This window comes from Sorex fumeus, unplaced genomic scaffold (genome assembly GCF_029834395.1).
Source record: "Sorex fumeus unplaced genomic scaffold, SorFum_2.1 ptg000024l, whole genome shotgun sequence".
NCBI lineage: Eukaryota > Metazoa > Chordata > Mammalia > Eulipotyphla > Soricidae > Sorex > Sorex fumeus.
Window position 1 is genome coordinate 27,354,965 of NW_026606081.1, and position 144,179 is coordinate 27,499,143.

Sequence of the window (144,179 nt, forward strand, 5' to 3'; positions counted from 1 at the left end):
CTGTATTCCTCAAAGGTCTGGGCCTTACTGGTCTTGTTCCATGATGTCCATGAGTCCCGTGTCCCTCAGTGTCAAGTGAGGGACGAGGGGTCAAAGAGAAGCTGCTTCCTGCTAGTCAGTTTGGGCTGGAGTATAGGGTCAAGGAGGAAATGACCTAACCTTTGTTCTTTTCTATGTTTGTAGCACTCTCCTAGCTGTTTCCGTGTTCTACCTTGGCTGGCTAGGTTTCATGCAGTTGAGATTTATGAAGATCAATCATAGGGTACCTATGATAGGGTTTGGAGAGATAGGCCAGTGGATGACGGCCTCATTTGCATGCTTCACCTAGTTTGGCCTGGCACAAAATATGTTTCCCTGAGCACAGAGTCCAAGTAAGATATGAGCGTCACTAAGTGCGGTCCATCTCCTCTCCCTAAGGGAAAAAAAAAACCCCAAATCTATGAACTTTATTACCTGCTGACCTTCCCCTTCCCCTTCACTTCCTTCATAGTAAACTAACCATCACTTGATCACTTGACATCCCATTACTCATCAATTTGCTCAAGCACGTGCCAGTAACATCTCCATTCATCCCTGTCATGTGCTAGTGTATCCCAATGGCGTCTGCTCATTCTAGGAACACGAAGAGCCTCAAACCAATCATTGAGGGTCTTGACAAAGAAGCCTGACCATCTCGTAGGTGTGTGGCCACGCAATCTTTTGATGTCCTCTAGGATCTAGTCGGTAATGGCTGTAGTCCAGCGGTTGTATCCAAATCTCATTTTGTGTCCAGCACATCTGATTTTTGATGCTTTGGCAAATGATACAGCATCCCTGATTCTTGACCGTTGACAGAGGTTGGAACTCCGGATTCTTTCTCTCATTTGAGTGAAGCATGATATTCCAAGCATAGCTCTTTCGATTCCTCTTTGGGAAACCTGAATAGCGTTTTCATCCTGTTTTCATAAGGCCCAAGTCTCTGAGGCGTATGTTAATGAAGGAAGAACAGTGTCATCAAAGCAATGTGCCTGGAGTCGGAGTTCTTCGTCCTCTTAGCTATTTCTTCGACTCTCTTGAAGGCATTCCAAGCTGCTCTCTTCCTCTTGCACAACTCAGGTGCCACGTCATTCATCATGTTGACTTCTCAACCCAGGTACACATAACTGTTTCATTCAGAGATATTCATTCCGTTGAGAGTGAATGGAATATCAGGAATGAGACTCTTTCTTATAAACATTGTCTTTGCGAGATTAAGCTATAGTCTGACCTTTGCACACTGACAGTTGAAGTCGTTCAGCATTTGTGCTGCTTGGCTAATGTTTGGTGTGATTAGAATGATGTCATCAGCAAAGTGGAGGTGATGTAGTTGCTGACCATCTATCTTCACTCCCATTCCTTCCCATTCCAGTAGTTGCATGGCGTTCTCGAGGGTGGCACTTAAGAGTTTTGGTGAAATTTATCACCCTGCCAAACCTCTCCCTTGACATGGATGATCACTTCCTTGTAGAATGGTGAGATCCTGGTAGTGAATGCATAATATGGCCCACGAAGGATCCTGATGTAGTGAGTTTGAATGCCCTGTCTGGCTAGGGCTTCGATGACCACTTCAGTCTCAACAGAATCAAAGGCCTTCTTTAAATCAATGAATGTTAGACAGAGCGGCATCTTGAACTCCCAAGAAACCTTAATGAGCTTGGTTATCGTGTGGATATGGTTGAGGGTGCTGAATCTTTTTCAGAACCCTGCTTGCTCACATGGTTGTTCTTCATCTAGTGTTCTGCCAATCCTATTCAGGATGACTCGAGTGAACAGCTTTTAGACAACAGACAACAGGCAGATAGAGCAATAGTTGTCAATGTCGTGGATGTCTCCTTTCTTGTGCAGTGGTACAGTTCTGCTGGTTTTCCACTGGGATGGAACCTTGCATTCAGACAGGTAGCATGTGAAGAGCTGAGCCAGTGTATTGATGAGTACTGACAGCAAGTTCTTCAGGAGTTCGGGTCTGTCCTTGTCAGGGCTGGGTGCTGTTCACTTCTTTACCGACGAAATGGCGTGTCAGATTTCGGAAGGGAGAAAGTTGGGAAAGACATATCTGTTAGGGATGGGCCTAGGCACCCACTGCCTCAGTCTCTGTAAACAGGGACTGGATGCGGAGGGGTCTAGGCACTCCCTTCCTCTGTCTTTGTTAACAGGGACATGTGTGGAGAAACTTGACATGAGGGCGAGCCATCTCCTGACAGCAGACCTTGACAGGCAGCTGAAGGGCCACCATGCTCTGGTGGCCAGCCTCAAAAGGCGGTCGAAGGGCCACCATGCTCTGGCAACCTGCTTCGAGAGAAAAGCTGAAGGGCCACCATGCTCTGACACCTGAATTTGAGAGGAGGCTGAAGGGAGGATTGGCTCATATCCGCCTTGGCAAGACCCAAGACCGCATCTCCATTCCTTGTTTCTCAGGGCTGAGATAAGGAACCAAAAAACAAGTAGGAACCGAAAAACAAGTAATATTGGTAAAAAATAAAGTAGCTTGCACAGCATGATTAATATTGTTAATGAAGCTTATGTATCCTGATGATCATTGCTAAAATAAATAAGACTATATAAACCAGTTTGGATTAAAATAAACTTGCTGCGTGCTGCATATTGCATACAGTCCTCCCTAGCCCTGGTTAGCTCTCATTCCCTCACTCTGGCAAGGTTCAATTTGGCTTTACAGGACGCGGCAAGTGGTGCCCCAACACAGGGACCAGAGCACGAGGCAATGAATGAAGAGCCCCCAGCAAGAAGAGATGCATCATAAGTAATTTAAAAGAAATTCAAAGGAATTTCGAGAGTTCTGGGGAATAGTGTAAATTTATAGGGAATAAAATGGGGTAAGCTTATAGCCATTCGCAGCTGTTTGTATAAACTTTGCAGATGATGTTTAGAGCAAAAGGCTTGGAAATGCAGGAGAAGCAGAGAGAAGCATTTTTTTTTTGAGTATATAAGAAAAGTTTGGCACAGCGGTAGAGCATTTGCCTTGCACGCAGCCAACATGGCCGACCCGAGTTCGATTCCTCCGCCCCTCTCGTAGAGCCCGGCAAGCTACTGAGAGTATCTCGCCCGCATGGCAGAGCCTGGCAAGCTACCCGTGATGTATTCGATATGCCATGCACAGTAATAACAAAGTCTCCAATGGAGACGTTACTGGGTCCGCTCGAGCAAATCGATGAACAATGGGAGGACCGTAATGTTTAGCCTGTAATGTTTAGCCGTAATGGTTTCCTAAGGAAGGTATTTTGAATAGAACTACATGGAAACAAGTAGGACAGGAGTGTGAGCAATATTATAATAATTGTGGTCCAGCTGAGATGCCTGTAGATACTTTTTCGCTTTGGAGATTTATAATTAATATTAGCCTTTCTTCTATCCCGGAGCCAAGGCCATGGGAAATCGTATTCCCTGGTCCCATATCTTCTTCTTCTTCCCTTTCCACAGAAAAGTCTACCCCTGCAATTTCCTATAGTCATTCCAAGCAGAACCGATGTGGGATGACTATCGGGAAGAGGTTCAAAAGCGGGAGGAGGAAGGAGAGCAGTCATGCGAAACAGAGTCTGCCAGAGTGTCTCTTAGTGCCGACTCTAGGGATATTAATCCCCAGTTATGGGAACAGTTGAAAAAACCTGGTCTGACAGGAATGGGTTGAGAAAGCCCCTACCTAGTTAAAAATTAGAAGCTTTGTAAAATAGTGCAAGAATAAAATTAGTTTTTGTTTTTGCTTATGCTGCTATTTAAAAGTTTGATACATACCAATGGCTTTTGTGTGTGTGTAGGAAAGCATGCTAGTGCTGTAAAGTGAAGAGTGTCTCCGGGGGTATGGTGTTACCAGCAGGTCAATCTGTACCTGTGAGGCGAGGGCATCAGCAGTCTGATGGCACCTTCAGACTTCCAGATACCCCAAAATTGTTGCTGGGCCTTTGGTCAGACCCCAAAAACTTGGAGCAAAGTTTACCAAGAAAATAAATGGCCAAAAGTTGGGTATTTGGAGACACCCACAAATCACCTCCGGCTCAGCTATATAACTGGAGGCATGGCCTCTCTGGTTCCTGATCAAACTGCTTAATGGTCATGATCCCAGAGACTCAGAAACAAATCTCAAAACCCAGCAGCCTTTGGCAGAAATGCGTCCAGTCCCTGCAGTAGGTTACTGGCACTGGGAAAACCCAGGTGGGAATAGGTTTTGTGCCTTGGCCTGTTCCCCCTGGCGGCCCAGTGGCTGCCATCCTACAGAGGCCACTGGACAGTCAGGTTTCGGCCCGCAGTGACGAGACACGCAGGGCCTCACAGGATGGGGTGGAGCCGGCCCTTACCAACAGCCTCTCTGGCTCCTGATCAAGCTGCTTAATGGCCATGATCCCAGACACTCAGAAACAAATCTCAAAACCCAGCGGCTTTTGGCAGAAATGCGTCTGGACCGCGCAGTAGGTTACTGTCGCCGGGCCTCCCTAGGGGGAAAGGGTGCTGTCCCTCTGCCTGCTCCCCCTTGGAGGCTCGATGGCCGCCATCTGCCAGAGGCCATGGACAGTCAGGTATGGGCCCGCAGTGACAAGACACACAGGGCCTCACGAGATGGGGGTGAAGCCGGCCCTTTCCTGTCTGTCCCAACGAGTCCCTGAGTCGCTGCCCATGAACGGTCTTTCTGGTTCCTGATAAGGCTGCTTAACAGCCATGATCCTAGAGATTCAGAAACAAATCTCAAAACCCAGTGGCTTTTGACAGAAATGCGTCTGGTCTCTGCAGTGGGTTACCAGCGCTGGGCCAACCCAGGTGGGAATAGGTTTCATTACTTGGCCTGTTTCCCTGGTGGCCCAGTGGCCACCATCCTCCAGAGGCCACTGGACAGTCTGGTCCCACAGTAATGAGACACGCAGGGCCTCACAGGATGGGGGTGGAGCCGGCCCTTTCCTCCCCACCCCAATGAGACCAACCCACCTGAGTCGCCACCCACGAACAGCTTCTATGGCTCCTGATCAAGCTGCATAATGGCTATGATCCCAAAGACTCAGAAACAAATCTCGAAACCCAGAGGCTTTTGGCAGAAATGCGTCTGGACCATGCAGTAGGTTACTGTCGCCGGGCCACCCCAGGAGAGAAAGGGTGTTGTCCCTCTGCCTGCTCCCCCTAGGTGGCCAGTGGCGTCCATCCTCCAGAGGCCATTGGACAGTCAGGTTTGGGCCCTCAGTGACGAGACACACAGTGCCCCAAGGGATGGGAGTGGAGCTGGCCTTTTCCTCCCCATCCAACAAGACCCCGAGTCACCACCGATGAATGGCCTTTCTGGTTCCTGATCAAGCTGCTTAATGGCCATGATCCCAAAGACTCAGGAGCAAATCTTGGAACCCAGCAGGTTTTGGCAGAAATCCCATTGCGCAGCCACCATTGCAGCCACGCGACATCATATGTTATTCATAACCAACAATAGAAAACAAATTGTCTACTGTTGCCTTTTCATCAGATCTGAGTGTTGGGGTAAAATCCCAAACAATAATGGTGGGTCTAGTGTCAAAATATTGAATGTAATCAAAGTAGAGACAGAGTAATGTGGAAGTCATCTGCCCCACAGATAAGGGAAGGGTGTGGGATGGGAGTATACTGCGGTTTTTGGGTGTGGAGAATGGGCACTGGTGAAGATACAGGTGTTTCATGTATGACCTAGACTTAAACCCCAAAGCTTTGTAACTGCTCTCATGGTGATTCAATACATAAAATTATAAAAAATGGGGAAAAAATTAAGGTGGAGTTCAGCCCAATTCAATCAGCTAATCAGTGGCTGAATAAATTGCAGTACTCCTACATTTAAAAAAAAAGAGTGTCTGGTGTGACAATCTTATGATTTGGGATCATTTAAGTTAAAGTCAATAACAGTAACTTCTAACAACCTTAAGTTTACAACAATTTTGTCATCATTTATTTTGCCAGCTTTATATTATTAAGAGCTCTTCCTTAGCCCAATTAAGCAGGAGACAGTCTTATTTGACTGAGAAACTGAGGAAACCCCAATCGGCCAACAGGGTTAATTTTTTCCCTGGGGAATGCCCCTTCCTTTCTCAGTCCATCAGTTTTCTCCCTGCCATTCTTGAAGGGTCAGATTGATCAATCAAGTATATCTGTGTGCACATGTTTGTGTGATGTTTGTTGTCTTTCTGTCTGTCTGTTTGTGTTGAGTACTCAATTATTAGAGTTAAGTTTAAATCAGAAGTAGAAATCCTTAAACCTGGACAAGCAGCATTTTCACAAGAGGTCTGAGTAACATGCAATTACTCAATTTTAAAAGTCTAGGTGTTTAGAGAACTTGGTGACTAAGTTTAAACAAAGATTTCTCAGCAGAATGCTGAGTCTACAGAGAAATTGAAATTCTCAATCTAAAGTTTCTTATTGATGGATATTAACAGTTGAAATTCTTTTGAGCTTCAGAATCTGTATTATCTAGAAAAAGCTGCTGAATTAGAGTCTGAAACTGAAGTGAAAATAGAGTCCAGAGAACGCAAGACTTTATTATAAGCCTCAGCCAATTTTTATGAAAGATTAAGATTAGGCCACTTTACAAAACAACAGAGACACAGAAGCCACTAAAGTCAAGTTTTCTTATGTTTCCATAAATATTGGTAGTTCAAGTATTTTCTTACACTAATATGCCAATATATGTATATTTGATTATTTCAATTATTTCAATTCACATTTTAACAAATTGAATTAATTGTGGTGCCTAAAACAGTTAAAATTATAAAATTGGTTGCAAAACTTATCCTATCAGTGTTTTATTTGATCTCTGAAACTTTTGGTAACATTAGCAAAAAGTTAAAGTTGAAAGACAACAGGTTTTCCTGCTGACATTTCAGACCAGCCTCAAGTCGTCTTGCTAAAGGAAAAAAGATGAGTCACTTTAAATCCAACTGAACGAAAACTGCCCTTTTGGCTTTAGTTTGCAGCTGAACAAAGGCAGTTGCCCCTCTTCACTTCTGCCTCCACCTTTTCTCAGCCAAAGTCCACTAGAGCAGAGAACGGTGATAGCTCACAACCTTAATGATTTCAGTTTTAAAGTTAAGAAGTTAATACCTAGGAGTTAAAAGTTTTGGAGTGCCTTTTGAATAGAATATATTCTAAAAACCAAATATGTATTTTATGGTAAAAAATTTAGAGTTTAAAGTATTTTGGCAAGACAGCTTTGTTTCAAGAATTATGAAAGAAAATAGGAAGTATAACAGAAAACTAGAAGTAATATTTGACCTTCGGACTAAAATAAATATAGACCATCCAAAACTTGTTCCCTTTCACTATATTAAGTTAATTTCAAGCATGGTCTAACAATGCAGGTTTAACCTGCATATATAGCTATTTGAGTTGTGTACTGAAGAAAAATAAAAATTGAGCTTAAAATCATTCAATAAATAAACTATAGAATGTAGTCCACTGGGAGTGATGAAATGGACAAAGATTGAAGGAATATGTAGATTAATGACATATGCATTTCGTGAGCATTTTAACCCTCTTTTATTCCTGTTTTCCTACAGTTTGGAATTATGAGCTCTAGCATTTTTGTTTTTTTCTGGAGAAATTGATAATTATTTCTCTGGAACTTGATTTACCCAGCCTCACTGCCATTAAAATATTTCTTTTATATTAGTCCTTTGACTGAAGCTGATAGGAAGCAATTTGCTTTTAGTGTTTTTAGTCCTAATTTGGGTTAATACTATAACCGATATCAGTGGGTAGTCCTGCCTCAAGGCATGAAAAATAGTCGAAAAGAATGTAGCTGCTGCTATTAGACCTGTGCGGGATGCTTGGCAGGAAATAAGTATCATACATTATATGGATTATATACTTTTAGCTGCTCCTCAAGAATATGCACTTGTTAAGACTTATCAGTTGGTAAAGTAACATGTAACGGAGCATGCACTGCACATAGCTCCTGAAAGATTCAGCGGCAGGCACCTTTTGAATATTTAGGATATCGATTATTGCAAGATGTTATCATTCCACAAAAACTACAAATTTAAACAGATTTCTTAGAGACACCTATTCAGAAGCTCCTTGGAGATTAGGCCATCTCTAAAATTGACCACCAGAAATCTTAAGCTTCTATTCTATATTTTGAAAGAGGAAGCTGCTCCCACTTCCCCACACCAATTAACTGCTGCTACAATACAAGCATTTTATAAAGTAGAAGTTGCCATTTTTATGGCGTAGTTATAATTTCTTGACAATTTTTGGCCATCTTTTTCTTCTTATATTTATTTATTGAGTCACTATGGGAAAAGGTACAAAGCTTTCAGGTTTAAGTCTTGGTTATACAATGATCAAACACTTTTCCCTTCACCAGTACTCATTTTTCACCACCAAGAACCCCAATATACCCCCCTCCCACCCTTCCCAATGCCTGTGAGGTAGGTGATTTCTACTCTAATTCTTCTCTACATTGATTACATTCATTATTTTGACAAAAGATGCACCATTATTGTTTAGAATCCCCTCCCACCCCCCATCAGTCAGAATTGCTGAAAAGGCATTGTGAAATGCTTAGTTTTCTATAGCTGGTTATGAGAACCATATAAAGTTGCGTGGCTGCAATAGTGGCCACGCGATTTTGGATTTCTGCAAAGAGCCAGATAATTACGAGATTGGTTTCTGTGCATCTGGTGTTATGGCTGTGCCAGAGAGCCGCTCATGGGGGGCAACTCGTGACCTCGGTATGGCATGAAGGATGAGCCGGTACTGCCTCCCTTCCCATGAGACTGCGGTTGCCCCATCACTGCCAGCTCATACCTGGTTTTCCTATAAGCTCTGAGGCAGCGGCCACCTTGCTGCTGGGGGGGGTGGGGGTAGAGGAAGGCGGAAGGGAGCAACACCCTTTCCCCCCCGGGGAGGCTTGGCACCATAGTTCAACACATGGTCCATTCACTTTTCTGCCGCAAGCTGCTGGGCTCTGGATTAAGTCCTTTTGCCTCTGGAGCCATGGCCATGCCCGAGAGCTGCTCGTGGGGGGCAACTAGTGACCTTAATAGGGTATGAAGGCCAAGCTGGTACCACCCTCCTTCCCATGAGACTGCAGTTGTATTTTTGGCCATTTTTGTTGTGCACACTTAATACTATATATCTACTGCCCTTCTTTGGCAAGATGGATCTCTTGAATGTCTCCATCTACCTGCCACTCCGAGTAGGTCTCTTCTCATACTCCGAGGCTCGTGTACTCTTAATTCAAAAGGGCAGGAGTAGAAGTTAATTACTTTTTGGCAGAGATCCTGATGCAATTATTGTTTCTTATACAAAACAGGAAGTTGATGGGCTGTTTCAGACATCAGAGACATAGGTGCTAGCATTTTTGTCTTTTGCTGGAGTTTCTGATCATCACTATCCTGCTTATAAGTTGCTTTAGTTTTTATTGCGAATTTCCTATATTTTCCCAAAAATATTTATTAATGATCCTTTGCCTTAGGTTCTAACTGTTTTTACTAATGGTTCCTCTAATGGCTGTACTACATACTCCATTGATGGTGCCACTCATGTCTTCCCAACAAAAGAAGGGGCTGCACAAGTTGCTGAACTGCATGCTGTTTTAGCAGTTATTAAGAAATATAATCAAAAGTTTAACATCTATACATCAGTATAAATGTCAGTATGCAGTCAGTAAGTAGCCAAAGTCTTAAGTCCTCTGGAGACTGCCATCCTAAATCATGCTTCTCCTTCTCCAATCAAGAGATTATTTATAGGGCTACAGTTATACATCCAAGCTAGACAGCACCGTATTTTTATTGGACACTTTTGATCACATTCAAACTTGCCTGGCCCTTTAACACTGGGTAATGAACAAACAGATCAAGCTATCCGGCTTCACCCGGTCCTCACTCCTGTTTCTTCTCATGCTATTTGTTATCAAAATTCTAGAGCTCTCCAACAACAGTTTGGTATCACCCGTGAGGCTACTAGACAAATTGTTAAAACATGCCCAGCTTGTGCACCTCACCTTCCTGTCCCTCATGTTGAAATAAATCCTAGGGGACTTTTGCCAAATGAACTATGGCAAATGTACATTACACATGAGAGCTCTTTTGGCAATCTTAAACATGTTCATGTTTTTTTACACCAATTTTGAACTTATTTTTGCTACCTTCTAAACGGGAGAAGCATTTAAAGATGTTGCATGCCATTGCTCATCTCATTTAGCCTTTTGTGGAGTACCATACCAATTTGAGATAGATAATTGCCCAAGTTATATTAATAAAGCATTTGCAAAATGTTGTGAGACTTTTGGTGTAAAATATATTACTGGTATTTCTTATAATCCTCGAGGACAAGCAATTGTCGAACAAGCTATTCACTCTCTCAAGATTATGTTACAAAATTTAAAAAAGGAAAAAGGGGAAATGGTGGTGTGAATTATAAGCCTATGCCACAAAACCTGCTAAATCATGCCTTTTTAATTCTGACATGCCTTTTAATCCCAGATATTTTTAATTTGGATCAAAACGGCCTATCACCATTAGATAACTTAGGGAAAAATTCTCCGGGTCAATGTCAAATGCCTGAGGTCCTCTGAAAGGACCCTATAACTAATCACTGGATTGGCCTTGACCCACTATTAACTTGGGGCAGAGGACACGTTTATATTTTCTACGCCTTCACATGAAGCAAGATGGATTCTGGAGAGACTTGAATGGCAAGTGGAGAAGAGAAAGAAGACCTTTGAGGAAGTTGATCAAGAAACCAGGGCACAGAGTGCTGTCACAGGATGCCTACCAGGTCTCGTTACCAAGCAAGAATGCAACCGTCTATAAGAACAAAGTCATCACACGAGTCTCTTGGCATTCCTATGGAGATGGACGATTTGGCAGCAGCTATTCTTGGATGACTGATTCCCCTTGAGTGGTGTTTGGTGAAGGACTGCAACAATATATTTGGACATTGGTCATGGGGATGGAGATGTCAATGGACAAGTGTCTGTTAATGGGACTGACCATCGTTTTGGCGGATCTCTAAAAGCATGCCTTCTTTTAGGGAATAAGGATTGGAAAGGTAAATATCAGTATCACGGGTGGAATATTGCTTGTCAAAATTGTACCTTAACCAATTGTTTTATGGGCATAAGGCCTGAGAATCAAGTTCTGCTTGTCCATCAACCAGCTTTTCTGTTCATCCACACTATCTGAGGATTGGGTGGATGAGAGTGGAGTGCATTTATTGGAAGGACATTACTAAGTGTCAAGTAGGGAAAGAAGGCTTATCAGTATGCTTATTGCTATAATAAGTGCCCTAGAGCTAGAGAGGTACAGATAGCTTATACTGTCAATCTTTTAAGTAGAACTATTGGGTAGGCATTGGGGATACAGGAAAACATAGTGTATAACTCATTGAAAATGAAGTGCTGGTGTTGAAAGCAAGCCTCAAAGTTTATAAAAATATTTATGGATTTGTGTTACTTATAAAAAATATAATGATACTTTATATCACAGGGAAAAATTAAATATCATATATTGGGAATTTGGCATCATGCCAATGCTAGTCTGGACTTGATACAATTACATCAGGAGATATTGGATCTCCAGAATTCCCCTCCTCCAACTGGAGGATATTTAACAGCTAATTTCTTATAGGCTCTTGATAAGTTATTGAATCCAACCTTGGTGATGCACTCATTGGTGGGTCCGGGTCTTGCTGTTGCAGGTCTATATGTAACTTTTACTATTTTACCTCGCTTGCTTAAAGATGTTGTTTTTAATGTTCAAAGATTATGGTTCCACGTACATACCTTGCAAATTAGGACTCGACAGCCTGTCCAGCTTTGAGAAAAGAAAAGGGGAGATGTTGGGGACAGGCCTAGGCACTCCCTGCCTCTGTCCCTGTAAACAGGGACACGTGTGGAGAAATTTGGCATGAGGGTGAGCCGTCTCCTGACAGCAGACTTTGACAGGCGACTGAAGGGCCATCATGCTCTGGCGTCTGGCCTCAAAAGGGGGTTGAAGGGCCACCATGCTCTGGCAACCTGCCTCGAGAGAAAAGCTTAAGGGCCACCATGCTCTGGCAGCTAGATTTGAGAGGAGGCTGAAGGGAGGATTGGCTCATATCCACCTTGGCAAGACCCAAGGCCACATCTCCATTCCTTGTTTCTCAGGGCTGAGATAAGGAACCAAAAAAAAAAAAAAACAGGTAGGAACCAAAAAACAAGTAATACTGGTAAAAATAAAGTAGCTTGCACAGCATGATTAATATTGTTAATGAAGCTTCTGTAACCTGATGATCATTGCTAAAATAAGACTATATAAACCTGCTTGGGTTAAAATAATGGCCAGATCCTCCAAATTCCAGTAGGCGGGGGTCACACCCACCAACTGGTCCCCTGGCACCGTGTAATCCCATCAACGGTCAAAACTCAGAGACTATAAAACCCAGCTCCTGGAAGCGCGCAGCTGCATTCGCAGCTGTGTGACAACTTATCATCTCATTCCTACTTTGGACAAACTGGCAAGCTACGGAGTGTAATCTGCTCACACGGCAGAGTCTGGCAAACTCCCCGTGGCGTACCCAATATGCCAAATACCAGTAACAATGAAGGGTCTCATTCTCCTAATTCTGAAAGAGCCTTGAATATGGCACTTTTTTAAAAATCTCAGGGCTAGGACGAAGGAGACGTTACTGGGGCCTGCTCAAGGCAATCGACGAATAACAGGATGGTCATGATGTCATGATGGATTAAAATAAACTTGCTGCATGCTGCATATTGCATGCAGTCCTCCCTAGCCTGGTTAGCTCTCATTCTCCCATTCCAGCAAGGATCAGTTTGGCCACGCAGGATGAGGCACATATCCATCCTGCGAAATTTGGTATGTGGGCAGATGGACGTGGCTATCAAAGAGATCTGAGTAGAAGTCATGAATAATCTTCTCCATTGACCTGGAAAATATGATACATCCATCAGGACATCAGAGGGCAGTCATCTTGGTCTTGTAGTTGGCGAAGGACAGGTGGGCATTACAAATGCTTTCCCCGGCTTCTGTCACATCTGCCAGCATTGCTGCTCTTCTCTCTTTGAGATATTCCTTGATCACTTCTCTGCACTGCTTTGCACCACGTTGGCAAATGAGCTCGAGAGTTTTCGAAGACAGGAATTTTTTTGTGGCTATCTCTCTCTCTCTCTCGACCTTCCTCACGTAATCATGGAGGTGCTAAAGGAGTCGATCATATTCCTCATCAATGTTGTCAAGGATGGCATCTTCCCATGTTGACTCAATAGTGCCAAAAGGCTCGCAATTGGTGGTCGTTCTGGGAGTTCTCTTCTTAAACTTTGCAGTCCTTTCTCCCCGCTCTGTGAAGTAGAATTTTGCATGAAGGAGACGGTGGACCGATCCCGTTTAGAATCTTAGGACAACAGCAATATCGGTTAGGCAAAACCGTGGATTGAATATGATGTGGTGAATTTTGTTGTGGAACCGTCCAGCAGACAATCCCATGTCCAATGTTTAGATTCAGCCTTCTGGAACTGTAATTACGATGAATGGTCTTGGTCGACATGATGAACTCAGACAGTCTCTCACCCTGTTCATTCCATTCTAGGCCGTGGGTCCCGATGTGGAGTTCTTCGGCTGATCTTCTCTGTCCTATCTTGGCATTAAAATCACTGACAATGGTCTTGTAGAAGGTGTGATCTTCTTTATAGAACTTCTCCAGCTCCATGTAGAACTTCTCAATTTCTCCTTCATCATAATTGGATGTTGGTGTGTAGACAACAAAGATAGAAACTGCCGGCAGTGAGCCACATCTACTCAAGTGTAATCATCCGATATGGGTTGTTAGGCATTCAAATGAATCAACGCTTATGGCCAAGTTCATGTTGGCAAGGACAGCGACACCACCAACACGTCTTTTGTGGTATGTTCCAAGAAACAGTTCTTCTCCAGTGTCGAAAATGGCGTGATGTGATTGATGCCTTGTGGTTTCAGTCAAACCAATGATGTCATACTTGATCTTTCGTGCTTGTACCATCAGGTCCTTGATGGATGCATCCAATGCCAGCATATGTGCATTAAAAGTACAGACAGTCATTTTTGTCCTTCTCCATTTTGGCAGCCAAGTTTGGCCTTGAGATTTTATCAGCCTCTCCTTCCTCATCCTTCTTAATGCTGCCACATTGGTGGCTCTTTCAGGGTCAGTGGAATAAGACCCATTGTATTTACTGGTTTTGGCATATTGAATATGCCACGGATAGCTTGCTAGGCTCTGCCGTGCAGGCAGGATATTCTCGGTGGCTTGCCAGGCTCTTCGAGAGGGATATAGGCTTTTTGGGAGGCCTCTAATCTCCCTTGCAGGTATTCCCATGGTTTAAACGATATTTGAACCCTATTAAATATGGTACGGCAATCCTGAAAGATGTGTATTAAGTGTCTTATGATGTGCAATGTGGCTGCTTTGCAGCCGCGCAGTCCACAAAGTGTCCTGGAGTGTGGTGGCGGCTGGGTAGTGGAGGTTGTGGAGGTAGTGGAGGTCTGCTGGTGAGGTATTTATCTGGTACGGGTAGGGTGGGTCTTCTGTGTGTAATCCCTGGGTAGCTGGAGGTTGGTGGAAGCAGACAGGGTAGGGTAGGGTGGGGCTTCTGGTTTTAATCCCTTGGTCATGGAAGATAGGTGGGAGTACTACCTCCACTACCCAGCTGCTGCCATGCTCCAGGACACTTTTCACTTTCCGGAAGCTAGGGCCGAGACTCATGCACGAGTGAAGCCCCACAGAACCAAATAAGCAGAACTCTGTGACCTTGGACTCCAGGCTCAATGGACCTGGAAACAGAGATCCTCTGCTTGCTCCCACCAATCTCCAGTGAAGAAGGGATTAAAACTAGAAGCCCCACCCTACCCTGCCCTGTCTCTTCCACCAACCTCCAAGAACTCAGGGATTACACACAGAAAATGACCATATAAGGATTTAATTATTGAACTGAGCATGTTAGAGTTCTATCTCCAGCACCCCCCAGAGTAAACAAAAGAAATAATAATTATTTGGCTTAAAAGGAAAGCCCCGAATAAAAACCAAAATATAAATATTAATGCATTTTTGAAAGTAGTTGCAAAATCTTTCCATTGAACATTTCTTGCCTTGAGTCTAATAAAAATATTTTATTTTAGTAAGTTGGGTGCCATAAACTTCAGAGTCATTTTCTAGTCAATGAATGATAGGTATCATCTTACCTAAATTACAAGATAACACATTTAAAAAATAAATATCTTCTGGATTTCAGTTAAATATTTAATATATTTAAATTAATATGGGGTATTAATTGGGGTATAATAATTTTAAAAGGCCATTAACCAATCACAGCAAGGCCAATTTCATTGGGTTAGAAGGGCTGAAAGTCATATTTTAGTGGTTTTCAGGATAAAAAGGGATTGTAATGCAATACAGACAGTGAATTTAGGACTTACAAAGTTTAGGACTTACTTACAAAGCAAAATTGCAGCAATGACAACAATAAAAACCAACACCAATTGTTGCTAATAACCAAGCTTACTTTAAATGTAATTACAGCAAATATCCAGGTTACTCACCAGGAGATATAATCAAAAACCCAAGAGAAATCATTTCTTTACAAGTTCATTGAACTAATGAAACTTTTGTTAATTGAATCTATTAAGAACAAAATCTAGTGAAGAAACATTTTTTTGGTCTTTTTTAAGTTTTATTTTATAATATGATTTACCAGTTGTTCATAATACAGTTGTTTCAGGCATTCAATGTTCCAACACCAATCCCACCACCAGTGTGATTTTCTCTTCACCAATGCCTACAGTTTCTCATCTATAAGAGATACTTTTGTAATATTCTGTGAACAACTTGAAACCCTGTTAATTGAATAACTTATTTTTTCGGATTATAATACCTCATATTTTTTCAGTACAAACACTTGATTTTGCATCAGAGGCTGAGCACGTGTCTTATTTCTTTATGAATATTCAATTTCTGTGGAACCAAGTAAAACATTATGAAAAAATTCATGGAAGTTCAATAATGCTTTTAACACTTCAAAAAGTGATAGTAATAAGTGTGTTACATGTCAATCTGAATAACTGACTATGTGACTTCCATATAGTCAATACCATCAATAAGCAAAATTTCAATTACCAAATTACACCCTATGTGGCCTGTTTTTTGTTTGTCTTTTTCTCTAATCTATTTCCACTCACTTGTACTACTTAGACTCAAGTGATTCAGAAATCAACACTGAGAAGAAAGAGTGACAAGAGGTCAGTGGATATCATAATTTTTGGAGATAAGAGCATTAGTTCCACTAACTCAGTACTCAAGGTTAGCTCAGCACTCAGCAGCTGAGCAAATACATACTTTGTATGCAGGAATGTGAGTTCATTTTTTGAAACTGTCTGGTCTTACAATCCAGGCATTGAGGTGGGAGTAACCCCTGAAAGCACTTCAAGATGAGAACCCCCAGGTCCCAATTAAATTAATCAATTTAAAGAATAAGCGTTTCTATTCTTGACCTTTTCAATACTTTGCAGAAGAAATTTTTGGTGTTGATATTCTTTGCAGGTTTGTTTTTTCAGATGGTAAATTTATTTCATTTGCAAATAATGTACTCAATTTCATAACAGAGCAGAAATTGCTTGTATTTATTTTGTCACATTTATGCACATTTCATATAATTGTGTAGAAAACTTTTCATAGTCTTGTGTGATAACTTAAATACAGTGATTTTTAAGGTGTATAAATCTTATTTATTGGCTTAGCTAACATATTCCAAACTATATTCACAGAATACTGATTTTCTAATTTGTTCTTTGGTTAATAGGATAAATTACTATTATTATTTTGGTTTGGGTGCCATCTGGCTTTGCTCAGGGCTTACTCCTGGCTCTGCTCTGAACTCAGGTGGTGAGTTACTCTTGGTGATGCTCAGTGGACCAAATGAGGTTCTGGAGATTGAACTCTGCTTGCAAGGTATGGCCTAAACTATCTCTCCAAACCTTATTAGGTGAATTTAAAATAAGAAGTATTATAATAGTATTATAATATGTGAGAAATATTATAATGTGTATTATAATATGTGAGATATAAGTGTTCTGGTGACAAAACATAGTATTATAATATGTGAGAAAAAAGTGTTCTGGTGACAAAACTCTCACATGTGTCTGAATAAATCACAGTAAAATGTGTTAGAGCAACACCACTATATGATTAAGTAGCTACACATATAGAAATATTTATGTTGTTCTCATGAACTATTTATCCAGCCTGGAATTTGTACTTTTAAGAAAATGAGACTCAGACCGTTGATAAATTGACTTTCCTGCTTTTACTTAAAATACAGCAATTATTTTCTTCAAAAATAGGCTCAAGATTTATATAATCTGATAATTACACCAAAATTTATATTTTATTATATATATATTGTGATGAGCCTCTGACATAAAAATGTTTTTTTCTTGGAGACAGGGAAGTGGCATGAACTTTTAACTTTTGAGGATCTAGGTCCTTGCCTTTAAATAGTTGTGCAAAATCAGACCAGTTGAGATGGAGTCACCGTTTAACATTCACAGACATGCTGGCAACTTCAGGAGAGCAGAGTCACAAGACTCACCTCTTCATGCATTTTCAACTAAATGGTTAAGCGAGGAAGGCTTGGGGAAGGAGCAGAAGCCAGGAGGAGCATGGTCTACACAGGGGATAGTAGGAAAAGTTGTAAATAAGATCCCACAGTGAGGGGTGGGGTTCCCGGAAACCCTAACCTCTATGACAGGAGGAAGGCAGCCAACTGGAGCAGGACCCGAGCAATGTGGGAGGATTTTTCTCAAGAGTGGAACAATGGGGAGCAGAACAATGAAATCACATACACAGATAGCCATCAAGGAACAGGAAGCCAGGATGCAAGGACTGACCCAGCACCCCTTCTACTAAGGATGCCGGTGGGTGTTCATCCAGCCCTGCACCAGTGCAGGGGACTGACAACAGTAGCCTGGGGATGCAGGCAGCTGGAGTTCCAGTCAGAATTCCCCATCTTATGCGTGCTGAAAGTAGACTATAGAACGAATGATGGCCACTCGATACCTCTCTTGCAAACCACGGCACCCAAAAGGAAAGAGAGAGCAAAAGGGAATTCCTTGCCACAGAGGAGGGATCGGGTAGGAAAGAAGGGGTTGGGGCGGTGGGAGGGATACTGGGAACATTGGTGGCAGAGAGTGGGCACTGGTGGAGGGATGGGTACTCGATCATTTTACAACTAAAACGTAAGCACGAAAGTTTGTGAGTCTGTAACTATCTCATGGTGATTCATTAAAAATAAAATAAAAAATAAATTTTAAAAATTTAAAAAAAGAATTCTCCATCTTAGAGAATATGGCAACTGAAGCACCTGGTCTCCCCAGGAGAACCTTCCCTCCACCTTTGGTCTTGGTTTCTGCCAAACTTCTGTCCTAGCCAAGTTGTGAGCACACGGGTCACTCCTGGGATTATGTTCACTCACTGACATGCATTATGTCTTTCATCATAGTCTAAAGATAAACTCTCAAACATATGCCAAACATTATGGACTTGAAAATACAATAACCAAGTCCCAGTGACAGTAGAGGGAGTGAGAATATTTCCCAGTGGAGTGAGTGACTTAGAAAGTATGGCAGGTGAACACAACCAAGAAGAAAGGTCAAGTTTTGAACATTTAGAATTTCAGTTTTTGATTTTTTAAAAGTGTTTTGGTATTGCTGCTTGCTTATGGCAGTATGTTTTGTTGATTGATTGTATTGCTATTTATTTTGGCTTTGTGGATCACACTGGTAGTGCTCTGGGACCCCGTGGTGCCGGGGTTTGAATACAAGACCATGGGCTTGAGTCCTTGGAGCCTTCTCCCTGTACCTTGAGTGATTTGCTTTTATTATTGTGGACCAGCCCGAGTTGTGGTCAGGCCTCATTCCTGGCTCAGGGATCACTCTTGGTGATGCTCAGGGAACCACACTTAGTGCTGGGGATCAAATGGAGGCGAATGCAAGGCAGCGCCTTACTTGCTAGACTATCTTTCCAGCATCTGCCTTTATTGTCTTAAAAGAGATCTTTGGTGGTAGGTGGAGTGAACTTATAGAGCATTAATTTTAGAAATCAGCTCTTAATAAAATAAACATTGAGGTCTTTTGCCATTGATCTTCCAAATTTGTTGAGCAGACGTTGTCTTGTCACAGAGATTTTTTTAAATTTTTTTATTAGTGAAACACCATGAGGTACAGTTATAGACTTATAAATTTTTGTGCTTGGGTTTCAGTTATACAATGATCAAGTACCCATCCCTCCACCAGTGCCCATCCTCCACCACCACGGGTCCCAGCATCCCCCCACCCCCATCCCCCTGTCCCACCCTGCCTCTGTGGCAGGGCATTCCCCCTTGTTCTCTCTCTCTTCTTTTGATTACTGTGTTGTGCAAGAGAGGCATTGAGTGGCAATCATGTTTGGTCTATAGACTACTTTTAGCATGCTTCTCCCACCCTGGGAGGGTCTCACAACACCCTTTATTTGGTGCTCTCTTCTCTATCTGAGCTTCCTTTTCACCTAGCACATGTGGCTGGCCTTCAAGTCATGGAGCAAAATTCCTGGTACTAATCTCAGCCATTCCTGGGTGTTAGTCTCCCTTTTTGTTTCTTTATGTTCCCCAGATGAATGCAATCTTTCTGTGTCTACCCCGCTGTTTCTGACTCATTTCGCTAACATGATACTTTCCATGTAGTACCACTTGTATGAAAATTTCATAACTTCATCTTTTCTAACAGCTACATAGTACTCCATTGTGTAAATGAACCAAAGTTTCTTTAACCAGTCATCTGTTCTCGGGCACTCAGGTTTTTTCCAGATTCTGGCTATTGTAAAGAGTGCTGCAATGAACAAACAAGTGCAGATGTCACTTCGACTATACCTTTTTGCCTCTCTGGGATATATTCCCAGGAGTGCTATAGCTGCGTCAAATGGGAGATCAAATTCTAATTTTCTGAAAATCGTCCATACTGTTTTCCAAAAGGGTTGGACCAGCCGGCAATCCCACCAGCAGTGAAGGAGGGTCCCTTTCTCGCCGCATCCGCACCAGCACCGGTTGCTTTTGTTCTTGTGGATGTGGGCCAGTCTCTGTGGTGTGAAATGATATCTCATTGTTGTTTTGATCTGCATCTCTCTGATGATTAGTGATGTAGAGCATTTTCTCATGTGCCTTTTTGCCGTTTGGATTTCTTCTTTGCGAAAGTTTCTGTTCATTTCCTCGCCCCATATTTTGATGGGGTTGGTTGATTTCTTCTTGTGGAGTTCAACCAGTACCTTGTATATCCTTGATATCAACCCCTTGTTGGATGTGTATTTGGTGAATATCCTTTCCCATTCTGTAGGCTGTCTTTGTATTTTGGTCACTGTTTCTTTTGAGGTGCAGAAGCTTCTTAGTTTAAGATAGTCCCATTTGTCTATCTCTGTTTTCACTTGCTTGGCCAGTGGCGTGACATATTTGAAGATACCATTAGCTTCAATATCATGTAGAGTTTTGCCAACTTTGTTTTCAATAAACATTATGGATTCCGGTCTGATGTTGAGGTCATAAATCCATTTCGATCTTACTTTTGTGCATGGTGTTAGGCAGAGATCTGAGCCCACTTTTTTGCATGTAGCAGTCCAGTTTTGCCAGCACAGTTTATTAAAGAGGCTTTCCCTGCTCCATTTCACTTTTCTTGCCCCCTTATCAAAGATTAGATGATTATATGTTTGGGAGGAAATATCATTATATTCAACTCTGTTCCATTGGTCTGCAGCTCTGCCTTTGTTCCAGTACCATGCTGTTTTAATTATTACTGCCTTGTAGTAAAGTTTGAAGTTAGGGAGGTTGATTCCTCCCATTTTCTTTTTCCCAAGAATTGCTTTAGTTATTCGTGGGGGCTTATTGTTCCATATAAATTTCAGGAGTGTTTGCCCCATTTCTTTGAAGAATGTCATGGGTATCCTTATAGGGATTGCATTGAATTTATACAGTGCTTTGGGAAGTATTGCCATTTTGATAATGTTGATTCTCCCCAACCATGAACAGGGGATATTTTTCCATTTTCTCGTGTCCTCTTTTATTTCCTGAAGTAGCGTTTTGTAGTTTTCTTTGTACAGGTCCTTTACTTCCTTAGTTAAGCTGATTCCTAGGTACTTGATTTTCTGGGGCACAATTGTGAATTGGATTGTTTTCTTCATGTCACTTTCTTCTCTTTCACTATTTGCGTATAGGAAAGTCATGGATTTTTGGGTATTGATTTTATAGCCTGCCACTTTACTATACAAGCCTATTGTTTCTAGGAGTTTCTTGGTAGAGGTTTTAGGGTTCTCTAAGTATAGTATCATATCATCTGTGAATAGTGAGGGCTTAATTTCTTCTTTCCCTATCTGGATGCCCTTAATATCTTTTTCTTGCCTAATCGCTATTGCAAGTACTTCCAGTACTATATTGAACAGTAGTGGAGAGAGTGGGCATCCTTGTCTCATCCCTGACCTTAGGGGGAAGGATCTCAGTTTTTCCCCATTGAGGATGATGTTTGCCATAGGTTTGTGGTAGATGGCTTTAACTATATTGAGGAAAGTCCCCTCTATCCCCATTTTGGCAAGGGTTTTCATCATGAATGGGTGCTGGATCTTGTCAAATGCTTTCTCTGCATCTGTTGATATGATCATATGATTTTTATCTTTTCTTTTGTTGATATGATGGATTATGTTGATTGATTTCCGAATGTTGAACCATCCTTTAATCCCTGGGATGAATCCCACTTTGTCATGATGTATGATCTTTTTGATGAGTTGTTGAATTCTATTGGCTAGTATTTTGTTGAGAATCTTTGCATCCATGTTCATCAGGGATATCGGCCTGTAGTTTTCTTTTCTTGTGGTGTCTTTGTTTCCTTTTGGTATTAGAGACATATGGGCTTCATGGAAACTGTTTGGGAGAGTTTCTGTTTTTTCAGTTTCCTGGAAAAGCTTGAGAAGAACTGGCAATAGGTCCTCTTTAAATGTTTGGAAAAATTCGCCTGGGCTTTTGTTTTTGGGAAGACTTTTGATTACAGTTTCAATTTCCTTGATATGAATAGGTCTATTCAGGTACTCTATATCTTCTTGATTCAGCTTTGGGAGATGATAGGAATCCAGGAATTTATCCATTTCTTCTAGGTTCTCGTGTTTCGTGGCATACAGACTTTCAAAGTAGTCTCTGATGATCTCTTGAATTTCTTTAGTTTCTGTTGTGATATGCCCATTCTTATTTCTGATTCAATTAATTAGGGCTCTCTCTCTGTGTTTCTTTGTGAGTGTTGCTAGTGGTTTATATATCTTATTTATTTTCTCGAAGAACCAGCTCTTGGTTTCATTGATCTTTCCGATTGTTTCTTTGTTTTCCATGTCGTTGATTTCTGCTCTAAGTTTTATGATCTCTTTCCTTCTGCCTGATTTAGGCTCTTTCTGTTGATCCTTTTCTAAGGTCTTGAGCTGTGAGGTCAAGTTGTTTATGTGCATCGTTTCTACCGACCTAAGATATGCTTGCAGAGCTATAAATTTTCCCCTTAATACAGCTTTCACTGCATCCCATAAGTTCTGGTAGTTTGTGTCTTCATTCTCATTTGTTTCCAGGTATCCTTTGATTTCGTCCTGGACTTCGTTCCTGACCCACTCGTTGTTCAGCATCGAGTTGTTTAATTTCCAGGTGTTTGATTTGGTTCTCCGTGTCTTTGTGTGATTCACTTCTATCCTCAGTGCATCATGGTCTGAAAAGATGGCTGATACTATTTCTATCTTCCTGATTCTGTTGAGGTATGTTTTGTGTCCTAGCATATGGTCTATTTTGGAAAATGTTCCATGCGCACTGGAGAAGAATGTGTATTCTTTCTTTTGGGGGTGTAAAGCCCTGTATAGGTCCATAAACCCTTTCTCTTCTATTTCTTCTTTCAAAGCCAATAATTCCTTGCTGGGTTTTGTTCTTGTTGATCTATCCAGAGGTGATAAAGGCGATGTTGAAGTCTCCACGTACTATTGTGTTGGTAGTGATGTCCTCCTTAAAATCTGTTAGTAGTTGTTTTAAATATTTAGCTGTTCTCTCATTAGGTGCGTATACATTTAAGAGTGTGATTTCTTCCTGTTGTACGTATCCCTTGATGAAGAGAAAATAGCCTTCACTGTTCCTTCTAATCTTTTTCAACGTGAAATTAATGTTGTCGGATACTAGTGTGGCCACCCCAGCTTTTTTGAAGGAGCTGTGTGTTTGCAGGATTGTTTTCCATCCTTTGACTTTGAGTCTGTGTTTGATCTGGCTGTTGAGATGAGTTTCTTGTAGGCAGCAGAATGTTGGGTTCTGTCTCTGTATCCACTTTGCCACTCTGTGTCTCTTAAATGGTGAATTTAGACCGTTGACATTGAGAGAGAGTATGGTTATGTGGTTTTGTGTCATCTTTCTGTAAGGGTCTGTTGTGGTTGTAGGGTTTGTCTTGTCTTATAGTAGCCCCTTTAGGCCTTGTTTTAGGTTTGGTTTTGAGTCTATGAAGTTCCTGAGCTGCTGTTTATCTAGAAAATAGTGTACCGTTCCTTCAAGTTTGAGTGAGAGTTTAGCCGGATAGAGTATTCTTGGTGAAACATTCATTTCCGTGAGTTTTTTTTACTATATCTCGCCACTGCCTTCGGGCTTGGAGGGTTTCCTCTGATAAGTCTGCTGTGAATCTGAGGGGTGCTCCTTTGTATGTGATTTCCTTCTTTGCTCTTGCTGCTTGCAGTATTGTGTCTCTATCGGCAGCATCGATCATTCTAACTATGATATGTCTTGGAGTGTTTTTGTTCGGGTCTCTTTTAGTTGGCACCCTTCGGGCTCCTTGGACCTGAATGGCTGCATTGTGCAGCTCTGGGAATTTTTCAGCAATAATTTGACGGTGTTTTTTTCATTGGGATTGTTTCCCTGAGGTTCAGGTAGTCCCATGATTCTAATGTTGTTCCTCTTGGAATCATCTGCTAGGACTCTGATTCTCTGTAGAGATATTTTGAGGTCCCTTGCCACTGTTTGTTGTTGCGTGTTGACTTGGTGCAGCTGATCTTCCAGCTCACTGATTCTCTCTTCAGCTGCGGTCATTCTATTGTTAAGAGAAGAGACTGAGTTTCTGATTTCATCTACGGAATCTTTTAATCCTGACATATCTGCTCTCATTTCTTCGCGTAATTTGTCGATTTTTTCTGTGGCGTTACTGGCTGTCTGTCTGACTGTTTCATTGTGTTGATTGAACATCTTCATGAATTTCCATTGAATTCTATGTCAGAGAGGTCCCTTAGGTGAGTGGTATCAACAGAATCTTCTCGATTGTTTTTGTTGTCCTCCCCTTGTGGTGGGGATTTTCTTTGTTTCTTCATATTGCTGAGTAGGTAGGGGACTAGATTCCTTGGGGACTAGGTTCCTTAGTATGGGTAAACAACCTGTGGCAACCAGAAAATAAGCCACGCCCACTTATGAAGAGGCCATGCCTCTACGGAAACCTGGGTTTGGGATGAGATGGGCTCCGCGTGATAAGTGAAGAGGGCAGGGCAGACGCTCAAAACTGCTTCTCTCCAGGCATCTCGGGAGACACCTGGGGTCTTGCAGGGAGAGATGGAAGTCCCAGGGTCATGAACCGGCAGCTGAGCTGACCTGGGTTTGGAATGAGATGGGCGCCGCGTGTCACAGAGATTTTTTGTTGTTGGGGAGAGGGAAATAGCAGGGACCAGACCCAGGGTCTCGAGAGGCATAAACTCTATTCATGGGCTACTCCCCAGCCTCTGGGGCAGATATTTCAGTTCAGCCAACCTAAAAGTGACCCTTGTTTTCTAGGAAGGATGTTTACCTTTGGTGAATGTACAATGGATGTGGATGCTAAGTGGTACTTAGGGTTTATTTAAATATATATTTAATATATATAAAAGTTAAAACATATCATATATAAATTATATAGTAGATATATTATAAATATATTATTGTATAATGTATGTATGATATATAATATATTATATCTATATCATGTATATTTATATAATTATATATAATACAATATAAATATATTTTATAGATATACAGTATATATTTTATAGAGATGTAATGTATTATATGTAGATTTAATATATGTATATATTTTAAAATCCAGAAGAGTACATCACATCAAATGTGGCGTTGATGAATGGATCTTTGTTTCTTTCATGCTCCACTTTGAAAGTTCCAAGGCTGCTTATATGATCTCAGTCGCCTTTCATTGGAGAAGTCAGAACAGAGGGTGAGAAGATATTAAAAACAAACATCATCTTTGGGAAGCAAACTAGGAATTTGGAGCAGGAATTCAGGGTGAGGGAGAGGGAAAGCTTGGTTCACTGGGGGCCTCTCACATTTGACTTGATTTTCTCTTTTCTCCTTTTGTATGGCCAACCCTCCCCACACTCTGCCCCCCTCCCCAGGAATTTCCATGAAGCACTGTTCTGAGTATGTTTTGGCTCAGGAAACGGTCTATGAGTTTCCTCCACGTTACATGTGGATAATAATCAGTCTCACACATGCTATACTTTCCTGCAGATGGATAAATGACTTCTGTCCTCCACACTGGAGTAAATCTCTCTAGATAGATTCTGGGGGAAGGGAGGGGTCATAGTGTCCCCTTTGCTGGGACCAAGCTCTGAAGGGGAGCTTGAAGATATGCAGAAAAGCAATGGAGGAGTTTGTACAGCAAGGAGCTGGAGAGGAGGCAGGTCAACTACACACGTGTCTTCTCTTGCCTTTCTCTCAGGCATTACTCCCATGAGCAGGGGGCCCAGACCCTGAAAAGACTGATAGCATGGCTAGGAAAAAAATGTTGTGATTAGGAGCAAACTTATTTTCTTTGTGGTGTTTAGGGACTAAATTGTACCGCTACACTGTGGAGTTCTTACTGTGAGGGTCACACTGTTGGGCACTGGATCGTGGGTCTGGGTCATACCTCATATATATGTAAGGCATGTACTTTGCCTTTTGGACCTCACTCACCACCCCACCCCGACCAGTAGCACCTTTAAGGTTGACTGGGGTCATGGAGAGTTTCTGCATGTAAATTCTGCACTGCATAAAGTGGAAAGAAAGGATGAAGAATGCTAAGAAGAGCACCCAAGGCTCATTCGTCCAGGTACCCGCCCAGCAGCAGGGCCCCTTTCCAGGACTGAAAGCCTAACTAGATCCCCTGAGAATGGCGGGGTTTCATCTTTGTTCTGTTGGGGACGGGAATTGAGGCACACCACACGAGCCCACAGCTGAGCCGTTCCACCACCCTCTGCTCATTCATCCAGGTACCCACCCGGCAGCAGGGCCCCTTCCTGAAGCCACAGCCACTAACACGGCCACGAGTTATTGTCCTCTTCACATCCCATAGGAACCATAAGTTACCGTCTTAGATGGAACTTTCACTAGGTTAGCTTAACCACCAGAAGCACATTAGCCAATAATTCATTAAGCCAATCTCAATTTATTCTGCATCTTAAGCAGAATAATAACAGTGAGCATGAAGGTCTAAACCACACTGGTCACTATGGTTAAGCAACACAGCCCACCAAGCTTACTTATTGAAGAGGCTAGCCCAGAAGACAACAACAGTAATGAAGTGCTAGACAACCTCTATGACAAAGAATTTAGAAGGGAGTTATCGAGGATGCTTAGGGAGCTAAAAGAAACAATGGAAAGCAATGCCAATAAAAGACAAGAGGATTTGAAGGTAAAAATGAGGAAAATGCAAAGAAAATAACAAACGGAAATGTCAGACCTGAAAAACCTGGTAGGCAAATTGAAAAACTCAGTGGGAAGGCCTCAACAGCAGAGTAACAGCTACTGAGGACAGAATCAGTGAGCTCGAAGATGAAGTCCAGATACTCTCCAGAAAAACGCAGAAAATGGAAAAGAGACTCACAAATCGAAAACAGATGGCAAGAAAAGATTGTGATGAAGCCAAGAAGGGTAACATTAGAATTATTGGAATCCCAGAGGGACAGGAAGAAAATCCTGATGAAGAAGAAACCGCCAAAGACATCATTGCTACGACGTTCCCAGTGCTGAAGAAAACATGCGACCACATTCAGGAGACTCGAAGGGTACCAGCTAGAAGAAATTCGAATAAAAATACCCCAAGACACATCCTCATCAAAATGACCAAAACCTTAGATAGTTACAAAATTCTGAAAGTAGCAAGATCAAAGAAAGAAATTTCCTGTAAAGGAGCATCCGTAAGAGTCACAGCTGATTTGTCTGATGAAAACCTCATGGCCCTAAAACAGTGGTGGGATATAGTGAAAAAACTCAATGAAATAAATGCCTCACCAAAAGTACTTCACCCAGCGAGACTCTCACTTATAACAGATGGAACAACACACAGTTTCACAGACAACAACAGCTCGGGAACTTCATAAACTCAAAACCATGGTTACAAGAGCAACTAAATGAGCTACTTTAAGACAAGACAGGCCCCTCAAATACACCAAATTTCAAGAGAAAAATGGGACAAAACCCCATAACAATAATCTCTCTCAACGTCAATGGGCTAAACGCACCAATTAAAAGACACAGAGAGGCAGGATGGATGAGAAAATTGAACCAAACATTCTGCTGCCTCCAAGAAACATATCTCAATAGTCAAAGCAAACACAGGCTCAGAATCAAAGGCTGGAAAACAATCTTACAGGAAAACAACTCCCATAAAGAAGCTGGGGTAGCCATCCCAGTATCAGACCATATTGATTTCAGACTAAAGAAGGTCACAAGAGACAGTGAAGTCCATTTCTTATTGATCAAGGGATCTGTACGACAGGAAGAATTTACAGTACTAAATGTATATGCACCTAAAGAGGGACCAGCAAAGTACTTAAAACAACTACTCATAGACTTGGAGAAAGACATCGATAGCAACACAATACTAGTGGGAGACTTCAACATTGCGTTATCTCCTCTTGATAGATCAACCAGACTCAAGCTTAGCAAGGTCATACTTTATCTGAGGGAAAAATGGAAGAAAAGGACTTAGTAGATATATACAGGACACTTCATCATCAAAAATCTGAATACACATTCTTCTTGGAATGTTCCAAGTGTGCATGGAACATTCTCCAAAATAGACCACATGCTGAGCCACAAAACATACCTCCATAAAATTAAGAAGATAGAGATTGTATCAACAATCTTCTCAGACCACAATGCACTGAAATTAGAAGGAAATCACACACACAAAAAGAAAACTAAATTCCAGGTTTTTACCTGGAAATTAAACAGTTCACTTTTGGACAACGAGTGGCTTTGAAAGGAAATAAAAGAGAAAATCAAAAGACTCTTGGGAACGAACAAAAATGAGGACACAAGTTACCAAAACTTATAGAACACAGCAAAGGCTGTGTTAAGAGGAAAGTTTGTAGTTCCTCAAGCATTTCTCAGGAAGGTGGAGCAAGCCCACAAAAGTAACCTAACCTCACAGTTTAAGAGCTTGGAGAACGACCAATGAAAGGAGCTCAATCCGAACAGGAGGAAGGAAATAATAAAACTCATAGCAGAGATTAATTAGATGGCAACCCAAAAAACAATCCGAAAGATCAATGAAACCAAGAACTGGTTCTTCAAGAAAATAAACAGGAACAATAAGCCTCTAGCAAAACTCACAAAGAAAGGAAGATAGAAAACCCTCATAAACCGAATCAGAAATGAAAATGGGGTCATTACAACAGAAACTACAGAAATTCAAAGGATCCTCAGGGAGAAATTTGAGAAGCTTTTTGTCACGGAACACGAAAAGCTCAAGGAAATGGAAAAATTCCTAGATTCCTAAAGCCTCCCAAGGCTGAACCAAGAAGACCTGGAATACTGAACAGATCTATCAACATCAAGGAAATTGAAACGGTAATAAAAAGTCTCCCCAAGCACAAAAGTCCTGGCCCAGATGGATTCACTAGTGAATTCTTCCAAATCTTTAAAGAGGAGTTACTACCAATCCTCTTTAAGCGTTTCCGCGAAATTGAAATATCAAAAACCTTCCGAACAGTTTCTATGAAGCAAATATCACCCTGATACTAAAAGCAGAAAGAGATACCAAAAAGAAAGAGAATTACAGGCCAATATCCCTGATGAACACAGACACAAAGATCCTTAACAAACTATTAGAAAACAGAATCCAACAACTCATCAAAAAGATCATGCAACATGAGCAAGTGGGATTCATCCCAGGGATGCAAGGATGGTTCAATATTCGGAAATCAATCAACATAATCCATCATATCAACAAAAAAAGATAAAAACCATATGATCATATCAATAGATGCAGAAAAAGCATTTGACAAGATCCAGCACCAGTTTATGATGAAAATCCTTGCCAAAATGGGTATAGAGGGAACTTTCCTCAATATAGTTAAAGCCATCTGCCACAAGCCTACAGAAAGCATCATCCTCAATGGAGAAAAACTGAGAGCCTTCCCTCTAAGATCAGGGATGAGAAAAGGATGCCCACTCTCTCCACTGCTGTTTAATATAGTATTGGAAGTACTTGCAATAGTGGTGAGGCAACAAATATTATGGGACTTCAGGTAGGAAATGAAGAAATCAAGCTCTCACTATTCGCAGATTATATGATACTATACTTAGAGAACCCTAAAATCTCTACAAGAAACTCCTAGAAACAATAGACTTGTATAGTAAAGTTGCAGCCTACAAAATCAATACCCAAAAGTCCATGGCTTTCCTATACTCAAATAGTGAGAGAGAAGAAAGTGATATGAAAAAAACAATCCCGTTCACAATTGTGCCCCAGAAAAATCAACTACCTGGGAATAAGCTTAACTAAGGAAGTAAAGGACCTGTAGAAAGAAAACTACAAAATGCTATTTCAGGGAAAAAAAGAGGACAAGAGAAAATGGAAAGATATCTCCTGCTCATGGGTCAGGAGAATTAACATTGTCAAAATGGCAATACTTCCCAAAGCATTGTACAAATTCAATGTGATCCCTATAATGATACCCATGACATTCTACAAAGAAATGGAGCAAACACTCCTGAAATTCATATGGAACAATAAGCCCCCACAAATAGCTAAAGCAATTCTTGGGAAAAAGAAAATGGGAGTAATCAACCTCCCTAACTTCAAACTTGACTACAAAGCAGTAATAATTAAAACGGCATGGTACTGGAATAAAGGCAGAGGTGCAGACCAATGGAACAGGGTTGAATATACTGAAATCTCCCCCCAAACATATGCTCATCTAATCTTTGACAAGGGAGCAAGAAATGATAAGTGGAGCAAGGAAAGCCTCTTCAAGATATTGTGCTGGCAAAACTGGATGGCTACATGCAAAAAATGGGCTCAGATCTCTGCCTAACACCATGTACAAAAGTAAGATCAAAATGGATCAAATACCTCAACATCAGACTGGAATCCATAAGGTACATTGAAGACAAAGCTGGCAAACCCTCCATGACATTGAAGCTAATGGTATCTTCAAAGATGTCACGCCACTGGCCGAGCAAGTGAAAACAGAGATAAATAAATGGGACTAATCTATTTTTTTAAATTTTTTTTATTAGTGGAACACCATGAGGTACAGTTGTAGATTTACAAAGTTTTGTGCTTGGGTTTCGATTATACAATGATCAAGTACCCATCCCTCCACCAGTGCCCATTTTCCACCACCATGGATCCCAGTATCCCTCCCACACCCATCCCCCCATCCCACCCTGCCTCTGTGGCAGGGCATTCCCTTTTGTTCTCTCTCTCCTTTTGGGTGTTGTGCTCTGCAAAAGAGGCTTTGAGTGACAAACATGTTCAGTCCATAGTCTACTTTCAACATGCATCTCCCCTCCTGGGAGGATCCTCCAAACACCCTTTATTTGGTGCTCCCTTCTCTATCTGAGCTGCCCTTTCCCCTAGATGGCCCGGCTGGCCTCTAAGCCATGGAGTAATCCTCCTGGTACTGATTGTGGCTATTCTTGGGTATTAATCTCCTATTTTGTTACTTTATGTCCCCCAGATGAATGAAATCTTTTTATGTCTCTCCCTTTCTTTCTGATTCATTTCGCTTAGCATGATACTTTCCATGTGGTACCACTTGTATGTAAAATTCATGACTTCATCTTTTCTAACAGCTACATAGTACTCCATTGTGTAGATGTATCACAGTTTCTTTAACCAGTCATCTGTTCTAGGGCACTCAGGTTTTTTCCAGATTCTGGCTATTATAAAGAGTGCTGCAATGAACAAAGAAGTGCAGATGTGACTTAGACCATACATCTTTGCCCCTCTGGGATATATTCCCAGGAGTGGTATTGCTGGGTCAAATGGGAGCTCAATTTCTAATTTCTTGAGAATGGTCCATACTGTTTTCCAAAAGGGCTGAACCAGTCGGCATTAATGGGACTATCTTAAACTAAGAAGCTTCTGCACCTCAAAAGAAACAGTGACCAAAATACAAAGACAGTTTACATAATGGGAAAGGATATTCGCCCAATACCCATCCGCCAAGGGGTTGATATCAAGGATATACAAAGCACTGGTTGTACTCCACAAGAAGAAAACATCCAACCCCATCAAAAAATTGGGCAACGAAATGAACAGAAACTTTCTCAAAGAAGAAATCCAAATGGGAAAAAGTCACATGAGAAAATGCTCTACATCATTAATCATCAGGGAGATGCAGATCAGAACAACAACGAGATACCAACTCACACCACAAAGACTGGCCCACATCCAAAAGAACAAAACCAACTGATGTTGGCGCGGATGTGGCAAGAAAGGGGCCTTCCTTCACTGCTGGTGGGAATGCCGACTGGTTTAGCCCTTTTGGAAAACAGTATTGTCGATTCTCAAAAACTTAGAAATTGAGCTCCCATTTGACCCAACAATACCACTCCTGGGAATATATCCCAGAGAGTCAGAAAAGTATAGTCGAAGTGACATCTGTACTTGTTTGTTCATTACAGCACTGTTTACAATAGCCAGAATCTCGAAAAAACCTGAGTGCCCAAGAACTGGTAAAAGAAACTTTGGTACATATATAAATGGAGTACAGCTGTTAGAAAGATGAAGTCATGAAATTTACATACATTGGTACTACATGGAAAGTATCATGCTAAGTGAAATGAGTCAGAAAGTGAGGGACAGACAGAAAGATTGCATTCATCTGGGGAACATAAAATAACAAGAGGAGGCTAACACCTAAGAATAGCTGAGATAAGTACCAGGAGGTTCACTCCATGGCTTGGAGACCAGCCGCACATGCTAGGGGAAAAGGCAGCTCAGATAGAGAAGGGAGCACCAAATGAAGGTGTTGGAAGGATCCTATCAGGATCAGAGATGCATGCTGAAAGTAGACAATAGACCTAACATGATTGCCACGCAATGCAAACCATAGCACCCAAAAGGAGAGAGAGAACAAAAGGGAATGTTCTGCCACAGAAGCAGGGTGGGATTGGCTGATGGTGGGAGGGATACTGGGATCTGTGGTGGTGGAAAATGGGCACTGGTGGAGGAATGGGTACTCAATCATTGTATAATTGAAACCCAAGCACAAAAGTCTGTAAGTCTACAACTGTACCTCATGGTGTTTCAGTAATAAAAATTAAAAAAAAAAAAAAGGAAGAGTGCCCAAAAGACATTACGGCGGGGGCGGATGGTTTCCTGCACCCAGTGTCATCTCTGGCACTCCATGGTCCCTCAAGGAGCACTGGAGTGACCCCTGAACACAGAGCCAGGAGTAGCCACTGAGCACTCTGGGTGTGGCCCCAACACCTTTCTGCCTTTCAAAACAATGCTAAGGAGCACTAGAGTTGTGATTCTTCCTTTTCATCTGATAAAGCCTAAAGTCCTTACGTCAGAGCCTAGAAAAACTAAAGTGACATTGTGGGGAATTTTGAGAAGTTACCTATCACATATCATGTCTTTAGATGCTGCAGGAATCCTCATCCCAAACACTTAACCCAGTAGCCAAAGCTGGGCATATATTTCCTTTGTTGAATGTGGGGATTGTCTGAAACGTCTGTGTAGGCCTATAAAATGGTAGATGGAGGTTTGGACACAGTTTGTACAATTCTAGAGTAGTAGCTCCTAAATGGGGTGTGCTTTGTTGAAAGGAAAGGAAGTTGTTTCCTCAATGGGAAAAAGGGAAGATAATGGTCACTCATGAAAAATGAACTTTGGCTCTGTGTATGAGAAATGTGGACACCTAGTTGTCTGTAAGTCACTGAAAGTGCTGATGTAGAAGGCATTAGTTCACTGATGACTGTTTTCTTCACTCCCTGTTGGTGTCATGGATTAAGGTTTGTTGTTGTTTGCTTGCTTGGTTTTTAATTCTGGGATAGTCTATTTTTCAGAACCCTAGATTCCATTTTGACTAACATTTTATTCATAAAGATAAATTTCTTGCTCAATACCACTGCTTATACTAATTAAAACACCTGTTTATGTGCTTTTAAAAATCTTTTTCCTGTGTATGAATTTAAAACATGTATTTAAAACATACTGGCTTCTTATAGAATGTAAGTGTGCCTTTGGACACAAATTGATTTTGTTTATTTTCCTACTCATCTTTAAGCATTTTATTTATCAACTTTCAGTTTTTGAAAATATAAGGCAAAAATTCCTCTCTATGATTGATTAATCAGATTAATCAACAAAATAAAAAAGGCTACTTAGTAAAAAAAAACTTTAGAATCCCACTCCTTGATAAGTAACCAGACTTAGTACCTGAGAAACTTCAAAGTGTTCTTTAAACATTGAATTTTCATCAGTGAGGCTGTAAACTTTAGTTCTCCTATTTCATGCCGACCCTTGCAATAACTTCAAAAGGATGAAAGGAAAGAATAATCATAGTTCAAAACTTTTGTGTGAAGGCCAGTAATCTTGTCTTTAACTTTAGTGCAGTTATAACCAGATAGTTTGCTTTATTACATTATGCTTTCATAAGTATAATAACAGACCATCTGTTACAAAAAATATAATAGAACAGTCAAACCATTCAGAAGTGAAGTCCAGAGTCTATGGGATTTCTAGAAGACAATGAAAATGAATTTGACAGCATCGAATATAGGCATCTTCAAAGGGAAAGAGATCCTTTAGGTTTGCCTTTTACTTACCAAACTATGTCCTGCATTTTTTATTGCATGTGTCATCTTGCTTATCATAATCCAGCCAGTGAGTGTTCAAAGAACATAAAATCCTATAAATAAAACACTGGATATGAATGAACTTACAGAAAAATACAACAATGAAGATGAATAGTATCTGACTTTATAAATCAGTTTTATATCCTAGTGGTGTTCCAACAATACATGATTTAACACTCAGAGAAAAGCTGGGTTGTTTTTCAGTTTTATTCAAAACCTTAAATGTTTCATTTTCAGAGTAGAAGCCATTTGAAAATCTATCTGAATAAGCCTGGTATTCTCAATCAATATTTGGTTTGATTGAGGCTGGATGAATTTATTCTAAGGTATTCTGTGTTTGCAAAGAAAGTTTCGGTAGACATCCCATTTAATCAAATCCAGATATATCCTAGTGGACAGTTGATCTCCAATTAATTTATGCTGAAATCTATACCTGAAAGAATCCAGGAAATTAGAACTTTATCAAGGTTATGAAATGGAGATGCCATAAAAATTAAAAATGTAATAATGGATTTGAATTTTACACCAAAGTATGTCTTTTACTTCGGTGCTAGATAGGAGAACTTATTTCAAAAGCAATGCAGGCAAAAATGGAAGTGTTTTGAGTTATGATTGGAAGGAACTTTGGAAATAGATGAGAGTTAGATATTTTCAGCGGGTCTGTCTCTCTCCTAAATGCTAAGGGAATTAGTTACTAAGGGAATTTGGTGTCTTAAGTTCTCTTCTGTGATTTGAGCAGTCTAAATCAGTCTGTCTCCCATTATGGTTCATAGGGAATTGTAACTGTATATTTTTACATCCTCAGCTCACTTACTAAGATTGGTAGTGGACAGTTCAAAGGTGATCTGCTCTTCACCATGAAGGACAATCGAGAAGTATACAGAGTATACAGAAGTATACAGAGCATGGTCAAGTGTTGGTTAGTGTTTTTTCCCTGTGTTTTAGGATTACCTGTAGCCGTGCTTAGCAGCTACTCCCAGAAACAGTGCTTAGGGGACCACATGGTGGTGGGGATTGAAACAGGGACTCCGTAGCACACAACGCATGGGTGCTATCAGACTTTATCTCTAGTCCACACCAAGGGTCCGTGAAGTGCATGTGTGTCTACATACACTCACAGGTGCGTGTGAGGGATTGATATTGAAGTGGAGAATGATCAAAACAAGAGACAAAGATGAAAGGAACATCATGAAAAGTCTTGTCAAGTTTATAGAGGAAAATAGGGAACTGAGCACACAGTAGGTGTCTCACAGGCTGTGCAGGATTGTTTGGTTTGTGGATGAAAACTTGACTGAAGTGTACGTGACCACAGTAAAATAATCTGCTGCTCTACATATACCAATTGTCCCTGCTACCAATGATCAGGAACCCAGAAGTTAAAACATTTGCTCTTAAGTTCCTGGAAAAAAATTCTAATAAAATACACATATGCATTAAATATATATTAATACATGAGCATATATGTTTTAATAAATGTATATACACACACATATATATATTAGTGATGTCACTATCACTGTCACTGTCCTGTTGTTTATTAATTTGCTCGAGCGGGCCCAGCAAATTGTGAGACTTGTGAGACTCGTCTCCATTGTGAGACTTGTTACTGAGTTTGGCATATCGAATACATCATGGGTACCTTGCCAGGCTCTGCCATGTGGGCAAAATACTCTCGGTAGCTTGCTGGGCTCTCCGAGAGGGATGAAGGAATCAACCGGGGTTGGCCAGTAGGGAATTATTTTTAGTGTATTTCCTTAGTGCATTTAGAAAAGACTGAGTATTTAGAACCATTTCCTCCCACTAAAGCAGTCTACATTGATATCACCATAAAATTTATGCTCCTAAAACCTTGAGAATAAAAATTGGTCTGTTTTCTGGCCATACCCAGCAGTGCTTAGGACTTATTCCTGGCTCTGCATTCAGGAGATCACTCCTGGCGTGACTTGGGGGACCAGAATGGGTGCCGGGGATGGAATCCGGGTTAGCAGTTTCCAGGCAAGCTCCCTGCCAGCTTCTTACCTCTCCCTGCCAGTTTACTATCTCTGCAGCCCAGGAAGAATCTAGGTTTATTGATAAAAACAGGAGTTTTGTGGATGCTTTGGGGATGGAAGGCAATGAGGGGGATTCTGGGTTGGGCATGCAGGGCAAATGAGGACGTTGTTTTCAGTCCAGCTCTTACCTGATTTATGTCTCCCTTATCACCCCAAGAAGAATATGCTCCTACTGGGTTTGTGAGCTGGAGAAAAAGGACTGAGCCGTGATACGCTTGTAACTGTCCCCTCCTCCTGCACCCCTGCCGTCTCTTTGCCTCACTCTGTCCACGCTGACATACAAGAGGACACAGTGAATCCTCCCAGTCATCTGGCTCACTGCACCCCTAATTGCTAATTGCTAATGGCCCTTTCCCGGAATAAATAATGTGACAAGGGACAATAAGCTAACACTAAATTGGAATGGGAAGAGCTGGGGGACCTGGTTTTGGAGGACAGGCTGGTAGCTTGGAGCAGGCCATGGTGTTGGAGAAAGAGCACTGTGACAGGATGGGCAGAACAGAGTGCTGCAGGGTCTTTGGGGATGGAAGGCAATGAGGGGGGTTCTGGGTTGGGCATTCAGGGCAAATGAGGACGTTGTTTTGTGCATGAGAAACCAAATGAGACCCTGAAGAGTCTTGGCCCCCCAAGCTCCTTCCGGGCGCAAAACTGGGGTCAATGTGGTCGTCGTTAACCAGACAAAAGGAGCAGCCCGCACACGGTCCACTCCCTACTTACAAAGAGGAAACAGGCGCCCATCATCGCGGCCTTGAGCGTCACATCCAGGTCTGCTGGGATGTGGATCCCAAAGTTGTCGGCGTTGGTGAAGACGTCGTTCACGAAGCCCGACCAGTACTTGGAAATCTTGCCGATGGTCAGTTTCTCGTTCATGGTCCTCACCTGCGGGCAGAGCAGGAGGAGAGGCAGGTTGGGAGGTGAGGGATGGGGGAACAGGTGGGTTTCCATGGCTCAGACATTTGACCCCAAGGGAAAGCTATTTTATTTAGCCTCTCTTCACGAACCAATCTTGTTTGGCTTATGCATTTCCAGGTTTATAGATCCAGCCCTTCAGTTCACTGCAGGAACTGTGATACTCTGACAGTTTCCTAATCCATTTTAACTCTACCCTAAACATAAACTCGTCTTTGCAGCTGATGCAGAACCTGCCCAGGCCACCACCGTCTGCTGCCATCCAGTGGTAGCCTGGGCAGGTCTTGAAAGGGACTAGCTAAAAGTTCAGATTTTAAACCTGAATGCATGCGTAGTATATAAGGAAGCAAATGGTCAAACTAAACAAATGCTTCAATAAAGAAGAGAGAAAAATCCTTAAGACATACTTGAGAAGAAGTGTAAGCAACTTTTGATATAATTTGTAAGCACAAAAATTTTTTCATGTGAAGATTTTATGATCATGGACCATTTGCATATTATTCTTTAGGATGAATCATTTGGGATGATGATAGGACACATTTTAAGAACTTAGTCTGTTTTTAAATGTGCAAATGTACCGTACGAACACTTTAGACTCATTCTCTGGTTCATTTTCTGTTTTTGATTCTGAAATTTAGATTGAGATTCAGATCCTCAAAAAACTCTCCTCTTGGAATGGAATTCTCTGAAGCTCTAAGACAGAATCATACCACGTCATTTGAAGCAATGTGGGTGGAACTAGAAGGTATCACGCCGAGTGAGATAAGAAGGAAAGGGATAGATACAGAACAATCTCTCTCATATGTGGGATTTAAAGATATATAGCACAGAAGCAACAAATGTCTAAAGGTAACTCAGTGGGAGAACTACCCACACAATTAAAGTGGTGGTGGTGGGCGAGGGGTTGAGAAGGAGGAGCATAGGGATCTTTGAGGGAAAGGTGGTGAATAAACTGGTGATGGGTGTGATGTTAGAATTTTGTGCATGAGAAACCATTAACAATATTGTAAACCACAGAATCTCGGTCAGTAAACATTTTTTAAAAGAAGAATCTATGGAGGTCAACATTAAATATGCAATTTTGCTTCACTAAAAATGTTAAAATAGCACGGTAGCACTGTCCTCCCGTTGTTCATTGATTTGCTTGAGCGGGCCCAATAATGTCTCCATTGTGAGACTTGTTACTGTGTTTGGCATATCGAATATGTCATGGGTAGCTTGCCAGGCCTTCCCATGTGGGCGAGATACTCTCAGAAACTTCCAGGGCTCTCAGAGAGGGGCGGAGGAATCAAACTTGGCTCGCCCGGGCTAGCCGCACGCAAGGTGAGTGGTGTTCCGGTAGCTCTCCATGATCATATTAAAATATACTTTAAAAATATCTCTAGTTTTTGGCTAGAGAGATAACATAGGGTTAAAGTGTTGGCTTTGCATACAGCTAATGCTAATTTGATCTCTAGGCCTATATAAGATCCCATAAGCACCACCAGGAGTGATCCCTGAGCACAGAGCAGGAGTAAGTCCTGATCATCACCAGGTATGTCCCCCAAATCACAAATATATCTAATCAAAGGAAAAACAACTCTAGTCTTTTTCAGGTAGAAGAAGTGTGCAATTTCTTTTGTCAACTAATCTTTTTCTCTCTCAAAGAGCGAAAATGATTCAATATAAATTGGAAATTTTATAGAAATTTCCTATACCCTGGGTACTAAAATTTTCATGTCTAACTTCTCAAAAATTTAGACTTTGTTTCATATTTTGTCCTTTAGGGAAGTTATGCCAAATCCATTTGAAATGAGGGGAGTTTAGAATAGTTCACTTTGTAAATGTTGCCATATTCTATGCATAATTGTTACAGATTTTGTGTAATCTTCTCCAATTTTTATTGAGCTACCATAACCTATAATACTGTTGTTAACACGTCTGTGCATCCATCATTCCAACAAAACCCTTTACAGCAAAGTGGAGTGCGACCATAATATCAAGATTTGAGCTCTTTAATTTTCAAAATTTAAACTCCAGTACCACATGCAAAATTTTTTAAATTTGAACCCGATACCACAGCTGAAAATTTAGGAATATAAAATGAAAAGGGACAAATGGAGACGTTACTGGCACCTGCTCGAGCAAATCGACAATTAACAGGAAGTCAAGTGATCAAGTGAATATGAAAAGGATGGCAAGAATGAGGGGAGTGGAGAGAGGAGCTCTCTGAAAGTAGCTACCAAAGAGAAGTTATCATTCAGTCTTTATTCTGTAATCCAGGCTGTGCTTTGAATTTTCTATAGATAGTAGTGGGTATCCTATCAGAGATCGCTTTCATGTGTCTCTGTGACTTTTAAATTTATTTCGCAGCAGGACCAATATTATGATTTTGTATTTGCAGTGCTGCAATAGCCTTCCCGCTGTAAGTGGGATGCAGGGTCCTCTTACCCTAAATCCCTTAATCCTCACTTTCAGCATTAACGAAACATGGTTTGATACACCATATCTCACTATTGTTTTCAATGGGGATTACCTTGTCCCTAGCTTTGTCTGTATTCTGCTCATGGATGATATCATCTTAAGTGAAGAATTCTATTGAAAAGAAGTAAGTAAGGGGTACTACTGGCTTGGTTCTCGGGGGCTACTCTTCTCAGTATTTGGGGACTATGTGGTGTTGGGGATTGATTCCAGGTCTCCAGAAAAGCATGCACCTCAGCCTATTGGGCTTTCTCTTTGACTCCTAAAGTTTTAATTAGGCCGTTTTCTCAGCTGGAGCGATAGCACAGCGGTAGGGCGTTCGCCTTACAAGCGGCCAACATGGTCGACCCGAGTTCGATTCCTCCACCCCTCTCGGAGAGCCCGGCAAGCTACCAACAGTAACAACAAAGTCTCCAATGGAGACGTTACTGGGCCCACTTGAGCAAATCGACGATCAACGGGAGGGCCTTTTACCTTTACCTTTTTTCTCTGCTAATACATATTTTCAGGAGAAACTATTAAGATTATTCATATTTCTCCTGGTTGAATTGACAATTACCTATGACTTTTGACATTCATAATGCCCTAATCTGTTTGTTAAATTAGATGGCTTTGAGAAAGCAAAATTGGCAAGGCTTGTGACTGTAGTATTTAAATTAGTGATTTAATGAAGTGAGCTTCTGAGATGTGATCCAAATTGGAATATGTTGCCACTAGAACTTCAAGGGGGAAAATGAGATTTAGGTGATTTAAAATAACATACATAGCATATAAAATCACATTAATATTTATATGAATACATAATAAATTTTGTTGATGTAAATAAATATATTTCTCTTATTCCATGAGTGCATTAAGTGCAAAATACCACAGCTCAACATTGTACATTATAATAAAAAGGACTTCTTAGGCTTTGTGTCCCTGGAATTGAGTTAATATTGGCATACAATTATAGGTCTCATAAATTATTTCACAAATGTATTATTATCTACATTAAATATTCAATATAATAATTTGAACATATAAAATTATAATATGTGCAAAAAATTAGAACTTATGCAAAAACATTCTTGACTTTGTCAATCATACCTCAAAATTCACATCACCAAAACAGCTACACGTTGCACAAGGACCAACAATTTTCAAAATATCTTCTCTGTTAGCATTTTGGATTGTGAATTTAGGTCGAAAGGGGTCCCACTTCTGTGCAACATAAGCAACTAGTGTACCAGGAGGGGCTTCTATTTCTAACTGTAAGAAGAAATAAGGACAGTATAAGAATCTCTAAGATCACTGTATTTTATTTTTACTATAATGGAACTTTAATGCTAAAGAATACATGATTGCCACTCAATGTCTCTTTTGCAAACCACAGCACTCAGAAGGAGTGCTAACACTAAACAGATAACAAAAGGGAATGCCCTGCCACAGAAGTAGGGTGGGATGGGGAGATGGGGGGTAGGAGGGATACTGGGATCAGTGGTGGTGGAGAATGGGCACTGGTGGAGAGATGGTTATTCGATCATTGTATAACTGAAACCCAAGCACAAATATTTTTAAGTTTACGACTGTACCTCGTGGTGTTTCACTAATAAAAATTTAAGAAAAAAAAGAATACACTTCATACAGTATATGAATTTCAAATCCTATAGATAATTCTAAGAATATGCTTCTGAGGAAGCAAAGCAATGGTTTTAAAAGAACATTCACAAAGATTCAACATGGAGTTATATACTGGTCACTGTGCACACAAAGCTAATATCTTCCATTTTCTTAAAGAAAACCAATCTCAGACACTCTCTCCGGGGCTGCTCAGGTACCACATGATATAGTTACCCAAGCATTGATGCTGGTCTCCACCTATCTGGTCCTCTGAACTGTGCTCAGAGCACAAGTCTGTTTTGAAGCCTCACTAACCAGGTAGTAAGTGTGCATTTTGTCCTCTTCAGACTTTGAGCATCTCTATGTAGAAGTCACAAAACGCTTCTCACAGACTCAGTTATACACACCCAATGGATTCTTATTTCACATCATCCAAAGTGTTGAAGACTAGAAATTATATCTTGAAGCTTTACTTGAGAGTTTTGCCTTATTACCTTTTATTCCCTTGAATTTTTATTTTTATCTTATTTTGACATTTTTATATAGTCATAGCAAATCTATTAAATAATTTCGAAGTGTGTACAAGTAACAAATTTTTTTTCTTTCAAATCAAACCAACTCATCATAATATCATTTGGTCTTTTATTGTTTTAAGCTTAAGTACATGTCTGCAATTTTCTTGTATATGCATAAGTTTTTCAACAGGAGTGCTTAGAATTCCATACATTTGTTCAGCTATAATTTTTAAAGTCATTGACTATATCTTGACCAAATTAAAAATATATTAATGGGTATTAGCACAAGATACCTCTTATTCTTAATTTATGTAAAAATTAACTACTATGAAGAAAAAAATTATCAGAAAATTTCAACAAGTCATGTAATCTCTAGATATATGATTGTACCATCTTGGGGGCATATTTTATCTTTAATAGCTTCAGTAGCACTGTAGCACTGTCCTCCTATTGTTCATCAATTTGCTCGAGCAGGCACCAGTAACATCTCCATGGTGAGACTTGTGAAATATAATAATTCTTGGGCTGTACATTTATAAGCATCTTATAAATCTCATTACTTACTAGTACAGTCCTATAAGTAGTTGCAGATTAGCTTCAACATATATTTAACTTTCTTCAATATTACTATTTATTCTCCATTGTGTTCAGTAGAATACTTACTCATAGATTCTCAATATAAAGACTTACATGAGTTTACCCAAATCAGGTTCCATTTATGATGGTTCCTCAGTGTGGAACCATAGGTAAGTTACCTGCACACTTTGTATACCAAGTCTCCCAGTAACAGTGCACAGAGTTAAATTTATTTTTTCAGTTAAAAAATGTCAGATCCTATTCACCAAATACACATCTGACAAGGGATTGATATCAAGGATATACAAGGTACTGGTTTAACTCCACAAGAAGAAATCACCCAACCCCATCAAAAAATGGGGCGAGGAAATGAACAGAAACTTTCGCAAAGAAGAAATCTGAATGGCAAAAAGGCACACGAGAAAATGCTCTACATCACTAATCATCAGAGAGATGCAGATCAAAACAACAATGAGATATCATTTCACACCACAGAGACTGGCCCACATTCACAAGAACAAAAGCAACCGGTGCTGGCGCGGATGCGGCGAGAAAGGGATCCTCCTTCACCGCTGGTGGGAATGCGGCTGGTCCAACCCTTTTGGAAAACAGTATGGATGATTCTCAAAAAATTAGAATTTGATCTCCCATTTGACCCAGCTATAGCACTCCTGGAAATATATTCCAGAGAAGCAAAAATGTGTAGTCGAAGTGACATCTGCACTTGTTTGTTCATTGCAGCACTCTTTACAATAGCCAGAATCTGGAAAAAACCTGAGTGCCCGAGAACAGATGACTGGTTAAAAAACTTTGGTACATTTACACAATGGAGTACTATGTAGCTGTTAGAAAAGATGAAGTTATGAAATTTACATACAAGTGGTACTACATGGAAAGTATCATGTTAGCGAAATGAGTCAGAAAGAGAGGGATAGACACAGAACGATTGCATTCATCTGGGGAACATAAAGCAACAAAACAGGAGACTAACACCCAGAAATGGCTGAGATTAGTACCAGGAATTTTGCTCCATGACTTGAAGGCCAGCCACATGTGCTAGGTGAAAAGGAAGCTCATATAGAGAAGAGAGCACCAAATAAAGGGTGTTGTGAGACCCTCCCAGGGTGGGAGAAGCATGCTAAAAGTAGTTTATAGACCAAACATGATTGCCACTCAAGGCCTCTCTTGCAAAACATAGTACCCAAAAGAAGAGAGAGAGAACAAGGGGGAATGCCCTGCCACAGAGGCAGGGTGGGACGGGGGGGATGGGGGGTGGGAGGGATGCTGGGACCCGTGATGGTGGAGGATGGGCACTGGTGGAGGGATGGGTACTTGATCATTGTATAACTGAAACCCAAGCACAAAAATTTATAAGTCTATAACTGTACCTCATGATGTTTCACTAATAAAAAAAAATTTTTTTAAAAAGTCAGATCCGTGGTGGTGGGAAATGGGCACTGGTGGAGGGATGGGTATTTGATCATTGTATAATTGAAACCCAAGCCCAAAATTTGTAAGTTTACAACTGTACCTCATGGTGTCTCACTAATAAAATTTTTTTAAAAATGTCAGGATATGAAACCTTTTTAGTACCAACTTAATTATATTATATGTGATATACTATATGATAGTTATAGTAATAGGACCATTAGGATAAAATCTATTAATAAAATAAAATAAAATAAAAATAAAATTTTTTTGCTATTTTTCAATAACAAACCCACTATCTTATAAAATCTTGATGTCTGAGATAAATGGGGAACTGTAGAGTGAGATTCAGCCCTAAGTAATAATACCTAGCTGAGCAACCACCAGAGCACCATAGAAGAATTTAGTATCACTCAGCACATCCTCAAAATTGCTTGTTAGAGATGACAAGTGTAAATTTGCTTGTTGGTGGAACTCATAGATTCTTCAGTTACAGAGCATCAAAGAGATATGTATATAAAGAGTAAGTATTTTCAATTAACACCACAGAAGCCATTCTACAAGCACACCGTATTTGATTAAGTGTCATTTTATGGCCCTAGGCAGATACTGTGATTTGTAACTAATTAAATGTTGTGGCAACCCTGAACCCACCAGATCTATTGGTACCTGGTGTTTTCTCGCAGTATATTCTCAGGTCCCTGTGTCACATTTTGATGATCATCATACTATTTTAAAAGCCTAAACTTTATTAAATTTGTTGTGGGGATCTGATATCCATAACCCCTGATGACACTATTGTGATTGTTGGGGGTGTCTAAATGTATCTCACTTAATCAATTGTTGTAGGCATTCTTATTACTCTGACTACCTGCCATTCCCATCTCTTGAGTCTCCTCAGATCCTGTTGCCCCACTTCTCTGAGATACAGCAATAGTAAAATAAGGCCAATGAATAACTTTAAAATGACTCCACACTTAATGCAGAACCCAGCAGCTTGGAGCAGAAAAGTGAATGGACTATGCGTTAATCCAGGCCATCAGGTCTGCCCAGAGGGAAAAGGGCGTTGTCCCATTCGCCCTCTCTTCTCTGGAAAGAAAGATGGCGGCCGCATGGGAGCCTTGTGGACAGCAGGTATGAGCTGGGGTGTGGGGGCGACTAAAACCTCATGGGAAGGGGGGCGTTCCGGTCCATCCTTCACGCCCTACCGAGGCCACCAGTTGCCTCCCACGAGCGGCTCTCCAGCATGGCCACAGCCCCAGAAGCACAAGGACTTAATGCAGAAACCAGCAGCTTGGAGCAGAAAAGTGAACGGACTATGCATTAATCCAGGCCATCAAGTCTGCCGGAGGGGAAAGGGTGTTGCTCCCTTCCGCCCTCCTCCCTCTGAAAAGAAAGATGGCGGCCACATGGGAGCCTTGTGGACAGCAGGTATGAGCCGGGGGTGTGGGGGCGACTAAAACCTCATGGGAAGCGGGGCGTTTCGGTCCGCCCTTCACACCCTACCGAGGCCACCAGTTGCCCCCCACGAGCAGCTCTCCAGCATGGCCACGACTCCAGAACACAGAAACCAATTTCTTAACTATCTGACTTTCAGTAGAAATACTTCCAGGGTCAATAGGTAAAATAGCAGAAATCCAAAACCAAGATTTAATTCTTGAACCCAGCTGTAGAAAGCAAATCACTTCACAATACTTTTTCAGCATTGGGGGGGGGGGGTAAACTCTAAATAATAGTGGTGAATCTTTTATTGAAACAGTGAATTTAATCAAAGCAGATAGAGTGTTAACTAGAATTCATCTGCCTCGCAGGGACTGGGAGGGGTGGGGGGTGGGGTTTTATTGGGGTTCTTCATGGTAAAAAATAAGTATTGGTAAAGGGAAATGTGTTTGATATTTGCATGACTGAGACCTAAACCTGAAAGCTTTGTAACCTTTCCCACAGTGATTCAAAAAAAAAAAAGTAGGTTAAAATTAAAAAAATAAATAAATAAAATGACTCCACAATATTCAAGTGAAATGGAGGACTATACTTCTCTCTTTTTTTTTCTTTTTGGGTCACAACACCTGGCAATGCACAGAGGTTACTCCTGGCTCTGCATTCAGGAATTACTCCTGGCAGTGCTCAGGGAACCATATGGGATGCTGGGGATCGAACCCAGGTTGGCCGAGTGCAAGGCAAATACCCTATCTGCTGTGCTATCGCTCCAGCCCCTGTACTTCTCTTTAATGAAAGATTGTTAATGATTGAACTGAGTAAGGAAGGCAGGTCAGAGGTTGAGAGAACATCTGGAAGCTTCATTTTGAATGTGAAGTAAAGTTCCTGTAGAAATTCAAAGTGTTCTACTGAATGCATGGGTACAAAAAAGTAGTAAAGCCTTTATTTCTGTTTCATATGGAAAAAGTTTGAGTACCTGAAGAGTTTAAGTAAGCCACAAGATTAACTTAAGAAAGCCTAATTCTAGTCGTCGCCCTCCCCAAACAGGTACCTGCCTCTCGCCCACTCCCAACCCCAACTCGGCACCCCCAAAAGTCAGCTACCACTGGGCCCCCGGACTGGGGCACCAGTCTCCACTTCAGCAGCGAGCGCCAACCCAACTAGTCGCCGCCCTCCCCAAACAGATCTGTGGACTAGCATCTGAACTGGCGGGAGGGGGGGGGGGGGCTTGGCCACCACTGTAGGTGTGTGGCCTCCTCAAAAGTCCACATGGCCGCCTCAAAAGTGAGTGTGGCCATCTCGGGGGCTGGCCTCCGCTCACTTGGCCACAGTTATATTTCCCACTCCCGCATTCTGGACTTTCATCCCAGCCTTTATCACCTAAATCTGTGGGGAAAATTCTTGCTTCCTCAACTACAAAACAACAGTAATCCATTGACCTACTCCAATTCTAACAAAAGACCAGTACGCAAAGAAGCTGTACAAGGCCAATATTAAAAGAGCAAGTCCTCCAAAGCTTCACTAGATGCCCGTCATAAGTCAAAGAAAAATGCCTGTGAGGATGGTCAGACTCTAGAAAGGGAGAAGGGTAACCACCATAGACCGACCTTATCCAGAATCCTTTCCTACGATAAAAGGGAACAGTACTAGTGAATTGCAGGATTTGACCACTAGACAACCAAAACAATGGGAAGAAACAGTGCAAATCTCCACCACAAGGAGAAGACGAAGAAAAGATTCCCAAACCCTCAACCGGGGTTATCCACAATATGCTCTCTCCGACAAAGAATTCCAATGGAAATTCAGAGGATGTTCAAGGATCTACTCAAAGAATCAATGGAGGAGATATCCAGAAAACTAAAAGAAGAAATGAAAGAAACAATAGAACGGATAGTCGAGAAAATACAGGAAGAAATGAGAGCAGAAATAAAAAAGCTATAAAAAGAAGTAGGTTTCGGTAGACAAAATTAAAAACTCAGTAAGTGCAGTAGGATGAATACAGCTGAAGACAGGATCGGTGAGCTTGAAGATGAGCAACAGAAATCCCATAGGGAACAACAAGCAATGGGAAAAGACCTCAAAATGGCTCCCTCCAAAATAGAAACCTTCCAAGCCCGAAGACAATGGTGAGATATAATGAAAATACTCAATGAAATAAACGCCTCACCAGGAATACTTTATCCAGCTAAATTCTCACTCAAACTCTATGGAACTATACACCATTTTGTAGATAAACAACAGCTCAGGAACTACATAGACTCAAAACCAAATCTAAAAGAAGGATTAAAGGGAATTTTGTAAGATAAGAAGAAAAACACTTATAAACACAATCAATCCCTACAGAAAGATGGCACAAAACCCCATGACAATAATCTCTCTCAATGTCAACGGTCTAAATGCACCAATCAAGAGACAAAGAGTGGCAAAATGGATCCAGAAACTGAAAACAACGTTCTGCTGTCTACAAGAAACTCATCTGAACAATCAGAGCAAACACAGACTCAAAGTTAAAGGTTGGAAAACAATCCTGCAAGCAAACGACTCCCTCAAAAAAACTGAGGTGGCTATACTAATATCCGACAACATTAATTTCAGGTTGAAAAAAGATTAGAAGGGACAGCCAAGGCCATTTTCTATTTATCAAGGGATACATACAATTGGAAAAAATCACACTCTTACATGTATATGCACGGGACCAGCTAAATACTCAAAACAACTGCTAACAGATTTTAAGGAGGACATTGCTAGCAACATAATAGTGGCTGGAGACTTCAATATCGCCTTATCACCTCTGGATAGATCAACAAGAAGAAAACTCAACAAGGAAACATTGGCTTTGAAGGAAGAAATAGAAGACAGAGGGCTAATAGACATATACAGGGCTTTACACCCCAAAAAGAAAGAAAACACATTTTTCTCCAGTGCACATGAATCATTCTCTAAAATAGACCACATACTAGGCTGCAAAACATACCTCTATAAAATCAGGAAAATATAAGTAGTATCAACAATCTTTTCAGACCATGATGGGTTGAAGATTGAAGCAAATCACACAAAGACATCGAGATACAAATCAAGCACCTCAAAATTAAACAACTCGATGTTTAACAACGAGTAGGTCAGGAAGGAAATCAAGACAAAATCAAAAGATACCTGGAAACAAACAAGAATGAAGACACAAGCTACCAGAACCTATGGGACACAGCTAAAGCTGTGCCAATAGGAAAAGTTATAGCATTGCAAACATTCCTACGGAAAGAAGAAAGGGCTTACATAGATAACCTAACCACACAGCTCAAGATTTTAGAAAAAGAATAACAAAAGGAACCCAAAATTGGCTGAAGGAAAGAAATAATAAAACTTAGAGCAGAAATTAATGACATGGAAACCGAAGAAACAATCCGAAAGGTCAATGAAACCAAGAGCTGGTTCTTTGAGAAAATAAATAAGATTGATAAACCACTAGAAAAGACTCACAAAGAAAGAGAGAGAACCCTAATAAACCAAATCAGAAATGAAAAAGGGGACATTACAACAGAAAACAATGGAATCCGAAAGATCATCAGAGACTACTTTGAGAATTTGTATGCCACAAAATAAGAGAACTTAGAAAAAATGGATAAATTCCTGGATTCCTATAATCTCCCGAGGCTGAAACAGGAAGACTTGGGATACCTGAATAGACCCATTTATATCAAGGAACATGCGATAAAAGAGGTGTCAGAGGCGTCGGTGTGCTTGTCAACACAAACTTGGCCAAGAGCATTGATTCATTCGAATGCCTAACAACCCGAATCGGACGTTTACATTTGAATAGATGTGACTCACTGCCTGCAGTTTCTATCTTCGTTGTCTACGCACCAACATCTCATTATGATGAAAGAGAAATCGAGAAGGTCTACATGGAGCTAGAGAAGTTCTATAAAGAAGATCACACCTTCTACAAGATCATTGTGGGTGATTTTAATGCCAAGATAGGACCGAGAAGATCAGCTGAAGAACTTCACATCAGGACCCATGGCCTAGAATGGAACGAACAGGGTGAGAGACTGTCTGAGTTCATCATGTCGACCAAGACTATTCATGGTAACTCACAGTTCCAGAAGGCAGAATCTAAACGATGGACATGGGAGTCTCCCGGTGGATGATTCCACAACGAAATAGACCACATCATATTCAATCGACGGTTTTGCCTGACTGAAGTCGCTGTTGTCCCAAAATTTCGAACGGGGTCGGACCACCATCTCCTTCGTACAAAATTCTACTTCACAGAGTGGGGAGAAAGGGCTGCAAAGTTCAAAAAGAGAACTCCCAGAATGACCACCAACTGGGAACTCTTTGGTACTATTGCGGCAACATGGGAAGATGCCATTGTTGACAACATTGACGAGGAATACGATCGACTGGTTCAGCACCTCCATGAATGTGCGAGGAATGCCAAGAGAGAGATAGCCACAAAAAATCGCCTATCTTCGAAAACTCTTGAGCTAATTCGCCAGCATGGTTTGGCGCATGCCTCAGGCAACCGCAAGCTAACGTCCGAGCTCGCAAAGCAGTGCAGAGATGCGATCAAGGAAGACCTCAAAGAGAGAAGAGCAGAAGTACTGGTAGATGGAGCAGAAGCCGGGAAAAGTATTCGTAACGCCCGCCTGTCCTTCGCCAACTATAAGACCAAGATGACTGCCCTCCGACGTCCTGATGGATCCATCACATCCTCCAGAACGGCAATGGAGAAGATTATCCATGACTTCTACTCAAATCTCTTCAATAGCCATGTCCACTTGCCGACATACCAAATTCCACAGGATGGATATGTTGTTCCCAACGTTCTCCCTTCCAAAATCCGACATGCCATTTTGTCAGTAAAGAAACAAACAGCACCCGGCCCAGACAAGGTCAGACCTGAACACCTGAAGAACCTGCCATCAGTACTCATCAATACACTGGCTCGGCTCTTCACTCGCTACCTGTCTGAATGCAAGGTTCCATCCCAATGGAAAACCAGCAGGACCGTACTACTGTTCAAGAAGGGAGACATCCATGACATTGGCAACTATCGCCCGATCTGCCTATTGTCTGTCATCTACAAGTTGTTCACTCGAGTCATCCTAAATAGGATTGGCAGAACACTAGATGAAGGACAACCATGTGAGCAAGCCGGGTTCCGCAAAGGATTCAGCACCATCGACCATATCCACACCATAACCAAGCTCATTGAGGTTTCTCGGGAGTTCAAGATGCCGCTCTGTTTAACGTTCATTGATTTAAAGAAGGCCTTTGATTCTGTTGAGATGGAAGCGGTCATTTGAAGCCCTAGCCAATCAGGGCATTCAAGCCCAATACATCAGGATCCTCTGTGAGCTGTATTGCGGATTCACTACCAGGATCTCACCATTCTACAAAGAAGTGATCGTTGATGTCAAGAGAGGGGTGCGGCAGGGTGATACCATTTCACCGAAACTCTTCAGTGCCACCCTCGAGAACATCATGCGACGACTGGAATGGGAAGGAATGGGAGTGAAGATAGATGGTCGGCAACTACACCACCTCCGCTTTGCTGATGACATTGTTTTAATAACACCAAACATCAGCCAAGCGGCACAAATGCTGGCCGACTTCGACCGTGAGTGTGGAAAAGTAGGACTACAGCTGAATCTTATGAAGACAATGTTTATGAGAAACAGCCTTGTTCCTGACGCCCCATTCGCTCTCAATGGAACGACCATCTCCGAATGCAACAGCTATGTGTACCTAGGTTGAGAGGTCAACATGATAAATGACCTGGCACCCAAGCTGCGCAGGAGGAAGAGAGCAGCTTGGAACGCCTTCAAGAACGTCGAAGAAATAGCTAAGAGGACGAAGAACCTCCGGCTCCGGGCACATCTCTTTGATTTCACTGTTCTTCCTACATTAACATATGCCTCAGAGACCTGAGCCCTACGCAAACAAGATGAGAACGCTATTCAGGTCTCCCAAAGAAGAATAGAAAGAGCTATGCTTGGAATATCACGTTTCACTCAAATGAGAGAGAGAATCCGGAGTTCTGACATCCGTCGACGATCAAGAATCAGGGACGCTGTCTCATATGCCAAGGTGTCGAAAATCAGATGGGCTGGTCATGTAATGAGATTTAAAGACGACAGTTGGACTAGAGCTGTTACTGACTGGATTCCACAGGATGTCAAAGGACCACGTGGCCGCCCACCTTCCAGATGGTCAGACTTCTTCATCAAGATCATGAATGAGGCGGACCCCAGGCCCCAGCACGCGTCCAGCTCCAAACCAGCACGCACAGCAGCCCACCGGGCCCCCCCATCCAGGAGGGTTGGAGGACCCCAGCGGAGCCCCGCCCCTGACCCCAGACGCGCCGCCCGCCAAGCGAGCCCCGCCGGAGGACAGCGCAGACCCCAGGCCCCAGCACGCGTCCAGGTCCGGACCGGCGCGCACAGTAGACCACCGCCCCCCCCCCATCCAGCTGGGTTGGAGGACCCCAGCGGAGCCCGCCAAGCGAGCCCCGCCGGAGGACAGCGCGGACCCTAGGCCCCAGCGTGTGTCCAGCTCCGGACCGGCGCGCACAGCAGCCCACTGGCCCCCCCATCCAGGTGGGTTGGAGGACCCCAGCGGAGCCCCGCCCCTGACCCCAGACGAGCCGCCCACCAAGCGAGCTCTGCCGGAGGACAGCACGGATCCCCAGGATCCTGGGACGGAGTGGCCTGGGACTGTCTAGGGGCGTGGCCTCCTGAAGGGGGCGTGACCTCCTAAAAGTGGGCGTGGCCTGCTTCCCAGCTGGCAGACGCTTACGCGGCCACAGGTATATCACTCGCTCGGAGCAAGTTGGACCTTCATCCTTTCATCCTTTTCATCAACTTGTTACCTAATACCAACCAAAATTTCTCACCTCTTCTACTACAATTCAACAACATCCCACTCGCCTACTCCATTTCCAACAAAAGTCCTGCTGGAAAATAGATGTACAAGCTCAGCATTAAATAGCACCTCCTCCAAAAGTTTCACTCAATGTCAGTTATAAAACAAAGAATAACGCCTGATTGAGAAGAAGGTCAGACTCAGAAAGGTAGAAGAGGCACATCTGGCAGCAACAAAGCTAAACGGCTCCTGGCAGTCTCTCCTCACTCAACCAGAACAGTAGCAGCGAGTGTGAAGGACCAAACCACACTGGTCACAATGGTAAAGCAACGCAAAAGCCCACCAAACTTTCTTATTCACGAGGCTAGCCCAGAAGACACCAACAGTACTATAGCGTTAGACAACCTCTCTGACAAGGAATTCAGAATGGAGCTACTCAGGATGCTTAGGGAACTAAAAGAAACAATGGAAACCAATGCCAATAAAAGACAAGAGGATTTGAAGGCAGAAATGAGGAAAATGCAATCAGAAATATCGGATCTGAAAAACCTGGTAGCCGAATTGAAAACCACAGTGGAAGGCCTCAGCAGCAGAGTAACAGCGGCTGAGAACAGAATCAGTGAGATCGAAGATCAAGTTCTGAGTCTTGTCAGAAAAGAGCAGAAAATGGAAAAGAGACTCACAGTTGGCAGATGGCAAGAGAAGATCGTGATGAAGCCAAGAGGGGTAACATAAGAATTATTGGAGTCCCAGAGGGACGGGAAGAAAACCTTGATGAAGAAGAAACTGTCAAAGAAATCATTGCTACAAAGTTTCCAGAGCTGAAGAAAACTTGTGACCACATCCAGGAGGCCCGAAGGGTACCGGCTAGAAGAAATCCAAATAAAAATACCCCAAGACACATTCTGATCAAAATGACCAAAACTTTAGACAGAGACAAAATTCTGAAAGCAGCAAGATCGAAGAAAGAAATCTATTGCAAAGGAGCATCCTTAAAATTCACAGCTGATTTTTCTGATGAAACCCTCAGGGCCCGAAAACAGTGGTGGGACATAGTGAAAAACCTCAATGAGATAAATGCCTCCCCAAAAGTACTTCACCCAGCGAGACTCTCATTCATAATAGAAGGAACAACACACAGTTTCACAGACAAACAACAACTCAGGAACTTCATAGACTCAAAACCATGGTTACAAGTACAACTAAATGGGCTACTTTAAGGCAAGACAGGCCCCTCAAATACACCAAATTTCAACGGAACAATGGGACAAAATCCCATAACAATAATCTCTCTCAATGTCAATGGGCTAAACGCACCAATTAAAAGACATAGAGTGGGAGGATGGATTAGAAAATTGAACCCAACATTCTGCTGCCTGCAAGAAACACATCTCAATAGTCAAAGCAAACACAGACTCAGAGTCAAAGGCTGGAAAACAATCCTACAGGCAAACAGCTCCCAGAAAAAAGCTGGGGTAGCTATCCTAATATCAGACCACATCGATTTCAGAGTGAAGAAGGTCATAAGAGACAGTTAAGGCCATTTCCTATTGACCAAAGTATCTGTAGAACAGGAAGAACTTACAATAATAAATATATATACAACTAATGAGAGACCAGCAAAGTACTTAAAACAATTACTTATAGATTTGGAAAAAGACATCGATAGCAACACAATACTAGTGGGAGACTTCAACACCGCTTTGTCACCTCTTGATAGATCAACCAGACTCAAGCTTAACAAGGACATACTTCATCTGAGGGAAACAATGGAAGGAAGGGACTTAGTAGATATATACAGGACATTTCATCCACAAAAAGCTGAATACACATTCTTCTCAAGCGTACATGGAACGTTCTCCAAGATAGACAACATGCTGAGCCACAAAACATGCCTCCATAAAATTAAGAAGATAGAGATTATATCAACAATCTTCTCAGACCATAATGCGCTGAAATTAGAAGTAAATCACACACAAAAACAGAAAACTAAATTAAACACATGGAAATTAAACAGTGCGCTATTAAACAACGAGTAGCTTAGACAGAAAATTAAAGAGGAAATCAAAAGATTCCTAGAAACGAATGAAAATGAGGACACGAGTTACGAAAACTTATCGGACACAGCAAAGGCTGTGTTAAGAGGAAAGTTTATAGCTCTACAAGCATTCCTCAGGAAGGAGGAGCGAGCCCACATAAATAACCCAACCTCACATCTTAAGAGCTTGGAGAAGGACCAACAAAAGGAACACAACCCGAGCAGGAGGAAGGAAATAATAAAACTCAGAGCAGAGATTAACGAGATGGAAACCCATAAAACAATCCAAAAGATCAATGAAACCAAGAGCTGGTTCTTTGAGAAAATTAACAAAATCGATAAGCCCCTAGCAAAATTCACAAAGAAAGGGAGAGAGAAAACCCTAATAAACCGAATGAGAAATGAAAAGGGGGTCATTACAACAGAAACTACAGAAATTCAAAGGATCCTCAGGGAGTACTTTGAGAAGCTTTATGCCACGGAACATCAAAACCTCGAGGAAATGGATAAATTCCTAGACTCCTACAGACTCCCAAGGCTGAACCAAGAAGACCTGGAATACCTGAACAGACCTATCACCACCAAGGAAATTGAAATGGTAATAAAAAGTCTCCCCAAGCACAAAAGACCTGGCCCGGATGGATTCACCAGTGAATTCTTCCAAATCTTTAAAGAGGACTTACTCCCAATCCTCTTTAAGCTTTTCCATGAAATTGAAATATCAAATACACTTCCGAACAGTTTCTATGAAGCAAATATCACACTGATACCAAAAGCAGACAGAGATAACACAAAGAAAGAGAACTACAGGCCGATATCCCTGATGAACACAGAAGCAAAGATCCTCAACAAACTACTAGCAAATAGAATCCAACTATTCATCAAAAAGATCATACACCATGACCAAGTAGGATTCATCCCAGGGATGCAAGGATGGTTTAACATTCGGAAATCAATCAACATAATCCATCATATCTACAAAAGAAAAGATAAAAAGCATATGATCATATCAATAGATGCAGAGAAAGCATTTGACAAGATCCAGCACCCCTTTATGATGAAAACCCTAGCCAAAATGGGTATAGAGGGGACTTTCCTCAGCATAGTTAAAGCCATCTACCATAAGCCTACAGCAAGCATCATCCTCAATAGGGAAAAACTGAGAGCCTTCCCTCTAAGATGAGGGACGAGACAAGGATGCCCACTCTCTCCACTGCTGTTCAATATAGTACTGGAAGTACTTGCAATAGCAATTAGGCAAGAAAAAGATATTAAGGGCATTCAGGTAGGAAAAGAAGAAATCAAGCTCTCACTATTCGCAGATGATATGATACTATACTTAGATAACCCAATAACCTCCACCAAAAAACTCCTAGAAACAATAGACTTGTATAGTAGAGTTGCAGGGTATAAAATCAATACCCAAAAGTCCATGGCTTTCCTATACGCAAACAGTGAGAGAGAGGAAAGCTATATGAAAAAATCAATCCCGTTCACAATTGTGCCCCAGAAAATCAAGTACCTAGGAATCAGCTTAACTAAGGAAGTAAAGGACCTGTACAAAGAAAACTACAAAATGCTACTTCAGGAAATAAAAGAGGACATGAGGAAATGGAAAGACATCCCCTGCTCATGGGTCAGGAGACTTAACATTGTCAAAATGGCAATACTACCGAAAGCACTGTACAAATTTAATGCAATTCCTATAAGGATACCCATGACATTCTTCAAAGAAATGGAGCAAACACTCCTGAAATTTATATGGAACAATAATCCCCCATGAATAGCTAAAGCAATTCTTGGGAAAAAGAAAATGGGAGGAATCACCCTCCCTAACTTCAAACTTTACTACAAAGCGGTAATAATCAAAACAGCATGGTACTGGAACAAAGGCAGAACTGCAGACCAATGGAACAGAGTTGAATACACTGACATCTCCCCTCAATCATATGATCATCTAATCTTTGATAAAGGTGCAAGAAATGTGAAGTGGAGTAAGGAAAGCCTCTTTAACAAATTGTGCTGGCATCACTGGACGGCTACATGCAAAAAAATGGGCTCAGAACTCTGCCTAACACCATGTACAAAGGTAAGATCAAAATGGATTAAAGACCTCAACATCAGACCAGAAACCATAAGATACATTGAAGACAAAGTTGGCAAAACCCTCCATGACATTGAGGCTAATGTTATTTTCAAAGATGACACACCACTGGCTGAGCAAGTGAAAACAGAGATAGATAAATGGGACTATCTTAAACTAAGAAGCTTCTGTACCTCCAAAGAAACAGTGACCAAAATACAAAGACAGTCTACAGAATGGGAAAGAATATTCGCCGAATACACATCTGACAAGGGGTTGATATCAAGGATATACAAAATACTGGTTGAACTCCACAAGAAGAAAACATCCAACCCCATCAAAAAATGGGGCAATGAAATGAACAGAAACTTTCTCAACGAAGAAATCCGAATGGCAAAAAAGCACATGAGAAAATGCTCTACATCATTAATCATCAGGGAGATGCAGATCAAAACCACAATGAGATACCATCTCACACCTCAGAGACTGGCCCACATTCAAAAGAACAAAAGCAACTGTTGCTGGCGCGGATGTGGCAAGAAAGGGACACTCCTTCACTGTTGGTGGGAATGCCGACTGGTTCAGCCCTTTTGGAAAACAGTATGGACGTTCCTCAAAAAATTAGAAATTGAGCTCCCATTTGACCCAGCGATACCACTCCTGGGAATATATCCCAGAGAGGCAAAAATGTGTAGCCGAAGTGACATCTGCACTTGTTTGTTCATTGCAGCACTCTTTACAGTAGCCAGAAACTGGAAGAGACCTGAGTGCCCAAGAACAGATGACTGGTTAAAGAAACTTTGGTACATCTACACAATGGAGTACTATGTAGCTCCTAGAAAAGATGAAGTCATGAACTTTACATACAAGTGGTACAATATGGAAAGTATCATGCTAAGCGAAATGAGTCAGAAAGTGAGGAATAGACATAGAAATATTGCATTCATCTGGGGGATATAAAGTAACAAAATATGAGATTAATACCCAAGAATAGCTGAGATCAACACCAAGAGAATTACTCCATAACTTAGAGCCAGCCGGGTATTCTAGGGGAAAGGACAATTCAGATAGAAAGGGGAACACCAAGTGGAGGGTGTTTGGAGGATCCTCCCAGGAGGGGAGATGCAGGTTGAAAGTAGACTGGACTGAACATGTTCACCACTCAACGCCTCTTTTGCTGATCACAACACCCAAAAGGAGAGAGAGAACAAAAGGGAATGCCCTGCCACAGTGGCAGGGGGGGATGGGGGGGATGGGGGAATAGGGGGGAGGGATATTATCCTGGTGGTGGAAAATGGGCACTGGTGGAGGGATGGGTATTTGATCGTGGTATGACCGAGATCCAAGCACAAAAATTTGTAAATCTACAACTGTACCTCATGGTGTTTCACTAATAATAAAAAAAAATTTAAAAAATTTTTAAAAAAAGAAATGAAAAAAAAAAGATCATGAATGATCGGTTTGAGGCCCTTCATGTTCCCGGAGCGAACAGATGCCATTGGGCTACACTAGCACGCGTCAGGGACAAATGGAGACGTTACTGGTGCCCGCTCGAGCAAATCAACGACTAACGGGAAGTTAAGTGATTAAGTGATTAAGTGATATCAAGGAAATTGAATCGGTAATCAACAGTCTTCCCAAAAACAAAAGCCCAGGCCCAGACGGGTTCACTAGTGAATTCTTCCAAACATTCAAAGAAGACATTTTGCCAGTTCTTCTCAAGATTTTCCAGGAAATTGAAAAAACAGGAACTCTCCCAAACAGTCTCTATGAGGCACATATCTCCCTAATTCCAAAAGCAAACAAAGATGCCACCAACAAAGAAAACTATAGGCCAGTATCCCTGATGAACACAAATGCAAAGATCCTCAACAAAATATTAGCAAATACAATCCAACAACTCATCAAAAAGATCATACAAGAGAAGCTCAGACAGAGAAGGGAACACCAAGTAAAGGGTGTTGGGAGGATCCTCCCAGGATGGGAGATGCATGCTGAAAGTAGACTATCAACCGAACATGATTGCCACTCAATGCCTCTTTTGCAAACCACAGGATCCAAAAGGATAAAGACAACCAAAGGGAATGCTCTGCCACAGGGGTGGGGTGGGGTGGGATGCAGGGAGCATTGGAGGTGGGGAATGGGCACTGGTGGAGGGATGGGTACTCAATCATTGTATAACTGAAACCCAAGCACAAAAATTTGTAAGTCTACAACTGTACCTCATGGTGTTTCACTAATAAAAAATTAATAAAATAAACAAACAAATAAATAAATAATAAAGCCCAATTTACTGACCAAGGGTCTTGGCCATATTGGTGGTGTCTCTTGGACATAAGGTGATATATCTATAGCGTGTTTGCTAACACTATTTTAGCTATACTGCCTGAACTGTAATAAGGTAAAGGTAAAGGCCCTCCCGTTGATCGTCGATTTGCTCGAGTGGGCCCAGTAACGTCTCCATTGGAGACTTTGTTGTTACTGTGTCTGGCATATCGAATACTCTCGGTAGCTTGCCGGGCTGAACTGTAATAACAAATACAAAATATATATTTTTTCAAAAATCCTAATGGAGATCAAGACCCCAGATCTCTCTAATCCTATCAGATGATGGAAGAAAGGAAGCAGCAGAAGGAAAGTCAGAAGTTAGCAGAGGCTGGTGATCCAGGGCGAAGGGAAGAAGCAGAGCCCATGGCAGCAAAGTGCAGGGAGAAGCAGCCAGTGCTAATGGAGAACCTGCAGCAAGTTCTCCAGAAGATGCAGCTGCAATCATTGAGGGGGGGGTACACTAAACAGCAGGTTTTCGAGGTGGATGAAGCAGCCTTCTGTTGAAGAAGATGACACCTTAGACTCAGGACTAGGAGGAGCAGTCAGCTTCTGTCTTTGCACATGAACTCTTGTTGGAAGGAATGCGTCCAGTGACCTTGGTTGAAAGCAGTGCTCATTGACTGTTCTAAGTATTGTAGGCCCCTTCATAATTATGCTAACTCTTCCTGCTCTTCAGAAATGGTACCACAAAGCCTGGATGACAGCATCTCTGCTTAGAAAGGATTAACTGAATATTTAGAGCCCACTGTTGAGATCTACTCCTCTTAGAAAATGATTCCTTTTTACATCCCTCAGGATGGTTGCTCATTGGCAGGGCAACTGGTCACCCAAAAATTTGACAGAAGTATATAAGGGCAGTAACATTGTTTTCTTGCCCACAACACAGCATATGGATCAAGAAGCCAGTTTTGGTTTTCAAGTCTTATTATTTAAAAAGTATATTTTATACAGCTATATCTGCAACAGATAGTGATTCCTCCGAGGGATCTAGAAAGTTGGCTGAAAACTTTTGGGAAAGGAATCACTATGATAGATGCCAATAAGAACTTTCATGATTCATAGGAGGAGGGGAAAGTAGCAACATGAACAGGAGTTTGGAAGTAGTGGATTGCAACTCTTCTGGATAATGTTCAGTGGAAGAAGTCACTGCAATGTCATACAGTCAGCCAAAGAACTTGACTTAGAAGCAGATCCCAAGAGGAGTCTGGATTGCTATTTCGTGAGGGCACTGGACTACGTTGAGTTCTGAATTTTGTGGATGAGCAAAGAAAGTGAACATCAATGCCCGCAGATGGCAGGAAAAGTAGCAGCTGTCGCCCACATCAGGTGTCCAGGAAGCAAAGGAAAGCCCGCGGGACAAAGAGCAGCAACAGGCAGAGAGAGGTAGCCACCAAGCATCAGCCACAGGTCAGCAGGCTATCGAGGGTCAGAACAAGTAAGAACCCAGTATGGACCAAGGCCAACATACACAGGAACCTGTGAGGACCCCGCATGAAGCTTAGACATAGGTTATCAGGGGACCCACAACTACCTTCGTAAAGCTGTGATGCAAATAAGGATGACTTTCATAAACATCTGGGTTGGGAGGCTAATGTTATTTATTTGTATTTTATTTTTGAGGGGACTTCCAAGAGGTAGTCACGAGGTCTGGGAACCCCTCGGATAAGTCTTAGGCAACCAGAGGCCATTGGTTCTATGCAATGGTTCAAAATATGTGGTGATGCTCAGGCCTTGAAGTGCTGCTGGAGATACCTAGCACCGTAGCACTGTAGCACTGTCCTCCCACTGTTTATCAATTTGCTTGAGAGGGCACACAGTAACGTCTCTATTGTGCGACTTGTTGTTACCATTTTTGGCATATCGAATATGCCACGGGGAGCTTGCCAGGCTCTGTCGTGTGGGTGGGATACTCTCGGTAGCTTGCTGGGCTCTCCTAGAGGGATGGAGGAATCGAACCTGGGTCTGCCACATGCAAGGCAAACACCCTACCTGCTGTGCTATCACTCCAGCCCAAATGTGCTGGAGGCTCCTAGGGCCACATCTGGTGAAGCTTAGGGCCTTGCAGGCCTGTACCTGGTGTAGGCCTGGACCTGTACCTGATGCTTGGAGGACCAGGGGGGCACTGAGAATTAAACTCAATTTGTAAGCATGAGCCCTCATGGCTCTCCTATCTCCCGGCCTCTGTTTGCTAACTTTACATAAATAAGTCAGAGACCCACATAGGGGCTAGACCAGTTTCATGATGAACTTTGTTGATAGCAAAGGGTTTTATGGAGTACATAAACTTATTTGACAAGGCAGTGACAGGTTTAAGAGGACTGACTTGAATTTTGAGATATGTTTACTGTGTGTAAAATGCTTTCAAACATCATCACATGCTACCAAGAACTTTTCTATGAAAGGAAGTGTCAAGGTATGTTGCAAACATCATTCTGGCCTCCTTCTGTGAAACCGACCAGGGCCCCTATCTTTTAGACACCATGACCTGGACTAGTCAGTACCCAGCAGTATCAAGAAAGACCCTTCTGCCAGCAAAAACATACAATTCCCAGGGAGCTCAGATAATGATTAGCATATCCCACCCCATAGAATGATTTTTATTTAGGGTAGATAGGGTATTTTTATTTAGAGCATTAGGGTATGCAATTATTAGGACATGATGTAATTATAGTTTTAATAGACTGCCATACAAAGGAAGCTTAATAGTTATACATCCTAGGTTTTAGGAAACTGCAAAATGAGTGAGTCTTGCTTGATTGCAAGAAATCATTCCACTGTGGTGGAACACCCTAAGCCCCCCTCCCCTGCTCTCTGCCACTTTCAGTTGGCAGAGAAAACTTGTTAGTGAACCACCAAATTCTCTAGTACCTTATTCATACAATAGAAGATGATGTACTTGTCCCAGAGCTCCAGAAGTGTGTCATTAGTAAAGACATAATAGCCCATCACTTTGCATAGGCAAGACAATTCACAGCATACCCCAGGCCATGACTAACCTCTTGGAGGTAACAAGGACACCAGCAGCTGTTACACCTCAGGGGCCTGTGGACAGTGATGACCTCTTGGCCCGAGTTGTCTGAGACCCGCAGGATGCAGGATCGCAGGGTGGAGCAGAAGGTGCGATTGAAACAGAGACTTTCTTCCACTGCAAAGTAAATCCTTTGACCCAAGCTGTTCTTAATCTCATATTTGTTGGTGGTCTCTGTACCAAGTATCACTAATGAAGCAAACAAATTTCATCAAAAAAAGTCATTACTTAGAAACCAGTGCTTTAAATAAGTAAAAGAAGTAGTACTGGTAAAAAAAAAACAGAGTAACTTTTTGTTAAATATTTCATAGCTTCCTCACACAAATCTCTTTCTTGTATTATGAAATTTGAGGGCACCATAAGTCAAATCAAGTTGAATTCTGAGAGCAAAGCTGTTTGGTTAATAAATGTTGATCCCCGCCATATTTACCCTGTTAACATGCAATATCACATTTCAATGAAGGAATCGATACAGTAAAGAAAAACCTAATGCTCTAATAATAATTCTATCAATGTTTTGAAATTTATTAGAACAATTAAGTGATAATAATGATTTTTTTCTGCAATCTGCATCTGACAATATATATCTACAGCTCCACACTATACTCCTATATCCATTTTGACAGTTTAGGAATAATATAAAATATTAAAAAAATTTCACAACTAACTTGAATTTAATTAGAAATAATTGTAATCAATACTGTTAAATTATTTGTTTTGTGAATCACCAATAAAATGATAAAAACTGTGTAAATTTAGATATTTTTGGTCTTCAGTGTTAATATTTATATAATTAAGAAAAATTATGTCAGGGATCTGAAGGATGAACTACCTTTTAGAGTTTTAAAATAAAAAAGTAGTAGATTCTGAACCACAAAAATATTAAATTGAAAGGATATATGAGCTGCTCTGTTCATTACTGCACTTAGTCCAAAAGATACGGAAACAACAAACAACAAACAGACAACAATGGCTACTGAAACAACCAGCAAGATGCAGAAGCAACTCAGAAGTGCAACTACAGCAAAAAATCAAGAAGCTGGTCTGAGCATGCAGTGGGATACCAGGCAGATGCAAGAATGGGGAAAATCATGCAGCTATGTGCATAGAACAAGAAGAACTCATGCTCGGTGAAGTCAGAAGGAAAAGGAGAGATGTAGAATGAACTCTTCCATGTGTGGGGCCTAGAGGTATGCATTAAGGGAACAACAGATGGTCCAAAGTAACAAAACTGGGGACTTGGTCCACAGACTGAGCTTGAGGTGGGGAGGGGTTGAACAGGAGGGGTCTTTGGGACATTGGTGGAGGGAATTGGACACTGGTGTCAGGTGGGGTGTTAGAATGATTTGTGTATGAAAACATTATTATCACTATTGCAAAGCATCGCATCTCAATAAGGATCTGCTTTAAATGCTTTATTCCCAACGGCAACAAGCCCAGAAGCTTGGGGTTGAATGCTTTTAGTTTTATCTAAGTCAGACCAATAACTCTACTCTTCCATATCTAGATAGATAATGGACATTTAATTTGGTTCTGTAAAAAAATCTAGGTTAAAATAATAAAATTGAAATATATGCTAGGTTAAAACATTAAAATTGAAACCTCAGCTATTTTCCGCCGTTTTAACCACAATAGAGTCCAACGTACTTACTTCCAAGGAGCTCCACCTGCTGGTGTATGATGATCAGGTCTAACTGTTCAGAAATGACAGAAGGGAAATAAGGACTATTACCGCACACCACCGTACTCTGAAGCCTCCGGAGAGCCCCACAGTAACATATTTCCTAGACTACTTTAAATCAAAATACATTTTGTTTTTTTTGGAGGGGGTACACACCCCGTGTTGCTCATGACTTACTCCCGCTACTGTACTCAGGGATCACTACTGCTGATGCTCGGGGGACCATGTGGGATGCTGAAGATTGAATCTGGGTTGGCTGCGCACAAGGCAAGCACCTCTCCTGCTGACTCTACTTCTTATTCAACAGATCATAGTTTATAATGAAAAAACATTTTTTATTCAAGCAAAAAATTAAGAACCATGGGCTGATGGAATCAGAGAGAGGTTCTGGGAAGAAGCACTCAGAGTAGCTATTTTGAGCACTCTAGCTAATAAGGCTGAAGAGGTCTTAAGCCCCCATTCTTGGCGCTGGGGGAGAACAGGAGGCGAGTCTCTGGCCTTGTGTGCAACTGATCCCATTTTGTATCCACAGCGCCACCCATCTCACTCATGGACACAGAACCAGCAACAGCCTGAGTACCACAGGCTGAGGCCCCTTCCACAAGCCAAACACACACACACACACACACACACACACACACACACACACAAATCAAAGCATAAAACTGAGCAGTTGTGGAGCAGAGAGGACCATGGGAAAAAAATGGAGGGGGTTTGCTCACACTGGTAGATGGATGGACTGGTGCTCTCTTCAACTATAAAACAATGATTTAAATGCTACTTAAACCATGACTCCTCAATTAAAAATTAAACAAAGCCTTAAATTAAAGGGAACTAAAATTTTATTTTGAAACAAATAGATGTAAGGGAGGGGGCGCTGTGCTCTGGTTTCTCTGGTTTCCCCCCACCTCACACACATGTGCACGCCTGCTCATTCCCAGCAGAGACAAAGAACCCCATGACCGGAGAGAGAGGGGGCGCTACATTTCTTCACTCACCCCTTCCTTTGCCTAGAGAACCAGAAACCCTGCCTGTGCCAACAAGATGCCACCAAGAGGTTGAGGAATGTCACCAAATGCAGGAGAGTCAAGAGCCCATGCACTGGGAGGGAAGTGATTTCTCCAGTGATGGAGTAACACACATATCTGAGAAGTGACCCAATTTCCTGAGTCTCCTAGACTAATAGTTTTTCATGGAAATGTTTTATTTGTCTGTATTTTAGTCCAGGACTCAAAGATTCACTCAGTTGAAAACCCCAAGCACTCACGACAATGCCAGTCATTGTCGTGTCCAAAGGTTTGTTTTCAATATCCCTTTAACACTTTCTCTGCTTTAGAAACTCCCAGGCCTCTGGTAAACCATTACTAAGATGTGGTCACTACTGGGCACCACAGAACCAGAAAATACAGTCCTGCTATTCCCTCAGGCTGCCTTGTTTATTCTGAGATGGAGGTCCTGCATCCAGGACCTTATGTTTGGCTATTCTGGTAGCTTCCCGTAAGGGATCACTTTCAAACTCTTGCTCCAAAGCACCCTCTTCAAATCTTTTGCTATTAATGATAAACTAGGAAACTTAAACAGGCCAAATGATACAATGTCAGGTGCCTGGGCTAGTAAAATGCTCTCTGTGCATGAAACTAACTCTACAGTGGAAATGCACTGGCAGCCATGACTATAAGAATGAGTTTGTTCTTTGTTGCTAAGGTGAGGTGGTGCTGTATGTGGTGTTCAAGAACTATTCTTCATGATCTTCGGGGTGGGGGAGTCCATTTGAGTCACATCCCTGGCTCCCTGTGCCAATTTCTCATTGACTTGATCATATTTAGAGGTATCAGACATGCACTTTTAAATGTGTCTTTTCATGTGTCTCTGTAAACATTAGCTTATAACAAATTATCCTTTGAACCTTTGAAAACCAATGCTGTTAACTATTATAAAGATGGTAATTCAATCTGGAAACATAGTGTATAGTTTTATTCTGATATTTATGCCAAAAGCACAGTGGTAGGGAGTTCGCCTTACACGCGGCCAACATGGCCGACCCGAGTTCGATTCCTCCGCCCCTCTCGGAGAGCCCGGCAAGCTACCGAGAGTATATTCGATATGCCAAACACAGTAACAACAAAGTCTCCAATGGAGACGTTACTGGGCCCGCTCGAGCAAATCAACGATCAACGGGAGGGCCTTTAAAGCAAATATATATACACATATATATGTTTGTGTGCACATACGTATTTTATATATACATGTAAACACATAGATATTTGTGGATATTTTCAAAGTGTTTACAGAAGCAGAATTTTCAATATTCATTGAATAAATGTGACTTAAAAACGTACACTTATTTTAATCACATTCCTCTATATGTTCCTGATATACTTGTGACATAAATCTCTAAAATGCTCATTTGTCTTGTCACATACGCACTGCTTTAATGTAAACAAATGTTCTAATTTAGAAATGAGGAAATCATGCACCAATTTGTCAGATATTTTTCTTTTCTGGAAAGGATTCTCAGAGATGTGTGCTTGGAAAATGCACTCGACATTAGAACTAAGCCAATAGATTCATATCTCTCTTGAACGTGAAACAAGAGATGCATTTATATCAAGCATCTGGCTTTGGGTGTGCCATCATTCATGGATGGAAGGACATAGGACGGCCATATGTGATCATCAAGCCCAGCCCTCTGGCATAGCTGTACCACTTTTATACTTGGCAAAACCTTGTCTGACAACATTCCCAAACAGCTTGCAGCAGTTAATCAACTCTCGTCGGCTATTACAACTGATCCTCTCTGCAGATGGAAGATGTGGGTTCGCCTTCCCAGCTCTTTTACGTTTCTCCCTGAGCTCCCTGGTCTCTGCAGTACATTTGTCTGCCAGTGGGTTCTGAAGAAGGCATCTGCAATTATAAACATTTTCCCAGGAACATATGCTGCATGCAGCTTAAACCCTATCAGGCATAACAGAGATCACGTGTACCTTAAGGGAATTAACCCAGAGATTTGATTTTGATAAAGGAGATAGACTTTATAGTTTGAAAGAATGCCAAACAAGCTGAGAACTGTAGCAGATGTGCTGACGTCTCAATATCAGGGCATCTTTAATCTCTAAGATTAAACACAAAGCAACAGTAATATGCCTACAGCCCGACTCCCATTTCCGGTGGTAAAATTTCATGAGTGACTTCTAGAATTGGTTGGGATCTCTGTTTACCCACTGAACATTCCAACAGTGACTGTATCGAATAATAATATAATTTTTCATACTTGGCCTGGACATAAGACAGTAACATGTACATAATATTGTTAACAAAATCACTTGTTTCTGATGGATTTCTGTTCCACATGTTGAGTATCAGGGAGGATACTGTGAACTTCCACTTCATTGTGGAAGTTTCTCCCAAGTCCCTTGATTTTAAGCACCCCTTTCTTCCTCTACATGTAGACTGGGTGAGTTTATCTGACTTCGACCGGCAACCTCAAACATTCTGTTGAATCTTTTATTTTGCCAATTCAGTTGCAACCTGTTTGGATCTGAGAAACTATGTTCTACGCTTTTATATGTGCCGTGATCATATCCAGGACTCAATAGATATTCCTGGACTAAGTAAATCTAGGTGATTAAACATTAGAGAAAATTCCTTGAGGGTAAATTTGCTGACACTTTGACCAGCAAGCAGAGAGCAAATAAATATGCTGGGTGGCTCAATCAAAAATGTTTGGTCTTGTTGTCACTTTGTCCGTACGTTCAGAAAGGAGAAATGTGGACAAAAGGCAACATACATTTCTTCACAAGTAATAGGACTAAGTCAGAGAAAGTTCTTATCATGTCATGATCTAGGATACTTTGTCCATTTCAGTTAGTTGTTGGTTGTATTTCCTAAACCTTGGTCGAACTGCAATAATCTACCTATTGTACAGGGGGAAGCATTTGTGGAAACAGAGAAGAAAGCAAAAGTCCACCTAGATCATTAGTTTTTGGTGGGGTGAGCATACGCTAGAGTGCTGAGGGCTTGGTATCAAATCCAGGTCGGCCCCACATAAGGCAAATTCCTTAACCTGTGAACATTTTCTCTACCCCCAAAGCTCAAATAGATTAAATAGAGTAAAATTGTCAACATAATTCCAAAAGTATCCTTTGACCATCTTCTCCAGGAAACAAAAACAAGCCACAAATTGTTGACTATTGTACTTGGCTGAACTGCAAGATGCTAGCCTTGTATCTCCTGTTAGGAGGATGCTTTTATAGACAGAGAAGGAGGGAAACACCTGGCTTAGGTATTCGAGACCAGGAGGAATACTGCCCGGCAGAGGACGAGGTGGCTGCCATACTTGGTGCCCTGTGTTGGAAGCGGAGGTGGTGAGGTTGCCATCGGGGCCTGACGCGCCAGGAAGAAAACCACGAAGCCCTCGACCTCTTTGGTTCTGTGAATCTGCAAGAGAACGAAAATGCCAGACTTAATAAAGCGTGGAAGTATGGGCCATTTTCTTTAGTATTTCTTATCTATATCAAGAAAAGCTATGTAGCACTGTCCTCCCATTGTCCATCATCCTACTGTCCTCCCATCAGGTTCATTTGCTCGGGCGGGCAACCAGTAATGTCTCCATTTTGAGACTTGTTACTGTTTTTGGCATATCGAATATGCCACGGGGAGCTTGCCAGGCTCTGCCGTGCGGGCGGGATACTCTCGGTAGCTTTCCAAGCTCTCTGAGATGGATGAGGGAACCAAACTCGGGTCAGTCGGTCGCATGCAAGGCAGATGCCGTACCTGCTGTGCTATCGCTCCAGCCAAGAAAAACTACATATAATTTTTTTTTAATTTTTTTTATATTTTTAAATTTTTACTAGTGAGACACCATGAGGTACAGTTGTAGACTTACAAATTTTTGTGCTTGGGTTTCAATTATACAATGATCAAATACCCATCCCTCTTTTATATATAAATTATGTATTCATTATATATTATAGACGTTTGTATAATGATTATATAGATAGCACAGCGAGTAGGGCGTTTGCCTTGCACGCAGCCAACATGGCCGACCAGAGTTCGATTCCTCCGCCCCTCTCGGAGAGCCCGGCAAGCTACCGAGAGTATTCGATATGCCAGACACAGTAACAACAAAGTCTCCAATGGAGACGTTACTGGGCCCGCTCGAGCAAATCGACGATCAACGGGAGGGCCTTTACTTTACTTTACTTTATTATTGTTTAATATATATAGTCACCTAGTTAAAGAATATGTTACTATTGGATATTTGTTATGATCGTGACATACATAAAAACATAAAATACATATTATATATATTTACATAAAATATATATGTAAATTTAGTTGCAGTCTTTCAACAGCACCCCATTTGGGATTACTATATCAAGAATGGGAGGTGGCAAGGATAGTGGAGATAAGGGCCAGGAGGATTGCTCCACGGCTTGGAAGCCAACATCATATATGGGGGAAAAGGCAGCTCAGATAGAGAAGGGACCACCAAGTAAAGAATGCTTGGAGAGCCTACTGGGGATGGGAGATGGATGCTGAAAGTATACTATAGACCGAACATGATGGCCACTGAATACTTGCATTGCAAACCACAACACCCAAAAGGATAGAGGGAATGTCCTGCCACGCGGGGGGTGGGGGGGATTAAGAGGTGGTGGGAGGGATACGGAACATTGGTAGTGGAGAATGCACACAGGTGGAAGGATGGGTATGCAATCATTATATGACCAGCCGAAGAAAAGGGAGAGGGGGAATTCATGGGAGTATTTGAAAGAGAATAGAGAATCATGTGACATCAATATTTTTGTAGGCAAATACACTTTTTTCTTTGGAGCACTGGAGAACTGTTTGAATCACAGTAGGAGTTTCAGGCCTATTCTCCATCCCCAGATGTGGAGGGTGCTCTCCCCAGATGTGAAGGGTGCTTGGTATTTCTAAGAACGTTTTCTCTCTACATCCATCACACTCTTCTGTGGAGGTTTGGGTTAGTGGTCTGTGGTTCTCCCTTGGAAATCCCTGAAGGGCTGGTGAAAACTGTCTTTGGACGCCACTCCAGGGTATTTCTGGTGCAATTGTTGGGGGAGTGGGTGGGGTTTGAAACTTGAGAATTTACATTTCTAATGTTGTGCCAGGTAAGCTAATGCTTTGGGTCTAGGATCAGACTCAGAGAACAAATTTTGTAGTCCACGAGAATATTCAAAGTAAAGTTACGTTCTCCTGGAAGGCAAGATAATATCTAATTGAGCACATGCCTTGATATTTTGTATAAAAGCATCTTTCCCATTTTCTGACAGTAAGAATCCCTCTGAAACTCACCCAGGGTTACATAAGATAGAATATTTACAGAATCCTATGATGTTGGGCTTTAATTTTCTAAAAGAAATCACCTGTTTTTGACATTGTTGTCTTGTACAATGTTATTACTTCAATGACTTATTAGATTGGAATGTACAGATTTGCTATTTACCCTGCATGTGGCAAGAGCCTATGCAATAGTATGCAAACACCCTAATAAATGATGCATGCAAAATTATTCATCTTTGTTAAATATATAAATTTATATTTTTATTGGCTGTGTAACATAGGATTTCTATTGTTATTTTTCCTGTTGTAGTATTTTTCTCACATGACTGCCATTTGGGTATCTCTGTTATTAGATGGCAGATTTTAAAAAACTGAGTGTTACTCTTTACAATAGCCAGAATCTGGAAAAAAACCTGAGTACCCGAGAACAGATGACTGGTTGAAGAAACTCTGGCACATTTACACAATGGAGTACTATGTAGCTGTTAGAAAAGACGAAGTCATGAAGTTTACATACAAGTGGTACTACATGGAAAGTATCATGTTAAGTGAAATGACTCAGAAAGAAAGGGATAGACATAGAAAGATTGCATTCATCTGGGGAACATAAAGTAACAAAATAGGAAACTAACAAGTATGGCAGAGATTAGTACCAGGAATTTTACTCAATGACCCGGAGGACAACCACACATGTTAGGGGAAGGGGGAGCTCAGAAAGAGAAGGGAACACCAGGTGAAGGGTGTTGGGAGGATCCGCCCATGATGGGAGAGCATGCTGAGGGTAGACTGTCGACCAAGCATGGTTGCCACTCAATGCCTCTTTTGCCGACCATGGCACCCAAAAGGAGAGAGAGGGAAATGCCCTGCCACAGAGGCAGGGTGGGATAGGGACTGGGGGGAGAGGGGATGCTGGGATCCGAGGTGGTGGGAAATGCGCACTGGTGGAGGGATGGGTGTTTGATCATTGTATAATCGAAACCCAAGCACAAAAATGTGTAAGTCTACAACTGTACCTCATGGTGCCTCACTATTAAAAAATAAATAAATATAAAAAAATAAAGTAAACAGAAGGAAAATAAAAAAAACTGAGTGTTTTTTCTGCTCATTTTTATTAATTTAGAAATAAAAGAGGTTTCAGATATGCATATATTAACTTTATCAAGATTATGTTGCTTTCACTTGATCACTTGACTTCCCATTAATTGTTGATTTGCTCGAGCAGGCGCCAGGGACAAATGGATTTGTTCCTGTCGCGTGTTAGTGTAGCCCAATGGCGTCTGTTCACTCTAGGAACATGAAGAGCCTCAAATCGATCGCTCATGATCTTGACGAAGAAGCTGACCATCTGGTAGGTGGGCGGCCATGCGGTCTTTTGACATCCCATGGAATCCAGTCGGTAACAGCTCTAGTCCAGCGGTTGTCTTTAAATCTCATTACGTGACCAGCCCATCTGATTTTTGACACCTTGGCAAACGAGACAGCATCCCTGATTCTTGATCGTCGACGGATGTCGAAACTCCGGATTCTTTCTCTCATTTGAGTGAAACGTGATATTCCAAGCATAGCTCTTTCAGTTCCTCTTTGGGAGACCTGAATAGCGTTCTCATCCGGTTTGCGTAGGGCCCAGGTCTCTGAGGCATATGTTAATGCAGGAAGAACAGTGGAATCAAAGAGATGTGCCCGGAGCCGGAGGTTCTTCGTCCTCTTAGCTATTTCTTCGACGTTCTTGAAGGCGTTCCAAGCCGCTCTCTTCCTCCTGCGCAGCTCGGGTGCCAGGTCATTTGTCATGTTGACCTCTCGACCTAGGTACACATAGCTGTTGTATTCGGAGATGGTCATTCCATTGAGAGCGAATGGGGCGTCAGGAACAAGGCTGTTTCTCATAAACATTGTCTTCGTAAGATTCAGCTGTAGTCCGACTTTCCACACTCACGGTCGAAGTCGGCCAGCATTTGTGCTGCTTGGCTGATGTCTGGTGTTATTAAAACAATGTCATCAGCAAAGCGGAGGTGGTGTAGTTGCCGACCATCTATCTTCACTCCCATTCCTTCCCATTCCAGTCGTCGCATGATGGAATTTGGTATGTCGGCAAGTGGACATGGTTATTGAAGAGATTTGAGTAGAAGTCATGGATAATCTTCTCCATTGCCGTTCTGGAGGATGTGATAGATCCATCAGGATGTCGGAGGGCAGTTATCTTGGTCTTGTAGTTGGCAAAGGACAGGCAGGCGTTACGAATACTTTTCCTGGCTTCTGCCACATCTACCAGCACTTCTGCTCTTCTCTCTTTGAGGTCTTCCTTGATCGCATATCTGCATTGCTTTTCGAGCTTGGACGTTCGCTTGCGGTTGCCTGAGGCATGCGCCAAAACACGTTGGTGAATAAACTCAAGAGTTTTCGAAGATAGGTGTTTTTTTGTGGCTATCTCTTTCTTGGCGTTCCTCACACAATCATGGAGATGCTAAATCAGTCGATCGTATTCCTCGTCAATGTTGTCAACAATGGCATCTTCCCATGTTGCTGCAATAGTGCCAAAGAGCTCCCAGTTGGTGGTCATTCTGAGAGTTCTCTTTTTAAACTTTGCAGCCCTTTCTCCCCACTCTGTGAAGTAGAATTTTGCACGAAGGAGACGGTGGTCCGATCCCATTTGGAATTTGGGGACAACAGCGACATCAGTCAGGCAAAACCATCGATTGAATATGATGTGGTCTATTTCGTTGTGGAATCGTCCACCGGGAGACTCCCATGTCCAATGTTTAGATTAGGCCTTCTGGAATTGTGAGTTACCATGGATGGTCTTGGTCGACATGATGAACTCAGACAGTCTCTCACCCTGTTCGTTCCATTCTAGGCCATGGGTCCTGATGTGAAGTTCTTCAGCTGATCTTCTCGGTCCTATCTTGGCATTAAAATCACCCACAATGATCTTGTAGAAGGTGTGGTCTTCTTTATAGAACTTCTCCAGTTCCATGTAGAACTTCTCGATTTCTCTTTCATCATAATGAGATGTTGGTGCGTAGACAACGAAGATAGAAACTGCCGGCAGTGAGCCACATCTATTCAAATGTAAACGTCCGATTCGGATTGTTAGGCATTCGAATGAATCAATGCTCATGGCCAAGTTTGTGTTGACAAGGACACTGACGCCTCCGACACCTCTTTTATTGCATGTTCGAGGAACAATTCTTCTCCAGTGTCGAAAACGGCATGATGAGATTGGTGCCTTCTTGTCTCGGTCAGACCAATGATGTCGTACTTGATCTTTCGTGCTTGTACCATCAGGTCCTCGATGGATGCATCTGATGCTAGCATACATGCATTGAAAGTACAGACGATCATTTTTGTCTTCCTTCGTTGTGGCAGCCTAGTTCGGCCTTGAGATTTTATTGGCCTCTCCTTTCTCATCCTTCTCAATTCTGCCATGTTGGTGAAGCCTTCAGGGTCAGGTGAATGAGACCCATTGTAATTTCTGTAATTGCGCACAGAAGACCCACCCTACCCCTACCGGGACCAGATAAATACCTCACTGGCAGACCTCCACTACTGATACTACCTCCACTACCCAGCCGCCGCCACACTCCAGGACGCTTTCTGGACCTGCGTGGCCACCTTGCGACATGATGAACTCAGTCTCTCACCCTGTTCGTTCTATTCTAGGCCATGGGTCCCGATGTATTATACAGGTGTTTTTTTGTGGCTATCTCTTTCTTGGCATTCCTTATAAGACACTAAATACCCATCTTCCGGAATTGCCGTACCATATTTGATAAGGTAACACCTATGAGGGTGATAAGAGGTTGCCCCAAAAGCCTCTATCCCTCTCGGAAAGCCTGGCAAGCTACCGAGAGTATTCCGCCCACACGGCAGAGCCTGGCAAGCTATCCGTTGTGTATTCGATATGCCAAAACCAGTAATTAATTACAATGTTGCTTTAAATTTAGCAAAAGGTGCAGATAGCATTTTCAAATATTAAACTGTCAACTATGGGTAAAAATAATTCAGACTATCATTGTCTATATATATACATATATATACACATATATGTACATATATATATCTGGAGACATATGAAAGAAAATTTCTGGCTCTGAATTAATGTATAAGAAACTTTAGAGAAGATGCAAAATAATTTGAATATGTACTTTTATCATACATTATTAAAAACTAGAGTGACATCTATATAATTCCATCAGATTACAGTAGTTTTTCTTTAGCATGAACACATAAATTATTCGTGTCTATTTGTGTGTGTGAATCTTTGTGGTATTTTTCTGAACGCTTTAAGCTCCTAAAATATATTTTAGGTCTGAAGACACGCTCAAAGTACTAGAATTAATACTTGGCAAGCAGAGTCCAAACTCCTCAATTCAATGCCTGGCACTCAACAGGACCTGAGAACTAGTGGGTGACCATGGTGCCTCCAATTCTGTTTGGGGGCAAGTAGAACTGGATTGAATAGAGCCAAAAGTGGCTCCTGAGCCCCATGAATATTTTTGGGAAGACCCCAAGAACATTGCTTTGGAGACCCCAAAACACATTTTTTAAAAATCTAAATTTAGCAGTGATATCTTTGGAGATACCAAAAGAGTTCAAGCAAAGTTTGGATGAGCACCAGGAGAGGGATGCAAAAATGGTGAAGGAATGTGGCAATTTAAGGAGTGGCCCTTTTGATACTCACATAAATGGTTTCTGGTAACAACAAACATAATAAGGTTGGGTGCTGGGTTATTGATGAGGTACTGATGAGGTACAAATGACCAGATGGCACATTTGCTTATTAACTTCAAGTTGGTAGGACTAGACCAAAGATGAACCTCAAGTTTGTATCACCTGTAACAGCTGGAATTTGGATAAGTTGTTAGAATAGAGCATAGGAAGACACTAGGGAAGCCATCTTGTCAGCTGGCCCCTGAGACAGAACTCTCTCCTGGTGACATGATAGCAGGTTGCTTTCTACTAGACCCTCTTCTTGACACTTTTCAGATCTAGGCAGACACAAAGGACATAGGTCTTAGAACTTCTCTGAATCTTATGATCACTCCTGGTGGAGCTCCAGGAACCCTATGGGGTACTGGGAATTGAACCCGCAGCAGCTGCATACAAGGCAAATGCCATACCTTCATCCTCTCTTTGGAATTATTGCCAGAGACACTGTTATCCTTGACTTTCAGAGAGCCAGAAGAAGGGACGCTGCAGGACGCTACTAAGCTTTCAGTAGTTTCAGGCAAGAACAATTACATCTTGTGCCTGAAACATTATCTTACTGAACTACTGTTGTTGTTAGGCCTTATCTGGTGGTGCTCAGGGCTTACTCCTGGCTCTGTGCTCAGGGATCACACCTGGAGGGGATCAGGGACCATATTGTGTGTCAGGGATGGAACTCTGGTTCACCGTGTGCAAGGCATACTGTATTATCTCCCCACCATGAAATGTTTTATTTATTTATTTATTGCTTTTTGGGTCACACCTGGTGATGCACAGGGATTACTCCTAGCTCTGCACTCAGGAGTTACTCCTGCTGGTGCTCAGGGGACCATATGGGATGCTGGGAATCGAACCAGGGTCAGCCACGTGCAAGGCAAACGTCCTACCCACTGTGCTATCTCTCCAGCCCCACCATGAAATTTTTTAAATAAAATTTTTCTTTTTTTTTCATTTCATTATCCTGTTATTCATCGATTGCCTCGAGCAGGCCCCAGTAACGTCTCTTTCATCCTAGCCCCGAGATTATATTCAAGGCTCTTTAGGAGAATGAGACCCATCATTGTTACTGGTATTTGGCATATTTGGTACGCCACAGGGAGTTTGCCAGACTCTGCCCTGTGGGCAGGCTACATTTGATAGCCTGCAAGTTTGTCCAAAGTAGGAATGAGATAATAAGATGTCATAAAAAAGATGTCCTGATAAGATGTCGCGCAGCCGCAAATGCAGCCGCGCGGTTCCGGGAGCTGAATTTTATAGTCTCTGAGTCTTGGCCATTGATGGGATTACACGGCGCCAGGGGGCCAGGTGGTGGGTGTGACCCCGCCTACTGGAATTTGGAGGATCTGGGTGGAGGATGCTCGACTCCAATCCGAGTAGGCTTGGAGATCTCGGCCCCGGAACCCGCGTGGCTTTGTCCCTCTGCCAGTACCTTCATGTGTGCAGAGAGTTGTCTCAGCATGGTGGTGGCTGGTCCTGGAGGTCTTAGTGACATAAAAGAACCAGTTTTGTATCTGCACAGCACTCTCAGTGATATAAGCTTTTTTTTTTCTTTTCTCTTTAGTAACCAAGCCGAACTTTACTTAGAGTGATTAAACTTTGAGGATTATAATATGAACTCAGTAAACAGGCTTTTATTTGGGGGCATTCTTCTCCTTATTATCCCTCCCTCCATAAATATATAACCTGAATATATATATATATATATATATATATATATATATATATATACTACCCCTCCCTCCCATGAAAATAACTCTTAAATAAAGACACTAACAGGGAAAAATTTGAGCCATTACCTACAGTCTTATGTCATTTGCAGATCAAACCCCATGGTAAATTTGATTTTAGACTTACATTGTTTTCCTGGTCACCAGAAACAGGTAAGTGATGCTCTTTGGTCTAGATTCTTAAACCGAGGGTTGTGGTACCCAAAAGGTGGTAGTGTCTAGGCACTTGTTTTGCATGTACCAAGCCTGGATAGATCCCTGGCACTGCATATGGTTCTCTGGGAACTGCCAGGAGTGATCACCCCCAGGCACAGAGCCAGAAACTCTGAGCACTGAAAGTTGTGGCCCCCAAATAAGTAAGTAAAGTAAAGTAAAGGCCCTCCCATTGATCATCGATTTGCTCGAGCGGACCCAGTAACGTCTCCATTGGAGACTTTGTTGTTACTGTGTTTGGCATATCGAATATGTCACGGGGAGCTTGCCAGACTCTGCCGTGCGGGCGAGATACTCTCGGTAGCTTGCCAGGCTCTCCGAGAGGGGCGGAGGAATCGAACTCGAATCGGCCATGCTGGCCGCATGCAAGGCAAACGCCCTACCGCTGTGCTACAACAAAACAAACAAAATTTGGGGGGGTCCAAACTGCTCCCTCCCACATAGAATGGTCTAACTGAATTGTGAGAAAACCCAATTGTCATAAAATAATGATTTTTAGCAGTAAATGTTTGCTATGTGTGTGTGTGTGTTTTATACACCTGAGGTCAGGTAAACAAAATCTTATGTAGAAAGAAGATTCAAATGTCCACATCTTGAGGGACATATGTCACAGAGATAAAATACAGAGGAATGCTTCATCCTTGGCATGGAGGTTCAAGAGAGATCTACTGCCCAGAGGACCTTAATGAGCTGCTCAATATGTTCTGTAACTTGGACTCGGTGGTGATTATGCAAGAGCACCCTTGTTTTAAAAATCACGAAGGTGAAGTCTGGTGCTAAATACCTTACTTTATACATCTTATCCCTCTGTATAGCAAAAAACAAAAAACAAACAAACAAAAACCCAAACAAACAAAAAAAACAGTTCATAAATAGGAATTATTTTCTAATGTTAATAGAAGATTATTTCATTATGCTACATAATTAATTTTACTGAAGAAAAATAAAAGCACATAACTCTGCTTTTTTTTTTTTTTTTGTAAACCATTGTGGCTGTAATACAATGCAATAAGTTGAGTGTCTGGAATTGGCTCTAGGTCATACCTCACCGAATCTTCATTCAGACCTCAGACCTTAGGAGGCCAGCATGGATGCCTTGGGAGCCAGTTCAAGGTCTTTCCCTAGCCTGGATTAGGGCTTAATCGCCTTCAGAAACCTTGGGTCACATTGTGAAGTCATGGTTTTTTTTCTTCTGGAATTCTGTTCCCTCTGGAGCAGACGTAGAATATTACTGCTTAGTTTACAGTCTCCTGGAAAAAACTGATTTGTTTGGATCAGTTTCTTCAAGTTTGATCCTGTGCCTAAGTTGTGTAGAGTTATACTAAAAAGGGCTATTAGTTCACACTCATAGTTCTTCTGTCTGAATGAGAGCCAGTACTCAGACTGTCGGTTGGTCTATGGTACCAATTAATCTATCTAGGGAACGTACTAGAAGTCCCAATGAATCCAGGCCTTCGATATGCTAATGAGCAATATTGTGTCATGGAAACTTGATGATATTGTCCATACTATCTTTAATTTACATTTCTAGAACAAAATCCACAAAGACATTTGAGGTTAAGTGAGATGGATATCCTATCTGCTGTCTTCAAACTGGCCAACTCATTCAGAAGCAATTTTGGTTTTCATTTTTTAAGAAATAGAACAAAGGGCTGAAATGATAATCCAGCAAGTAGGGCATTTGCCTTGCATGCAGCCAACCTGGGTTCAATTCCTGGCATCCCATATTTTTCCTCAAGCACCGCCAGGAGTAATTCCTGAGTGCAGAGCCAGAAGTAACCCCTGAGCATCGCTGGATGTGTCCCAGAAAGCAAAAAGAAAAAAGAAAAGAAAAGAAATAGAGAAGGAACATTCCCACGTTTGTCCCTCTTAGTACTTTCTGTAGGCTGCAGGAGGAAGGTTACTTTTCCACTGAAGTCTTACATTGAAGTTTAGTCTCCAGCCCTCATTATGACCACACATCACTGCTTTGGGGTAGATTAATAATATTTTGATCCTAATATTGCTTTCTAATCACAAGTTTCTTCAAAGACTCATAGGAGCAAATGAAGAAGGAACTCCTTTGAATTCCTATCTGGCTTTGAATTTCTATCTACTCTTTTAAAAATGTATAACTAGCTTATAAATATTTCACATACCCCTCAGCTCTGCTTTCCAGGGCACAGTTGTTGCTGTAACTCTTATAAAGTACTGTTGTGTTTTGGCCTAAGTGTTAGTTCCAGTCTTAAGTGAAAGGGAGAACTTGTCAAGATTATTTTCAGTGGGTCTTCAAATACAAAAGTGAAACACAATATTAAAATTCATGACTTTTCTGTTTTGTGACTATAGTTTACAATTTGTTTGAGCTTTGTCAATGTTACCCCACGACTGGCATACATTTAATGTCAGTGAAAAATGAGATTATCTTATTTGTTCTCAATATACTAAATTGAACCCAAAAGAATTATTTTGATAAAGGAAGCAAGTAATCATACACATTTCTTTCAATGGATCATGAATTTAGGATATTATAAATTGATGGACTCTATTATCCTATTTGTAATTAGGTTAAAAGGTTTCCACCAATTATCCTAATCACAATTCTTCACACTAAAACTTTTCATTATAACCTAGAGTTTAATGGTTTGCTCTGATAATGGAATAAAAATGCATTGTAATTTTGTTTTTTACATAATTTTACAAGTGATTTTACTAAGATTGCAACTCATTACCGTAAAATACCACCCCATTATTTTTTTGTCTTTTGAGAAGTTCTTTAAAGTTAGATAGTACTAATGATAAAAAGTTTTAGATATTACAGGAAACACTTGCTCTTTCCCCAAAGTCCTCAATTAATTTGCTTACTTAAATTATTTTAAGTTTACCTTTCTGCATTTAACTTAATGTTTAGTATATTCTGTAAGATTGGTGGTTTAGAAGTATTTATTTCTAGTGCAATACAATTATTGAAAGTTACCAATGGTATAATTTTACCAATTCTTCATGATACCAATTATCTTTAATACTAGTCTTTTGATACCATTATAATGGTATTTAATAATTTGAGATGATATCAATCATAGTGGTTTGATACCAATAATTTTTAATACCAATATTTGATTTGAAACCAATCATTATACCAGTTATTTATGATACCAATCATTTACCGATTATACAAATTTACCAATTATTTATGATAAATGTCTGTGTCAAATATTTCAAACAACAAACTAGAAATTTGAAAATTGAACTGCACTTTAAGGCTCATATGGGAATAGTTATTTACAAGTCTCCTTCAAATGAGAATACCAACCTGTCCTTTTGTTTGACATTAGCTCTGAAAATCTCTTAACTATTTCTATTCATCATACCTCACACAGTTTACCTCTCAACGTCTATATTCTACATTGAGATAGGTTTGTTTTATTTTTTTTAATTTAATGCAACGTTCTCCTGGAGTTAAATATTCAAAGTATCTCGATGTTCAAAGGTGATGTGACAGAATTCAAAGTGTAGGCCTCACCAAATGTAACTTGCCACCACCGTATATTTGCAGTCATGATACAAGGAAAAATTTCTTAGCTGGCTTTACTTACTCTTACCTTTAGAGGCCATGAAGATGTCAGAATCGCTACTCCAAAGGCAGCCAGGTTAAAAGAAAAGGCTTTTCTTCTTGCAGCAAGGAGAGAAGACACAGCAGGCACGAAACTTCAGAAGGGGTCTGTCTACTGCATGTCAGCTGGAAGTCCCAGAGGAAAGGGGAGCCTTACTCAGCTTCCCGGTTCTCTGTTTCAGTAGCTAGACAACAGGGGGAGACAAAGCTTTCACCAAAGGTAAACGCACCTGGGAATTGGTGACTCGGCAGAGTGATATTGGAAACAATGAAATCAGAAAGCAAAGAGGCAGCTTTGGGGGATTCTAACTTGCACTTGGGTAGTTTGCAAAAACTTCTTGAAATTGGTATATTCACACTCAGTATGATAGCAGTAACATTCTGTTTTGCTAATTCTATACCCTATGGCATTTTAATTAGAAAATGATCACCTAAAGATCACCGATACCTGAGTCTATGATGAAATGTTTCATCATGTGTAAGTTTCTGACAGTTGTGAGTACATTTAAAAATAATCTTTCAATGTTTGAACATCAGTATTCTTGATTCTCTCCCCAGAAGTTATACAAGGGGGGGGGGGGTTATCTCCTATTGACAACAACAACAAAACAGTAAGTCTTTGTTTTGTTTTTACTTAAATTTGATGAATCTAAGTCATTTGAAAATACCATCGATATATTAATTTCCCAAAACGATTAAAAAGGTACAGGAGCTATTTGATTGTCCTGCACACCGATGAAAGGATTCAGATCTGCTCTGTAAACTTGTCTAGACTGCTCATTTGTTAATTCAAGATAACCTAGGAACTGTGGGTCTTTTTTCACTAAGTCAGTTTCCCTGACTGATTTGCAAGTGTTGAATTCAGCATTTGACAAAAGATGGCTATCTGACCTGAGAAAGCATAGGTGGTGACAAAAAATTATGAAGTTTGCTTCACAGGTTGCAGATAGCCTAAACTTCCGATTCTCACCTGACAAAGAGATCTATCTTGGTTGTTTTTAAATGATTAGTTTGAAAAGGAGCTGCCTGACATCTAAAGAAATCCGTCTTGAAATTAAACTATGCACTTCCTAAGTTTCTTAATGCTGGCATTTTGACAAACCTTAATCCAAAGAAACCAAGTTGATTTTTTTAAAGCATTAAAAAAAATTGAAGTTGGGCTGGAGAGATAGCACAGCAGGTAAGGCGTTTGCCTTGCATGCGGCCGACCCGGGTTCAATTCCCAGCATCCCATATGGTTCCCTGAGCACCGCCAGGAGTAACTCCTGAGTGCAGAGCCAGGTGTGACCCCCCAAAAAAAGGAAAATAAATAAATAAAATTGAAGTAAGTGCATTGAAACATTACATACATTTTGGGTGAGTATCATTAAAAATAAGTGTTTGTCTAAAATTTTAATTGTACTGGCACATAACTGACTCAGCTGATTTACTCATTCCCCGCTTCCCCTTTCTCTTCTGATAATCACCAATTGGTCTTGCAGTTGAAATGTTTATTTTTGTTTTATTTAGTTCATCTGTTTTGCTATTTACCATTTAGGAGTGAAATCATGTGGTGTTCCACTTTTTCTATTTGACTTATTCAACTAAACAGAACACCTGCTAGGTCCGTCAATGTTGGTGCAAATTGCAGGGTGTGGATTTTTGATAGCTCAGTAGTATTTCACTGGCATTGCCACCCCGTAAGACACTTCCAGATCTTGGCTCTTATAAATAAAAGTAGGATAAACATGGGAGATATGACAGATAGATAGATTTGAATTAATTTTTTTGATTACCAAATCAGGCAGGATTGCATTCACTGGTGGGAACTCCAGTGCCACACCCACATATAGTCCCACTAACAGAGCACAACGCTTTATTTTTGTCTCTGATTCTCTCCAATATTTGTTGTTTCTTGTCTTTTAAATGAGTTTGAAGTTTATATCATCATTTTGTTTTACATTTCCCTAATAATCATGTTTTTGTGTACCAATTCCACACCCATTTGATGTCCTCTTCCTCCTCCTCCTCTTCTTCCTCTTCCTCCTCCTTCTGTTTCTCATTCTCCTCCTCCTCTTCCTCTTGTCAGGGGTCAGGGGAAGATTTGCGATGCTAGACAACAAACCTGAGTCAGTTGTGTACAAGGCAAGTGTACGACCTGCTCTGCTATCTCTCTAGTTCCTGTCTTTGGAGAAGTTTCTGCTCATTTTTCAGTTGGGTTGTTTGAAACCAAACTTGTTATTAACACTCTCAAGCAGGTTTTTTGTATTATTTATTTGTTTGTTTGTTATTTAGGGCACACCTGGTGATGCTCAGGGCTCACTCTTGGTTCCGTACATAGGGATCAATGCTGGCACTGCTCAGAGGACCATATGGAGTACCAGAAATTTAACTGTGGTGAGCTGCATGCAAGAAAATCTGGGCCAATTATTTGTTTTTCTTAATTTATATGAATAGTACTTGGGGCATAATTTTAAAACTTTATTTAAATTTCATTAAAAATGTAAAATGATGCATACAAATTATATTTGTTTTCAGCCAGTGCAGGTGATTAATTTTACTGATACATTCATTGATTTAATGAGTACAGTTTTGGTGTTTTGACCTGTTAGTCGGCATTATAATCGTTTTCATGATGTTTTCTTGATGGTCATCATGCAGAGAAGGGTTTTCTGCTTGTATGCAGCAATCTTTATTTTATTAAGTATCTATGAATTGTTCTCCATTTTTTTGTACATTTACATTTCTGGAAATAATGCAAAAGTGTTTCTCTTTTCACATATCCTGCCTAAGCTTGGTCAGATAATGGAAAACTAACAGGGTTCTCCCAGATGTTAACTAGTAGGATAGTATCTAGGGGTGTTGTTTACAAATAAGATGAGTAAACACCTTTGTTTGTATTTATTTTTCAGCTATTCCTATCATAGTGCATCATGTAAGAATAACTAATACCAAATGTCACGAACAGCTGCTTATAAAAGTTACAATACAGGTGGGAAATGATGAGTAAACAAACTATAATTTAGTGATAGAATGGTTTTTATTCATTGAGTCTCACTTTTAGTAATCATGCAATATTTTGCTTTGATGATTGCCTCAGGATACCTGTTTTAAAATAAGCTGTTGTAAGAGGATCAGAAGGGAAATTGGCTACCTAGTTCATACACAGTACAGACCTCTGCGAGAGCTTCCAGCGCTCCCTGGCATGGGGGGTGAGGGAGAGAAGTAAGGACTTTCTGGAACCTGATCTCTTTGGAGTCAGAGGGGCCAGCGGTCCTCAGGCCAGTAGGCTTTTACCTGCATTGCTACCTGCCTGTCCCACCCGGGAACTCAACCCCGCGTTTCCCTCCTTCAAACAAATGTGTTGCTGAACTGAATCTATTTTATTTTGACTTTTAAAATGAAAGTTAACTGTCTGAAATTCATAGCAGGTGCCTTATTCTTTGCTTTTCAGTCGAATCATTCCATATCAGTTTCCCTTGATTTACTAGAGATAATTAGCTTTTAAAAAAAAAGTATGATGTCTTTATTAACTTGAATGTTAAAGTTGCATTCCCTTTGTAATTCATGTGTAATTTACCAATTGAATGCATTTTATATAAGAATGGATTCTGGATTATGCATGTTTGGGTCAATGAAAGTTGTGTCTGATTTATCCTTTAAAAATAAAGTTCCCTGAATATTTGCTATTAAAAAAAATCATGCAATATTTAGGGCCTGTATTTCTATGCTTAATCCTTATTCTGTGATTTAGTGTGTTCCATGGTAAACTCAAAAGTAGAAGTAAACGAATAAACAAGTGTAAAGAAATTCTGGGATTAGTCCAGATACATTTGATTTAAAATGACACTGTGCTATGTGAAATATCTAATACCTGAATTTAAGCCTGAATATTTTATCCCTAGAAATGTACATGTCCTATTTCCACGGTCGTTTATCCAAATTTTACAATGCCTCTCCCCCTCCACTCCCCCCCATCAATGTGCTGCATTTCTCTCTTTTGTTTCAGTGTAGTTGAGGCAACATGGTTACAATCGCGTTCCTTTTGGTGCACATAATTACTGCACCTTCAACCCCAAAGACGCCCACCCACAGCCATAGTCCCTGTGACTCTCCTAGTTCGTCTTCCCTTCACCTTCCCACCCCTTGCTGGTTTGGTAACCTCCATTCTATAATTGAAATCCAAGGGTTTGTTGTCCTTTGATATGCTTTTGCTACAGTAAGCATTTACTTTTTTATTCTATGAATGAAATTAAGAAGTTTGGGAAACAGAACGATCTAACATCCATGCTGAGGAGAATGTACCAGAGTGACACCACAAATCAGGAGGGCAGTATTCTTTGAGGGCAGTATTCTTTGAATGAGGCAGTTCCCAACTCCTGAAAGTCAGATGATGAAACTTATTCTTTCTTTGGAAAGCAGAAAAAAAATAGAATTAATGATGCATCCTCTATCTGATCAAGGCTCTATTTCACCCTTACGTGCCTGCTTCTTTTCCTCTGTTACTCTCAACTAGGAATATTCACCAACGTATTCTTTCCCAAATAACGGAAGGAGAGAAAAATGGATCATACATTTCGCCTGCTTCATAGAGATGCGTATCTTCTACCCTTTCCTTTTGCTTACATAAGAAGCTACTGTGTCAAGACTAGAGGTAAAGGAGAGAAGCCCAGGCTACATTGAAAAGTCAATGTGAAACTAAGAAAACTGGTTCTGGAACAGGAATACTTAGAAGGGGTAGAGGTCTCCATTTGCTTTGAAGAAATGGAAATATTTCTAGTGGGATCTGTGCATAGAACTGCATGGGATAAATGCTTGTTCTGAGCTTAGTCTACTAGTGCCCCAGGCAGAAGCAAAAGTTTAGTTTGTGCATGGAAGTTCTTTCTGCCAGCCTTCCACAAAGTACTTCACCAGACTATACTTGGTGGAAAGGGGTTTTTGGAAGCCATCTGTCCTGAGTCTTCTGATACTTGCCCTGTCTTTTATGCATCACACAACTTTAATAGTTCATCATGGCATTTTCCTGTAACGACTCTAAAATTAGTTGTGATATTCTGAGGCATTGGAACCCAGACTGGGTTATATTACAACAGCAACTTTATAGACCTGGGTAACAGAGAAGCTAATCACTCTGTTTTGAGATGTTCTTCAGCATGGATGTTTATGAGTGTATCTGAGACAAGGGGGAGAGGGAGGGAGACAGGGAGGAAGAAAGTAGGAAATGAGGGGGAGAAAGGGAGAGAGGGTGGAAGAGGGGGATAGAGGGGGGGAGGAAAAGAAGGAGAGTTATCTAGTATACCTAGGGAAAAAATAGAAACACATTAAAAATCTTTAGAGATCCCAGTGTCAGATCAAGAACGGCTTGACCCTGTTCAAACTCTCTTTATTCCTACTATTATAATAAAATAGACTTACCCTGTGCCAGGATTCTGGTGCCTGCTCAAGGTGCCCTTTTTCCTGCCAACCTCTGCTCGCACCCTCAGCTCACTTCCCGATCCTGCGGGCATCCTGCAGAGAGCTGCATCCAAGCGCCCCGCTGACACCCACCTCAGCCCTCACTGTCTCCTGCAACTGTGGCTCTAGCAGTCGCGCGCTCTGCAAACGGGCTGCAGCCTCCAAAAAAAAACCAGCTTCCCCAAGCGTGGATGCCCCCGCCAGCAAAGTTCCCAGGACGTTGAGATCCTTGTGGCGCTAGATAGACATACTTAAAAGATGAAGATGAGGGATGGAGTGATAGCACAGTGGGTAGGGCATTTGCCTTGCACACGGGTTTGATTCCCAGCATCCCATATGGTCCCCTGCTCAGGAGTGATTCCTGAGTGCAGAGCCAGGAGTAACCTCTGTGCATTGCCCGGTGTGACCCAAAAAGCAAAATCCCACTACTAATAATAAAAATTTAAAAATGAAGACGATACCCAAAATGGTCAAGACTGCCTGCAAAGTGTTGATTTGAGAGGGTTCCCTTAAGAGTCCAGGCTGCTGAGAATACATCAGCCTCATAAGGCACGCGCTGTTGAAGGCCTCCTATGTGATTTCCTAAGGCCTGGGATGGATGGAAGGCCTGGTGTTGTGATTTGTCTTCAGTTACAGTCACTTTGTCATTCCTTCCTGCACGTTCTGACCCAGTGGAGATCAGGCATTCCTAATACAGTCACTAAGAATAAAGCAATTGCGGTCATGAAAAACGTGTGTTTCTGGCTTGGTTCTTCTTTTCTTGCTTATTTTTCCCCACACACAAATGCATGGACAATAGAAAATGGTGAGAATTTTGTTTTGTTTTGTTTTGTTTTGTTTTGGGGTCACATCTGGCAATGCACAGGGGTTACTTCTGGCTCTGCACTCAGGAATTACTACTGGCAGTGCTCAGGTGACCATATTGGATGCTGGGAATCGAATCCAAGTTGACCGCTTTTGCAAGGCAAATGCCCCACCCGCTATGCTATCTCTCCAGCCCCTGGGTGAGAATTTTGATTTTGCTTCTGACTTCCAATAAGAGTGGGTCTTGAGCAAATGAGGTGTATACAAACGCACGACTGGTTATTTATTTATTTTTGAATATGATGACATATCGACATATTGAATGCCAGACACAGTAACAACAAAGTCTCCAATGGAGACGTTACTGGGCCCGCTCGAGCAAATCGATGATCAACGGGAGGGCCTTTACTTTACTTTACTTTATGATGACATAATTCTGCGTTTGCTTCAAGTGAAGTAGATTTATGTCTTAAATATTTTCCTTTCCTTTTGAAATCTCTGTGGCCCTGTTTTTCTCAAATTTCTAAGTAGACTGGAGACTGATTGTTAGGAGAAGTTTAACTGAGCCACAGATGTAATTTGAACTTCCTGGGAGCCACATTAAAACATGATAAACAGGTGAAAATACTTTTGTTTTGTTTGGGGGGCCATACCCACCAGTGCTCGGAACTTAAGCCTGGCTCAGTGCTCAGGGACCACTCCTGGTAGGCCTCACTCTATCTGCTATTCTGTCCCTCTGGCCCAACAAACAAGCAAAAATAATTTACAATAAAATATTTTATTTAACAAACTATCTCAAATAAAAGTTTGAAGTGTGACACTAACTAGTTTTCAAAGATTCACTGTCCATCCTTAGTGTACAGTGAGACACTCGTGTATTTATATAGCAAACGATGAAGTTGTTTGTTAGTCTTAGGTGTTTGCTTAAATAAATGCTTGCCTTTTAATAATTTGTAGGAACATAAAATTTTAAGGAACTTTAAAAATAAAAATGACATTGATATTAAAACTAGTTGAAATTAAAATATAAAACAGGTAAATGAAAATTAAAAGAAAATTTCCACTGGGTCATGTCTTCTCTGGAACTTATGTTTTCTCTGAAACAGGGATCTGTCTGTCTCTTTTGCGCCCCTCACATTTGTCTAGTAAAGTTCTAAAAATAAAACTATTTCACATTACTAAAAATACTGGCCAATTTTAAAAAATAGGTAAAGGTAAAGGTAAAGGCCCTCCCGTTGATCGTCGATTTGCTTGAGCGGGCCCAGTAACGTCTCCATTGGAGACTTTGTTGTTACTGTGTTTGGCATATCAAATACTCTCAGTAGCTTGCCGGGCTCTCCGTTAAAAAAATAAAATTAAAGAATCTCTTCCCCCAAGTTCGTTCTTTTCCTGAAAAATAATTACTGTTAATATTCATGTATATATTTGGAAGTCAAAAATGCTTATGCATGAAACATGGGGATACGTTTTTAGATTTTTTTTAAAAAATGAGATCTTATATAAATAGACCTGTGCTGCATTCAGCTTCAGTTGTGGACAAAAATGTTAAATGAGATGCCATTACTTTGTCAAAAAGCAAAAGTCAAAGAAAATGACAGTACAATACATTGTCAGCATATGAATCAATGTTAGGCCTCATGAACTTTGGTGAGTGTGTTTGGCTAAAATAACAGTAACACTTTGGCATTATTTAGAATATTTGAAATGAGCATATTCAGTCCCCACCAGTGATTCTGCTTCTAGGTAAACAGCCTAAGGAAATATTTACATATCTCTGGGAACAACTTCATAATACTTGTAAAAGAACTGAGCTGCGAACTCCACATGGGAAACAATCAAGTATTCATTCCAAAATTATTTGATAAATTCTTAATGCTTCCATAAATAAATACTGCACATTACTTATACTGAATAAATGGCAGGTAGATACATGAAACATGCTTATTTCTTAATCATGACATTGAATGAGGGGGCTGGAGCGATAGTACAGTTGGTAGGGTTTTTGCCTTACACGTGGCAGACCCGGGTTCGATTCCCAGCATCCTATATGGTCCCCCGAGCACTGCCAGGAGTAATTCCTGAGTGCAAAGCCCGGAGTAACCCCTGTGCATCGCTGGGTGTGACCCAAACACTGTAAGCACTGTAAGCATTGTCCTCCTGTTCTTCATCGATTTGCTTGAGCGGGCCCAATAACGTCTCTATTGTAAGACTTGTTGTTACTGTTTTTGGTATATCGAATACATCATGAGTAGCTTGCCAGGCTTTGCCATGCGGGTGAAATACTCTTGGTAGCTTGCTGGGCTCTCCAAGAGGGGCAGAGGAATCAAACCAGGCTTGGCCAGGCTGACGACTTGCAAGGCAAATGCTCTACTGCTGTGCTATCACTCCAGCCCTTATATTCTCTCTCTCTTTTTTTCTTTTGGTTTTTGAAAAGCTCTTTTTTTTACCATTTTTTTATTATTATTAGTGAAACACCATTAGGTACAGTTGTAGATTTACAATTTTTTGTGCTTGGGTTTTGCTTATACAATGATCAAATACCCATCCCTCCAACAGTGCCCATTTTCCACCACCATGGATATCCCTCCCACCCCCATCCCTCTCATCCCACCCTGCCTCTTTGGCAGAGCAATCCCTTGTGTTCTCTCTCTCCTTTCGGGTGTTGTGGTCTGAAAAGTGGCTTTGAGTGGCATACATGTTCAGTCCAAAGTCTACTTTCAACATGCATCTCCCCTCCTGGGAGGATCCTCCAAACACCCTTCATTTGGTGCTCCCTTCTCTATCTGAGCTGCCCTTTCCCCTAGAATGCCTGGCTGGCCTCTAAGTTATGGAGTAATCCTTCTGGTGCTGATCTCAGCTATTCTTGGGTATTGATCTCTTATTTTGTTACTTTATATTCCCCAGATAAATGCAATCTTTCTATGTCTATCCCTCTCTTTCTGACTCATTTCACTTAGCATGATACTTTCCATGTTGTACCACTTGTATACAAATTTCATGACTTCATCTTTTCTAACAGCTACATATTACTCCATTGTGTAGATGTACCACAGTTTCTTTAACCAGTCATCTGTTCTTGGGCACCCAGGTTTTTTCCAGATTCTGGCTATTGTAAAGAGTGCTGCAATGAACAAACAAGTGCAGATGTCACTTCGACTATACATTTTTGCCTCTCTGGGATATATTCCCAGGAGCGGTATTGCTGGGTCAAATGGGAGCTCAATTTCTAATTTTTTGAGAATCGTCCATACCGTTTTCCACAAGGGCTGAACCAGTCGGCATTCCCACCAACAGTGAAGGAGTGTCCCTTTCTCGCCACATCTGCACTAGCATCGGTTGCTTTTGTTCTTTTGGATGTGGGCCAGTCTCTGAGGTGTGAGATGGTATCTCATTGTGGTTTTGATCTGCATCTCCCTGATGATTAATGATGTAGAGCATTTTCTCATGTGCTTTTTTGCCATTTGGATTTCTTCTTTGAGAAAGTCTCTGTTCATTTCGTTGCCCCATTTTTTGATGGGGTTGGATGTTTTCTTCTTGTGGAGTTCAACCAGTATTTTGTATATCCTTGATATCAACCCCTTGTCAGATGTGTATTCGGCGAATATCCTTTCCCATTCTGTAGACTGTCTTTGTATTTTGGTCACTGTTTCTTTTGAGGTGCAGAAGCTTCTTAGTTTAAGATAGTCCCATTTATCTATCTCTGTTTTCACTTGCTCAGCCAGGGGTGTGGCATCTTTGAAGATACCATTAGCTTCAATGTCATGGAGGGTTTTGCCAACTTTGTCTTCAATGTACCTTATGGTTTCTGGTCTGATGTTGAGGTCTTTAGTCCATTTTGATCTTACTTTTGTACATGATGTTAGGCAGAGTTCTGAGCCCATTTTTTTTTGCATGTAGCCATCCAGTGATGCCAGCACAATTTGTTAAAGAGGCTTTCCTTACTCCACTTCACATTACTTGCACCTTTATCAAAGATTAGATGATATGATTGAGGGGAGGTGTCAGTGTATTCAACCCTGTTCCATTGGTCTGCAGTTCTGCCATTGTTCCAGTACTCTGCTGTTTTAATTATTACTGCTTTGTAGTACAGTTTGAAGTTAGGGAGGTTGATTCCTCCCATTTTCTTTTTCCAATGAATTGCTTTAGCTATTCGTGGGGGCTTATTGTTCCATATAAATTTCAGGAGTGTTTCTTCGATTTCTTTGAAGAATGTCATGAGTATCCTTATAGGGATTCCATTGAATTTATACAATGCTTTCGGTAGTATTGCCATTTTGACAATGTTAAGTCTCTCGACCCATGAGCAGGGGATATTTTTCCATTTCCTCCTGTCCTCTTTTATTTCCTGAAGTAGCGTTTTGTAGTTTTCTTTGTACAGATCCTTTACTTCCTTAGTTAAGCTGATTCCTAGGTACTTGATTTTCTGGGTCACAATTGTGAACGGGATTGTTTTTTTCATGTAGCTTTCTTCTCTCTCACTGTTTGCGTATAGGAAAGCCATGGACTTTTGGGTATTTATTTTATAGCCTGCAACTTTACTATACAAGTCTATTGTTTCTAGGAGTTTTTTGGTGGAGATTATTGGGTTCTCTAAGTATAGTATCATATCATCTGCGAATAGTGAGCGCTTGATTTCTTCCTTTCCTACCTGAATGCCCTTAATATCTTTTTCTTGCCTAATCGCTATTGCTAGTACTTCCAATACTATATTGAACAGCAGTGGAGATAGTGGGCATCCTTGTCTCGTCCCTGATCTTAGAGGGAAGGCTCTCAGTTTTTCCCCATTGAGGATGATGCTTGCTGTAGTCTTGTGGTAGATGGCTTTAACTATGTTGAGGAAAGTCCCCTCTATACCCATTTTGGCTAGGGTTTTCATCATAAAGGGGTGCTGGATCTTGTCAAATGCTTTCTCTGCATCTATTGATATGATCATATGCCCTTATATTCTCTTAACTATTGAAATAGATTAAGAGCAAGCTGATTCTGGATAAATTTTTCTCTGATAATCCAGAGTTCAAAGAATCAAATTCAACATCTCTTTTAATAGCAACACAATTTGATCTAGCTTTAGATCAATTGACGCTATTGCCAATATTACAGCAGTCAGGTCCAAGGTCCAACAGGCTATTGACATGAAAACAATACAAAAATGTCCAAGTATGGCAGAAGAAACTTCAATTTCACACACTGAAATATAACAAAGCCAGGAGTAACCCCTGTGCATCGCTGGATGTGAACCAAAAGCAAAAAAAAATTTAAAAAGACATTGAAGGAAAGAGGAAAGTAATAATTAAAGGCATGTATAGTATGATTCATAGTCCATCACTTGATCACTTGATCACTTGATCACTTGACATAAAGTTACTTTGCTCAAGCGGGTGCCAGTAACTCTCCATTATTTCTGGCATGTGCTAGTGTAGCCCAATGGCGTCTGCTTGCTCCAGGAACACAGAGAGCCTCAAACCAATCATTCAGGGTCTTGACAAAGAAGTCTGATCATTTCATAGGTGGGCAGCCACGCGATCTTTTGACGTCCGTGGAATCCAGTTGGTAAAGGCTCTAGTCCCACGGTCATCTCCAAATCTCATTACGTGTCCAGCCCATCTGATTGTCAACACCTTGACAAATGAGACAGAGTCCCTGATTCTCAATTGTCGATGGAGGTCAGAACTCCAGATTCTTTCTCTCACTTGAGTGAAGCATGGTACTCCAAGCATAGCTCTTTTGATTCCTCTTTGGGAGACCTGAATAGCGTTCTTGTCCTGTTTTCATAGGGCCCAGGTCTCTAAGGCATATGTTAGTGCAGGGAGAACAGTGGAGTCAAGAGATATACCTGGAGCCAGAGTTCTTTGTCCTCTTAGCTATTTCTTTGGAGCTCTTGAAGGCGTTCCAAGCCGCTCTCTTCCTCCCATGCAAGTCAGGTGCCAGGTCGTTCATCATGTTGAGTTCTTGACGTAGGTACATATAACTGTTGCATTCAGAGATGTTCATTCTGTTCAGAGAGAATTGAACATCAGTTTATGAGACCGTTTCTCATAAACATTGTCTTCATGAGATTCAGTTGCAGTCCGACCTTTCCACACTCACGGTAGAAGTCGGCCAGATTTGTGCCACTTGGCTAATGTTTGGTATTATTAGAACGACGTCATCAACAAAGTGGAGATGGTGTAGTTGCTGACCATCTATCTTCACTCCCATTCCTTCCCATTCCAGTCATCGCATGACGTTCTTGAGGGTGACACTGAAGAGTTTCAGTGAAATTGTATCACCCTGTTGAACCCCTCTCTTTATGATGATGATTCATTGTGTATAAAGTTTGAAATGGGCTAAACCAAAGGCATACACAGAGGATAAAACTGTTGTTGAGTTTTTCCCTTTAAATAAACAGAGCAAATATCATGCTGGTAGTTATCTTTAGGTAAAGATATGGGTAACATTCTCAATTTTTTTTTGTTCTTTCAGGGGCCACACTCAGTTCTCCTCAGTTGTGCTCAGGGGTTGCTCCTGGAGGTGCTCAGGGGTCCATGTGGACTTTGTATGAAATCTAGGCCTCTATGGGCTAAGCCTGAGCTCCAACCCATTGAGATCTCCCTGTAGCCCACGTTCTAAATTTTAACTCCGATTGTAGAGTGTAATATGGGCTGGAGCGATAGCACAGCGGGTAGGGCGTTCGCCTTACAAGCGGCCAACATGGCCGACCCGAGTTCGATTCCTCCGCCCCTCTCGGAGAGCCCGGCAAGCTACCGAAGTATTCGATATGCCAGACACAGTAACAACAAAGTCTCCAATGGAGACGTTACTGGGCCCGCTCGAGCAAATCGACGATCAACGGGAGGGCCTTTACCTTTACCTTAATATGGGGTATATGAGGTACAGACATCAGTGAGGCTCTTCCACTGGCCCTGAAGGAACACAAAAATAGTGGTTGTTAGTGCTTAGATAACTTAGGTGCTTATAATTGGACTGATTATGGATCAATACAACAAGATGCAAGCCCACTGTGGAATTACATATAGTTTCTAGAAGTTATCAACTATTTGTCCATACACAAACTTGAATAGGGAGTAATCCTGTTTTTAAAGAAGATAAAGAACAGAACATGACCATAGAACCGTGATTGAGAAGGCCAGAATGGAACGCAGTGTGATGGTGGGCAGATCTTGAACCACTAGTGGAGAGATTGGTGTAGTAGCTCTCAAACCACAGAGCAAAAATTTCAATACTGTTGTAAACTACGCCTCATTAACAATAACTAAATTCACATGAAGAAAAAAAATAGAACACATTTTCTTTGTGAATTGGTTTCTGTTGACTTTGCTTTTCTTTTCTGATTAATTTAGACCCCTTTACTACTTCTTTCTTTACTCTTGGAAATATAATATCCATGCAAATGGTCTCCACAAGTGCCATGATTTTTTATTTCTCCCAATAATCTTGTTTCCTATCAGCCTCAGCTTCTCTTTATTATTCTTTTATTATTCTGTTTGACTTGGTTGCCCTAGATACTCTTTCAAGTTCTTAAGTCTTATATATTGATCACATGTGTATTATTAAATATAAAGTTATTTTTATAGCCATCTATAAACATTGGTCTAAGTTTTATATATAGACTCTTCAATACGTAATATCAGCCCTAACTGTATGGCTAGAATGGTTTGGATGCTACATTCATTCCCAAAAGGCTCATAGACTTGTGTTTCATGAATTATTCCATAACCAAAAGATAGAGAAGAGAGCACTAAATAAAGGGTGTTGTGAAGACCCTCCTAGGGTGGGAGAGACATGCCAAAAGTAGTCTATAGACCAAACATGATTGCCACTCAATGCCTCTCTTGCAAAACACAGTACCCAAAAGAAGAGAGAGAGAACAAGGGGAAATGCCCTGCCACAGCGGCAGGGTGGGTCGGGGGGGATGGGGGTGGGGGGGATGCTGGGACCCGTGGTGGTGGAGGATGGGCACTGGTGGAGGGATGGGTACTTGATCATTGTATAACTGAAACCCAAGCACAAAAATTTATAAGTCTATAACTGTACCTCATGGTGTTTCACTAATAAAAAAAATGATAAAAAATATAAAAAATTTCTTTTTGTTGTTTTACAGTTGCTTTGTAAATGAGCTTGGTATATATATATATATATATATATATATTGTTATATATAATATATAAAACATCCCATAACTCCATTTTTCCAATCTTTTTATACTCTACTAGAAATTATCATTGTTGTGGGGGACACACCAAGTAATGCTTAGTGCTGTGGATCAAACCCAGAGTCTTATGTTCTACTACTTATGCCATGTTTAATTATAAATATGCTACATTATCTATATTACTTATCTACTATAAATGTTATCTATCTAGTTAACTACATTATTTATCTACCTATCTACCTATTTATCTATCTACTATAAATATTATCTATCTACCTAGCTATCTCTATACACTTAAATGTGATTGTTTGAAGTCCTTAGATGATATCATACTTTGCATGAGTCTTGATTTCTTTGACTATTGCATTAAAGAACTCTTAACCATTGAAATTCAAGAAATGTAAGGTCATATGCTATTTGTTTGGTTTTTCTGACACTTCTTTTTAAAAGCTTATGAGTTCTTGATCCATACATCCATTTTTTATGTGAAGAAATTTTCTTCCAAAGTATTTTTTCTTTTTCATAAGTTATGCTTTCTGCTTTAGATATGAAAGTTATCCTAGATTTTATTTTTGTTATCTGCTCTACATCTATTGCTTTCTAATTGCTTTGTTTCATTTCTCTGCACTCATCTTATTCTCACTGTTTTCTTTCTTGTAATCCATTTAACTTTCTAATTGTCTTGAAAATAGCAGGTGATTGGATTAAGTGATGTGACTCAGTAATAGACACTGTGTGTTTATGTGTTCGTGTTTGAACTCCAGTACTACACAGAGACATCACACACACACAATACATTATCACACACACACACGCACACACACACGATACATGTTTAGGCAATTTTTTAATTTTAAATGCAATTTGTGCTTCATCAGTTTTATCCTTACCTCTTCATTTTTCTTCAGCCATTTGATCTTTATAAACATAAAATATCAATACTTTGAGTATTTGATTTCTAAAAAATTTTTATTTGACAAGAATTACCAAGAGGGGCCCAAGACGCTGATGCATGTCTTGTGTACGTGAGGCCTTGGGTTTTGTCCCTGGCACTACACAGTTCTCAAAGCACTGCCAGGTTTGACTCTGGCGACCCCCCCCCCAACCTTTCCTAAACTGAATACCTGAATGTTTATGTCAGTTTTGTAAATCAAAATTTCTGTACCATTTTCAGTCAACATTTTGTTCCTTTACTTTCTTTTATCATTCTCCTTCTCTTTTAGGAACAATTTTCAGAACTGACATGCTTCTCTTCCTCCTCCATCTCTAGTGAGGCCTCCTGATTTCTTTGATACTGTGAGGATAAATCCTCCAAGATCTTTTTCACCTAATGAACAGTCTGGAAAAGATTCAGAAGAAAGCACAGAACAGCAAGGGGACCTGAAGAGAAGGTATAAACAATCTGAAATCATCTCATCATTCCTTGTTCAAAACTCTTAAATGATTCCAAACTGTTGATGGGAGAAAACCTAGATGACTGTGCCTAGCTCGATGACCCTGATGGGGACTGTGGCCTGGCCCCAGTTCTGCCCCTTGGGTCCACACTGTCTGCCCAGCAGAGTGTCTTCAAGTCCTCCCTGCCCATCTAGGGCAGACTGCCCTCAAGTCTGCAGTGCGCAACAGGGAACCACCCCTCTTCTGGAACAGATGCCAATTCTAAAATGAGCGTTCTTGGAGAACTGGTGGTCGCGCCCATGGCCATGGATGATGGGAATAATCGTGCGTGTCACTCTAATTCCGCATAACAGTTCTCCAAGGAAATGTAGGCACCATCTTTCCCAGTGGACAGTAAACACACATTATTCACTGATTCAGACATTTATTTTTGGGATGAGGAACTTCTACTGAGTACCATTTTCTTAGATCAAAACAACAACAACAATGACAACAAACAGATTAGTCTCTCTGATTTGGGGAGGAGGCCAAAGAGATAGCCACTACAGATGAAATGTTTTAATTTCTAGAGTGTGGGTGGGGGAACAAAAGGGAAAGGAAAGGACATTTATGTCTTCTTCTATGGTTGTCTTTTTCATTGCTGCCATTTTGGGATATGTCCAGTGGTACTTGGGGGGACCATGTGAGGCCAAGGGGCACCCCAGGGCTCCTGTATGCAGGTGCCCTCCAGCCCTTCCAGCTGTCTCCCTCACGCCTCGCAATAGGTCATCGTAAGTAAAGGCCCGTCACCCTTTCTCCTATAGAATTATTTTGGTTCGTTACCGAGGAGAGCCAAGGTTCTGCCACTAAGCAAGCAGAGGGGGAAAGACAGAGATGGACGTGCACTACCCACTGCCTTCCTCATTCACCTCCTCACCCCCAAACACAATCCGAACTCTGCTCCTTGTACAGACTCACGGGCTGCCTAAGTTCCCAGGGAACAGACTTTGGGGCTGAACTGAACAAATCCACTTGGATTTTTGTGCTTATTGTGTATGTCTGTACATACCAGAGGAAGACTGTATGCCCTAAATGTCACCAGAGATTAAAAATAGGCCCCAACTCTTCACACAAGTTCACACATAGTGCACTAGCATGAGAGGCATGTGGTGTGGGGTCCCTTTCCGTGGTCGGGTGCTGGCAGGGTTCAGAAACAGCCCCACAATTGGATCAGGCCTCTGGTCCACAGCTGAAAAGCTTACAGACCAGGCGATGCTAGACTTTCACCTGGTTCTTTAGTGGTTAAAGGGAAGCAGGATGGAGAAACATCAAACACAGAATGACTGGACAAGTCAAGATTAAGAAGGATCGAAGGAACTTGACAAGAAAAGAACAAAAAATGGAAACACTGAAACACTTAGGAAAAAGCCCAAGAATGCTCCTGGTTTATCGTTTCCCAGTACTGGATCAAGTATGTGATAGTCACAGACCTAGTAAGCAGTTCCACGACGGGAAAAGTAGAGCACATCAGACACTAGAAAATATTCAGGGGATGCTGCCAAGCCACCACAGTCCATGTAGTTCTCTCACCCTCCACCCTTCACCACATGCCCGCCCAGTCTGATGGTGGAGGCCACAGTTCGGCAACAGCGGATGGACCCTAACTGCCATCACATGGCTGGGGCCTGGCACACTTCCAAGCACGGCTGTTCCCTGGTGAAATCACAGTGAACCTTCTCTCTCAGCACTTCCAACTGCAGTTTAAATCACCAAGACACATTTCCACATAATGACTTTGATAGCATTTGCAACAAAAACCACAGCTGAATGGAGGGGGTTTTCTTGCATTTTTGTTTTCCCCAGAAATTTAACTCATTCCTACTTATGCTTTAGCTGTAGCTACATAGCTAAGAATTCTTGCCTAGATTGGAAACATGTGTTCTACTCAAAAAAACCTTATTCCATCTCACGGAATGAGGTCTTCCTCACCCGACTACTGTTGGTGACCACTTCGTCCTCCAGTGTCCAGACCCACAGTGCTCTCGTTTGGCCCCACAGCGCTCACCAGCACATACGCCCTCAGGGTGGACAGCTGTAGGCTCTTATTCATGGCAGCCTCGCCCGCACACCATGGCTCAGAAGGGCCCTCTCAGAAACTACAGGACTGCACCAGAACCAGCAGGCAAAACGCCGTCTTTCTCACGAAAAACCAAGCCCGACTGGTCTGGAAGATGACAAAGGGCTGCAGCACAGGCTCTGCATGCAGGGGACCTTCCGAGCAGTGTCAGGGCCCCGGGGGCCATCCCTACTCTCTCAGCCAATCAGGCAGGGCCAGTCTGTGCGAGGGCTTCTTGGGCCCTGCGGTGGCAGGGACCACCCAGGCCACCCCTGGCAGTGTCTGAAGAACCATGTGCTGCTGGGGACTGAAACTGGGTCAGCTGCCTGGGAGGCAAGCACGCGAACCCTGTACTGCCTCTTCAGCTCCAGCTCAGTACCAAATGGTCACCTGCAGAGACAATGGGAGAGTAGCAGGTTGCTAACCGCTGGATTTGCAGACAGCTTCTCAAATGAACTGTGGGAGAAAAAAACCACCACGTCTTTAAAATTATATGGCTCGGAAAACCTGAGCACTGAACAGTGTGAGTGTACTAAGGATTTGCTTTTCACTTTCAATTTTTATTTAGTTTTTCAATCACACTCAGAGGTGATCAGAGACTTATCCCAGCTCTGTGCCTGGGATCACTCCCTTGCGGTGCTTAGGGTCAAAGGCACAAAGCCTCCCCAGCTCTCCCTGGTCCCACTTTTTGCTTTTTAGGTGAAGACAGCTAAAAAGTATTTCTAGCAAATGGTACTTAGACCTCAGTTTCCTTGTCAGTCAATGGTGACCCTCCTCAGGAGTCCACTGGTAAGCACTGCAGGGGATCTCAAAGTGAGCACACCTTCAGCTGAACACACACGAGAGCACATGCACACACTAGTACACACAACACGGACATGCATACAACACACAGGTGCACAGCATGTCTGTAATACACAACCAGGGAGCGTGCATTTGTGCCTCTGTGTCTCCACAGTATCTGTAGTGTTCCTGGGACACAAAGGCATTTGTATGCATATACCCAAGCACAAAGACCAGGGGCTGCCCCAGGGGCAAAGGTGTGTCCAGGATGTGAAGACCTTTAGAGACTGTCAGTGGGCAAAGCTTGTCCTTTCTGTACACCAGGGTAGACGTCCTACCAGATCCCTGCAGGTGAGCCGAGTGTGAGCTCATCGAGAGCTTGTCTCGCGTCGGAAAGAAAAACAAGCTGCCTCCAGAGAAAGGCGGTGAATGCCTGTTAGCACTTAGGTTCTCAGGACACAAGTTACCTGTTTCAGCTCCTGAGTTTTGCCCTCAGAAATCTGTGGCTCGCTGGCCTGCAGCTGGAGAGACTCGCCTTATTGGTTCCCTGACGACGGATCCCCTGGAATGCTGTGGCACATCAAAATGCTGTTGCTGTTTGGAAAGTCAAACAGCAACATCACGGCCTGGAACAGACACAGTGCAGGGACTTTCACAGCCTTCACAAGCGTGTGTCTGAGATGGCCCTATCTCACAGGGATCCCACTGGTCAGCAGCCTCTGTGCCTGTCGGGGGGCAGGGACAGCTGTTCTCCTGAACATCTGCTCCACTAAGCATGTGGTACAGAACATGTCCAGCTCACTCTTCTAGTCCCAACCCAGGGCTGCTTCCAAGAGTTCAGAGGACTGTCCTCCGACCAGCTCTCAGGAGAAAGGATTTCTGTCTGGGTGAGAGTGAATGGTAAATTTTTCTTTTAAGAAAGGTCTTAAGATTTGTAGCATTAAAAAAACAATTGATAGTTCAGGTGATAGTACAGTGGGTACGGCACTTGCCTTACATGTGGCCGACCTGGGTTCTATCTCTGGCATCCCATAAGGCCCCCTGGGCCCCACCAGGAGTGACCGACCCCTGAGCACAGAGTCAGGGGTGAGCACCCTGAGCACTGCTGGGTGTGGCCCCCAAATGGAGAGGACAGAGGAATGGTACGGTGGCAGGTAGGGCACTGGCTTTGCATGTGGCTGACCTGATTCTATCCCCGGCATCCCACATGGTCCCCTGAGTGCCACCAGGAGCCATTCCTGAGTGCAGAGCCAGAAGTGAGCCCTGAGCACCCCTGGGTGTGGCACTGCAGCCTTACCCACTTGTTGAACCTGGTTAGAAAATCACTACATGCCCCAGTGGGAACTGCAGTGCCACTTACCAGCCCAGACACTGGGGCTCTAGGGAGCACAGGGAATGGTCAGCGGGGCTGCCGGTTCACCTGGGGTGAAGCTGGGCACTGAGCTGGGTCCGAGGAGCCTGGACAGAGTGTTGCATAGCAGCACATGTGCTGGGTGATAAATGCTCATGGCCCCTCCCGAGGGGCCACCTGTCCTCTGCTGGAAGAGCCAACTACAGCTACAGCCCTGGGACCTGAGTCCAGACGGGCATCTGTCAGCCTGTGGCCATACACCTCTGGAACTCAGTCCTGGAGCTGCAGAGACTGGCTGTGCGCCCTCTGGTGGGAGATGCTGTTTAGCGAACAGCACCAGGACATGGAGAACACAGGACCCTGCCGCCCTGAGCAGCTGAAGGAAGAGGAGATCCTTAAGGGCAAAGCTCTCTGGGGCCTGAGGAGCAGCAGCTCAGCCAGCCGTCCCAGAACTTGGTGGTCATGCGAGTCCTGGCCTCTGCCTCCCATGTGCACAGACATCCCTCTCTTTCTGCTCCTCGAAGCATTCTTTTGTTAGGGGCCTGGGGGTGGGGATGGAGGCACACCTGGCGATTCTCTGACCCCTTTCCCTTGAACTGGGACCCTCACGAGGAGCACAGCCTACACAGAACCTCCACGCCCTACCTTGGATGCAGAAGCCTCAATTCCAGTCTCAGAATAAGCGTGCGTGATGCAATATCCACTCAGATGGCTGTGGGTCTGCTCCACATCTTTCAGGAAAACTGTTCTAAAACAGTGGCTTGAAACCACCCCACTATGGACCAGCAGCCACGTGCACCTGTGTCTTGTTAGCCACTGCTATAGAAGGTCTCCCCACGCCAGCACCGAGGGGCTCACCTATTCGTGGCAATTCAGGGTCACCTGGGTCATCGCCAGCTGAACTGTCACTAAGTTGAGCAGCAGCATTCTCACCCGGTCAGCACAGAGCAGTAAGAGCCAGGCTAGAAGACGTACTGACGTGTTCCACTAGTTATAATTAGCCTGAAGGAAAGGCCAACAGCAGGGCATGCAAGCCTGTGGCAGCGAAAATAACTTCCTCGCCTGCATCCCGGTGGTTCCGTGGGCTCCTGAAGTGCACACGATTTGCAGCTGCATCTCTCAGCCTGTCCTGATCTTCTATGCACCCTGCCTGCAAAAGCCACTTAAGCACAGGTCCTCTAACATCAGGTCTGTCCCAAAGGCGGCTACTTTGCCTTGGCCCGCAACAATGGTGCTGGCCCGTCTCAGTTTTCATTCCTTTGTGTACTCTCATGCTGTTTATTTTTTTTTTCAGCCCAGCATGCACCTGTGAGGGTTGGGTTCAGGTTCAGGCTCCATGGTCAACCCTGAAGCTGTATGACAGAGCCAACGTGGAACTGCATGGTTTTACTTAAACACCCAGAAAGAAAGACAAAGCAGGATTTTTTTAATTCTTGGGTTTTAATCACTTAATCACTTAACTTCCCGTTAGTCGTCGATTTGCTCGAGCAGGCGCCAGTAACGTCTCCATTTGTCCCTGTCGCGTGCTAGTGTAGCCCAATGGCATCTGTTCGCTCCGGGAACATGAAGGGCCTCAAACCGATCGTTCATGATCTTGATGAAGAAGTCTGACCATCTGGTAGGTGGGCGGCCACGCGGTCTCTTGACATTCCGTGGAATCCAATCAGTAACAGCTCTAGTCCAACGGTCGTCTTTAAATCTCATTACGTGACCAGCCCATCTGATTTTTGACACCTTGGCAAATGAGACAGCGTCCCTGATCCTTGATCGTCGACGGATGTCAGAACTCCGGATTCGTTCTCTCATTTGAGTGAAACGTGATATTCCAAGCATATAGCTCTTTCTATTCTTCTTTGGGAGACCTGAATAGCGTTCTCATCTTGTTTGCATAGGGCCCAGGTCTCTGAGGCATATGTTAATGCAGGAAGAACAGTGGAATCAAAGAGATGTGCCCGGAGCCGGAGGTTCTTCGTCCTCTTAGCTATTTCTTCGACGTTCTTGAAGGCGTTCCAAGCCGCTCTCTTCCTCCTGCGCAGCTCGGGTGCCAGGTCATTTGTCATGTTGACCTCTCGACCTAGGTACACATAGCTGTTGTATTCGGAGATGGTCATTCCATTGAGAGCGAATGGGGCGTCAGGAACAAGGCTGTTTCTCATAAACATCGTCTTCGTAAGATTCAGCTGTAGTCTTACCTTTCCACACTCACGGTCAAAGTCGGCCAGCATTTGTGCCGCTTGGCTGATGTTTGGTGTTATTAAAACAATGTCATCAGCAAAGCGGAGGTGGTGTAGTTGCCGACCATCTATCTTCACTCCCATTCCTTCCCATTTCAGTCGTCGCATGATGTTCTCGAGGGTGGCACTGAAGAGTTTCGGTGAAATGGTATCACCCTGCCGCACCCCTCTCTTGACATCAACGATCACTTCTTTGTAGAATGGTGAGATCCTGGTAGTGAATCCGCAATACAGCTCACAGAGGATCCTGATGTATTGGGCTTGAATGCCCTGATTGGCTAGGGCTTCAATGACCGCTTCCATCTCAACAGAATCAAAGGCCTTCTTTAAATCAATGAACGTTAAGCAGAGTGGCATCTTGAACTCCCGAGAAACCTCAATGAGCTTGGTTATCGTGTGGATATGGTCAATGGTGCTGAATTCTTTGCGGAACCCTGCTTGCTCACATGGTTGTCCTTCATCTAGTGTTCTGCCAATCCTATTCAGGATGACTCGAGTGAACAACTTGTAGATGACAGACAATAGGCAGATCGGGCGATAGTTGCCGATGTCATGGATGTCTCCCTTCTTGAACAGTAGTACGGTCCTGCTGGTTTTCCATTGGGACGGAACCTTGCATTCAGACAGGTAGCGAGTGAAGAGCCGAGCCAGTGTATTGATGAGTACTGACGGCAGGTTCTTCAGGTGTTCAGGTCTGACCTTGTCTGGGCCGGATGCTGTTTGTTTCTTTACCGACGAAATGGCGTGTCGGATTTCGGAAGGGAGAACGTTGGGAACGACATACCCATCCTGTGGAATTTGGTATGTCAGCATGTGGACATGGCTATCGAAGAGATTTGAGTAGAAGTCATGGATAAGCTTCTCCATTGCCGTTCTGGAGGATGTGATGGATCCATCAGGACGTCGGAGGGCAGCCATCTTGGTCTTATAGTTGGCGAAGGACAGGCGGGCGTTACGAATACTTTTCCCGGCTTCTGCCGCATCTACCAGTACTTCTGCTCTTCTCTCTTTGAGGTCTTCCTTGATCGCATCTCTGCACTGCTTTGCAAGCTCGGACGTTAGCTTGCAGTTGCCTGAGGCATGCGCCAAACCACGCTGGCTAATTAGCTCAAGAGTTTTCGAAGATAGGCGACTTTTTGTGGCTATCTCTCTCTTGGCGTTCCTCGCACATTCATGGAGGTGCTGAACCAGTCGATCGTATTCCTCGTCAATGTTGTCAACAATGGCATCTTCCCATGTTGCCGCAATAGTACCAAAGAGTTCCCAGTTGGTGGTCATTCTGGGAGTTCTCTTTTTGAACTTTGCAGCCCTTTCTCCCCACTCTGTGAAGTAGAATTTTGCACGAAGGAGACGGTGGTCCGATCCCGTTCGAAATTTTGGGACAACAGCGACATCAGTCAGGCAAAACCGTCGATTGAATATGATGTGGTCTATTTCGTTGTGGAATCGTCCACCGGGAGACTCCCATGTCCATAGTTTAGATTCTGCCTTCTGGAACTGTGAGTTACCATGAATGGTCTTGGTCGACATGATGAACTCAGACAGTCTCTCACCCTGTTCGTTCCATTCTAGGCCATGGGTCCCGATGTGAAGTTCTTCAGCTGATCTTCTCGGTCCTATCTTGGCATTAAAATCACCCACAATGATCTTGTAGAAGGTGTGGTCTTCTTTATAGAACTTCTCCAGTTCCATGTAGAACTTCTCGATTTCTCTTTCATCATAATGAGATGTTGGTGCGTAGACAACGAAGATAGAAACTGCAGGCAGTGAGCCACATCTATTCAAATGTAAACATCCAATTCAGGTTGTTAGGCATTCGAATGAATCAATGCTCTTGGCCAAGTTTGTGTTGACAAGGACACCGACGCCTCCAACACCTCTTTTATCGCATGTTCCGAGGAACAATTCTTCTCCAGTGTCGAAAACGGCATGGTGAGACTCGTGCCTTCTTGTCTCGGTCAGACCAATGATGTCGTACTTGATCATTCGCGCTTGTACCATCAGGTCCTCGATGGATGCATCTGATGCTAGCGTACGTGCATTGAAAGTACAGACGATCATTTTTGTCTTCCTTCGTTGTGGCAGCCTAGGTCGGCCTTGAGATTTTGTCGGCCTCTCCTTTCTCATCCTTCTCAGTGCTGCCATGTCGGTGAAGCCTTCAGGGTCAGGTGAATGAGACCAGTTGTAGTTACTGGTTTTGGCATATCGAATACACAGCGGATAGCTTGCCAGGCTCTTCCGTGCGGGCAGAATACTCTCGGTAGCTTGCCAGTCTTTCCAAGAGGGATAGAGGCTTTTGGGGTGACCTCTAATCACCCTTGTAGGTGTTACCATATTTGAACCCTATCAAATATGGTACGACAATTCCAGAAGATGGGTATTTAGTGTCTTATGATGTGTCCCACCCTTGGGTTTTATTTTACCAAAATTAGAAACTTAGGTGGCGATGCTCTGACCCCTTTCCCTTGAACTGGGACCATCACGAGGAGGTCTATTTCCCCAGTGAGCGGTGGGTCACTTAGGATCACAGATCTGGCCACCTCCAGGCTCTGTGATGAGAGCCAAGCTGCTGACTCTGTTAGCCCACTTTTTTTGAAGTGGCCTTCCTGGAAAAAATTACTTGGTTCAGTAAAAAAAAAAAAGTGTGTGTGTCTCTCAAGTCATTAATCATCACAGTTGAGCCAAACAAGAATAGATTGTTTACGTTAAATGAGATTATTTCACTTTCTAGGGATGAGGAGGGGGCCTTAGGAGCAGGACTGGGCCTAGAGTGAACTCTGTACTTTCTTCCATCCACTAGACATAGCTTCTCGCCTCAACGTGGGCTCAGAGATGATCAGGGTTTTACATGGACAGAACTGTCCTCAGCTTCTTCAGTCCTGGCTGGTCCCTTCAGAGGGTCTGATGGAGGGGGTCAGTGGTGCCATGCCCTAGCTCCCACATGGGATGCGTCAATGGCCAGTGAGGTCCCCAGGTCAGAATCCCATGCGAGATTCCAGTGCCCTGGACCTTTATTTACTGCCACAACCAGTTGTGTATGTCCTTGGCAACCCCCTGACCTGTCTGCTGGGGGAACTGCAGGTGAACGTTCAGTGGAGTCTGGAATGTACACTAATTCCACTCTGAGAGCAGAAAGGCACACGGAGAGATGAGTTAGGCAACAATTTCCCTGGGCTGGGGGCCGAGAGATGGAATGGCGGGGAGGACACCTACCTTATACATGGCCGACCTTCTACATGAAACCCATATGGACCCAAAGCCCTGCCAGGAGTGAGACCTGAGCACTTCTGGGTGTGGCCTCCAAAACAACAAAAAATAATTTCCCTGGGCTGAGAGGACAGTGGATAAAGCCTCTCAGAAGGAAAGAGCCGAGAGGAACCTTCAAAGGAAATTAAAGACGCTAAAAAACCACTTGCACTGGGGCCGGGAGATGGCTGAGTGGGCTGGAGCACATGCTCTCTGTGTAGGGCCCCCGCCCACATAGAATAGAACAAAACACAAAATACAGGCATGGCCCCGGCTCATGCAGGGAAGGGCAGGCCTCCAGTCACCCTCCCAAGCCATCTCCCAAGGACCGCAGGGTAACACCACACAGCCAGTGGGGGCAGGGCTCCAGAGTTGCTTTTCCAGACTCCCGACACAGTCATAGTGCAGAGCCTGAGGAGACAGAAGCAAAGTGAGGTCTCCTCGGTGCCCTGGGAGAGAGGGGCAACTGGGTGGGGCGGGAAGGGATGCCCAGGAAGCATGAACTGTCGTGGACAGCGGAAGCCCTACAGAGGCTTCTCTGTGTAGCATGAACGGTGCAGGTTAGATTGCCGCCCAGGCTCAGAGATGGGTCACAGGGGACGCTAGCAACGGAGGCGTGGGAACTCTGGTACCCTCTCGGGCTTCTGTCGTCAGTCAGTGCCGCTGTCAAGTCTGAAGCCACCCTCACACAAAAAAGGTGATTTGAAAAACAATTTGCACGTGCTCTTCCCTGCTGTGGGGACTGTACCTGTTTGTCCCTGGCACCTGAAGCCAAGAAACCCGGAGCCTTCTCCACCCACCTCCGGTTCTGACCCTTTCGCAGTCCGCACTGCCGTGGAGGCCTCTGGAAAGTTCTCCTAGAAGCCAAGACTCTCCTAGCTGTTTGCCTTCTCTTCTTCATGTTATCACACTGCCACCTACTGGCCTCACACTTCCTTAAATTGCTCCTGAGAAATTTAGTCGTCGAACCTCCCATCTCACTGGGTTCTTCCGAGAAGCAGCGGTGAACACAGTCCTCCAGGGCCACTCACCTGCACGCCACACCGAGCGGCCTTTCTCTGCTGTGGAGGTGGGTCTGGTGCTTTGCAGCATTGAGGCATCGTCCAACATCTCGATCTTCCTGCTGAACTGCACTTCCAAAATGGGGATGACCTCAGGCATCTTGGCGGATATTAAGCGATCAGCTATGTCTGGTTTCCCAATGAACCGCTGGCGGGTGCTGATCTCCTATGATATGTGGACCTTAATGTCATCCACATCATCTCTTTCAAATCTGTGCATGAGCAAAGCGTTTGAATCACGGATCTCCAACCCGGACACCAAGAGAGTGAGCCTTCCTGGCTTCGCCTGAGATTCTGCTTTCTGAGAAACAACAGCAGCAACTTGAATCAGTATCCCTTCTTTCCCGAGAGTTTTGGAATTCGCTGTGGAGGCATCTTTTCTGGGCCTCGTTTCTGAGGGTGTCTTCCACAGCTTAGAGCCAAAGGGCCACCAAGAAGGAGATTCCGGTTCTGTCAGCAGCCTTAAAGAGTAGCAAAATAGAAAACGGGGTCAGCTCATTTTCAGGACTCAGACTGCTTCAGGTAAAGTAGCTCAGTGGTAGAACATCAGCTTCTTGTGTGGGGTTCTGTGTTCAATTCTGATAGACACCTGCTTACCTCACCCTACCCCATCCCCACCAAAAAAAAAAGGCCGCTAAACCCCAAGTTTAGGTTGAAAAAAAGCACTTTCCCATTTTGTAGCTGCATTTCCCATAAGCATCCACAAAGCAGAAAGGTAGGAATTATTATGTGATTTTGGAGAAGGATAGAATGCTCAAGTAAAAGAAAAAAGGACATCTGTATCCCACAAAGCAATCAGTAGTAAAGGCCACAAGACAGAACTCCTGGCTAGAATGCTCTCTTCACACTTGACCTTGAGTATTTTTTTTTCTGGCCACTCTCAGTGATGCTCAGAGGTTACCCCTGACTGTGCTCGAAGGTCCCTATGGGATGCCAGGGATCAAACCTGGCTCGGCTGTGTGCAAGGCAACTACCCTACCTGCTGTACTATCACTTGGGTCACAGGCCTTGAGTAAGTCTGATTCCAAGTCAACCCTGATCTTAGAGAGCTGACAGAACTCCTTGCAATATTGGGGATGTTCTCTATCCAGACGTAGCTCTTGCATTCCTAAAGTGGCACTCGTAAGCGGCTTCTTTTCTTTTCCCTTTTTGGGCTTTTGGGCCATACCCTGCAGTGCTTGGGGGATCATTCCTGGGTGTGCTGGGGGCTACCATGTGTATTACGGGGGGCCAACCTCACTCAAGACACGTGCCCTAAAGAACTGAATCTCCCACTTAATTTTAGTAGATCTAGTGGCTGCCAGACTGAACTGACATCACCAAGAGACAGACCTGCTCATAAACAACCCTTCTGATGTCAAGTCAGTTGTGCTGCAGACGCGGGGCAGCGTGCAGACTTCCAGGGACGAGGGAAGTCAATGCCAAGATGCAGTGTGGCTCTTGCTCAATCCTCTTGTGAGTGGTGTCTGCAGCAGTCACGGCACGCCGTGGGCACACTGGCCACAGAGAACCCAGCTGTCTCTTATTACAGCTCACCATTGAGAAAGAGACTCAAACAGTGCCATTTCCCCACTAATCTGTTTGGCTTCAGTAAAGTTAGATCTTTTATTTAAAAAAAAAAGAAAAAAGAAATCTTTCTAGGTCATGGTTTTTGGGGGTGGTAGTGGTTGGATTGAACTTGTGTTTTCAGCATGCAAAGCATGTGTTCTAGGCCACTGGGCCATCTCCCTTTATTGTTCTTTTTAAAATGAATATTTAGAAAAATCTCTCAAATTCATTATAGCGCCCGGGGTCACCCCAGGGAATGCTTAGGAAGTGCTTAAAAATGTGAGAATCCAGATGCATGTAAGGCAAGCACCGGCCACTGAGCCTTGTCCCAGCCCTCAGGTTCTCAGTATAAAAAAAAAAAAAAAAGGCAACCATATTGGCAAATACAGCCACATCAACGATGGCTCAGGTGTTAAGAGTGAAGGGTGACTGGTGCAGAAGGCTTGAGAATGACTAGGGTAGAAGCTGTGGTGGTAGATTCTGGAGCCAGAATTATTCAGTGCAAACCATGTGGCAACAGAGCCGTGGAGAACCAGAAAAATGATGCGAACAAACTCAGTGTGCATGACCGTCAATAAATTACTTAGCAGTCTGGCTCAGTTTCTCCTTATCTAAAAGTTAGGGCAATATATTCTTGGCTTTCTTGGTGACTAAATGAAGTCATCTTCATTGATAACTGAAGACTGTTTGGTATGGACAGAGTAGACCTTGAAATGCTGGCCTTGAAGACGTGTGCTCACAGCAGCCAGCTCGGCATAACCTCCACAACAGGACACTGCCCATATTTTCAGAATGCTGGCTGTCTGTTAAAAATGCAAGGCAAACGCCCTACCCTCTGTGCTATCTCACCAGCCCCTTCAGAACTTTTCTTGCTCAGAGTGAAGAGAACAAAAAATAAAAGGAAAATAACCCTTCCTTACTCTTTCCAGACCCAGCTCAAACCCCTGCACCCCTCGTTTGTCTTGGGCTCATTATTTGTGTGTTAGTTGAAATTCTTCTTAACCCACCCCCAGGTCCTTTCGTTCAGGGGTTCTCTTGGCTCTGACTCAGGAATCACTTCGGCATGACGGTGGGGGCTGTATGGAGAGCCAGACAAAGAACCAGGGTCCTGTGACTGCAGGCAAGAGCACTAGCCTCTCTGCTCATGCTGCATAGGCCCAAACTATGTGCTTGCTTCTGAACGACCCTAGACCTAACTTGAAATCACTCAGACGTGACTCAGAAATCACTCCAGCATGACTGGAGAACCCTGTGGGGAGCTACGAGTGGATCCGGGTCCTATGAATGCAAGTCAAGAGCCCTAACCTCTCGGCTCCCGTTGCATAGGCCCCTGCAGCTTGCTTGATCCTTAATGAGCCTATAATTCACATTGAATCAAAGAAAAGGGCTGGAAAGCTTAAGTGTGGGAAAAATCGGGTCACGGTAGTCCCAGTAAAACGCCACGAGGTGGCGCTATGGGCATTTCCGTCCCTTCCCAGACCCGTTTCTCTTAAGAATTTTCCACCCTTGGGTTTGCTTCAGTGTTAAGTATGGGGCAATTACGGATCAAGCATGCGGCTTGCACAGGTGCAGCGGTAGGGGAGCCGTGTGAATGCTTGTCTTTCACACAAGTGACCGAGGTTCGATTCCCGCCTTCAGACCTCTGTGGGGTACATAGCTGAATCTCTTTGGGGGTTGGGGTGGGTTGCCCCGGCTTGATCTCTGGAAAACGAGGGATGCAGGGGTTTGAGTCAGGTCCGGAAAGAGCAAGGAAGGGTTATTTTCCTTTTATTTTTTGTTCTCTTCGCTCTGAGCAAGAAAAGTTCTGAAGGGATAGCGCAGATGGTAGGGCGTTTGCCTTGCACACAGTCAATCCGGGTTCGATTCCCAGCGTTTCATATGGTCCCCTGAGCACCGCCAGAAGTGATTCCTGAGTGCAGAGGCAGGAGTAATCCCTGTGCATGGCCGGGTCTGACCCAAAAGGCAAAAATTTAAAAAAAAAGTTCTGAAACCATTTTATTATGACTGTGACCAAGACATTTACAAATGTTTTCTGTCATGGGCAACCCAAACCCCATCACCCCACATTCGGAGGGTGCCCCAACCCTCTTCTACAAGGAGGAGGGGGCATGGAAGAAGATACAACTTGGAACCCCCAAGTTTAGGACGATGGAATTCGCCATCAAGGGACTGAGGCTACTTTGTTTTACTTTTCTTGTTTGTTTATGGTTGGGGCCACACCCAGAGATGATCAGGGGACTCTCCTGCCTCTGCAGAATTCCCACCCAGCACGACTGGGGTACCAGATGGGGAGCCGATGGACAGATGATGGTCCTGTGAAGGCAAGGCAAGGCTGAAGCTGCGTGCTTGATCCTTAATTACCCCATACCTAACACTGAGCGTTAGCACAGCGGTAGGGCGTTTGCCTTACAAGCAGCCAACATGGCCGACCCGCGTTCGATTCCTCCACCCCTCTCGGAGAGCCCGGTAAGCTACCGAGAGTATCTCAGCAGTATGGCAAAGCCTGGCAAGCTACCCGTGATGTATTCGATATGCCAAACACAGTAACAACAAGTCTCATGATGGAGACATTACTGGGCCCGCTTGAGCAAATCAATGAACAACGGAAGGACGGTGTCTACCGTGTCTACCTAACACTGAAGCAAGCCCAAGGGAGGAAATTTGTAGAGAAACGTCCCTGGGGAGCAACGGAAACGCTCCACAGCGCCATCACGTGGCGTTTTGGCGGAACTACCGCGGCCCGACTTTGCCACGCTTAAGATTCCCAGCCCTGGGGCAGCAGGTAGGGTGTTTGCTTTGCATGCAGCCGACCCGGGTTCAATTCCCAGCATCGCATATCGTCCCCCGAGCACAGGCAGGGATAATTCCTGAGTGCAGAGCCAGGAGGAACCCCTGTGCATCGCTGGGTATGCACCCCCAAAAGGAAAATAAATAAATGAATTAAAAAACAACAACAACAAGGATTTCCGGCCCTTTACTTCGCTTCAGTGTTAAGGATCAAAGCAGGCAGCCTAGGGGCAGCCATGGATCGAATCCTGAGCCGTGAAGGCGCTTGCTTGCCTTGTATGGGGTGACCCGGGTTCTATCCCTGCACCCCATACGTTCCCCCAAGAACCGTGAGGAGTGATTCCTGAATGCAGGGGCGGGGATAATCAAGAATCTCGCAGGGTGTGGTCCCCGAAACACAAACAAACAAAAGCCTTTCACAGAGGATTCCTTCACGCCAAACGGGTGTATGCCGAGCTGAGTCTTCCTTCCACCACCTTCCTCCACCGAAGGCTGCGAAGGTGTGGGGTGGCCAGGACAGGAACCGTTTGCGAAAGGGGGCTCTACTGCGGGCAAAGCACTTTGCCATGCTGCTGGGTTCAGTCCCGACACCCGGGTCGCCCCATGCGAGGCCAGCGAACTCGATGCTCGGTTCCGCTGCACAGCCTGGGGCGGCCTGCTGCATCCTTGTGCCCTGCAGGTTCACATGGAAGCGAACCCAAGGGCTGGAAATCTTTAGGCAGGAAAGTCGGGCCACGGCTCTTCCGCCAATGCACTGCGAGAGGGCTCTGTGGGGCGTCTCTGTCCCTCCCCTAACCCCTAGCCCTAACCCTAACCCCTAACCCCATAGGGACGTTTCTCTATGAAATGTCACCCCCTGGTCCTAATCTCGCTCCAGAACTCGCTGTAGCTCCCCAGGACCCTCAGACTTTCTGCAGGAATATATATATATATATATATATATATATATATATATATATATATATATATTTCTGTACAGAGAAGCCGGATCCTCATCCCACAGCATAGCCTACAGCGCTGATGGGCCAAGTGGCTCTGGCTTCTTGATTTTGGGATTTGGGCTCCGGGTAGCTGCAATAATTTCTTGGGGGGCTCACGGCAACTCTATGGTGCCTGAGACGTGAGCACAGAAGACGATTGTGCCTTCCCGCAGTACGATCTCTTCAAACCGACCCATTCTTACAGGTTCCCGGCCCCTTCATCCCACCCCACCCCCCCAACACCCCCCATTTCTGACAGTGTATCTTCCACCCTCCTGGAGAGAACTTTGGGATTCCTATACCAATGAAAAGTCCCAATATCCTCTGTTCTCCGTGGAGGAGAACGGCAGAAGCCAGTTTGAACTCCAACATCTCTAGAAGTTTGGGGGTGAAGGTACCAGCCATCAGAGGAACTGGAGGTGCGTTGGGAAGAACTTCATTTAACACGATAATAAAGAGCCTTGGCAGCCAATCTCTCTCCCTGGAAATTCTACATACAACTGTTCTACTGAGGATTTTTTATTTTATTTGGGGATTCGGTGTGGGCCCGTGGGGTTCTGGGGACCATGAGGAATGCCTGGGATTGAATCTCACATCCCACAAGCAAGGCAAGTTTTCATTATGTTTTTTTTCTTTTGTGGGTCACACCCGGCGATGCTCAGGGCTTACTCTTGGCTTTGCACGCAGGAATCACTCGTGGTGGTGCTCAGGGGACCATATGGGATGCTGGGAATCGAACCCGGATTGGCTGCGTGCAAGGCAAATGCCCTACCCTCTGTGCTATCTCACCAGCCCCTTCAGAACTTTTCTTGTTCAGAGCGAAGAGAACAAAAAATAAAAGGAAAATAACCCTTCCTTACTCTTCCCAGACCCAGCTCAAACCCCTGTACCCCTCGTTTGTCTTGGGCTCATTATTTGTGTGTTAGTTGAAATTCTTCTTAACCCACCCCCAGGTCCTTTCGTTCAGGGGTTCTCTTGGCTCTGACTCAGGAATCACTTCGGCATGACGGTGGGGGCTGTATGGAGAGCCAGACAAAGAACCAGGGTCCTGTGACTGCAGGCAAGAGCACTAGCCTCTCTGCTCATGCTGCCTAGGCCCAAACTATGTGCTTGATTCTGAATGACCCTAGACCTAACTTGAAATCACTCAGACATGACTCAGAAATAACTCCGGCACGACTGGAGAACCCTGTGGGGAGCTCCGAATGGACCCAGGTCCTATGAATGCAAGTCAAGAGCTCTATAACCTCTCTGCTCCTGCTGCTTCCGCTGTGCGGAAGGTAAACGCCCTGCTGCCTGTGCTAGCGCTCCAGCCTCCAAATCCCTCAAACCCTCCAAATCCTTTTCGTGTCCTTATGCCCTCGCGGCTGTGAGGGCATAAGGACACGAAAAGGATTTGGAGAATTCGCTGCTGGTCCGAATTATGCCCATTTCAGCATGGCGGAGCCGGTATGGAGAGTTCTCAGTCCATTGCAAGCTGAGCTGCTTTGGGGTCTGGAACCCCCAGGAGAGAAAAATATTCCTTCCAAGGGCTGTCAGCACACCACTGTTCATGGAAAGACTACGGAAAAGAGCTAAGCTACATCATCAACCTCGAGATTCAACGCAGTTCAGCGGATCCTGAAGATGGATCAGAAAAACGGTGTCTCCGAGTACCTATGTATCCGACTCAGCTCTCAGAAATGATGAAGTCCTGCGACTTGCTGCAGCAGGAAAGAGAACCGGACCGGGTCGTGTTCCCTGGAGGACGGGAGGAGAAGGAGAAACGGTGGAGGATATCGCTTCGAGGTGGTATTTTGGGGAACTGGAGGAGAAGCGTAGCCCCTTGGGCCCAGACCCTAGAGACGGAGGAGGGAAAGGGTGAGAAGGGAGAGAGGTGGGGGCAGAGGGGAAGGGGACTCAGGGACATCTGTGGGAGTGACAAAGTGCTAGAGCTACATATTCAAGGCGGTGTTGAGTTCCGAACACTGCAATTCCAAGACTCCAGCCTTCCTCACAAGATTCTCCAGGTGCCTGTGAAGGCGGTTGGTTCGCACTGGGGGGAGGGGCGGAGGAGACAGAGTCCAGAAACACTGATGGAGGGATTGGGGATGGAACATTGGACGCCCAGAGCCACACTCTGAAGAAGGGTGGGACTCCCGTTGCATTAGCACTGCACTGTCCTCCCAGGGTTCCTCAATTTTCAGGAGCAGACCCAGTAACGTCTCCATTTGGGGACTTGGGTTGTTGTGTGTTTGGCCTCGGGAATACATCGAGTAGGGCACAGGGGAGCCTGTCATTCTATGTCTGTCCCTCTCTTTCTGACTCATTGGTGAGTGCATTTTTGGTTTTGTTTGAATATCTTACTTGTCTCTAAAAGTTTTGCTTATAAGCTCATCTGTCCAAATCTTCTCCCACACTTTTCCCTCCAGAAAAGTCAACATTTTTAGCTTGCAGATACCACCAAGCAGCTTTCTAAATGGTTGTATTAATTATCGGCACCAATAGTGCAGATCGCCAGTTATTATATATTTTTAGCAACATTCAATATTGTCAGTCTTGTTCACATTCATGAGAGGGCTAACTCATACTTTCCCAATGATTAAGGCGAACTGCACATTTTTCATACATTTTTGACTGTTTTGATACGGTGCTTCATGAAGCACCTGTCTGTGCCTTTAGCCTAGTTCCCTATTGGACTGACACTGACTCACTGATTGCTTGTTCAGTCCATGATATATTCTATGTCTACGTCCTTTGTTGAACCTATGTAGTATATAAACATCTGCTTCCATGCAGGACTTTAATCTTTGTTCTCTTACTGGTCTCCTTATGGAGTAGAATTTTTCAATTTCAATGAAAATAAACTGAAATGAGAAATGTCTTTCTGGGTTTTATTTGGGAAGGAGCCACCCAAATGATGTTCAGGAGGTCTAGGACCCCCCCTTCCCGTGAATATTTCAGCCAACTGGGGGATGGTGCAAAGCAAGGGCCTAAAGGTGGGGTACAGCTGTGCTGAGCACCTCTAGAGCGGTACCTGTGGATACTTCGGCAACCGTGTGGTGCCAGGAAGAACCTCTGGGTCAGAAAGGTGATAAACATATGCCCTAACCACTCTACTGCCTCTTGGTAGCTCTATTTTTTCCTTTATGGTGAAAAGGAAAAAATAGAGCTGTTTGAAAATCTTATTTCCTCTAAAAGTTTTGCTTATAAGCTCATATATTCAATCCTTGTTCCAGTTCTATATTGCATATTATGTGTCCCCTATTTGTGTATTCTACTTTGAGTATCATTCTCCCTAGAAATATCATTCTCCCTGAGAATAGGCAGTTGCTCAGAGGAAGAAGGTAATGCCTGTGAAACCTGGCACTGGGCACCAAGTAACAAAAACAGGAAAACCAATTGTCTAACAATGTAGGACAGCAGTTTTCAACTGGACTGCATACAGAAATTAAAGGGACCTCTAAAACACTGTCCAGACTGCAATTACATATCAATTTCATCAGACCCTTTTAAGGTGAGATTCAGGCAGCAATGAAAGTTAAATTTCTTCTGGTGAGTCTAAGGAGCACTCCAAGCTGGGAATCACTGACTTAGGTTGGCTTTTGCCCATGACAAGACAAGAAAGGTGAAGTTTGACCATTTGAGGGTTGTACGGCAGTTTCCATACAGCTCCAGGGAGTCAAGACCCTCCCTCTGCTCTCCTCTCCTTGGAGGCAAGGTCTTAGCTCTCCTAGACAGAGATAAGTGCTAACGTGCTAGCCCTCAGGTCCAAAATTCCCCACAACACGAAGGACAATGTGGCAAGGGCAAATGTCCTCTAAGTTTCTATTTAACTATCAGTGCCAGGGACTTCACCCTGTTGTCTCCCATATCTATAGGGGACACTGGTAAATGTGTTTATTCAGTGGGACACATTGTCTCTCCCAGGAAAATATGGTTCTACTATTAAAGAAGAATGGAAAATTGATACTGGATAGGCAACTATTTTTTCCCCAAGAAACAGTTGAACAAAACTCAGCAGAATCCCAGAAAGGAGAATTTCCTTATATCTTCTGTGCAGTGCATGCTGATTATAAATTTTAAAAAAGGGCTTGGCAGGTAGTTAAGCAAGGAAGTGCTTTCTTAGCAGGTGTGAGGCTCTGGGTCCCATCCCAGGCACCACAAAATAAATACATATAAAGTAAAATTTAAAATGAGTTTTATAGAAAGATCAAAAACACTGTCTTATTTTTACATATGACTTACTAAAAAAGGAAACAGTCTGCCTAAGAGACTTTTCTTTTCTCAGGCATTTTGATTGCATAAGATGCCTTATCATTTAAAATAATATTATTCTGATAGTATGCGGAAATGCAGAAAGAATGTTCTTGCTGTTTTGAGGGGAGGGGTGTGGTTGGGGAAAAGTTGATGAAGCAGGAACCCCAGTCACAAGAAATCAACATTGACCCTGCTGGGATCTTCAGAGACTGGACAAATAATCAAGCAAGCATGAGACTGAACGATAAGGGAGAAGTAAAAATAAATGTATTAATAACTTTTAAACCTCCTGTCCATAGGATGAGATCCAGTAGCTATGTATACACCACATGGTCAAGATGCCATCCTAAATAACTTACTTAAGGCAGAGGACATTGGAAAGAAGGAAGTCAATTAGGTTACCCCAGAAGTCACAGTCAACCTTAGGGATTCACGTTTGATGTTGAGGCCTTTTATCCATTTGGATCTGCCTTTTATGCATGGTGTTAGGTAGAGGTCAGAGTTCATTTTATTTACATGTAGCTCTTCAGTTTTCCCAGTACCACTTGTTAAAGAGGCTTTAACAAGTTTGCCAGTACCACTTGTTAAAGAGGCTTTCCTTGCTCCACTTCATATTTATTGCTCCTTTATCAAAGATTAAATGATCTTCACACCACAGAGACTGGCCCACATCCACAAAAACAAAAGCAACAGGTGCTGGCGCGGATGTGGCGAGAAAGGGACCCTCCTTCACTGCTGGTGGGAATGCAGGCTGGTCCAACCCTTTTGGAAAACAGTATGGACGACTCTCAAAAAATTAGAATTTGATCTGTCATTTGACCCAGCTATAGCACTCCTGGGAATATATCCCAGAGAGGCAAAAAGGTATAGTCGAAGAGACATCTGCAATTGTTTGTTCATTGCAGCACTCTTTACAATAGCCAGAATCTGGAAAAAACCTGAGTGCCCGAGAACAGATGACTGGTTAAAGAAACTTTGGTACATTTACACAATGGAGTACTATGTAGCTGTTAGAAAAGATGAAGTTATGAAATTTACATACAAGTGGTACTACATGGAAAGTATCATGTTAAGCGAAATGAGTCAGAAAGAGCGGGATAGACACAGAAAGATTGCATTCATCTGGGGAACATAAAGCAACAAAACGGGAGACTAACACCCAGGAATGGCTCAGATTAGTACCAGGAATTTTGCTCCATGATTTGAAGGCCAGCCACATGTGCTAGGTGAAAAGGAAGCTCAGATAGAGAAGAGAGCACCAAATAAAGAGTGTTGTGAAGACCCTCCCAGGGTGGGAGAGACATGCTAAAAGTAGTCTATAGACCAAACATGATTGCCACTCAATGCCTCTCTGGCAAAACACAGTACCCAAAAGAAGAGAGAGAGAACAAGGGGGAATGCCCTGCCACAGCGACAGGGTGGGACGGGGGGAGGGGATGGGAGGTGGGAGGGATGCTAGGACCCGTGGTGGGGGAGGATGGGCACTGGTGGAGGGATGGGTACTTGATCATTGTATAACTGAAACCCAAGCACAAAAATTTATAAGTCTATAAATGTACTTCATGGTGTTTCACTAATAAAAAATGATTAAATAAAAAAAAGATTAAGTGATCATATATATGAGGGTTTATGCCAGGATATTCAACTCTATTCCATTGGTCTGGAGATCTGTCTTTATCCCAATACCATACTGTTTTAATTATTATCACTTTGTATGTAGTATAGTTTGAAGTTGGAGAAGGTGATACTTCCAATCTTCTTTTTCCCAAGAATTGCTTTAGTTATATGTGGTGGTTTATTGTTCCATATGAATTTCAGGAGCGTTTGATCTTTATCTTTGAAAAATGTCATCAATATCCTTACAGGAACTGCATTGAATCTGTATAATGCTTTGGGGAGTATTGCCATTTTGATATGAGCAGGGGATGTCTTTCCAGTTCCTCGTGTCCTCTTTTATTTATGTACATGGAAGAAAACGTAGGCAAAACCCTCCATGACATTGAAGCTAAAGACATCTTCAAAGATGAAATACCAGTGACCAAGTAAGTGGAAGCAAAGATAAACAATGGGACTATATTAAACTAAGAAGCATCTGTGCCTCAAAAAAAATAGTAACCAAGATACAAAGACAGCCCATGGAATGGAAAAACTATTCACCCAATGCCCATCTGATACGGGGTTAATATCAAAGATATACAAGGCACTGGTAGAACTTTACGAGAAAATAGCATCCAACCCCATCAAAAAATAGACAAGAGATGAACAGAAACTCTCTCAAAGAAGAAATTTGAATGGCCAAAAGGCACAAGAGAACATCCTCTACATCACGAATCATCAGTGAAATGCAACTCAAGACAACAATGAGATATCTCACTCCACAGAGACTGGCACACATTCAAATGAACAAGAAAAACCAGTGCTTGCATGTTGTGGGGGAAAGGGACCCTCATTCATTGTTGGTGGGAAAGCCGACTGAACCAGTCTTTTTGGAAAACATTATGGACATTCCTCAAAGAACTAGAAATTGAGCTCCCATTTGACCAAGCAACAAATTTCTGGGAAGATACCCTGGGGGCCCAAAAACACACAGTAGAAACACCATCTGCACTTCTATGTTCATTTCAGCACTGTTCACAATAGCCAGAATCTGGAAACAACCTGAATGCCCATGAACAGATTACTAGATAAAGAAACTATGGTATATATACACAATGGAATACCACACAGCTATAAGGAAAAATAAGATCATGAAATTTACCTATAAATGGATGGACATGGAGATAATCATACTGAGTGAAATGAGACAGACGGAGAGGGAGAGATATAGGATGACTGCTTTCATTTGGGATATATATATTTTTTAAATACCATGAAACTAATATCTAAGGCCAGGGAAAATGGGCCAGAAGGACCAGTCAATGGTTGGAAATTGTCACAAGGGTTTGGGAGGTAGAGGATAGTTAAGATAGGGGAGGGTGCCATTATGATAATATTTGTTTAAAATGATCACTCTGTAGAATAACTGAGTGTTGAAAGTAGGTAAAGGGACATACATGATAATCTTTCAGCATCGGTATTGAAAACCATAATGCCTAAAATGAGAAAGAGAAAGAGAAAGGAGAGAGAGAGAGAAAGGAAGGGAGGAAGGGAGGGAGGGAGAGGTGCCTGCCATAGAGGCAGGCTGGGGTGGGAAGTGGTTTTGGGGGACGGGAGGGAAATTGGGAACATTGGTGCTGGGATATTACACTGGTGGAGGGATGGAATTGGAAACTGTATGACTGAAACCCAATCATGAACAGCTTTGTAATGCTCTATCTCACTATGATTCAATAAAAATTAATATTTAATAAAAAGGAGAAATCACAACAAATGTAAATTCCACTTTCTGAGTTGGTTAAATCTAACTCAGGCCTGGGCAAGGGCCTTCTATAGATGTATTTCCTGTCATAGATTACAAAAGGCAGACAGATCGGAGCCAGCAGCCAGCTCCAAGAGGTTGAGCCAAGGAGGAGTGGAGACTGCATCTCTGTCACAGCAGGAAGACACTGTTCCCAGTGGAAGGTAGGGGAAGAAGAGTTGTTTTGAGAAAAGTTGATGGGTTTAGGTTGAGAGAAGAGGAAACGTAAAATGGCCCCTAAATGTACTAAGACAGCTCCCCTGCAGTTCTCTGATGCAGACTGTCCTACACCTACAGAGACGGGAGCATCAAAGGTAGATGCAAGTGAGAGATAGAGCAGCAAAGGCAGCACCATGACAGGCGCATAAAGAAGCCAGAAGAGGTTTCGGTTTCAGAATTATAACCGAGCAGTGAAAGTACAAGTAGTGAAAAGTCCCTTGAACTACAGCCAAATGGTGGTCCCCGGAGAGTCCCTGTTATATAATGCTATGGTATAAAAGCCCCTCACTTTTGAAATTCAGGGTCCATCGTTCTGAGAAGGCTGCCTCTGTGTCGGTGAGCCTGTAGAGAGCCCTAGCTCAAGGTAGCCAAGCTAGCCAATAATGATCCTTTGCTTATTGCCTCGCAGCTTGTCTTCATGTGGTTCCTCTGGGGAGATCTCAGCTCACTTAACACAGAAGCCAGTCCTGCTTCTGGATGCCAAAGTACAGCAAAGTCGGCCTGCTGAGAGCGCATGTGGGAGTGGAGGGAAAAGCTACCGGAGAGTCTGAGTGTCCTAAGACAGGACAGAAGGGTCTTGAACTGAGGACCCAAACTCTGATTTGTTTACTTGGCAGGCATAAACTCAGACCTGGGAGGGGCACAGCAGGAACAGAGCTGCAGGAAGGTCATGCAAGCTGAGCTGGAAAGAGCAGTAGGGTTTGGGAGTTCAGGGCTCCCGGAGGAAAATGTCCATCTGGTAGGCATAAAGAGGAAGCAGAAGCATTCCCTGCAACCTTGCTACGTCCAGGATGGTCAGGATGGTTTTCATTGTTGCGAATATATGCACATTCTCTCTTTCAAAACAGGTCCTTGTATTTTACATATCGACTCTGACTCCTGGATTTTACTCAGCTGAAGTACCTGATCTCTCACATGTCTGGACAGGTCTGGGCTAAGTAAGACCACAGGGACCCAAGAAGGCTACAAGTGCCAAGCCTGAGGGGGAAGGGAGGGAAACCACCCCTGAGCTAACTAGAACCTCTTTTTGCTGTTAGAAAACAAACCAATGGAGTAAAATTTAAGTAAATTAAATTTAAGTAAATTTATTGGCTTTCTTTAACACCTCTAAATGTAGTATCCCTCGTAGCAGACAGAGGACCACAATGGACTGTATGAATCAAATGAATGCAATTTATAGACGGAAGAGTGGGTTTGGATGGGTGAGATTAAAACAAAGAAAATTCAGGCAAAGCCATCTTTGGGAGAAATAAGTTCATTAGTGCAGACCAAGAAATTCCAGATGGATTGATAGGGATTACATTCCAGGGAGAGGCTGAAACTACACCTAAGCCTTAAGTCCCAGTGGGGGTGGGAGGCTCTTAGCCCTGAGCACTCCCCTGGGGCCTGAGTCTCCTCTCAGTTTTCCCCAGGTGTGTGGCTTTCCATGGCTCTGCCCTGCCACAATACTTCTAGTCAGCCTTTTTTCAGTTTTTTGTTTGTTGTTGTTTTTTTTCCTCATAACTGAGATCTAACCCAGGGCCTCCGTCATGTAGGGCTGTACCACCCAGTCCCACTGACCAGTCTGAAAGATGCAATGAAGAGGCGTCTCATCCCATCAGCATTCATAAGGCTCAACTATTCACTAGCACATGAGAGCTGAAAGGTAAGAAAATGCATTTGGTGTCCTTCTGTAACTACACGAAACCTCCCCATGTTCCCTGCTCCCTAATCCTGTTCCATCAACTTCCTCTGGCTTTAAGGACAAGCTTAGCTTCTCGTGATTTCCAATCAGAATTCTGATTTCCAATCAGAACAACATTTGTAATAAATCATCACAATAACCCTGCCAAGTTACCAGTGTCATATTTATGCTACAGATATGAAAACTGGTCTTTGAAGTGTTAAGTATAATTAGACCTAGCAATTGAGTTGATACAGTTATTTAATATAATACATTTTCATATGGAACACATATCATTAAATATATGTCATTCGGCTGGGATAGAGAAGGGATCACTAAGTCATTGATGGTTGAAGGGATAGCTCGGAATGGGAGATGTGTGCTGAAAGTAGATAAAGGACCAAACATGATGGCCTCTCAGTATCTGTATTGCAAACCATAATGCCCCAAAGTAGAGAGAGAGTAAGAAGGAACTTGTCTGCCACAGAGGCAGGGGGTAGGATGGGGTGGGGTGGCAGGAGGGATACTGGGAACATTGGTGGTGGAAAATGTAAAATGTACACTGGTGGAGGGATGGGTGCTCAATCAATTGTATGACTGAAACTCAATCATGAAAGCTTTAAAACTGTATCTCACAGTGATTCAATATATATATATTGAATATATATTCATATGTATATATTCAATATATATATGCCATCTATTCATCAGCGATGCATATATAGAATAGAAAGTCTGGTGGAAACCAACCCTGAGGCCCAGGGCCATTGGAACCCTTCCTCTGTAAGACAATGTGAACTGAAACCAATCAAGATAAAGAGTTTCCCAGAGATTGGAAAAACCCACCAACTACATATGACAAGAAAATGAGTTTCATTTGCTTCTCCTGCTATTTTAAAATAGGATGATTTAACATTAGAATCAGGATTTCTGTTTTTAGGAACAGAACTGGTTACTTTGCACCTTCTTTCCCAGGAGGTGATGATTTGCCTGAGCTGGGCCACTGACTGTTCAGAAAAGCTGGCCACTCCCCCCACCCCACCCCACCCCACACACACACCGATCCCTTCTACCCCCTGATTCTGGTTCCAAGTTCAACTGTCACATAAAACTCAGAGCAGGAAATGTTCTCACCTCGGCTTGAGTCACTGGTATCAATGGGCTGTCTGGGTCATATGGCCACATCAGCCTTGACACAATCTGCTGTCTCCAAAAACATCTACTCTTTCACTTTAATGTTTTGGGGGAGAGTTGATAACTGATGAGTTGATAAAATGATGTGTTTAGAGTGTGCAACATGATGATTTGATAGATATGTGTGGTGCAGAGTGGTTACAAGATCAAAATGATCCTCAAAGAGAAAATATTTTATAGGAGAGATAGGGTCAGAGGGCATCCAAGAATCACCAAGAAAAGTGAGTTTGTCACTAAAATCACCCCATGTAATAACAATATTCTATGTATATTCACAATCAAACTGGAAGCTAGTCCTATTTTTATGTTTAAAAAGTGCTCTTTTATCTTTACTGTCATTTTATTTAATTATATACATAAAATAGGCTCAAAATGTAATATACGTTCAAGTTGCATGGAAAAGATGATCCCTGGATAGAAGAACATCTCCCTCTCCTACTTAAGAGCTTTAACACAACCCTCAAAAAGCGTAAACAGTTTTGGGAGAGGCCGTTATTTTGCAAAATGAGCTTTTTATTTCTTGGTCTCTGTGTAGGGTCATTTAGGGAGCAGCATGTTTGTACAGTAAGTTTTTGGGGTATTTTTTTAATGAAAAGTTGTTTTTGCAAGAAAACACTCATCGCATATTTTCAGATTATTGCACTCTGTTGGCTGCAAGAAGAATGCTATTAAAAGGGGAAAGTCATTAACTGCCCCTCCTATGCTGGGTGCTTCAGATATCAATCAATAAATAAATGGAGGAATCCTAAGAAGAACCAGTACCAAGTCTTCACAGTCAAGTCAAGAGTGTGCAGCATCCAAGGGTCTTTCCTGAAGTTGGGCTTACAGAGCAGAGGGGTTTGAGTGACAGGAGAGCCATGAAGCGTCCTGTGAAGGGAAATGCACGCCCAAGGTCTCTGCAGCCTGGCCCCGCAGGCTCGCTCCCTGCCCCTATCTCGCCTCTCCTCACGCCCAGCTCTGTCATGTGCATTGCCCAGCCGGGCTGCCCTTCCTGAGTTCTGACCTCAGAGTTGAGCCACGGGTGTGCGTCGGTAGATCTGCCTCTGCGCAGGGTCCTTGCTTCTTCAGGTGGAATGGGACCTCGGCCTGTGTGGCTTTGGGACTTTTTTAGCTCAAAGTCCTCTAGATGAGCAGTGCCGCATTTTCAGCTCCTTGTCCAGCTGTTTGCCCTGAAGTGGGCATTGTCGAACCTAGACTGTGTCGAGCTGATAGTAGGAATACAGTGCGTGTCTGGAAGCTTTGGACAGTAGTGCTCAGGCTGAGAAGTCCTCGCATCCCTGGACAGCTTTGCAGAGATGGGGGTGGCCAGTATCTTGACAGGAACTCCCCGGGAGTGCGGAAGAATTCCAGATGAACTGTTTTCTGGGCATGTGATTTTAGGTGAACTGTGCCTCTTACTGCAATTTCCTCTTGCCAAAAACAAGGCAAATCATCAGCCTTGAAAATTCTCTGAGCAAACCAAACCAGTCTAGTGATTCAAATGAAGCTTAATTTAAAGTGGGCAACCCCTGAACCTGGGTGATTTCTTGTTTATACCTCTAGAAATAGAAAGCAAAATTTAAACTGTTTCCTGAGATCAATACCAACTTATCTACTTTCCAGTTCTCTAATCATGAGAAACACCCACTAGTAAAAAGTCACCATACAAATTGTCTTATTGCAGTATACACCCTCGCTTCATTTCATGTTTTGGCTTGCATACAGTTCACAAACTGTCTTTTTGATGTGAACACAATAAACTCATACTCTTTACTATTTTGAAGGTTTCTTTTTTGATTATTTCTGAACTTAGAAGTTTGTTTACAAGGCTGGTGAGAATTCAGATACAGGGATCCACAGAGCTCACTCAACGGGCTGCTTCCTTGCTGATCCTGAAATTTCAGGTTAAGTGTGTCTGAGAATTACTACAAGGGAGATAAACATCTAGAAGTTAAAAAATGTGTTTATAATTTTCCAGCCCATGATTGTTTACTTCTAATTTTCACTAAGCATTAATTTTATTTTAATTTTATTAAAAATAAAAATATTTAATTTTATTTATCATGGCATCAAAGCTATAAGAAGTAATGAGTAAATAAAACAAACTCTTAGAAGCAGTTAAAGAAGCTAAAATGTGTCATTGGGAATCAGAAATACATAAAGGACAGGGGACTGGGAAAGTGTTGATTTGGCTCTGTAAAGGAAAACAAAAATATTTGGTTCGAAAGTAAGATGATTATTCCAGAATGAATAAAAGGTAGGACAGAAGTGAAATGAATAACAAAAACCACAGAATGTTTGTGAAAAAGAAGTCTTGAGAAAGGAACTTAAAGTGCTGTCAAGTCATGACTGAAGTGGATTTATTTAAATGAGAGAAGTTCATATCAAAAATACACTGATGCATTATTAGAATGTTTCTCTCTCACTACTTAAAGGATGTTTCCTTGTAGTATTACTCATAATAAAAATTATAAACAAAAGTTTTTCTTTACCTTCAATATAATCTGTGTTGGAAACAAAGAAAATGTTATGAAAATAATTCCAGTTATGAAACATTTCCAGGATTCCAAACTTTTCCTTTTAGAAAAAGTCATTTTCATCATTAAAAGAGGGTTTTGTGTTTTACATCTATGTGACTTTCTGTCTTTGGGCGACTCATCTGTTTCAGGGACTATTCCTAGCTCAGTGTTCAAGTGTATTTTATAATGTTTTCCATTCTACTTCATTGATCAAGTAGCATAGTAAACATTATAAAATAAAAGTAATGTTTAACCTGAAAAAATATTTATATGATATATAGTTCCTTAAAATCAAGTAATTATTCACCTGCTCCCCCTTGGCAGCTTGATGGCCGCCATCCGCCAGAGGCCATTGGACAGTCGGGTTTGGGCCCACAGTGACGAGACACGAGGGGCCTCACAGGACGGGGGTGGAGCTGGCCCTTTTCGCCCCACCCCAATGAGACCCCCAAGTCGCCACCCACAAACAGCCTCTCTGGCTCCTGATCAAGCTGCTTAACAGCCATGATCCAAGAGACTCAGAAACAAATCTCTGAACCCAGTGGCTTTTGGCAGAAATGCGTCCAGACCCTGCAGTAGGTTACTGTCACCAGGCCACCCCAGGGGGGGAAAGGGTGTTGTCCCTCTGCCTGCTCCCCCTAGGCAGCTTGGTGGCCACCATCCTCCAGAGGCCACTGGACAGTCAGGTTTGGGCCCACAGTGACGAGACACACGGGACCTCATTGGATGGGGGTGGAGCTGGCTCTTTCCTCCCCATCCCAACGAGACCCCGGGTTGCCGCCCATGAATGGCCTTTCTGGCTCCTGATCAAGCTGCTTAATGGTCATAATCCCAGAGACTCAGGAACAAATCTAGGAACCCAGCAGGTTTGGGGAGAAATCCCTCCAGATTTAAGTGTTAAAATTTCACACGGCCACTACTGCAGCCACACAACATCATATGTTATTCTTAACCAGCAATAGAAAACAAATTGTCTACTGTTGCCTTTTCAGCAGATCTGAGTGTTGTGGTAAAATCCCAGAGAATAATGGTGGGTCTGGTGTCAAAATATTGAATGTAATCAAAGTAGAGAGAGAATAATGTGGAAATCATCTGCCCCACAGGTAGGGGGAAGGTGTGGGATGGGAGTATACTGGGGTTTTTGGTGGTGGAGAATGGGCATTGGTGAAGGTACCGGTGTTTCATTTTATGACCAAGACTTAAACCCGAAAGCTTTGTAACTGCTCTCACGGTGATTCAATAAATAAAATTATAAAAAATAAAAAAGATAAGGTGGAGTTCATGCCCAATTCAATCAGCTAATCAGTGGCTGAATAAATAGCAGTACTCCTACATTTAAAAAAATCAAGTAAATATTGATACTAGAATAAAGATACTCCTGCAGAACAATGGGACATAATTGAGAGTCCTGAGTTAAACTCCCAGATTTAATAACTGTTAATCTATGACAAAGGAGCTAAATACATAAAGTGGAGCAAAGAAAATCTCTTCAACAAATGATGCTGATAAAAAATGGATAGTTACGTGGGAAAGAAACAAAATTAGAACCATACCCCACATTATTTATAAAAGTAAACTCAAATTGGATTATTGACATTGAGATTAGAACAGAATCCATAAAATACATTGAAGAAAACATCAGATGAACACTCCAGGAAATTTAATGCAGAAGAATCACCAACAAGATGACCACAGAGGCAAAGACAAGAAAACAAAAATAAACAAATGAAAGTACATCAAATTTAAAAAGTGTCTGCATAGCAAAAGAAACCTAAGCAATCGTCAAAAGACATACTACTGAATGGGAGAAAACATTTCACACAGTATAGCAGCTAAAGGGCTCATGTCTAGAAAGCACTCACAAAACTCAACAACAATAACAAAAATCCAACAATCCTGTACACAAATGGAACAAGGAGATGAACAGACACTTATCCCAAAGAAAACACACAGATGGAAGGCTGAGGCAATAGTACAACAAGTAGAGAATTTGCCTTACATGCAGCCGAACTTGGTTCAATTCCTGGAACCTCATTTGGGTCCCCCCCCACCAGGAGTGATCCCTGAACACAGAGCAAGGAGTAAACCCTGAGCACTACTGGATGTGACCAATCACCAACACCCCCAAAATAGAAGATATAAAGATGGCCAATAGGCATATGAAAAAGTGCTCATCATTTCTCATGATTAGGGAATGAAAATCAAAACAACAATGAAATATCTCATATCTGCAAGAATGACACTTATCAAAAAGTATGGAAAGAGCTGGTGTTGGGGGGTTGTGGTGAGAAAGGAACCCTCGTCCACTGTTAATTGGAATGTCTTCTGGTTCAACCTCTATGGAAAGCAACCTGGATATCCTCCAAAACATGGTGATATAACTACCATAAACCCAGCAATACCACTTCTTGGTATCTATCTGCAAATCACAAAAATTTGATTAATTTGAAAGGATATGTGCACACCTTTGTTCTTCACAGTCCAATAGCCAAGAAATGGAAACAACCCAAATACTCAACTACAGATGAAAGGACCAAGAGGTTGTGGTCCACATACACAATTATGCAGCTCTAAGAAAGAAAAAGTCATAGAATTCCAACATGGATGGAATTAGAGGATAACATGATGTGTGACGTCTCTGAAGGAAAGGAATAGATATAGAATGATAACTCTCATATGTGGACTTAAAGATACATAGTGAGTTATAATCAAAGGACCAATGGGAGAATTGATCCACACAAGTGAGTTTGTGATGGGGGAAGGGTTGAAGTGGGTGGGGGGGAAGGGGTTTGGAATCCTTGGAGGGGTGAGATGTTGGAATTATGTGTACAGAAAACCATCATTAATAATACTGTAAATCACAAAACTTTAATTAATAAACCATTTTTTAAAAATCAAGTGATTATTTGATTGTTAAACAAATTATTTATAATAGGCCTTTGTGTTTCAATTGTGGCCATATCCAGGAGTGCTCAGGGACTGCACCACTCAGTGTTCTGGAACCTCTCACAGTGGTGCTCAGGGGCCAGACAGTGCGAGGGCCTTGGGCACACAACACATGGTCAGTGCATGAGCGATCCCCCATCCACGATCATTATATACATTTAAATAATCACTTTCTAACATAATGGGAGACTAATACCCAAGGATAATAGAGATAAGGGTCAGGAGATGGTTCCATGGCTGGAAGCCAGCCTCACATGCTGAGGGAAAGGATAAAGATAAAGAAGGGACCACCAAGTAGAGGATGCTTGGAGGGCTTGCTCAGGATGGGAGATGTGTGCTGAAAGTAGACTATGGACTGAACAATGATGGCCACTTATTACCCATATTGCAAACTATAACACCCAAAAGGAGAGAAAGAGTAAAAGGGAATGTGACTGCTACAGACAGGGGTGGGAGTGGGAGGGGTGGCAGGAGGGATACTGGGAACATTGGTGGTGGAGAAAGAACACTGGTGGAGGGATGGGTACTCAATCATTGTATGACTGAAATGTAATCACAAATGTTTGTAAATCTGTAACTGTATCTAATGGAATTTAATAAAAAAAGATTTTTTTAAATCATTCACTTGATCACTTGACAGCCTGTTACTCATCGAGTTTCTTGAGTGGGCACCAGTAACGTCTCCATGTGTCCCTGTCGCGTGCTAGTGTAGCCCAGTGGAGTCTGCTCGCTCCAGGAACATGAAGAGCCTCAAGCCATTCACTCAGGGCCTTGACGAAGAAGTCTGACCATGTTGTAGGTGGGCGGCCACGCAATCTTTTGATGTCCCGTAGGATCCAGTCAGTAACACCTCTAGTCCAATGGTCGTCTCCAAATCACATTACGTGTCCAGCCCATTTGATTTTTGACACCTTGGCAAATGAGTCAGTGTCCCTGATTCTCGATTGTTGACGGAGGTCGGAACTCCAGATTCCTTTTCTCACTTCAGTGAAGTGTGATACTCCAAGCTTAGCTCTTTCAATTCCTCTTTGGGAGACCTGAATAGCGTTCTCGTCCTGTTTTCGGTAGGGGCCAGGTCTCTGACGCATATGTCAATGCAGGGAGAATGGTTGAGTCAAAGAGATGTGCTTGGAGCTGGAGCTCTTAGCTATTTCTTCGATACTCTTGAAGACATTCCATGCTGTTCTTTTTCTTCTGCGCAACTCAGGTACCAGGTCGTTTGAAATGTTGAGTTCTCGACGTAGGTACACATAACTGCTGCATTCAGAGATGTTCATTCTGTTGAGAGCGTGATACTCCAAGCATAGCTCTTTCTATTCCTCTTTGGGTGATCCTAATAGCGTTCTTGTCCTGTTTTCATAGGGCCCAGGTCTCTGAGGCGTTTGTTAGTGCAGGAAGAATGGTGGAGTCGAAAAGGTGTGCCCAAAGCCAGAGGTTCATCGTCCTCTTAACAACTTCTTCAACATTCTTGAAGGCATTTCATGCCACTCTCTTCCTCCTGCACAACTCAGGTGCCAGGTCATTTGTCATGTTGAGTTCTCGACCTAGGTATACATAACTGCTGCATTCAGAGATGTTCCACTGAGAGCGAATGGAACGTCAGGAACGAGTTCGTTTCTCATAAACACTGAATCTCTTCATGAGATTCAGCTGCAGTCCTACCTTTTTGTGAAGATACATCATAAGACACTTAATATTCATTTTTCATAATTACCACACCATATTTGATGGGGTTCAAATATAGTTTGAAAGATGGGAACACCTTCTAGGGCGATTAGAGGCCGCCCTAAAAGCCTCCATCCTTCATGGAGAGTCCGGCAAGCTACCAAAAGTTTCCTGCCTACACGGCAGAGCCTGGCAAACTATCTGTAGCATATTCAATATGCCAAAAACAGTAAATACAATGAGTCTCATTTCCCTGACCCTGAAAGAGCCCCCAATACGGCAGTGTTAAGAAGGTTGAGCAAGGAGAGGCTGATAAAATCTCAGGGCCAAAGTAGGCTGCTAAAATGAAGAAGGACTAAAATGACTATCTGCACTTTCAACGCACATATGTTGGCATTGGAGGCATCCACTGAGGACCTGATGGTGCAAGAGCGGAAGATCAAGTATGATATCATTGTCTGACCGAGACAAGAAGGCATCAATCATATCACGCCATTTTCAACATTGGAGAAGAACTGTTCCTCGGAACATGCGACAAAAGAGGCGTTAGTGGTGTTGGTGTCTTTGTCAACACGAACTTGACTGTGAGCATTGATTCATTTGAATGCCTAACAACCCGAATCAAACGATTACACTTGAATAGATGTGGCTCACTTCTGGCAGTTTTTATCTTCGTTGTCTATGCAACATCCAATTACGATGAAGAAGAAATTGAGAAGTTCTACATGGAGCTGGAGAAGTTTTACAAAAAAGACCACACCTTCTCCAAGATCATTATTGGAGATTTTAATGCCAAGATAGGACCGAGTAGATGGGCTGAAGAACTCCACATCAGGACCCATGGCTTAGAATGGAACAAACTGGGTGAGAGACTGTCTGAGTTCATCATTTAAATCACTGCCACTGTCACTGTCACTGTCCTCCCATTGTTCATCGATTTGCTTGAGCGGGCCCAGTAACATTGTGTGACTGGTTACTGTGTTTGGCATATTGAATACATCACCAGAAGCTTGCCAGGCTTTGCTGTGCGGGCGAGATATTCTCGGTAGCTTACCAGGCTCTCCGAGAGGGGCGGGGAAATTGAACTCCGTCGTTCACGGGTCTGCCGTGTCAGCAGGGGCCACATGCAAGGCAAACACACTACCCTCTGTGCTATCGCTCTTTCATTAAAATAAGTGATTCATTTACAATGTCTATGTGCTTCCTAAAAGTGTGAAATCTCGGTAGAATGTTACATCATCATTCCAGGTTTCATATCATAACATAACCAAGTAAATTTGTTGATTGTATCATTTTCTGTATGTGTGTGAGAACTTTAACCTGATTTTTTTTTCTTTCTTTCTTTCTTCTTCTTTTTTTTTTTTTTTTGGTTTTTGGGTCACACCCGGCGATGCACAGGGGCTACTCCTGGCTCATGCACTCAGGAATTACTCCTGGTGGTGCTCAGGGGACCATATGGGATGCTGGGAATCGAACCAGGATCGGCCGCGTGCAAGGCAAATGCCTTATCCGCTGTGCTATTGCTCCAGCCCCTAACCTGATTTTCAACCAAGGTTACTGTTTAAGTCTTTTTTTGGGAGGGGGGGAGTATTGAAAATTAGTTTATTTAATATTTCTTGTAATTTTTATTTGTTTAAGACTTTTGGCATTCATGGACAATTATTCATTTGTTCTCTATTCTTCTTTGGAAGCAGAAATGTTTCATCCTTAAAGAGATTTATGAATAAGACAGTCTAAGTTTCTGGCAATTTTAATATCAAAATACTGAAATGAATAAGTACTTCTAACACTTGAAAGGATTTCCAAAAGTTGACAACCTGGGGTTGGAGCAACAGTACAGTGGGTAGGGTGTTCTCGTTGCACATGGCCAACCCAAGTTCAATTTCCAACAACCCATAAGGTCCCCTGAGCCTGCGAGGAGTGATCCCTACACACACAGAGCCAGGAGTAAGCTCTTAGCGTTGCCAGGTGTGGCCCCTAAATAAAACAAAACAAAACTCCCCCCCACACACACACAATCACAAATCATCACAAATCATCCTGTTAATCGTCGATTGCCTCGAGCAGGCCCCAGTAACATCTCCTTCATCCTAGCCCTGAGATTATATTCAAGGCTCTTTAGGAGAATGAGACCCATCATTGTTACTGGTATTTGGAATATTGGGTACGCCACGGGGAGTTTGCCAGACTCTGCCATGTGGGCAGGCTACATTCGGTAGCCTGCCAGTTTGTCCAAACAGTACAGTGGGTAGGGTGTTCTTGTTGCGCATGGCCAACCCAAGTTCAATTTCCAAGAACCCTTAAGGTCCCCTGAGCCTGCGAGGAGTGATCCCTACACACACAGAGCCAGGAGTAAGCTCTTAGCGTTGCCAGGTGTGGCCCCTAAACAAAACAAAACAAAACTCCCCCCCCCACACACACTAATTCAAAAAAATTGGAAAGCTCATAAGCCAAAATAAAAAAGATCGGAATTAATTATAGAATGCTGAATACATTTAATAACAAAATTATACTTTTAATAACTTCATTTAAACACATAAAATGGTATTATTCATTAATAAACATTTCATGCTTTGTTTTCTAGATATAAAGGATCATTTTATCTTCTAATTTATCTATAACTTACAACAGTTTAGTAAATCAACCATTGTAAATAAAAGCTGGAACATATATCTTCTTGTATCTAGCTGATCTCTCTGCAATTCAGAAACTCATTACACAGTCTTATATTTTTAATGACCATAGATGCACTGACATAAATTTAGTAAGAATCCATTCTGCAGATTTTTGCTTGAACACAGAACAACAGAACAGATTTAGACTAAAGAGACTTTATAGATCTAATCTAAAATTAAGTTTTGTCAGTTTTGCAGGACTGTGGAGCTATAAAATCTCCTTGAATATTACCGAAGTTTTAGCTGAAATGTCATACATTTCATTCTTGAGAATATTAGAGTCACTGTTTTTACTGCATTTAAGTAAATAATTGAAGTTTAGTAAGAATAGACTTATTTTACAAACACAATGGTTTCATTATGAATATATATACACATTATGAATATATATACACAAGAGTTTTATTATTAATATATTTATGACAAATATATACATATATTTGTGACAAAATATATGATGGGTGACAAAAAACATGTTTCCATTAAAAAAGCCATAGCAGGCTTGTTATCATATCCTTTCATTGACTCGGAGGTTTCGTCTGCCTGCATCATCTTCAGATGGATTGTGTATGGACAATGTTTTTGCCTGTTGCTGTCTGGCCGCTAGAGAAAGTTCACGAGGACACCTGGTGACTCCACCAAACAGTCAAACAAAAGTCAGGAGCAGACTCAAACGGTCACCTTCCTCTCACAATCTAAAGGGGTTTTGGTGAAACAAACAGAACCTCGAATAAACTAAGACTGGACTCTGAGGGTCCAGGGGGGAGGGTTGTGGGGGAGACCAAGTGTGAAAGGGCATCAGCACTGTGGTGGCAGGCTTGTCTAAAGATATGGGGAAATGCTACTGATGTGTATTCAGTGCCAGAGCTCCTAAATTTGTTTGGCTTAAGGATACTTTTCAGAAAACAAAACTCCTCAGTGATCCTAGATATATTCTTTCCTTTCTTCCTTCAGAGAGCAAAGAGAAAGTGCACCCCAGGCTTCTACTACCTCCGTTCCCCCAAAGCAGCAGTATCTCCCACTCTGGGAAATGCTGATATAACCAATGTTCCTTTATGAATGTTTTCTAATAGAGACCATATTCAGGGGTGCTGAGGTGGGCATCCTGGACATTTGCCAGCACAGGCTGGTGGTGAAAAGAATCCAACTTGGGTCTTTGAATTGCTACTAAGCTGGTGTTTATAGAGCCACATGAGAATCCCTGGTTGTCTTCCTGCTTGAAATAATTCAAACCAGTTTAGTCATAGAGAACTTTATCAAGTCATACAAAAATCAAGTTAGTCTTTTGGGAGACTAACTTGACCTGGGTCATTTTGTATATACCTCTGAAAATAATATCCAACTTAGACTGTTACGGTAACCATTAATTAATACCTTATCATCTGAGAAAACTTTAAAATTTGGGACATTCTGGGAGCCAAAGAGATAGTACAAGCAGGAAGGGTGCTCGTCTTGTACACAGAAGGCCCAGGTTTGATCCCTCAGGGCAAAGAGTAAGTCCTGAGTAAGGCCCCAAAACAAATTTTAGAAGTTTGATATTGTGATTTATAAGATACATTGTATTGAAGAGATAGTACAGTGGATAAGGAACTTTCTTTGCGTGTAACTGATGAGAGTTTAACCCCCAGCACCAAATATGGTCCCCCAAGCACCTCCAGCCATGATCTCTGAGCACAGAGCTAGGACTAATCAAACCATATTGATAGGTAAACAGATAAAAGATAGATAGATAGATAGATAGATAGATAGATAGATAGATAGATAGTTCACCAAAATATCTTTTTCATATATATTTGGTCTTCACCCACTGTTCCTGTCTCACAGTTCCTAAAACTCTTGGAGTTTCCAAGTCATTAGAGCAAAGGGAGCATTTTTTTGTCTCACAGATTCCCAAATCTTGCCACTTTGAATAAGAGCGTCTTCTGTCATAATATTGGGTCTCTTATCTTCAGCTGAAAGATGAAAAGAATGTCTCACTATTCTTAGTGGGCCTGTGTTAATGAAAGAGGCTTTGGAAACCCCATAAGGCTGGGAGCTGGTTGCCCAGGAAACCAATAAGGATAGGGTTCGTGATGCTCATTGCTTCCTCTCACCATTTCTCGAGAGTAGGCTAGAGGTGAATTCTGCTGCCAATGGGCAATAATTGAATAAATCAATGTGTGTATAATAAAGTTGCATTGAAGCTTTCAGAGGAAGGCTTCTGAGAGCTTTTGGGTACTGGAAAACCAGTCCCATAACTCAGGCCCCCAGCCTGCCTTTCTCTCATCTGGCTGCGTGTTCACCCCTGTTAGCACACTTTGTTATGACCTGGTGAGCGGATGCAATGCTTTTTTTTGTTAACTACCTTGCACAGTTTTACCTGAGGTTGGCCCTCAGTTACAGGGACCCTTTGGCAGTAAGGGGTAGTGGACCTTTGGCAGTAAATTTTTGGGAGAGACAAAAAAATTATATTCAAGAAATGTTAGAAGAGATAAGGTACTGTCTCAGAGACATGCCTTCCTGACAGCTCAAGACAAAATCCAGATACTATTTTGAGAACATGGAGAAACAGGTATGATGCCCCACAGGGGTGACAGAGAAACCCCAAGAATAAATGTCCTCTTTAATAATACCAATGACCCTCAGCTCAAAACTGACTCGGCCTTGGATAAGAAAACAAACAAACAAACAAACAAATTTGAATCAGCTCTCCAAAGCAGCAAAGTCTCCTGCCCCTCACTATAGGGTGCCACATCACCCCCAACACACACACTATGGGGTGTCCACATTCCACACACACACACACACACACACACACGCACACACACTATGAGGTATCCACATTCACACACACACACACACACACGGTGCCCAAAGCCTCCACACACATTACAGGGTGCCCACAGCCTCCCACTATAGGGTGCCCACATCACTCCACATACACTGTGGGGTGCTTACATCCCCCACACACATACTGTGGGGTGCGCACATCACACCCATAAGGATACACACTATGGGGTGCCCACACCCCAGATCTGGTTGTGTTGTTTCTCCTTCTCAGGCATCACTCTGAGCTGTCTCTGTGCCGCCTTTAAGGCACCTTTCTCTTACTCTCTCTTTTCTCTCAAGTGCATCAATGAAACTATTGGGTTGCACTGTCTGTGTCCAAAAATTCTTTTCCCTGGTAAGAGCCAGAATCCCAGCTGGCATTTGGAAGTGACCATCCCCTCCCCATTACCTGCTGTGTTAGCCCCCACCCATGATGTCAGCATGGCCCCTGGGAGCAACCGGTCTCCAAGTCTTCAGTCCACGGACCAGCACAGGCAGCTGAAAACACTGATCCCCTGAGGAAATCTGTTTCCTAAAATCTGTTTGCTGTTCCAGCAAATTAATCAAATTGAGGTTCTGGGACTCTCTGATTTATAATCACAAAAAATAATCTGGGTTTGTGAGGGAACCTAAAATCTAGAGGAGAGTGTGGGGTCCGTTGATAGTGGCTTAGGGAGGGGGGAGCCTTTGAGGACTGCACCTCCTGTGCCACAATCTGCTGGACTCTGGGTACCAGACAGGAACTGACATCCTGCCAGTGTCAGAGTCACCTGCTGGTGGGGAGGAGCTTCCCAACCTCATTGGAATTTGCTGAAAGATGGCACATGACGGTATAACTCATCACTGAATCAAAGTCCCACCTTGGAATCGTGGCTTCATGGCAATGTAACCTTGAGCCTCATGCCATGTTTGCAGTGCTCCCTGTTTTCAACTGTCCTTTTGTGCACAAAAACTTCGACTATTTTCATGATGCTTCGATATTTGTCTTAGGATACTTCTGAACTTCTGACTTAAGGAAAGGTTAGGAATACTTAGTTGACAAACCCAAAAGTCTCAAAAGTTTCATCGAACACCTACTCAGAGCTTGGTGTTCAGAACAGTAAGATCTCAGTAAGTATTTGTTGAACAAGACAAGAATACAATATATAGATATAGAGGAACTATAGTATGCTAAAAGTCATGAGGAAGAACCTTCCTGAATGTTTGTTCTCTGCAGAGGCCAAGATGGGGCTTTTCCTGTAGAGTGTGGGAGATAAAGGAATTGGCACAATGCAATATTGCTCCTTTTACTTGAAAGGAGAAATTATTTCAGGTTGCTGAAAGAGGGTACTTTCATAATCACAAAAACATTAAAAAGACATTAAAGTGTAATGTTCCTATATAGGAGCACAATGAAACAATAAATTGTAAGGATCATCAAATAATAGGAATGAACTTTTTTTTTTAACTCCTCAAATTTCTGTAATAAAAACTCAATTCTCATTTGAGATGAGTTCTTTCGGGCAGTTTTCCAATACAATCCCAATTTATTTTTCTATTAGCAGAGAGCAGTTCTTACTTTTTTTCATTACAAGTCTACGGTACCAAATCCACACCCTGCTAGGAGTTTCAGAGTTCAATTCCACAGTTCTTCTGAATATCACTCTCTCTCTCTCCCTCTCTCTCTCTCTCTCTCCCTCTGCTTTTCTCTCTCTCTCTCATTGCTGAATGGCAGTGTGATTGTGTCCAGTGAGATAGAATTCAGGATGGAAAATTAGAGAATTGATAAAAAATAATAACACAGGCAATTCCAATGAATGCTGAAATACAGGAGTATTATTCTAAATTATCTCATTGGCTTTTAATGATTTTTAATTAATATTTTGGGTTTGTGGTAAATGAATCAGATGGGGAAATTATGATTATCCATTTTAGAAATAGACCTTACTTTCTGTATCAAGGTTTTAGAATCTCTACTGTTTTTTTATTATTATATTAAAGCACTATGATTTACAAAGTTATTCAGAGTTGAGTTTTAGACATACAATATTGTAGCACCAATCCCATCACCAGAGTCAACTTCCTTCCACCTGTGTTCCCAGGGTCCCTCCCTTATCCCCCCCCCATCTTAGCCTTTTCCTTGTTAAGTTTCTGGATACCTTGATGAATTTTGGAAACTTAGGTTCTTTGCTCTTTTCAATCTATGACCAATGATCTCAAATTCAAGTTTCAAAATGAAAATAAGTATAATCACCTTCTTAGTTCAACTATTGGGTGACAGGAGTATGAAATAATAGGACACATAATATAAACTGTGAGCAGTCATTAAAAAAAAAATGTACATGCCTAAGTCCAAAATGTTTTCGTTTTTGCATATGAATCTGCACATGTGATCTTGTGAGAACTTACAACCTTTCACAGGCCCCCACAAAAACCAAGTCTGATGAAAACATGACCACCGTTTACAAAGACCCAATCCTTACTGACCATTCAATCACGTGGTGATTTTGAGAAGAGCAGGAATTCAAACTGCTGGAGCCAATAAAAAATTTGTCTCTCTCGAACAAAAGGGAATGCCCTGCCACAGAGGTAAGGTGGGATGGGGGGGAAGTGAGGTGGGAGGGATACTGGGATCCGTGGTGGTGGGAAATGGGCACTGGTGGAGGGATGGGTATTTGATCATTGTATAATTGAAACCCAAGCACAAAAATGTGTAAGTCTGCAACTGTACCTCATGATGTCTCACTATTAAAAAAATTTTTAATAAAAAAAAATTTGTCTCTCTCTTGGTCTGGTGGACAGCAAACCTCCAGGACAGCTTCAGCAACTGCTGCCCTTATGCCTCAGTGTCTGTCTCTGCTTTGCCCTCAGTCTTTGCTTGTCCTCTCTTTAGAGGCTCTCTTCTCTTCTCCCTACTCCTGGCTTCTTCACTGTTTGCTCATAGTTTCTGCCAACTCAAATACAGGCTTTCAGCTTCTGTACTGCATAAGAAGACTGTGTATCTTTGTTTTAAAGACCTTCAAAGAAGAGCTTTATGAGTTCTTTTAGTGTCTGTCCAGTCTGAATCATCCCAGCAGGCTCTGTGCCCCAGGAGCATACTGGTAGACCAGAAACCCTGCAAGGAGCTTGCCCACTCTGGCACAGCCACTACAGACTGCGAAACAGTGAAAACTCCTCACTTTCTCTCTTATCTTCTTATATTTATGTGCCATGTGATTAATAATAGGACTTTTATTGCCCCACATGTTTAGTTTATTTGGTGTACAAAAGCTTCATGGTGTCCTACAAGGAAAAAAACAACAGGACCAATAAATTCTTGGTGGTGAAATGACTGGGCAACTTTTCAGGTGATGAAAGAAGAAAATTGGCTCGAAGAAAATTAGCTTGAAGAAAAGGCATTGAGCCTGGGGACCCAGAAGGAAAGAAGTAGAAACCTAGTTGACTCAGACTTCATTCCTCCTGGAATAAGACCTTTGCATTTGCAATTCAGCTGTGTTTCAGGTTTTCCACACCTGTCTTAAAACTGTTCTCTTGGCTCCTAATCTGGAAAGGACTTGTTGCCATCCCCCTACTCTAAGATAAGGTTTCTCTTCCCACACAGAATCAGGAAGAGCTCACTCTCACAGTATGTACCTTAAATAAACATTATTCTGTTTTTATCTGGGGCCATACCCATCAGTGTTTGGGGGCACTCCTGATTCCATCTATTCCAGAGCCAGATGGAAGTTGGGGATTACTCCCAACTTCTCCACCCCATAAACATTTATTAAGTCCACAAAACAAATCACTGTCCAAAAGCATTTTAGAGATTTACAATTTTTAAATGTTAGTGCCAGGGAGATAGTTTAAAGGGGTTGAAAACATGTCTTGTATGGTTGATCATTTCCAGCACACACAGCCCCCAAGCACCACCAGGTATAGCCCTGATGATCCCTATACTGACGGGCCTGAGTGCTGTCTATATGGCCAGGATAAGCATTGCTGGGAATGGCTTTGGGTCTCTGAACCCCATAGGGGATGACATCACTCCACTATTTTTTGTTCTTTTTTTATAAATTTATTTATTGAATCACCGTGAGAGCAGTTACAAATCTTTTGGGTTTAAGTCTCCATCATACAACGATGAAACACCCGTCCCTTCACCAGTGCCCATTTTCTACCACCAAAAACCCCAGATTACCCCTCCATACCACACCCTTCCCCTACCTGTGGGAGCAGATGATTTCCACATTACTCTCTCTCTACCTTGATTACATTCACTATTTCGACACCAGAACCATTGTTATTATTTGGGATATTACCCCAAACACTCAGATCTGCCGAAAAGGCAACAGTAGACAATTTGTTTTCTATTGCTGATTATGAATAACATATGAAGTCATGCGGCTGCAGTAGTGGCCACACAATTTTGAAATTCCAAAATTTTAACAATTAAATCTGGAGGGGTTTCTGCCCAAACCTGTTGGGTTCCAAGATTTGTTCCTGAGTCTCTGGGATCATGGCAGTTAAGCAACTTGATCAGGAGCCAGAGAAGCTGTTCGTGGGTGGTGACTTGGGGTCTTGTTGGGGTGGGGAGGAAAGGTTGGGTTCCACCCCCATCCTGTGAGGCGCCCCCGAGTGTCTTGTCACTGCGGGCCCAAACCTGACTGTCCAATGGCCTCTGGAGGATGCCAGCCACTGAGCTGCCAGGGGGAACAGGCCAAGGCACGGAACCTATTCCCACCTGGAGTGGCCTGGTGCCGGTAACCTACTGCAGGGACCGGATGCATTTCTGTCAAAAGTCACTGGGTTCTGAGATTTGTTTCTGAGTGTCTTGGATCATGGCCATTAAGCAGCTTGATCAGGAACCAGAGAGGCCTTGCCAATTATATAGCTGAACCCAAGGTGATTTGTGGATGTGTCTACCACACACCTAACTTTTGGCCATTTACTTTCTTGGTAAACTTGGCCCCAAGTTATTGGGGTCTGGTGAAAGGCAGAGCAGCAATTTGGGGGTATCTGGAAGTCTGAAGGCACCATCAGGCTGCTGCTGCACTCACCTCACAGGTACAGATTGACCTGCTGGCAGCACCATACCCCATGACATCACTCCACTATTAATTTTACAATATATACTTTGGAAATTGTGTTGGTATGTCTTATTGATAATTCTAAGCACTAAGACTTTATATTTATAGTATATTCTTTATTTCTTATGCCATTTCTACCTTCCCTAACTCCTTATAAAGAGGTTGACTTGAGTAATGCTATTGAGTGGAGTATTCCAAATTCTGGATGATTTTCTAAAGAGATACCTGAGCTGTCACTGTAGTTTATTTCTGATGCAATAAGGTATTTCCAGTTGCATTTGTAAAACTAATATTAGAACATTCAGTTTCTGAAGTGAACTGTGATCTATTCATCTTTACCTTATTTCAAAATTTTTATCCTATGTCAATTTATAATTTAGAGTAGGAAGCAAACGAAAGCAATGGTTACATAGTAACTAAATATCTCTGCTAGCTATGCAATTGCAGCCCAGTTGGACATATAGCACTTCAGTAAATAATTGAGATTGTCCTTTTGTTCAGGCAAAAAGATTACAGTTCTCTAGTTGGTGCCAGTGACATAAAGACTCTTTCACCTTTGACTATTCCCCTGATCACACTGTTTCACTGTGCCGAAGCTTCAGGGCCCCAGACCTGTGCAGTCTCCCATGACTGGTTCTGCCCACCTGACAGCTCTGTTCGCTTCCTCCTGCGGAGTCACCACAAACACCTCCCAAATCCTCATCTTCAAGGTGTGGAGCAGGGCCCAAAAGACAGTCCAGGTTTGGAGCGATAGTACAGAGGGTAGGGCGTTTGCCTTGCACATGACCGACCCTGGTTCGATTCCCAACATCCCATATGGTCCCCCGAGCACTGCTAGGAGTAATTCCTGAGTGCAGAGCCTGGAGTAACCCCTGTGCATAGCTGGGTGTGACCCAAAAATTAAAAAAAAAGACAGTGTCTTGGCTGGGATGGGGTGGTTTCTTGCATGTTGCAGATCAATCCCCAACATGTCCACATGGTCCCCTGAACCTTGCCTCCAAACCAACCAACGAATTAAGACTCAGAGCAAGCATAGCCTTGCACAAAATACCTCCTTCATTTGCCCAGAGCGGTTCCCCTATGCCTGCAGTGTGCTAAGGAATTAGATGGTTCCTACCCTCTGGTAGTGAAATTGCTGAGGGAATGAGGTATATAAGTCAGCAGAGGATTACATTGGTGTTACCCAGTTTTTTTTCTCTGAATGAAACATAGATAAAATGATTGTTTTCTTCACGGCATTCCCGGCTGTTGGTTCTGGCTTCCCCTATCTGATTTATATTCTAAAGGCTGAGAGGTACCAAAGCCTTTCCTTCTTCTGACACCAGCTTAGAAACTCAGAGTGACCCTACAGGGAACTCCATCTATTTGGAAACCTGTAGGATGATTTCTTATTTTAAACACTAATTACACAAATGCCTTATGTAAACATGTATCCAAATATTCTACTATACACCTAATACCAGCAGAATCAAATCCTAGGCTTAAGGATGCTGGCGGAGAGCGTTGGGCATTTTGTCGAGGTGGGGTGATGACTATGTAGCCATGCTACCTAAACTCTAATACAAAACTTAATAAAGAGGAGGTATGGTGCTACCAACAGGTCAACCTGTAGGCAAGTGCATCAGCAGCCTGATGGTGCCTTCAGACTTCCAGATACCCCCAAATTGCTGCTGTGCCTTTGGCCAGACCCCAACAACTTGGGACCAAGATTACCAAGAAATTAAATGGCCAAAAGTTAGGTATGTGGGAGACACACCTACAAACCACCTCCACCTCAGCTATATAAGCTCATTAATTGGCCTTATTTCACAGACCCATAAATCTCAAAAGAGATCAAAAGACATAGTTAGGGCCAGCAGTGCGGAGGTAGGTAGGAACCCGTGACTGAGATCTCCAGGCCCAGTTGGATCAGTACTAGGCCTCCTCCCACCCCCTAGGTTCCCAGTTTTCCAGTAGCTTGGAAGTCACACTCACAATCTGACCTTAGCGCCATGTAATCTCATCAACAGCCAAGACCCAGAGACTATAAACTAAAGCCCCCAGAAGAGAATGACACAGAATTTCCTGGACATTATATTCTATCCATAACAAACAAAACAAAACAAATCGTCTAGCATTGCCTTTTCTGCAGGTTCGAATGGTCGTGGGACTGGTGTCAAAATATCGAATGTAACCAAAGTAGAAAGAGAGTATGGGGGAAATTGTCTGCCACACAGGCAGGGGAAGGGTTGGAACAGGGGTGGGGGAATGCTGGGGATTTTGGTGGTGGAAAATGTGCACGGGTGAAGAGATGGATGTTTAATGATCGTATGACCGAAGCTCAAACATGAATATTTTGTAACTGTATCTCACAATGAATCCAAAAAAGGGAGGAGGGGGAATAATAATAAAATAAAATTAACATTCTGAATTTAAAAAAATGTAATGTGGAGTTTATGCCCAATTCAATCAGCTTAATCGATGGCTGAATAAATAGCAGTACTCCTACATTATATATATATGTATATGTATATATATGTATATATATTAAAAACTTGATAAAGAAAAAATCTGCTACAGATGCCGGGGAAGAGTGTAATCTGTCACAGGAGGTGTGGGGAGGTGGTATCAGCTGAATCGGAGAAGGTGGTGGAGGAATGCGGAGGGCGATTGAGGATAGGACAGTGTTTCTCAGCATGATTCGGAGGCATGGAGCCATGACGGGGGCATAGCAGTCCCGGGTGCAGCTGGCACAGGTGCTCTCTGTTTCTTCACGTGTAGAAGGCAGATTTTCAGGGGGTACAGACTAATGTTTTGTATTGTTGCTGCTGCTTTCTGAAGGCGGGTGGTCAGCCAAATAAGTTTGGGAACCTTGGGCTATATAATGGTCCTGGTGATAAGCAGGGATGAGATAAGGGGGGTTTGCATGTTCCACAACAGAACTCTGAACAGCCTGGGGCTAAGGTCACAATTTCCGTCAGTGGTTCTTAGTTACTGGCTCTGTGATAAGGGCTCAATACAAGCAGCAGAATTTGTCATTTGTAAGGGCCAAGGTCAACACGGCTGCCAGGGGCAGGTAAACGGCTGAGAGACTTTGGAAGGTGTTTCCTAGTGTTTGGAAGAGTCCATTGGAATGGAAAATTTCAGAAGCATATGCTCACAATCCCTTATTTACCTAGGTTAAGTTTCTGGTTGCACTTTAAAGAGAGCCTAGAATGAGGTGTGACTCTGCCCATGGGCTGACCAGTCACCTTCCTGTCAGTCCCTGAGGTCCAGTGAGCTGGTTTCAGTTCTGTGCTCCCTGGGGAAATGGTCTGAGGAGTGCTTTCTGAAACCTAGTACCAGCAGAGGCAAAGAACATGCAGACACTTCCTGCTTCTTCCTCCCACCAGCTGCTGGAGGCTGTGGGCAATGTGTACGGGAAAAGTCAGGGTGGGAGATATTTGCCCCCAGAAGGCCAGGCTGAGGTGGCACCTTCCTAGGGTTCCAGAACCAGCAGCTACAGTTCTAGAGAGAATCAAGCCTGGCATGCCCACCAGATCACCACAGTCTCTAATCCCTGAATACTCATGCTGCTTCCTCTCCGGCCTTCATTTCAGCCTCTGCCTTATACACATGTACAAGCGCTGCCACTGGTTACCACACTTAAGTATGATGAGGTCTTAAAATTCCATAATCACATAGCTACACAGCCTGGCTTTGTAGCAGCAGCTGCCTCACTGATGTGGGTGTGAACGACAGAAAGGGTGTCTTTCAGGGGTCTCTCCCAAGAAGACGAGCAAAGGGAATGGAGAGTAAAATCGGAGATTAAAATAATTTTCTTTTCCAATATTTTTCATCTGGATGAACCTTCATATTCACCTAGAGGGATCATTTTATGTCAGTTTTATTAGCATTCTCTTACTTAATTTATTGGACTTCATTAAATAACATAGTTTGTACACTGTGTAGTAGATTTTACTGCACTTCTTGGTTACAGTCTCCCTACCTGCAGGATGGGGGGTGGGGTGGGGGAGCTTGTCAGATGCCTGGACAGAAGGCAGGATGAGGTCAAGCCACAGGCTCGGCAAGACAGCAGAATAAGGCAGGGTCTTATGCTCAGACGAACAGCAGGCTGCAGCCTTAAGGGAAATCGGTCAAGATGTCAGGGCCATTGGTGTACAGTCTGGGAAAGGTCCAGGTCTGCAACTTCAGACTAGGACAGCAAACGCTGCGTAGAGTGGTGGAGACACAAGACCAGCTCATGATACACTATAGGCGAGTAGACCATGGCAAGGAAGAGCCAGAGCAGGCATTCTACGT

The 144,179-nt window shown here is 42.6% G+C and overlaps 1 protein-coding gene and 1 pseudogene across 1 annotated transcript; both read right to left on the bottom strand.

Moving 5' to 3' along the window:
• Window positions 1-34,146: 34,146 nt before the first annotated feature.
• Window positions 34,147-79,679, bottom strand: LOC130023735 (phospholipid scramblase family member 5-like). Its single transcript, XM_056114326.1, has 7 exons — window positions 79,667-79,679; window positions 67,409-67,572; window positions 63,106-63,148; window positions 61,423-61,643; window positions 40,642-40,803; window positions 36,901-37,062; window positions 34,147-34,185 (listed from the first exon to the last, which is right to left on the bottom strand). The coding sequence occupies exons 1-7, from the start codon at window positions 79,677-79,679 to the stop codon at window positions 34,147-34,149; spliced, it is 804 nt and encodes a 267-aa protein (XP_055970301.1).
• Window positions 79,680-79,830: 151 nt separating this feature from the next.
• Window positions 79,831-111,743, bottom strand: LOC130023736 (synaptosomal-associated protein 47-like; annotated as a pseudogene).
• Window positions 111,744-144,179: the final 32,436 nt, after the last annotated feature.

What these genes read in the sequence shown, in the direction of transcription:
- LOC130023735 (XM_056114326.1), bottom strand. An exon ending in GCAGGTGGAGCTCCTTGGAA is followed by an intron (nt 61,644 to 63,105) that starts GTAAGTACGTTG and finishes TTGCTTCATTAG; the next exon opens with TGATACTTGGTACAGAGACC. An exon ending in GTCCTTGTTACCTCCAAGAG is followed by an intron (nt 40,804 to 61,422) that starts GTTAGTCATGGC and finishes TTCTTCTTACAG; the next exon opens with TTAGAAATAGAAGCCCCTCC.